The 144,179-nt window shown below is 42.9% G+C and overlaps 2 protein-coding genes across 7 annotated transcripts; one reads left to right on the forward strand and one right to left on the reverse strand.

Annotated features, from left to right (window-relative positions):
- Positions 1 to 22,918: 22,918 nt before the first annotated feature.
- LOC147615149 (antitermination NusB domain-containing protein) lies at positions 22,919 to 108,704 on the forward strand. 6 transcript variants are annotated; one of them, XR_015262754.1, is made up of 8 exons: positions 22,919 to 23,330; positions 23,407 to 23,483; positions 50,778 to 50,903; positions 81,684 to 81,738; positions 81,824 to 81,911; positions 82,045 to 82,143; positions 82,294 to 82,388; positions 108,005 to 108,140. XR_015262754.1 is itself a non-coding variant. In XM_086779150.1 (7 exons), exons 1-7 carry the CDS (start codon positions 23,002 to 23,004, stop codon positions 107,389 to 107,391), a joined length of 786 nt encoding a protein of 261 aa, XP_086635276.1. In that variant the 5' UTR covers positions 22,919 to 23,001; the 3' UTR covers positions 107,392 to 107,970. The 6 variants fall into 6 exon arrangements, 3 of the variants coding, with proteins under 3 accessions (XP_086635276.1, XP_086635278.1, XP_086635275.1); XR_015262753.1 differs by lacking the exon at positions 108,005 to 108,140 and adding an exon at positions 107,380 to 107,971; XR_015262752.1 differs by lacking the exon at positions 108,005 to 108,140 and adding an exon at positions 107,386 to 107,971.
- On the reverse strand, positions 99,326 to 101,515 carry LOC147615150 (uncharacterized). Its single transcript, XM_086779020.1, has one exon. The coding sequence runs from the start codon at positions 101,513 to 101,515 to the stop codon at positions 99,557 to 99,559; it is 1,959 nt and encodes a 652-aa protein (XP_086635146.1). The 3' UTR covers positions 99,326 to 99,556.
- Positions 108,705 to 144,179: the final 35,475 nt, after the last annotated feature.

Consider the following 144,179-nt stretch of genomic DNA (forward strand, 5'->3'; position numbering starts at 1 on the left):
AAATGAAAGTGAAAGGGTGGAGGTGTCTCTCACTAGAATAAAGAATCTACGTGACTAGATGGTTACAATTAGCATGAGTGTGCTCTCCCTATATCTTGCTCATCTCAGTGTCTAAGGGTATTGTTACCTGAGTATGATATTTTTATTACATCTTTTAATGTTTGTGTTAGGCCTACTCCTTTCACATTCGAGGAGTTTAGCTCATCGCTGTTCAAGATGAGCAGATGAGGATGTAAAGTTGTAATCGTAGTGAGACTAGGCTATTCTCCACCGCTAACATAAAGAAGAAGGGTAAGGATTATAACTCTTTAAATTAGAAGAGAAAGGTTAAATACTTTTATTGTGACAAGAAAGGGCACATAACTACAGAAAGCATGAAAAAGCAAACACATGCCAAGAAGGGCACTCTAAAGACCAAGGAAGAATCCAATCATGCTATAGAAATAGAGCTATTTGCTGTCACCACATTGAAGAAGTGTGTGCAGTGAGACAACTAGTATTATAGCACATGATGATTCTTGGATCATCAATAATGGGACTTCTAGCTAGCACAAGGATCAGTATTCATCTTTAAAGCTTGTGGAAGATGATATCATGGTGGTAATGGTGGGCAATGATGCAAAGTGCCCAATAGAAGGTTTAGGTACTATTTCACTTATGTCTACATAAGGTTGTACAAAAAGTCTTTCAAATGTTCTTTGGGTTTCAGATATGAAGAGAAATCTCCTTTCTATCTCGGCCATCATGGACTATGATTTGCGGTGAGTTCACTTTAACAAGAATGGTGTAGTCATTCTTGATGGAGATGATAAGGTTATTATAAAAGGAATTCAGAGGAACAACTTGTATGAGCTTTTGTTGGTGTTTGCAGTTCAGATCGACTTGAGTAGCAATAAACTTTGGCATGAGAGATATGGGCATCTTGATATGTAGACTCTTTTAAAAATGTAGAAAGGTAAGGTAGTTGAGCATTTGCCACCACGAATTTATGACAGTCTAAATGTATATGAAACATGCGTGATTAGTAAGTAACACCTGTAATATCTCTTTTCACCAAAGGCTAGTATTATGGCCAAGGCTCCTCTTCAGCTCATACACGATGATCATTATGGAAAGATAAGTATAATTGGACTTGGAGGTTCTTCCTATTTTTTCACATTGAGAGATGATTACAGTAGAAAGATTGGGTGTATTTTCTTAAGAAAAAGTCTCAAGTTTTTGGAAAGTCTAAGGAATGGCTTGTATTGGTTAAAATTGAGATATAAACAGAATTAAAGCAGTTTAGAAGAAGCCAAGGAGGAGAATTTATATTTAATGATTTCTTGGGTTATGCCTCTTTCTACAAAGAAACATATATAGCTCACTACTGCTCACACTCCATAAGCAACATAGAGTTATAGAGTGTAAGAATCATACTATTGTTGAGATGGCAAGGAGTATGCTTAATCACAAGAATCTACTTAAATCCTTTTGGGCTGAGGCAGTTAACACGATTATGTATATTCTTAATAGAAGCGCAACAAAGGCCATCAGAGGGATGACTCCACCATTACATGCCTGCTCAGGTAAGAAACCTTTAGTTTGCACACTTGAAAGTCTTTGGGTAATGACTATGACTGTACAGTCACGTCATGGCTCTACATATATAGGCCTATAAAGATACACAACCCTAGCCCCTTCTCCACACAGTTCATTAGGTATCACTATGAGTTTACTACCTAGCTTCTACTAGCATACAACCTCCTTCTTAGAAATTCTAAATCAACCACCATCAAAGCTCCTTTCACAAGAGCACACGGGTGTGGGGATTTGCAATCTATTACCACATGCTATTATCGACCTTGTCTGGGCTTGGATATGAAGGGATTCAGATGTTCTATGTGTAATCATCATCATCATCAGATGTTCTATGTGTAATCATTATCGACCTTGTCTGGGCTTGGATATGAAGGGATTCAGATGTTCTATGTGTGGGGCTTTGCCATCTATTACCACATGCTATTATCGACCTTGTCTGGGCTTGGATATGAAGGGATTCAGATGTTCTATGTGTAATCATGAGTGTGGAAGATAGTGTACTGACCATGGTTTACCATGTCTCCATAGTTGTTGTAGAAGCACGGACCTTGTTGTAGAGCTAGTATAAGACTATAAATCCCTTGAGGATTCAAGATCTTGAAAATCAACTTTAATAAGAGAAGCTAAATGAAAGTGAAAGGGTGGAGGTGTCTCTCACTAGAATAAAGAATCTACGTGACTAGATGGTTACAATTAGCATGAGTGTGCTCTCCCTATATCTTGCTCATCTCAGTGTCTAAGGGTATTGTTACCTGAGTATGATATTTTTATTACATCTTTTAATGTTTGTGTTAGGCCTACTCCTTTCACATTCGAGGAGTTTAGCTCATCGCTGTTCAAGATGAGCAGATGAGGATGTAAAGTTGTAATCGTAGTGAGACTAGGCTATTCTCCACCGCTAACATAAAGAAGAAGGGTAAGGATTATAACTCTTTAAATTAGAAGAGAAAGGTTAAATACTTTTATTGTGACAAGAAAGGGCACATAACTACAGAAAGCATGAAAAAGCAAACACATGCCAAGAAGGGCACTCTAAAGACCAAGGAAGAATCCAATCATGCTATAGAAATAGAGCTATTTGCTGTCACCACATTGAAGAAGTGTGTGCAGTGAGACAACTAGTATTATAGCACATGATGATTCTTGGATCATCAATAATGGGACTTCTAGCTAGCACAAGGATCAGTATTCATCTTTAAAGCTTGTGGAAGATGATATCATGGTGGTAATGGTGGGCAATGATGCAAAGTGCCCAATAGAAGGTTTAGGTACTATTTCACTTATGTCTACATAAGGTTGTACAAAAAGTCTTTCAAATGTTCTTTGGGTTTCAGATATGAAGAGAAATCTCCTTTCTATCTCTGCCATCATGGACTATGATTTGCGGTGAGTTCACTTTAACAAGAATGGTGTAGTCATTCTTGATGGAGATGATAAGGTTATTATAAAAGGAATTCAGAGGAACAACTTGTATGAGCTTTTGTTGGTGTTTGCAGTTCAGATCGACTTGAGTAGCAATAAACTTTGGCATGAGAGATATGGGCATCTTGATATGTAGACTCTTTTAAAAATGTAGAAAGGTAAGGTAGTTGAGCATTTGCCACCACGAATTTATGACAGTCTAAATGTATATGAAACATGCGTGATTAGTAAGTAACACCTGTAATATCTCTTTTCACCAAAGGCTAGTATTATGGCCAAGGCTCCTCTTCAGCTCATACACGATGATCATTATGGAAAGATAAGTATAATTGGACTTGGAGGTTCTTCCTATTTTTTCACATTGAGAGATGATTACAGTAGAAAGATTGGGTGTATTTTCTTAAGAAAAAGTCTCAAGTTTTTGGAAAGTCTAAGGAATGGCTTGTATTGGTTAAAATTGAGATATAAACAGAATTAAAGCAGTTTAGAAGAAGCCAAGGAGGAGAATTTATATTTAATGATTTCTTGGGTTATGCCTCTTTCTACAAAGAAACATATATAGCTCACTACTGCTCACACTCCATAAGCAACATAGAGTTATAGAGTGTAAGAATCATACTATTGTTGAGATGGCAAGGAGTATGCTTAATCACAAGAATCTACTTAAATCCTTTTGGGCTGAGGCAGTTAACACGATTATGTATATTCTTAATAGAAGCGCAACAAAGGCCATCAGAGGGATGACTCCACCATTGCATGCCTGCTCAGGTAAGAAACCTTTAGTTTGCACACTTGAAAGTCTTTGGGTAATGACTATGACTGTACAGTCACGTCATGGCTCTACATATATAGGCCTATAAAGATACACAACCCTAGCCCCTTCTCCACACAGTTCATTAGGTATCACTATGAGTTTACTACCTAGCTTCTACTAGCATACAACCTCCTTCTTAGAAATTCTAAATCAACCACCATCAAAGCTCCTTTCACAAGAGCACACGGGTGTGGGGATTTGCAATCTATTACCACATGCTATTATCGACCTTGTCTGGGCTTGGATATGAAGGGATTCAGATGTTCTATGTGTAATCATCATCATCATCAGATGTTCTATGTGTAATCATTATCGACCTTGTCTGGGCTTGGATATGAAGGGATTCAGATGTTCTATGTGTGGGGCTTTGCCATCTATTACCACATGCTATTATCGACCTTGTCTGGGCTTGGATATGAAGGGATTCAGATGTTCTATGTGTAATCATGAGTGTGGAAGATAGTGTACTGACCATGGTTTACCATGTCTCCATAGTTGTTGTAGAAGCACGGACCTTGTTGTAGAGCTAGTATAAGACTATAAATCCCTTGAGGATTCAAGATCTTGAAAATCAACTTTAATAAGAGAAGCTAAATGAAAGTGAAAGGGTGGAGGTGTCTCTCACTAGAATAAAGAATCTACGTGACTAGATGGTTACAATTAGCATGAGTGTGCTCTCCCTATATCTTGCTCATCTCAGTGTCTAAGGGTATTGTTACCTGAGTATGATATTTTTATTACATCTTTTAATGTTTGTGTTAGGCCTACTCCTTTCACATTCGAGGAGTTTAGCTCATCGCTGTTCAAGATGAGCAGATGAGGATGTAAAGTTGTAATCGTAGTGAGACTAGGCTATTCTCCACCGCTAACATAAAGAAGAAGGGTAAGGATTATAACTCTTTAAATTAGAAGAGAAAGGTTAAATACTTTTATTGTGACAAGAAAGGGCACATAACTACAGAAAGCATGAAAAAGCAAACACATGCCAAGAAGGGCACTCTAAAGACCAAGGAAGAATCCAATCATGCTATAGAAATAGAGCTATTTGCTGTCACCACATTGAAGAAGTGTGTGCAGTGAGACAACTAGTATTATAGCACATGATGATTCTTGGATCATCAATAATGGGACTTCTAGCTAGCACAAGGATCAGTATTCATCTTTAAAGCTTGTGGAAGATGATATCATGGTGGTAATGGTGGGCAATGATGCAAAGTGCCCAATAGAAGGTTTAGGTACTATTTCACTTATGTCTACATAAGGTTGTACAAAAAGTCTTTCAAATGTTCTTTGGGTTTCAGATATGAAGAGAAATCTCCTTTCTATCTCGGCCATCATGGACTATGATTTGCGGTGAGTTCACTTTAACAAGAATGGTGTAGTCATTCTTGATGGAGATGATAAGGTTATTATAAAAGGAATTCAGAGGAACAACTTGTATGAGCTTTTGTTGGTGTTTGCAGTTCAGATCGACTTGAGTAGCAATAAACTTTGGCATGAGAGATATGGGCATCTTGATATGTAGACTCTTTTAAAAATGTAGAAAGGTAAGGTAGTTGAGCATTTGCCACCACGAATTTATGACAGTCTAAATGTATATGAAACATGCGTGATTAGTAAGTAACACCTGTAATATCTCTTTTCACCAAAGGCTAGTATTATGGCCAAGGCTCCTCTTCAGCTCATACACGATGATCATTATGGAAAGATAAGTATAATTGGACTTGGAGGTTCTTCCTATTTTTTCACATTGAGAGATGATTACAGTAGAAAGATTGGGTGTATTTTCTTAAGAAAAAGTCTCAAGTTTTTGGAAAGTCTAAGGAATGGCTTGTATTGGTTAAAATTGAGATATAAACAGAATTAAAGCAGTTTAGAAGAAGCCAAGGAGGAGAATTTATATTTAATGATTTCTTGGGTTATGCCTCTTTCTACAAAGAAACATATATAGCTCACTACTGCTCACACTCCATAAGCAACATAGAGTTATAGAGTGTAAGAATCATACTATTGTTGAGATGGCAAGGAGTATGCTTAATCACAAGAATCTACTTAAATCCTTTTGGGCTGAGGCAGTTAACACGATTATGTATATTCTTAATAGAAGCGCAACAAAGGCCATCAGAGGGATGACTCCACCATTGCATGCCTGCTCAGGTAAGAAACCTTTAGTTTGCACACTTGAAAGTCTTTGGGTAATGACTATGACTGTACAGTCACGTCATGGCTCTACATATATAGGCCTATAAAGATACACAACCCTAGCCCCTTCTCCACACAGTTCATTAGGTATCACTATGAGTTTACTACCTAGCTTCTACTAGCATACAACCTCCTTCTTAGAAATTCTAAATCAACCACCATCAAAGCTCCTTTCACAAGAGCACACGGGTGTGGGGATTTGCAATCTATTACCACATGCTATTATCGACCTTGTCTGGGCTTGGATATGAAGGGATTCAGATGTTCTATGTGTAATCATCATCATCATCAGATGTTCTATGTGTAATCATTATCGACCTTGTCTGGGCTTGGATATGAAGGGATTCAGATGTTCTATGTGTGGGGCTTTGCCATCTATTACCACATGCTATTATCGACCTTGTCTGGGCTTGGATATGAAGGGATTCAGATGTTCTATGTGTAATCATGAGTGTGGAAGATAGTGTACTGACCATGGTTTACCATGTCTCCATAGTTGTTGTAGAAGCACGGACCTTGTTGTAGAGCTAGTATAAGACTATAAATCCCTTGAGGATTCAAGATCTTGAAAATCAACTTTAATAAGAGAAGCTAAATGAAAGTGAAAGGGTGGAGGTGTCTCTCACTAGAATAAAGAATCTACGTGACTAGATGGTTACAATTAGCATGAGTGTGCTCTCCCTATATCTTGCTCATCTCAGTGTCTAAGGGTATTGTTACCTGAGTATGATATTTTTATTACATCTTTTAATGTTTGTGTTAGGCCTACTCCTTTCACATTCGAGGAGTTTAGCTCATCGCTGTTCAAGATGAGCAGATGAGGATGTAAAGTTGTAATCGTAGTGAGACTAGGCTATTCTCCACCGCTAACATAAAGAAGAAGGGTAAGGATTATAACTCTTTAAATTAGAAGAGAAAGGTTAAATACTTTTATTGTGACAAGAAAGGGCACATAACTACAGAAAGCATGAAAAAGCAAACACATGCCAAGAAGGGCACTCTAAAGACCAAGGAAGAATCCAATCATGCTATAGAAATAGAGCTATTTGCTGTCACCACATTGAAGAAGTGTGTGCAGTGAGACAACTAGTATTATAGCACATGATGATTCTTGGATCATCAATAATGGGACTTCTAGCTAGCACAAGGATCAGTATTCATCTTTAAAGCTTGTGGAAGATGATATCATGGTGGTAATGGTGGGCAATGATGCAAAGTGCCCAATAGAAGGTTTAGGTACTATTTCACTTATGTCTACATAAGGTTGTACAAAAAGTCTTTCAAATGTTCTTTGGGTTTCAGATATGAAGAGAAGTCTCCTTTCTATCTCGGCCATCATGGACTATGATTTGCGGTGAGTTCACTTTAACAAGAATGGTGTAGTCATTCTTGATGGAGATGATAAGGTTATTATAAAAGGAATTCAGAGGAACAACTTGTATGAGCTTTTGTTGGTGTTTGCAGTTCAGATCGACTTGAGTAGCAATAAACTTTGGCATGAGAGATATGGGCATCTTGATATGTAGACTCTTTTAAAAATGTAGAAAGGTAAGGTAGTTGAGCATTTGCCACCACGAATTTATGACAGTCTAAATGTATATGAAACATGCGTGATTAGTAAGTAACACCTGTAATATCTCTTTTCACCAAAGGCTAGTATTATGGCCAAGGCTCCTCTTCAGCTCATACACGATGATCATTATGGAAAGATAAGTATAATTGGACTTGGAGGTTCTTCCTATTTTTTCACATTGAGAGATGATTACAGTAGAAAGATTGGGTGTATTTTCTTAAGAAAAAGTCTCAAGTTTTTGGAAAGTCTAAGGAATGGCTTGTATTGGTTAAAATTGAGATATAAACAGAATTAAAGCAGTTTAGAAGAAGCCAAGGAGGAGAATTTATATTTAATGATTTCTTGGGTTATGCCTCTTTCTACAAAGAAACATATATAGCTCACTACTGCTCACACTCCATAAGCAACATAGAGTTATAGAGTGTAAGAATCATACTATTGTTGAGATGGCAAGGAGTATGCTTAATCACAAGAATCTACTTAAATCCTTTTGGGCTGAGGCAGTTAACACGATTATGTATATTCTTAATAGAAGCGCAACAAAGGCCATCAGAGGGATGACTCCACCATTACATGCCTCCTCAGGTAAGAAACCTTTAGTTTGCACACTTGAAAGTCTTTGGGTAATGACTATGACTGTACAGTCACGTCATGGCTCTACATATATAGGCCTATAAAGATACACAACCCTAGCCCCTTCTCCACACAGTTCATTAGGTATCACTATGAGTTTACTACCTAGCTTCTACTAGCATACAACCTCCTTCTTAGAAATTCTAAATCAACCACCATCAAAGCTCCTTTCACAAGAGCACACGGGTGTGGGGATTTGCAATCTATTACCACATGCTATTATCGACCTTGTCTGGGCTTGGATATGAAGGGATTCAGATGTTCTATGTGTAATCATCATCATCATCAGATGTTCTATGTGTAATCATTATCGACCTTGTCTGGGCTTGGATATGAAGGGATTCAGATGTTCTATGTGTGGGGCTTTGCCATCTATTACCACATGCTATTATCGACCTTGTCTGGGCTTGGATATGAAGGGATTCAGATGTTCTATGTGTAATCATGAGTGTGGAAGATAGTGTACTGACCATGGTTTACCATGTCTCCATAGTTGTTGTAGAAGCACGGACCTTGTTGTAGAGCTAGTATAAGACTATAAATCCCTTGAGGATTCAAGATCTTGAAAATCAACTTTAATAAGAGAAGCTAAATGAAAGTGAAAGGGTGGAGGTGTCTCTCACTAGAATAAAGAATCTACGTGACTAGATGGTTACAATTAGCATGAGTGTGCTCTCCCTATATCTTGCTCATCTCAGTGTCTAAGGGTATTGTTACCTGAGTATGATATTTTTATTACATCTTTTAATGTTTGTGTTAGGCCTACTCCTTTCACATTCGAGGAGTTTAGCTCATCGCTGTTCAAGATGAGCAGATGAGGATGTAAAGTTGTAATCGTAGTGAGACTAGGCTATTCTCCACCGCTAACATAAAGAAGAAGGGTAAGGATTATAACTCTTTAAATTAGAAGAGAAAGGTTAAATACTTTTATTGTGACAAGAAAGGGCACATAACTACAGAAAGCATGAAAAAGCAAACACATGCCAAGAAGGGCACTCTAAAGACCAAGGAAGAATCCAATCATGCTATAGAAATAGAGCTATTTGCTGTCACCACATTGAAGAAGTGTGTGCAGTGAGACAACTAGTATTATAGCACATGATGATTCTTGGATCATCAATAATGGGACTTCTAGCTAGCACAAGGATCAGTATTCATCTTTAAAGCTTGTGGAAGATGATATCATGGTGGTAATGGTGGGCAATGATGCAAAGTGCCCAATAGAAGGTTTAGGTACTATTTCACTTATGTCTACATAAGGTTGTACAAAAAGTCTTTCAAATGTTCTTTGGGTTTCAGATATGAAGAGAAATCTCCTTTCTATCTCGGCCATCATGGACTATGATTTGCGGTGAGTTCACTTTAACAAGAATGGTGTAGTCATTCTTGATGGAGATGATAAGGTTATTATAAAAGGAATTCAGAGGAACAACTTGTATGAGCTTTTGTTGGTGTTTGCAGTTCAGATCGACTTGAGTAGCAATAAACTTTGGCATGAGAGATATGGGCATCTTGATATGTAGACTCTTTTAAAAATGTAGAAAGGTAAGGTAGTTGAGCATTTGCCACCACGAATTTATGACAGTCTAAATGTATATGAAACATGCGTGATTAGTAAGTAACACCTGTAATATCTCTTTTCACCAAAGGCTAGTATTATGGCCAAGGCTCCTCTTCAGCTCATACACGATGATCATTATGGAAAGATAAGTATAATTGGACTTGGAGGTTCTTCCTATTTTTTCACATTGAGAGATGATTACAGTAGAAAGATTGGGTGTATTTTCTTAAGAAAAAGTCTCAAGTTTTTGGAAAGTCTAAGGAATGGCTTGTATTGGTTAAAATTGAGATATAAACAGAATTAAAGCAGTTTAGAAGAAGCCAAGGAGGAGAATTTATATTTAATGATTTCTTGGGTTATGCCTCTTTCTACAAAGAAACATATATAGCTCACTACTGCTCACACTCCATAAGCAACATAGAGTTATAGAGTGTAAGAATCATACTATTGTTGAGATGGCAAGGAGTATGCTTAATCACAAGAATCTACTTAAATCCTTTTGGGCTGAGGCAGTTAACACGATTATGTATATTCTTAATAGAAGCGCAACAAAGGCCATCAGAGGGATGACTCCACCATTGCATGCCTGCTCAGGTAAGAAACCTTTAGTTTGCACACTTGAAAGTCTTTGGGTAATGACTATGACTGTACAGTCACGTCATGGCTCTACATATATAGGCCTATAAAGATACACAACCCTAGCCCCTTCTCCACACAGTTCATTAGGTATCACTATGAGTTTACTACCTAGCTTCTACTAGCATACAACCTCCTTCTTAGAAATTCTAAATCAACCACCATCAAAGCTCCTTTCACAAGAGCACACGGGTGTGGGGATTTGCAATCTATTACCACATGCTATTATCGACCTTGTCTGGGCTTGGATATGAAGGGATTCAGATGTTCTATGTGTAATCATCATCATCATCAGATGTTCTATGTGTAATCATTATCGACCTTGTCTGGGCTTGGATATGAAGGGATTCAGATGTTCTATGTGTGGGGCTTTGCCATCTATTACCACATGCTATTATCGACCTTGTCTGGGCTTGGATATGAAGGGATTCAGATGTTCTATGTGTAATCATGAGTGTGGAAGATAGTGTACTGACCATGGTTTACCATGTCTCCATAGTTGTTGTAGAAGCACGGACCTTGTTGTAGAGCTAGTATAAGACTATAAATCCCTTGAGGATTCAAGATCTTGAAAATCAACTTTAATAAGAGAAGCTAAATGAAAGTGAAAGGGTGGAGGTGTCTCTCACTAGAATAAAGAATCTACGTGACTAGATGGTTACAATTAGCATGAGTGTGCTCTCCCTATATCTTGCTCATCTCAGTGTCTAAGGGTATTGTTACCTGAGTATGATATTTTTATTACATCTTTTAATGTTTGTGTTAGGCCTACTCCTTTCACATTCGAGGAGTTTAGCTCATCGCTGTTCAAGATGAGCAGATGAGGATGTAAAGTTGTAATCGTAGTGAGACTAGGCTATTCTCCACCGCTAACATAAAGAAGAAGGGTAAGGATTATAACTCTTTAAATTAGAAGAGAAAGGTTAAATACTTTTATTGTGACAAGAAAGGGCACATAACTACAGAAAGCATGAAAAAGCAAACACATGCCAAGAAGGGCACTCTAAAGACCAAGGAAGAATCCAATCATGCTATAGAAATAGAGCTATTTGCTGTCACCACATTGAAGAAGTGTGTGCAGTGAGACAACTAGTATTATAGCACATGATGATTCTTGGATCATCAATAATGGGACTTCTAGCTAGCACAAGGATCAGTATTCATCTTTAAAGCTTGTGGAAGATGATATCATGGTGGGTAATCGTGGGCAATGATGCAAAGTGCCCATCCCAGTCTTTCTACTGTAATCATCTCTCAATGTGAAAAAATAGGAAGAACCTTCAAGTCCAATTATACTTATTATCTTTCCATAAAGTTCATCGTGTATGAGCTGAAGCTCTTGGAGCCTTGGCCATAATACTAGCCTTTGGTGAAAAGAGATATTACAGGTGTTACTTACTAATCACGCATGTTTCATATACATTCAGACTGTCATAAATTCGTGGCAAATGCTCAACTAGCTTACCTTTCTACATTTATAAAAGAGTCTACATATCAAGATGCCCATATCTCTCATGCCAAAGTTTATTGCTACTCAAGTCGATCTGAACTGCAAACACCAACAAAAGCTCGTACAAGTTGTTCCTCTGAATTCCCTTTATAATAACCTTATCATCTCCATCAAGAATGACTACACCATTCTTGTTAAAGTGAACTCACCGCAAATCACAGTCCATGATGGCCGAGATAGAAAGGAGATTTCTCTTCATATCTGAAACCTAAAGAACATTTGAAAGACTTTTTGTACAACCTTATGTAGACATAAGTGAAATAGTACCTAAACCTTCTATTGGGCACTTTGCATCATTGCCCACCATTACCACCATGATATCATCTTCCACAAGCTTTAAAGATGAATACTGATCCTTGTGCTAGCTAGAAGTCCCATTATTGATGATCCAAGAATCATCATATGCTATAATACTAGTTGTCTCACTGCACACACTTCTTCAATGTGGTGACAGCAAATAGCTCTATTTCTATAGCATGATTGGATTCTTCCTTGGTCTTTAGAGTGCCCTTCTTGGCATGTGTTTGCTTTTTCATGCTTTCTGTAGTTATGTGCCCTTTCTTGTTACAATCAAAGTATTTAACCTTTCTCTTCTAATTTAAAGAGTTATAATCCTTACCCTTCTTCTTTATGTTAGCGGTGGAGAATAGCCTAGTCTCACTACGATTACAACTCTACATCCTCATCTCCTCATCTTGAAGAGCGATGAGCTAAACTCCTCGAATGTGAGAGGAGTAGGCCTAACACAAACATTAAAAGATGTAATAAAAATATCATACTAAGGTAACAATACCGTTAGACACTGAGACGAGCAAGATATAGGGACAGCACACTCATGCTAATTGTAACCATCTAGTCACGTAGATTTTTTATTCTAGTGAGAAACACCTCCACCATTTCACTTTCATTTAGCTTCTCTTATTGAAGCTGATTTTCAAGATCTTGAATCCTCAAGGGATTTATGGTCTTATACTAGCTCTACAACAAGGACCGTGCTTCTACAACAATTATGGAGACATGGTAAACCATGGTCAATACACTATCTTCCACACTCATGATAATGATGATGATTACACATAGAACATCTAAATCCTTTCATATCTAAGCCCAAACAAGGTCTATAATAGCATGTGGTAATAGATGGCAAAGCCCCACACCCGTGTGCTCTTGTGAAAGGAGCTTTGATGGTGGTTGATTTAGAATTTCTAAGAAGGAGGTTGTATGCTAGTAGAAGCTAGGTAGTAAAGTCATAGTGATACCTAATGAACTGTGTGGAGAAGGGGCTAGGGTTGTGTATCTTTATAGGCCTATATATGTAGAGCCATGACGTGACTGTACAGTCATAGTCATTACCCAAAGACTTTCAAGTGTGCAAACTAAAGGTTTCTTACCTGAGTAGGCATGTAATGGTGGAGTCATCCCGCTGATGGCCAAAGACTTTTTGTACAACCTTATGTAGACATAAGTGAAATAGTACCTAAACCTTCTTTTGGGCACTTTGCATCATTGCCCACCATTACCACCATGATATCATCTTCCACAAGCTTTAAAGATGAATACTGATCCTTGTGCTAGCTAGAAGTCCCATTATTGATGATCCAAGAATCATCATGTGCTATAATACTAGTTGTCTCACTGCACACACTTCTTCAATGTGGTGACAGCAAATAGCTCTATTTCTATAGCATGATTGGATTCTTCCTTGGTCTTTAGAGTGCCCTTCTTGGAATCTGTTTGCTTTTTCATGCTTTCTGTAGTTATGTGCCCTTTCTTGTTACATTAAAAGTATTTAACCTTTCTCTTATATTTTAAAAAGTTATAATCCTTACCCTTCTTCTTTATGTTAGCGGTGGAGAATAGCCTAGTCTCACTACGATTACAACTCTACATCCTCATCTCCTCATCTTGAAGAGCGATGAGCTAAACTCCTCGAATGTGAGAGGAGTAGGCCTAACACAAACATTAAAAGATGTAATAAAAATATCATACTTAGGTAACAATACCCTTAGACACTGAGACGAGCAAGATATAGGGAGAGCACACTCATGCTAATTGTAACCATCTAGTCACGTAGATTTTTTATTCTAGTGAGAAACACCTCCACCATTTGACTTTTATTTAGCTTCTCTTATTAAAGCTGATTTTCAAGATCTTGAATCCTCAAGGGATTTATGGTCTTATACTAGCTCTACAACAAGGTCCGTGCTTCTACAACAACTATGGAGACATGGTAAAGCATGGTCAGTACACTATCTTCCACACTCATGATGATGATGATGATTACACATAGAACATCTGAATCCCTTCATATCCAAGCCCAGACAAGGTCGATATTAGCATGTCGTAATAGATGGCAAAGCCCCACACCTGTGTGCTCTTGTGAAAGGAGCTTTGATGGTGGTTGATTTAGAATTTCTAAGAGGAGGTTGTATGCTAGTAGAAGCTTGGTAGTAAACTCATAGTGATACCTAATGAACTGTGTGGAGAAGGGGCTAGGGTTGTGTATCTTTATAGGCCTATATATGTAGAGCCATGACGTGATTGTACAGTCATAGTCATTACCCAAAGACTTTCAAGTGTGCAAACTAAAGGTTTCTTACCTGAGCAGGCATGTAATGGTGGAGTCATCCCTCTGATGGCCTTTGTTGCGCTTCTAGTAAGAATATACATAATCGTGTGAACTGCCTCAGCCCAAAAGGATTTAAGTAGATTCTTGTGATTAAGCATACTCCTTGCCATCTCAACAATAGTATGATTCTTACACTCTATCTCTATGTTGCTTATGGAGTGTGAGCAGTAGTGAGCTATATATGTTTCTTTGTAGAAAGAGGCATAACCCAAGAACTCATTAAATATAAATTCTCCTCCTTGGCTTGTTCTAAACTGCTTTAATTCTGTTTATATCTCAGTTTTACCCGATACAAGCCATTCCTTGAACTTTCGAAAAACTTGAGACTTTTTCTTAAGAAATACACCCAATCTTTCTATTGTAAACATCTCTCAATGTGAAAAAATAGGAAGAACCTCCAAGTCCAATTATACTTATCTTTCCATAAAGCATCATCGTGTATGAGCTGAAGAGGAGCCTTGGCCATAATACTAGCCTTTGGTGAAAAGAGATATTACAGGTGTTACTTACTAATCACACATGTTTCATATACATTCAGACTGTCATAAATTCGTGGCAAATGCTCAACTAGCTTACCTTTCTACATTTATAAAAGAGCCTACATATCAAGATGCCCATATCTCTCATGCCAAAGTTTATTGCTACTCAAGTCGATCTGAACTGCAAACACCAAACAAAAGCTCATACAAGTTGTTCCTCTGAATTCCCTTTATAATAACCTTATCATCTCCATCAAGAATGACTACACCATTCTTGTTAAAGTGAACTCACAGCAAATCATAGTCCATGATGGCCGAGATAGAAAGGAGATTTCTCTTCATATCTAAAACCCAAAGAACATTTGAAAGACTTTTTGTACAACCTTATGTAGACATAAGTGAAATAGTACCTAAACCTTCTATTGGGCACTTTGCATCATTGCCCACCATTACCACCATGATATCATCTTCCACAAGCTTTAAAGATGAATACTGATCCTTGTGCTAGCTAGAAGTCCCATTATTGATGATCCAAGAATCATCATGTGCTATAATACTAGTTGTCTCACTGTCATCTCTCAATGTGAAAAAATAGGAAGAACCTCCAAGTCCAATTATACTTATCTTTCCATAAAGTCATCGTGTATGAGCTGAAGAGGAGCCTTGGCCATAATACTAGCCTTTGGTGAAAAGAGATATTACAGGTGTTACTTACTAATCACGCATGTTTCATATACATTCAGACTGTCATAAATTCGTGGCAAATGCTCAACTAGCTTACCTTTCTACATTTATAAATGAGTCTACATATGAAGATGCCCATATCTCTCATGCCAAAGTTTATTGCTATTCAAGTCGATCTGAATTGCAAACACCAACAAAAGCTCATACAAGTTGTTCCTCTGAATTCCCTTTATAATAACCTTATCATCTCCATCAAGAATGACTACACCATTCTTGTTAAAGTGAACTCACCGCAAATCACAGTCCATGATGGCCAAGATAGAAAGGAGATTTCTCTCCATATCTGAAACCCAAAGAACATTTGAAAGACTTTTTGTACAACCTTATGTAGACATAAGTGAAATAGTACCTAAACCTTCTTTTGGGCACTTTGCATCATTGCCCACCATTACCACCATGATATCATCTTCCACAAGCTTTAAAGATGAATACTGATCCTTGTGCTATAATACTAGTTGTCTCACTGCACACACTTCTTCAATGTGGTGACAGCAAATAGCTCTATTTCTATAGCATGATTGGATTCTTCCTTGGCCTTTAGAGTGCCCTTCTTGGCATGTGTTTGCTTTTTCATGCTTTCTATAGTTATGTGCCCTTTCTTATTACAATAAAAGTATTTAGCCTTTCTCTTCTAATTTAAAGAGTTATAATCCTTACCCTTCTTCTTTATGTTAGCGATGGAGAAAGCCTAGTCTAACTACGATCACAACTCTACATCCTCATCTCCTCATCTTGAAGAGCGATGAGCTAAACTCCTTGAACGTGAGAGGAGTAGGCCTAACACAAACATTAAAAGATGTAATAAAAATATCATACTTAGGTAACAATACCCTTAGACACAGACGAGCAAGATATAGGCAGAGCACACTCATGCTAATTGTAACCATCTAGTCACGTAGATTTTTTATTCTAGTGAGAAACACCTCCACCATTTCACTTTCATTTAGCTTCTCTTATTGAAGCCGATTTTCAAGATCTTGAATCCTTAAGGGATTTATGGTCTTATACTAGCTCTACAACAAGGTCTATGCTTCTACAACAACTATGGAGACATGGTAAACCATGGTTAGTACACTATCTTTCACACTCATGATGATGATGATTACACATAGAACATCTGAATCCCTTCATATCCAAGCCCAAACAAGGTCGATAATAGCACGTGGTAATAGATGGCAAAGCCCCACAACCGTGTGCTCTTGTGAAAGGAGCTTTGATGGTTGTTTTAGAATTTCTAAGAAGGAGGTTGTATGCTAGTAGAAGCTAGGTAGTAAACTCATAGTGATACCTAATGAACTGTGTGGAGAAGGGGCTAGGGTTGTGTATCTTTATAGGCCTATATATGTAGAGCCATGACATGAATGTGTAGGTCCACAGTCATAGTCATTACCACAATCCATGGTGTGTCTAATAGTTAAGTCTACCTACTCCATGTGTAGTCCATTATGAGATAATGGTCCATTGTAGCATGTAGTCTATTTGGCAATGTGTCAAATCTAATCCAAGCCATCTCTAAGCCATCTAGCCTCATAGGCCACCTTTTGTGTGAATACAGGGATGCCCGAGGTGCTTAACTATGGATACTCCTCCTAACGGGGGCCTTTAAACCTTAAGTTAGCCTGTTGGTGCTTAGACAATATAGTATAAGGGTGGAGCATTAATATATCCAATAGTCCCTACTACGTGAGGTCATTATAGAAACTTCTTCACCACCGAACCAAGTTCTAATTCCTCTCCATTCAAATGAGGAACATGGACCATAGGGAAGGGTAAAGATCTTATATCTACGACCACCTCAAACCTAAGGGATCCATAAGGGCATTCACATAGCAGAAAATATACTCAACCAATCCATAAGGGCATTCACATAGCAGAAAATATACTCAACCAATCTGATTAGGCTAGCGATAAACTAACCTCAAGGACAACCTAAAGGCCAATGCATGTTAATTCTCCTCAAAATTAACAGTGACACTTATTTCCACAGAGAGATATGGCTTGGTGTGCTATTTACCACCCAAATCATGTTCAATGCTAATTCTAGACAGCATCATTTTTGTGCTATTGCTAGTGCCATAGGAACCATGACACATATCTCAACAATGGTAACAATAGAGTGGACTCTGACACTACCACAACAAATGCTCCCCACACTCAACCGGTACTACCACCTCAACTGGTTTCTTTAATAACTACACCAGTACAATAGTACTCAATGACTCTACCAATAAAAACATAAACACAAGAATAAGAGTGCTATGAGTCTAATGAATAGTAAGACTCGTATGAGAAACACCATCCTTATGGGTATCATGATGAAACAGGCTCTAGCCCCATAGACTACGACTCTTTGTTTTTGAAGCCATATTATTGTAACAAAGAGTAAGAGACCTCAACAATATAGTCTGGAGGCTGTCAAAATGCTTTCGATGTAAAGGTCCCCACATTATAGAGTGCCCCCTAATATAGGCATTATATTACCACAACAATGAGCCTAAGTTTATCTAGTGTACAAGGAGACTTATTCAGACAGTTCCTTGGTGCCATCACAAGACTCCAAGCCAAGACAAAGGGAACATCCAAGGTTGCTAATAAGTGAAAAGCTCAAGCTTCAACTTTAAAGCACATAACGAAATAGCTTGAGAGGTGCAAGCCCCAAAGAATGTAGTAGCCCTTAATGAACCAAAACCCGAGGTCCAAAAGAAAAATACCTCAACGAGCATGCAAAAGAAGAAGAACTGAGGTCCAAAAGAAGAACAAGACCTCAATGAGAATGAAAAAATGTAACACACGATTAGCTATTTTGTCAAGGACCAGACATTGATGACTATTGAATATGGTTCGAACGAGAGCTCTAAAGGTGCTTTCCTAGTGGAGATAACAAGCAATCTCCCACTCAAACAAGCTCTTCACAAAGCTAAGAAGCCCATTGATTATAAAAACTTTCTAAAGAAACTTAAGGGCTATCCTAACCATGTGTTGTAGAAAGAGAGAATGAGATAAGTCCAAGAGCTTGTAAAGGAAGGTGCAAGCTAAATTAGAGGCCATTCTTGAGCAAGTATGACTACTATACATGTGCAAGCTAAATTAGAGCCCATTCTTGAGCAAGTAGTATGACTACTATACTAAACCCTATACCATAGCCAATCATAGAACCTCAGAGCGTGTCAAAGGTCTTGACCAAACCCATAAGCATTATAGAGGCCACAAAAAGAGCCAGTTTTAGAGCCTCTATGGACCAATTCACTAAGACCCCACATTGCTAGATGGAATGAAGGAGGACTTAGTGGGAGGCACAAGTTGGCCTTCCATGGGTCATCATAGTCACCATGACATTTTCTCCAAGGTGATTGGTGAGATGACTTCATTTTGTCCCCTTCAAAAGCATCGCCTCCTAGGGAAGGATGAGTGCATTTCTTACACATTGGTAGGTTCAAGTCCATTCCTTCACTTACACATTGGTAGGTTCAAGCCCATTCCTTCACTTAATTACTAGATGTAATGAAGGAGAACTCAGTGTGCAAGGCAAAAGTTAGCCTTCCATGGGTCATTACAGTCACTGTAACATTTTCTCCAAGGTGATTGGTGATGACTTCATTTCATCCCCTTAAATAAGGATGGATCAGTGTACATTTCTTGCACATTAGTAGGTCCAAGCCCACCTCAAAGTGAGTGTGAATAACCACAGGACATAGTAGGCCTCATAGCCTTCTTGTTTTTGAAAGTCCAAGTTCTCTTTTGCAAGGAAATTCTCAACTTTGGAGGGACTTATTCAATTGAATGAATGTAAACCTAAGAGACCACATAGCTCCACTTGAACTTGAGGAGGAGGAGGAGGAGGACCTATGCCATATTGAGCACTCTCCCACTATAAACACAATCAAAGGATAGTCAAAAGAGCTCATAAACAAGCTGGGGTATTATTTTGAAAGTGACAAAATGAACACCGTGTTATGTGTTTGTATAAAGGAATAGTAGTCTCTCCACCTTGATATTGGATGGTGGTGGTGTTAGAGCAGCTAGAATCACTAAATGTGCATATAGTAGATGAAAGAAGGACAAATATTGATAAAAAGTCGAACAAGTGCATATTCATTATCTATTTTATAATAAATGAGAAAGTGTACTAATTAATGCTCATGTGGGGGAGATTATCATCAGCCATGATGTCAATTTTTATAAGCTAAAGAGTGCTCATTTTTCACATCAAAATCATGATAACAAATCTTTAACTTGGTTTCATGGTGGTGATGATGTTATGAATTATGAAGATTTTCAGCATGAAGATGATAACATCAATAGTTTATCCCATGATGAAGGTGTGTTATCATTTTAAATTTAAGCTTAAAATAGTCTTAAAGAATAGGCAAATGGTCTCAAATTTGAGTCATCTCCAAAGGCAGTGAAGAAGCCTCCAAAATAATACTTGAAAGATAGCAAGATCAACCTAAAACTAGTGATTTCAAAGCTTGTCTTAAGAAGAGAAAGAAAGATAAAGAGGCATCTGAATTTTGCATTAATGGTAGATGTGTTACAAAATTTAGAACCTATATCTATATGTAAAAGCTTGTCAAAGTCAAAAATGGAAAGAAGCAATGCATGAGGAATATAGATCCATCTTAAAAGTGATACATGTAAGCATATTCCATTCCCAAAGGAAAAGAAGGTGGCAAAAAAAAAAGGACATGGGTCTACAAGTTGAAGTGCAAATCAAATTATAGCATTGACAAACACAAGGCAAGGATTTAATGCTGCAAATTATAGCATTGATAAACACAAGGCAATAATTCTGTGATGCAAATTATAACATTGACAAAAACAAGGCAAGGATTTTGTGACGTAAACTGGGTAAGTAACTGATGAATCAAACGTCAATATCTACATATTTCTCTTGGTTCCAAATCTATTTCATGGAAAAGCAAAAAATAAGCAACTCTAGTTTTATACAATGATGAAGGTAAATATAATTCAGCCAAGAATGTGGTGTGTTTGGCTTAAGAGATTACTTGGTGAAATCATGGAGGATAAAGAAGATCCACCTCAAACTTTTTCTAAAGTTGCATTTGACTCAAAAAGAGCCTTGTCTTTAAATGCAAGGACAAAACACATTAATGTATATTATCATTTTATTAGTAAAAAGGTTCAAGTGAAAGAAGTGGAGCTTTGTGTGTTACGCAAGAGAAGAACTCAAGAGAAGAACAAGCGACAAGTTTTCTCACGAAGCCGCTTAGAGTTTGGGTACTACTTCAGAGAATGTGTGGTGTGTGAATGTGTTTGGCTTAAGAGATTACTTGGTGAAATCATGGAGGATAAAGAAGATCCACCTCAAACTTCTTCTAATGTTGCATTTGACTCGAAAAGAGGCTTGTCTTTAAATGCAAGGACAAAACACATTGATGTATATTATCATTTTATTAGTAAAAAGGTTCAAGCGAAAGAAGTGGAGCTTTGTGTGTTACGCAAGAGAAGAATAAGAAACAAGTTTTCTCACGAAGCTGCTTAGAGTTTGGGTACTACTTCAGAGACATGATGGGTTTGAAGGAAAATAAGCTAATTATTAAGGGGAAGATTTGAAGGATACTATTGACTTATTAGCACTGAGGACATTCCCAATTAGCTAAGGTGTTGGAACATAATTAATGAACTAAGACTAATTATAAGGATCTTTAAATGAGATAAGGGACATGAAGAGGTGTAAAAGAGATATAAAGTGGCATGTGGATATCCCAAGGCTCAAGGCCCTTCACATTCTATTTGAGGGCTATTTTAAGCAGCAAGCCCAAGCCTAAGCAATTACAATTAATCAATCCATATTGTAATCCAAGTTCTTCTCAAGGTGTGATGCAAGCTTGTGATTCTATGTTATGCTAATTGTTCAACATATTTCTTAATTGCTAAATCCATTCCATTAGTGGGTTCAAATCTTGTTGCACTACATTTGGTGGACATCGCAAGGGGCCTACTCATGGGGGTGTGTATAAATCTCAGAAAAGAAAGAAAGAAGTGGATCCACCTATGCATGTGCATAAATATAACTATAGTTTGAAAAAAAAGCACAACTTAAAGTAACAACTTGAGCCTTAGCACCTAATATGGACATAGTTACAGCACCTAATATGGACATAGTTACAACACCTAATATAGACATAATTAAATACTTTAAAAAGTATAACTAAAGTAACAATTTTGATATTGATTGTAGGATTCTATGTATGTTGTAGATCGAATCCATGTTCTCACTTTTACTCTTTAAATTAAATTACCATAAAAGATATAGATTATCTCTATACTATTATTCTTACTATTCTTGCCCTTTCCACAACATCCACCTGTATGTCACTCTTTGTGGCCATTTTATTTTAAAATTTGGCAACTACTAGTAGGGAGCAAAGTACTCTGTAAGCCCCTCATATCCTCTAAAAAGCGAAGGCAAGGTAACTATTGGGTGTCCAACCGAGGATTGAAACTCGTGCGTACGCACATATAAAGAGAGTGCTCTAATCGCCCATCAATTGCCCGATGTTATGTGCCCATTTTATTGGGGGAAGACTCTCCTCATCATGACTAAGTGACACATCATGAATCAGGAGGGATCTATGGTTGGAAAGAGGCGTTGTTGTGATCGGGATTTGATCAACACCATTGGATTCCCAAGTAAATTATGGGTGAACTACAGGTAAACTCGGGGGTAAACTAGGGGTGAACTCGTGGGTAAAGTTGAGGTGAACTAGGGAGACCTTTTTCGACAAGAAAGTGAACTAGAGAAACATTTTCCGGCAAGAAAGTGAACTAGGAAAAAAAATATCAAGATTTAAATTTAAAAACACTCTCCAAAACCTACTAGAAAGTATAGCATAGTGGTTAGACGTTGAAAGCTTAAGCAGTGGTTCCAAGTTCCAATCCTCTTTTGCATCGAGCTTGACCCCTCGAAAATTTTCTAAGTCCCAAAACTCTCCATGGTATACTCTGAGTTCACTCCTAGTTCACCTCTCCTTAGTTCATTCCTAGTTCACCCTGAGTTCACTTGCCCGACGGAAATCCGACGGTCTAAATTAAACAAGATTGTGACGGCCTCTTTTCGGTCTTAGATCCCTCGTGATTCATAATGTGTCAATTTAATCCCATGAGTAGCTTTTATTCTCGACCTAGGTGCCGAAGGGGCTACGTTGTTACGACGACACTACGCTTCGTAAGCCTATTTTTCTTCGAGTGAGTACAGAATGCTTGTTCTTAATGATGGTGGCTGCGTGAAAGCCATAGCTACAAGGGGTCTCCTTGTAGCTCCTGTCAAATACTTCCCCCACCGTAGACCCCTCTTTTTGAGTTTGGACAAGAAATCTCCGCGGAGACTCATTAGGACCCTAGCTCTTCTTGCATCATCATCGTCTACTGAGAAGCTCAACATCACTGCAGAGGGAGTATCCTCACCGACAACAAAAACAAGCGAGGCCAGGCGTCCTACGAAGAAGGGCTTGCTAGCATGGGGGGGCGAAACTCTAGACAAGAGGGGTCTCCTATGCAGCCCTCGTGCCGCCCGCGAGCTCGCGTTGTAAGAAACCCTTTTGTGAAATCGGTTCTTACCCTTGGCGTGTTTTTCTTAATCATCTTAACCTTCGTGTGTGCAGCTCCATGCTGTATGCAGGACTCGTCTCAGGTCAAAAACCTATGTGGGTCTTCCGACAACGTCTCAAACAAACGCCAGGTACATACGTACCTCTTAGGCTTGTTTCTTTTTAGATGAAGATTTCTGATTTCCCATTAAAAAAGCAGATTTATCTTTTCAATTGGCATGGGCTTGGCGTATGGCTAGCTCCCATACCCATGGACTCTTTGGTGGCCTTTGGACAAAGCCCACATGGCTGTCTACGAGAAAAACTATTTCAAAGCCTATCTTTTGACCTAGATTGGTACCTGTGCATCCAGCTGGAAGCCTAAGAAATGCCCAGTACAGCTCCACATCATTCTAGAGGGTTACACAGACTTGCAAGACATGCACTGACTTCATGTGGGACATGACCCTCTACAGTGGATTCTTGGTTGACTTGTCTTGTACAAGGGCTCACAAAGGACCAATTACCACTCTTAAGACTTACACCTGCTTAACATATATGTCTACATGGTATCCAAGTGCGGGGTGCACGTGACATGTTTACATTCCTATTGGGACATACATCCAAGGGTCCACAAATTTGTACTGTAGTAAAACCAATGTATTACTGACTTGTCGTTGAGGCGCATGTACTAGCCTCTAGCCTCTGACGAAGCTTATGTCTAGGACTATGTGATAAAGTGTTTACTGGTGGGGTTATCCTAGGTCTACCCAAGCACACAATGCTATTTTAGCATGATTTTATCTTTGGCATAATGATCGACAAGAACTAGAAGTTATTGGACATATGAAATAGTCAGTGATTGACTGATTATGAGTTCTTGTTGATGATCCTTTGTTTGTTGAGAGAATAGGGGTAGAGATGCTGAATGTTTATATCTCCAAGGGACCATGTGATTGGGAGAGATGAATTCCTATGGTTGAAGTTGCCTGGCCCAGATTTCTCGGGAATTAGAACTAAGGGAATGTATCTAGGCTTAGCTTGTATTTCCTTGTTGGAATATAGGAGATTGTAGCTCATGCTAGTTATTCTATCAGAGGTGTTATGGATAGAATAGAGTTTTGGCATGATAGGAGCATTGTTCGGGAAGTGCTACCTGGAATGAGAATGCTTGTATACATTTATGTATTAAAATACCTAACAGTTTTGAGATTTTGTAAGCAGGGAAGTATGTTACATTTTTCACTAGATACAATGGTTTTACCAAAACTTGATGTGGATAGGTAATTTAACTAGGACTAACTCAGAGAGTTCAAGTTCAACCAATTTTCAACGTTGTTGACTTGAGCCTTCACACTCATCCCTTCGGTTTTGAAGAAGCCTTCTCCTCGTATTGCTCCTTCGGTTCTACTCTTCGTATTGCTCCTCCGAGGTCTTCGGCAAATCCTTCACGATGTACTTGGTGGAGTCATAATAAAAGCACTGTCCATTAGCCATCCTGGCGCGATGCTCTTCAAGGGTGAGGTGCATCACCGAGGCTCCCGCACTTGCCTTGTCCCTACCATCCTTGGCCTTGGAGTGGCTACCCTTGTCTTTGCCTTTTTGCTGTCCATGTGTTGAGTCCTAGACTTGGAACTCTCCCATGTCTAGAGGGTTGTAGCAAGATGAACTATAGTTGAAAGATCATGGGGCCGATGTGCATGAATATTTGTGTGTTCATACGATCTCCTACCGCCAGGCGGTCCTTTGGAGCATCAACGAAAGCTTCTAGAAACAAGTGAGATAGTCGGTTATTAATTCATCATGTTTTCGCATAAAACGCTCCCACTATTTCATCAATTCACACTCGCAATCTACGAGAATAAACTGCTTCAAGACCACATTGCATAGTAATCCCAGCAAGTCATGGAGTGGGGCCTAAGGTGGTCTTCCCACCACAAGAGAGTGGCATCCGTCAGACCCGTACGCACCAAATGGAGATGAAAAATATATGAATCACGTGCTGTTGCCAATGTGGCAGTCATCTTGGGAGCCAATTGGTAATGACTTCTTTGTCCATTATTGTTGAACTTGGGAGGCATCAGAAGCTTCAATAATTGAGCTCGTTCCTCATGAGGTGTGGAGGAAGAACTCGACAACTCGGTAGTCCTTCAACATTGAGTCGGTGTGAAGTCAAGCTGGAATTGTTCGGGGAATCCAATGGAGAGGGACTCCGTGAAGGAGATTGTTGGTGATGCAAATGGTGTCTCTTTTGCCGACTATTTGCAGGCGTAGAATGATGACTGTTGGATTGGGGGCGAAGCTAATCCGGTACATCCTTGCCTGCATCCTTGCCTGCATCCAAACGAGTGAAAAAATTCTCCTTCAAAAAGTTTTGCCACTTCGTTCTCAGAATCATCCAACACTTGCTCTGAAGCTTGTGCCCTTGTAGATTCCAGCTACTAGGTGCTTTAGGTGCCGACTTCATCGTGTCGAGAAGGACAAAGGTAGCCTCCATTTTAGTTGCCTGTGTGTTTATGGATTAAAGAGAATGTGGGGGAGAGGGAGAGCTTCAAACCCTAGCAAGCAAAGTTGCAAACACACACACACACGAGAGAGCAAGACACAAGAGAGATGGATAGTTGAATTTTCTTCTATCTTCTTCTTCTCTACTCAACCAACATAACATAAAGATAAGAGTACACACTATATGGGTTAGTACTCAACTACTACAACATACAAGGGTCGGTCCATAATGTGAACCCGACTAAATGAGCTGGCGCTATAACTATGCCAGTCTCTAGTAATCCAAAATGGCTGTCACACAGCCTGTCGTCCCACTGGCCACATATCACCCATAATCTTACCAACCATGCCAGTGGTGTAGATGCGGAAGCTATTGTTATAGACATCATCCCCTACTTGCTGGCTTCCTATTTGGTGTCCTATTTTAGCCTCTAGGATTGACCATGTTAGTCTGAGGGGCTGGCACCCCTCACATATATTTTCCCATATTTTTTTCCATTTTATGGAGTCCTGGGTATTTTCCCAGCCGTGTAGGTATTTTAGCTCCAGTCGGTTGCCTTCATGTAGAGGTATATATAGCTGGCATGCCTTCCTTGTATTTCACTGCTTGGCATTGCTTGCCTAGCTTGTCTAGCTGGAGTCCCTCACTTACGAGGTTCTCCCCTCTTGCTCGGGACATGTATTCCTTTTGGTGATGATATTGAGAGCAGGTTCTCACCTGTGTTTCCTCTCTCTCTCTCTCTCTCTCTCTCTCTCTCTCTCTCTCTCTCTCTCCCCCCCCCTTGTGTTTCCACTTTCCCTTCTTCCGCCGCACATTTTATCATGGTATCAGAGCGCCGGTGATTTTCAGCGTTGGATGCTCCCTCCTCTACCTCTTCATATCCGCGTTTTTCCGCCCATGGACAGATCTGTGTTTTTTGTGTTCATGCGTTGAAGCTTGCGTTTCTTCAAGGGCTGATTGATACCCATTCAGTGGGCTGCAGTTTCCTCTCTTCAGGGCATCAGTTTGCAGCTTATTGGCAACTTGACAAGGGTGTTTTTTTTGGACAGCATACCTGTCCTTCTTGGTGGCACCTTCCAGGGGTTTCTCAGGCGTTTTTTCTCAAGACTGGACAGCAACATAGCTGTCCCAAACAGGCTGCGTATACACCTTGGTGCCTTTAGAGGTGAGGACGCCTCTGTTGAAAGGACGCCTCTGTTGTTCTCATAGTAATCTCATGGGAAGCATGTAGGTACTTTTGGGTGGTTGAGATGTTTCCTAACATGGGTATTGGTGAGCATGTAGGTACTTTGAAGAATCATCATTCCACCTATATTAAGTCCCTCAAGCTTGATATTTTGGAGTTGTCCTATGAGGGTGAGGCCAGGTGGGAACTAACCAACTATCTATATGGCTGTTGAAGTGCTTCTCTCAAAGACTCTGTTAGTGCAATGATTGCAGGATACCTATATTCTTTAGAAACATACCAACATGTGGTCTACAGAGGAGTTAGATGAGGTGGCACACTTACTGTAACGTAGACTTCCCGACGAGTTGTGTCGTCGAGAATTTGTAGTTTACTGGAGTGAGTCCAATTTTGTAGTTGAGTTTGTACTAATTAACTAAATATTTGTAATTATATTTGAAATCAATTTTTAAAAAAACATTTCGAAACATTTTTTTAAAATCTACTTTTTCCTTAAACAATTTGTTGCACATTAAGAATTTAATTTTGTGTTTCAAATGAACAAAAAAATTTGTAAATCTATAAACTCTCTAGAAGAATTTACAAAAATTACACTTATGTGTTTTATAACTTGTGAGAAACATGGTGCAACCGAGTTCAATTTTGCACATGGTATATTAATAAAATATATTTCAAACTTACAGATTTCAAAATGTGTTCCAAAACAAAAATCCATGACTATACAAGATAAAAATGAGATAAGACAAAAAAAAATTAAGCGTTCTATTGATAAAGATAAGTTTTTAGCAACATTGTTGATTACAAGTCTTGATGACGCAAAAGCCTAGCTAATTTAAGATCCTTTGTCATTATAGTTACCCTCTTGGCATGAATAGCACGGAGGTTTGCATCCTCAAAAAAGATCACCAAAAAAGATTTTGCAGCTTCTTGTAAAGCTCCCAAGGTAAGATGCTTGTGCCATTATTGCTCACCAAATGTCAAGGCGATGTACTATGCAAACACAGGTGCTAAAACAATATCCCACAATACTACATTGAATATTTGTTAAGTATGACACAAGATTTTAAAACATGAAAGTCTTTACCGATGTGACTAGTTGAAGAAGCCAACACCCACTATATATTCAAACATGCACCTGTACGGAAACCCGAGCTTCTCTCCTGTAAGGTACACACCTGGCCACCTGGACAGCTTGGAACTGCCGGCCAATTAGCTGTAGTTTCTGTTCGTTGCTTTTGTTCGCCACCTAGTTCTAGTCACGTGTAGAGCCTCTTTGCGTGTAGAGTTTGCCAAATAGCCTTGGGTACCTATGTTGCCTTGGCCCACGAAGTGCGTAGTCTTTACACAGACTGTAAGGCCTTCCGACACTGTGTGCTATCTGGGCCTCACGACCACTTGTGTGCCGCTTTTGTACAGCTGTCGCCGCTTCTGTATGCCCCTTCACATGTATACGTAGCCTCCCTTCCTCCCTCCCTCAATACCAAGTATATTATTGGAGTATTTTATTGATACAATGTTCTACGGACTTTTAAGCTATAGATTTGCCGGAATACTAACAGGGTGAGCACCAGGGATCAGGTCAATACGATGATCTACTGTCCTTTCAGGTGATAAGCCCGATGGCAGTTCCTTAGGAAATACATCTTGAAACGAATCAAGTATCTTCTGTAATTCTTTGCTTTCAAATACACTTAATTCATTGACATCCATAGAAGGTATGAGAAATGAAGAAAGTGAAATCAATACACAATGGAAAGCAGTATACAAGGAAGAATCCATTATATTACCAAAATCAACTGTATTTACAAGAGGTCCCTGAGAGGGATGTATACAATCACCTAAGATACTATACTGGGTGTTTCTATGTTCAAAAGAAAAAATATGACTAGACCAATCTATCTGGACTTGAAGAGTCTTAAACCACTCAATCCCTAATAACAAGTCTACATGTTCTAGGTGCATAATATAGCATTCCAGAGTATCTTTGTAGTCTTGAATCCGGATTGGTAGCGTCTCCATCTTTCGATCCCATACTTGCCGACCCGCAGGTAGGCGTACCTCATAGGTATGATCGCTGGGTGTTGTGTCAAGACCCAATTTCTGCACAAGTTTATACTTAACAAAGTTGTGTGAGCTGCCAGGGTCTAAAAGAATGTGGATTCTATGGCCATTCACGTTTCCATAAACTCGGAGAAGATCATGCAAGCCAAAAACTTTAGTAGAGTTGAACAGACAATCAGAACATGTACTAGGGCGAGAAAGTACAGTAACCGACGTACCTGTCAAAGACAACTGGTTAGCTGCCTTTGGCTTGGGTCCTGCGTTGGTCTTTGCATCCTTTTGCTTTGGGGACTCGTTACGCATGTGTCCTTTTTCTTCGCAGATGAAGCAACGTCTCTCCTTCTTGAGCTTCAAAGCTTTAAGGAGACGTTTCTTCTTCGCTAGTGTCGAAGTTGAATTCTTCGAAGGTTGGTCCGAAGACTTTCTTTCAGTCGTGCTAACCATTGGTGCGGAGAACTTGCTTTTGTGTTTGTTCCCCTGCTCGGTAACGGGTTTAGACTTGGAAGAGACCATTGTATCATCATAGATATGAGCGGAATGAATGGCATTGTCCAAAGTTTTGCATTTGTTGTTTTTAACCTATAAACGGTATGAGTCGGGTAAACCGGCTACGAAGAACCCCAAAAGAGTTGTGGGATCCATCTTCGTAGCTTTCATCTGCAAGTCCCTAAATTTCTGGAGATAGACCTCACAAGTGAGGTTCTACGAGCTCATGGTCAAAGTAGTAAACCGGGCAACAACATTATAGTGATCCTCTTTCTTGAGGAATTCTTTCTTGAAGACGTCTTCGAATTGTGCCCAAGTCGTTGGTTTAGGGTTGAGTTGCTTCCACCAAAGCAAAGCTTTGCTTGAGAGGAAACCCGTTGCTAATTGGATCTTTTTCCCATCGTCATACGGATGGAACTGAAAATGGACTTGCCACTTATGTAGCCAAGTGTCCACTATCTCCTTGGTACGCTGCTTTTGCTCGCCCCCAAACTGTTCCGGAGTAATATTGGGGCCCAAAGTAGATGCCAAGGTATCCATACCCGAAAGAGTAGATAGGGTAGTGGTCAATAAAGAGATGGAGTTCTGTAAAGCTTGCATCTGCGCTACGATTTGTGCTTGACGTTTCGAGGAAGAAGCTTCGAGAGCAACTTTAAATTCTTGGAAATCTGATTTTGATACATAATCGTTGAAAAGATCGGCATTGGTGTCTTCCGTAGCCGGCAGGTCTTCATGTTCGATAAGGGGCTCCAACTCGGATTCTTGGGTCGACATCTTGAAGAGAGCAAGGTGAGAAAATATTTATCTTGCACAAGGAGAGTGCTAGAGAACTCGAGAGCTTGGGAGCTTGAGAACTTCAGAGATGTGTGGCAAGAAGCCCGCTTAAGAAGAATTTATAGGCTTCCCCAAAAGCTAACTTTAGCTTTTGCTTTTGTGTTTTTTTTTGGCAATATATAAATATAAATATAAATATAAATATAAATAAATAAATAAATAAATATATAAAAGAAAAAAAAACACATATAAAGCAATACTTGGGTTTTTAAACCCTTTTTTCTAAAACACGCTGGCAATTAAATGGGTCTTGTAAACCCTCTAGCGAAGGCTCAAAAACAAAAGCAACGTGTCTATTTTTTTAAAAAAACAAAAGCCAAAAATATCGAAAGCTTTTTTCTACCCGGCGACTGCTTTTCTCTACAGGAACCTTAGCGCCACCCGTCGACTGCTCTTTGCGCTCGCTTGCAAGCGCCGACTTGGGAACCTGGAGTGCCGCTGTGCGCATACCTGCCTATTTGTGTGCACCGCTTGCTTGCCTGTGTGTACTGCCTGACAACATGTACCAGCCTGCCTGCCTGAAACTGGTGTAAAGCTCATACGGTTGGCGTCTTTGCTCATAAGGGCTGCGCAGCCACTTATGCGCCACACAGCTACGGCCAGACAGTCCTCATAACCACAAGTGCTACTTCTCTCTCTCTCTCTCTCTCTCTCCAGCCAGCCCCCTCTACCCGCCCTCCAGCCAGCCCCTCGCCCCCCTCTGCGCCAGATCCCTCTACCCCCCCTCCCGCGAGCAACCCCCTAAGCGCTAGCCCCCCCCCTCTGCGCCCCCTCCCGCCAGCCCCTCGCCCCCCTCTGCGCCAGCCCCCTCTGCCCCCCCTCCCGCCAGCAACCCCCTCTGCGCCAGCCCTCCCTCCCGCCCTCTCTCCCGCCAGCCCCCCTGAGAGCTGAGGATCACACCGGCTTACAGGGTGAGCATTTCATTTATGCAGCTGACACACTCTCTCCTTTTATTGCTTACCTTTTTATCAGGGCTCTGGTAGAAGGTTTCCCGACTGAGTGGACGATGCACACTATTGTACCGATCCACAAAGCTGGGGACATGTTGGACCCCGGTAATTACAGGACTATCATGATTGGTCATACCTTGGCCAAACTCTATGGGGCTATCCTGGAGGAAGAATTGAGCACACACGCTAAGAGGGAGGGGCTTCGTGCCCTTGGTCAGGCAGGTTTTCGGCGAGCTTTCTCTACTATTAATCACATTTTCACCCTGAGATGCCTGATTGACCAAACTCGGGCACGGAGACAGAGACTCTATTGCTGTTTTGTGGACTTCCGCAAAGCCTTCGACACAGTCCCGAGAGAGCGCCTCTTCCACCGCTTACAGACGCTGGGCATACCCCCCGACATGATGTGGGGGATTCACAGATTTTATGAGCAAGTGTTTGGACGAGTTAGATGCCCAGGGGGACTATCAGATATGATTGCCAGCACCATTGGTGTGAAGTAGGGCTGCCCTCTCTCCCCGACACTCTTTGGCTTATACATCGACGAGGTAGCAGACTACATGGAGGAGGCTCTGGGATTGACATCTCAGGTAAGACTGTACACATTCTATTATATGCTGATGATATCATTCTTGTGTCGGATACTCGGACAGGGCTACAAAGGCATCTACAGGCTCTGGATACTTTCTGTGCGGAGCGAGGACTCACAGTGAACCTCGGGAAAACCAAGGTTATGGTCTTTCATACATCAGCGCAGCAGTCAGATGCCAGACTATCCTTACACTAGCTCGGGGATAGGTAGAGGTGGTGGGCTCATATGTATACCTTGGGGTCACATTTACCAGCTCATCAGGGAGATTCTCTATGGCACAGGCAGCTAGAGACAGAGTGACACGAGGGTACGTAGCACTAGCAATTTTGGAATGCCAGTGTCACCGGGCACACTTCCAGGAGCCTTGTACTAAGGGTTGGCTATTTGATACACTAGTTACTCCAGCATTGATGTATGCAGCAGCAGTATGGGCACGAGGTTTGGCTACATCCTCATGGACACGGATAGAGCGCCCTCAGATTTTGATGCTCTCACGGATGATCCGCAGCAAACCTTTAGTACCACATGATATCCTTCGAGCGGAGTTTGTTGTACCACCTATGTTAGGAGAGGTCATGTTCCAGACTATATCTTTTATACACAGGATGCGGGAGCTCCCACTAAATCGGGTATCTCGGGTTGCTTTTGAGGCATCCAGACAGCTTGCTGAGGAGGGACATACCTGGTCATGGTACTCCCAGGTGGTACAGTGGATATCATCACACAGGATTGATATTGACAGATTACCACCCTTACAGTATGTCAGTATGACCTAGCTGCACCACAGAGACGCCTCTCTCAGACAAAGAGGAACAGAGTCATGAGACATGACATTTGGCAGGGCCACATACAGGAGACTTGACTATCTCCCAGTCAGCCACTCCCCATGAAGATGTTGTACTACAGAGACCACTTCTTGAGCACCTCCACAGACGGCTTCATCCATCGACCACGATACTTGGAGGTCCACTTATCACATGGAGCCAGAGTAGCCATTGGGCGACTAAGGGTCTCATCACAGCAACTAGAGATTGAGACTGGGAGAGCAGCACACATCCCTCGAGCAGAGCGCATTTGCAGATTATGCCAGACGGGGGTAGAGACAGAGGAGCATTTTGTTTGCCAGTGTGGTCCTTTGCAGGAGATCAGGGCATGCTATCCTGAGGTTTTTAGAGGGACCACATCACTTAGACAGATCTGGGAGAGATCGGACCAGAGACAGCTAGGCAGACTACTACTAGCACTACAGAGACACATGGAGATCTTACTTCAGACACCCGCACATCATAGCGGAGGAAGACAATCCCAGTTGATTGACTTCTTCCAGAGATTGGCACCAGTAGCCTAGCCACACACATTGGGAGTGACATCTCAGCGAGCGGAGGAGATTCGAGCTAGGTGACGACCCAGACTAGCCGGCTACCAGACACCACAGAGAGATTGCGGCCATCCGGTCTCGACACCAGCATGAGGTCCAGGAGCAGCTGGCACATTTTCGCTCTGATCCAGGACGCATGTTCCAGACATTTACGGCATCCTCAGATCAGATGTATGACATATTGTACCCAGACTATGGGACTGGATGGAGTTAGGAGTAGATAACATATCATACTTGTATCACCCCTTCAGCATATAGAGATGCAGTAGTAGCCCTAGTACTCCATCCACACCCTCTCGTTTGTACACCACCATTGAGTCCCCTATGGTCGTGTTGTCATACTTGTACATTTTATTCTCACTCCACATTTTCCTCTTGATGACTGGAGGAACATCATTGTACTACTTGTTTGTCTTGTAGGCCAATTTTGGCCTTTTGCAGACGTTAATATATCTTTCTTTCTTTCTTTCTCTCTCTCTCTCAAGCTGTTCGCCCCTGCTCGACGCCCCCCCCTCTCTCTTTGTTCGCTTCCGCCCGCCTCTCTTCCGCCCTTTGCATTTTCAGTCGTGCCATCTCTCTCTCTCTCCCCCCCTCTGCGTTTTCAGAGCCCTGCCATCCCTCCTCCACCCCTGCATTTTTCAGCCTCCCGCCACTCTCGCTGTTCGCCCCTGCTCGACGCCCCCCTCTCTCCCCTTTTTTCGCTTCCACCGGCCCTCTCTCTCTCTCTCTCTCTCTCTCTCTCTCTCTCTCTCTCCCTCTCCCCCTCTTTGCTGTTTGCCCACCTCTCTTCCCGCCTGGGCTGGCCCGTCCCTCTGTTCCCACCCACCCTTCCTCATGCCCCCAAGGCAGCAACATAACTCTCTCTCTGCTGAATCTCCTCTTTTTCTCTTTCCCCTACATGGCTTGACCCCCCCCCTCTCCCTGCTGCTGCTGTTCGCGCTGGTGTCATGGATTAATTTCCAGTCCATTGGCTGTGGGAAGTTCTGCAAAAAGTCATGGCCAAGGCCGGAGTTAAAGAGGAGCTCGTGAAGGTGGAGGACAAGCTCGGCACAATTATCAAAGAAAACAAGAAGACGGTCGACTCTTCCGTTACCGCAATCATAAACCGCCTCTCCAAACTCGAGAAGGGATTTGACAAAATCCAAGAGCTCGAAGAGAGAACATCCAAGCAAGAGGCTGGGATTTCAGCCTTAAAGGAGGAACTAGTGGAGGCCAAATTGCATGCTAACAGTCAAGCGGCTGAAATCTCAGCCCTCAAAAAGGAGTTGGAAGCCACTTCAAAAGGCAAGCTTGAGGATGGAAAATTTCAGCCCTCCTTTATTGAAGAGCTGAATACCATCAAGGAACAAATGAGGATCATTCGAGAGGAGGAGGAGCAACATAAAGAGAAGACATCTTCATGGGTGGAGGTGATCACAAAGACGCAAAAGAAGATGGACGAGGCAGAGAAATGGATCGAGGTCGCCAAGAAAGGAAAAGGTAAAGAATCGCCACCCATCCCCACTCTCACCATCATCAACATGACCCTTGAAGAGGAGCAAAGGAGGAAGACCCGGGCCTTACATGTACGAGTGTCCGGTCTAAAAGACCGTGATGATGCGGAAGGGGAAACCAAGGAGCTCTTCTCTATGATGGGCATTGAAGCCACGCACACAAAGGCATGGAGAGTGGGAAAGAAGAGAGAAGGTAGTGGCGAATCTTCTAAGGAGAGAGCACTTATCATTCATTTCCCCTCCATGGAAGCGAAGAAGGACATATTGATAGAGACGCTTCATGCTGCAGCATTAGAGGCATATCCCCATAGTCAGCCTACACGGAGACGATATGGGAACATGCCCCAGAACAGTTGGTATGATGAGGAGTGCAGAGAGATGAGGATCAGATTACAGAGAGAGGTGCTCATGGGTGTTACCGCTCACAGACAGTCACGGATTACCTTCCGGCACCTAGTGCGACGGAAGAAGAGGGCTTATCTTGCTCAGTTAGAGTGGGATTTGTATCAGTTATTTATGAGTCAGGACTTAGGCGAGGCATGGAGACTATTCCATGAGCATTCACCATCACCAGCCATTACCTCCACAGAGATTTGGGGTGAGTATGCAGCATCCCTGTACACAGCACCAGGATAGCCGCCCCTGCTAGACCCATTGGAGCCATGCCCAGAGACATGTGCTTTCTTTACTGCTGAGATGGTAAGGAAAGCTATTGACAGGATGAGGACTGGGAGAGCATATGATCATGATGGTTTGGTAGCAGAACACTTTATTCATGCCAGAGATATGCTTGCAGAGCTTATTGCTATGATGTTTAACCGAGCCATGTGTGAGGGTTTTCTTGAGACTTGGAATATGTCCACGATTGTGCTTATCTTCAAGTCAGGGGATCCCATGCTTCCTGGGAATTATCGTACCATCATGATTGGTCACACATTGGCTAGATTATATGCATCTATTCTTGAGTAGGAGTTGAGTAGATGGGCAGAGAGAGAGGGCATACGTGCATCAGGGCAGGCAGGGTTCAGGAGAGGTTTCTCCACTCTTGACCATATCTTGACACTCTGAGCTATTATTGAGGAGGGCAGATTATATGGCAAGAGGATTTATTGTTGCTTTGTGGATTTCCGCAAAGCTTTTGACACAGTGCTGAGAGCCAAACTGATGCGTAGACTACAGGAGATGGGAGTGCCCACAGAGCTGATTTGGGGAATCATGGCTTTATACAGGACAGTTGTGGGGCAAGTACGTACTGCTCAGGGTATATCTGAGATGGTTCACTCCACTATTGGGGTGAAATAGGGATGCCCCCTTTCTCCCACCTTATTTGGGATGTATGTGGATGAGGTTTCGGACTATGCAGAGCGGGAGGGTGACAGAGGAGCACAGCTAGCAGGGACATGGATTCCGCTGTTATTGTATGCTGATGATATTGTGTTGATCTCAGATTCTCCAGAGGGGATGTAGCGTCATTTGGATGCATTGCACACATTTCAGTGGATTGTCTGTTAACCTTGGTAAAACCAAGGTGATGGTGTTTAACACCACAACACAGTGGGTTAGGAGGTCAGTACCCACCTTTACATATGGTCAGGAGATAGTGGAGTATACAGATGCATATACTTACCTTGGTGTGGTTTTTAGTGGCCCACTATTTTCCTTGAGGAGAGCAGCGGAGACCAGATTGACCAGAGCTTATGCAGCATTGGGGAGACTAGAGAGGATGTGTTCGCAGGTTCAGTTTCAGGAACCTCGAACAAAGCTCTGGCTCTTTGATACTTTGGTCACTTCAGCCATGCTGTATGGAGTGGAGATATGGGGACCCTCAGTGGGTCACCACAGCCGAGCTGGTAGCACTGATGGATGGAGATGTATGGAGAGGCCCTTGGTTTCTACGATTTCCCGGATGATTAGGGCCAAGGCCTCCGTACCACATGATATTATCCGTGCAGAGATGGCTGCCCCCCAATTGGTAGTAGAGGCACTCACTCGATCAGTCTCCTTTATACATAGCACTTGGGCTCTCCCTAGAGACAGATATGCTCGCTTAGCCCTGGAGTCTTCACGACAGTTGGCATCACAGGGAGACGGATCATGTTGGTATGCACAGATGAGAGCTTGGTTCCAACTGCATGGCTTTAGTATGGATAGGCTACCTCCATTTCAGTACTCCTTGGATGCACCCTCCCTCTCTCTCACATGGGCAGAGATTACCAGACTTATCAGGCAGGACTTGACTCAGCTGGACACTAGGAGGACATGGATACAGCCGACACACGAGCTTGGTACGAAGATGGCTTTCTATAGAGATCATCTTCTCCAGCTCACGGAGGATGGGTTTGTGATTAGACCTAGCTACATGGATACTCATCTTTCTCATGGGGTACGGTGTGCTATTGGTCAGATGCGCACATCCTCACACCAGCTAGAGATTGAGACTGGCAGATTTAAAGGAGTACCAGGTGAGGCCAGGATTTGTGAGCTGTGCCAGATGGAGCCAGAGACAGAGTTACATTACATATGTCACTGTTCAGTATATTATGAGATACGAGGCCGTTTTTACTGCTTGTTCAGAGAGGGTTTCGGACCACTTTCTAGAGTCATGAGATACCAGGATCAGAGATGCCTCAGATTATACTTGCTGGAGCTGCGTAGACATAGAGAGGGTCTCTTGAGAGGGAGGGGATCAAAGAGGGAGAGACACCTACAGAGGCAGATTACAGACAGAGATTGAGCAGTCAGGCCACCAGGCATTGCAGCTAGCCCGAGAGTATAGCCGCACCAGAGGTACACTGATTGATCGGGCTATAGAGCTGGGGCGGTCCAGGCGCCCCAAATGAGAGGTCCATCTCGACATAGGCGGAGACTACAACAAAGGATCAGGACCATACTAGCACGGCATGGGAGACGTCCAGTTAGAGTACTCACCATGGAGGACATTGAGGATATCCGCCATCGACCGATGAGAGACATCTTTGGATAGTGATGTGTATGATGCTTATCTTTGCTGCTGGAGTTTTCCTCCCAGATGTTATCCATTAGGAGCTCCTAGTACCTTACTTTTCCTCATAGTTGTTTCAGTTTCAGTTAGTTGTTTAGTTGTTTTTAGCTTTTCTTACACGGACATTGTATCAGATCCACCAATTGTTGTAACCTTTTTGGTCTCATAGGTCATTTTGGCCTTCTGAAGACGTTAATATATCATTTCATTTCTCTCTTACAAGAACAAAGCCGTCTGGCTTTTACTACTTCTCTCTCTCCTCAAAGTGTTTACACAGTTGAAAACACCTAAGCCCTACTTCTTGCAAAGCAAACTAACCCATACAAGACCAACCCTTCTTCACGGGTTTCCACAATGAAAAAGCAACATACTGAATCCGAAAAAACAACAGTATGCACAGAAAAAACAGCAAGCTTCTCGAGCTCATACCTTTTCTTCGACCTCTTCTTCTCTACCTACCGACTTTCTCGTTCACGAGGCTTGCTCTGATACCACTGTCAAATCCCCATAGGATCTCCTCGTAGAACGCTCCTGGTACATGACTCGAAACTTGCAAACAAACCAAACAAACATGACGGGGGTGTAGGCCTGACTCACCTCCCAATCTCGACAGCCGTGGGCAAGCCCACAAGTCTTGGCTGTCCCCACCGAGCCACGAGCTAAGCTAACTAGATGGACGTACCGAACAATCTCTACCTCGTGACGTCCCATACCGCCACGAAGCTACCCTCGCGGGCCTCGAGACTGTTGCTGGCCTTGGCTGCATAAAGCAAGTGCACGTCTGCACTAGATCCAGGCTCCTGACCATAGAGTTCTCACAAAGTCACGCGAGACTCTATATCACTAATGACTAATCTTGGCCACCCTTTTATAGGCTCTTGGCTGGTCATCGGGCACCGCCCGTCCATACTTGGGTGCCCGCCCGTTAGTCTATCCCTAACTCAGCTTGCCAATCAGCCTGCCTAGCTCCAACAAGCTTCCCCAACCTCGAAGCTAGTCTTGTGTGCGTGTAGCACACGGTAGATACACACTGTGCACATGATAGCGGTGGAGCATGTCCTGGATCTGGAGCTGATAAGGTGATCGTGGCCGACAGGGGGGCCAAGGGCGTCGGGCACGCTGAAGTGCAGAGGCTTGGTCCGAGGTAACTTCTCTTGGGCGAGGTAGGTCCAGAGCAGCTCGTGGAGGGTCCACAAGATCCACTATGTCGGTGTCCTCCACCTCCTGGGTCCGGAAGAAACTGGTGATGGTTGGCCGACGAGGGAGGGGGCGGGGTGGCTGGAGCCGAGGCTCTCTCAAGAAGGTGTCCCTCTGTCTGCGGAGCTCAAGCAGGAAGAGGCCCGGGCAACGCTGGTCGTGGAAGTCAATGATTCTGGAGAGTGAACCAGGGAAACCTCCCGCGGATCTCATAGAGAGCATAGGCTTTCTTGGAAGCGGAGGCTTCCTTCTATCAATAAGGAAGAGAAAAGATCTCAAGTGGGGACCACACTTACCATCATTGCTATTAAGCATGGCCAGCCACTTCAGAGCCTATGAAGCAAGAGCATGAGCAATAGACAGCTTGGTCTAAGGATTTATGAATTCACAAAATTTATCTTGGAAGTATGGAGTTGACTTTATATACACACATTTAGCACTCTTTCCATATGGATATTGTGGATTATATTATCAAGCGTACAGGCAAGCTATATGGAGATATATCTTAGGGTATCTTAAGGATATGGTGACGAGATATTTCTTTTGGCTTCATGACGAACCTGGCAAACAAAAGCTAAGTATACTTTGAGTTTGCAAAGTTAGTGCTTTTGCTATGAAGTGTTTTTGATGTTCACTAACTCTTGTATAGCTATGCAAGGAGAAAGGTGTTGTTTGCCTTCAGATGGTTTCAGGGAAACATTGTTTATGGCTCACTTTAGATATTGGGCTTCATAAGCAATTTCTATGGACGAATCTGTCCGAGTTTATAGAGAAGAAAATCTTTGGATATCTCATGGATATGATGCTTTTATGGATAAAGTCCACCTCTACTCCAAGGTGTGTGGTTACCACGGAGTATATGGTAAGAGTTATGGTATACAAGGATTATGGTATATAGGTCTATGGATTCCTGGACTTCTTTTCTAGGGATTTGGATCCATCCTCAGGTTTATGGATTATGTTTATGACTCCCTTTTACTAGGATGGATTATTCTTTATAGCTTTCTTTATTTGGGATGCATTGGACTTATGAAACTCATGGTTCACATACCCTGTGTAGTGTTCTCTTGTCCTACGTGCTCTCTTGAAGATTGTTTCTACTATGTGTGGGTGGAACAATAGAGAGCAGATGAAAGGGAACATGGGCACTTCAGAGGGTAGTGTCGAGCACAACATGCCATGTGTAGTGTTCTCTTGTCCTACGTGCTCTGTTGAAGATTGTTTCTACCATATCTGGGTGGAACAATAGAGAGCAGATGGAAGGGAACATGGGCACTTGAGGGGGTAATGTGAGTTGGTGGCCGAAATGCCTACAAACTATTAGTGGCCGAAATGCCTATAAACTATGTGTAGCAGAAATGCTTATGGAACACCAGGCTATATATGCCTGCGAGTGATTGTTTAATCTTGTTACTTGAGTCCACTTCTCATCCAAGGTGTGTGGTCAGAGTACCAGCATAGAGTGCAAGTGGTAAAGTGGACATGACGCTTGGTTGGCACGGGACTTATGTCTATGCCATGGGTCATGTGGACCGATGCCTTGTTGGTAGGAGACTTATTTTGTCTCGCCCATTTACTTGGGACATGGATTATGATATCTGGACTTATGGGATTGATTTGTCTCGCCCATTTATTTTGGGACATGATATTGCTATTATGGAGACTTATTTAGTCTCACCCATTTCTTTGGGACATGGATTCTTCAGTTATATTAGATTTCAGAGACTGTCTCGTCTCGCCCACTAAATGGGACATGATTATATCTTGAATATATGGCTTGAAGCTTAAAGTTGCGGACAACTTTTAAGAAGCTGGGGAGGACGTCACCAACGTGGACATTTCCCAGTATAAAAGGGGTATGGTGGACTCCAGGATGTCTAAATATTTGGAAAGTACAAGCTTTGGGAATGGGGGATTATCCTGGAATACAAAGGATCATACTCCTAAAATTTAGGAGAGTTGCTTGGCCCGACTCCGATGGAAATTCTGTTCGCGTCATTACATCTCGAATTGAGCAGATACCAAGAGTTGGCAAAGTGCCTATGACAGAATGTCTATTTTTAGAGATAAAGTTTATGGAAAGCATAGTTACCGCGGAACGGGAACGTTCCGGGAACGTCGGATGCTAGAACGGGAGCGGATCGGGAACGTCGCGAAACGCCACGTCATATGACATGTCAGCATATGACACAAAAAAATGTAACTTTTTGTATACGGATAGCCAAATATGCTTCATAATATTTGCTCCCCCAAGACATGAACATACATTTCTGCAAGTAATTTCCCCCCCCCCCCCGGAACGTTTCGGGACGTTTCGGGAACGTGCCTTCGCCCGGAACGGCGTTCCGACGTTCTAGGAAGGCGGAACGACGTTCCGTGGTAACTATGATGGAAAGACCCATCTGTTAGTTTGGGACATGTGGCAAGAAAGTGGACCAAAGTGAGACAAGTGGCCTGACACTTGTTAGAAAGTGGATCAAAGTGAGACAAGTGGCCTCACACTTGTCACTTCAGCTATTGTGTGGCTCTCCACTTGTCATTGTAGCCTTCTCTTGCCATTTTAGCTCATGGGAGGCCCAAATCTATAAATTGGAGCCCTCTCTCTTCATTAATAGAGGCTCTCTTGCTGCACACTAGCCTTTACCACTGTTACAGGTTTCCCTAACGATGGCTACTCTCTTTCTCTCTCTCTTGAAGGCTGCCCATGAAGAATACCGACTGTTGGGGACTGTTTTGGAGGCTTCCATCGCGAAGACATACTGAAGGCAAGGGTATTTAATCATTTATTATGATTTCTAGCCATTGTACTTGTCGTACCAGCCCTTGTACCGGTTGTACTAGCTTTTGTACTTACTGTACCACCCATTGTACCGGTTGTACTAGCTTTTGTACTTGCTGTACCAACCACTGTACTTGTTGTACTAGTCACTACACATGTTGTACCAGCATTTGTACTTGTTGTACCAGCCACCGTACTTGTACCAGCCACTGTACTTGCTGTGTCAGCCACTGTACCGGTTGTACCAGCCATTGTACTTGCTGTACCGGCTGAATGGAGAGTTGTACTTGTTGTACCAGCTCTATTGCATGAAGACCCGTGGTTTTTGGGGAAGAATCAGTACCCACACGGAGGTATATGGATTATATGTTGTTGGCTCGGCATTTCTACAGCCTATGTTCCGGCTACCTTGTGTTGGGCTGTGTTATGGCATTTGTATATGGATAATCCGGCATCTCCCGTGGGGAGAGTAAGGCCCTCAAAGCTTGTACATGATATTATTCTCCTTGGGTAATAAAATACTCCAAGGGGGGGGTCGGCCCATTCCAGCCTCTATGTGGTCACACATGTGCAAGATCCATTTTCAGCATTTGTGGTTGTTTTGTCCAGCTTTTATGTTTTATGCAAAGTGATGATGGATATGTGTTAACGTTGTGGCCATGTTTAAGTGTGTTGATATGCATTGATGGTATCAACAAGTGTGTCAAAGGCCCTAGTCCCTCGGGCACCGCCGCGAGTCACAGTATGTGACTGTATGGAAGAGTGCATCCACTACCATCGGGGCTGCAGCAAACTCTGCTTGGATAATCTGGTGTGGGGCTGATGGTTTGCTGCGGATCATACGGGAGAACATCATAACCTGGGGTCCCTTAACTCGCTGCCAATCCTCATCGGATAAATCTGGCCCCCAGAAGGCTGCTTCATACATCAAGGTTGGTGTGACGAGGGTGTCAAAAAGCCAGCCCTTCATCCTGGGCTCGTGGAAATGTGCTTGGAAGCACTGTCGCCGCTCAAGTAAGCTCAAGAGAGAGAGAGAGAGAGAGAGAGAGAGAGAGAGAGAGAGAGAGAGAGAGAGAGAGAGAGAGAGAGAGAGAGAGAGAGAGAGAGAGAGAGAGAGAGAGAGAGAGAGAAATTAACGTCTACGAGAGGCCAAAGTCGGCCTATGAGACAAAAAGAAATAATACAACTGTGTTCTTCCGGTTATCGGAAGAAAAGAAAGAAAAGAAAAAGTGTGCGTGTGTTTGGATACAACTGTGAATCATCATGGATCGGTGGAGCCCATATACAAACAATATAAGGTGGGGTGGGGATGTGGATGGAGTGCTAAGGCAAGATGCATCTCTATATGCTGAAGGGGTAGTACAAGCATGCTATGCAGATCTATGTCTAACTCCATCCAGTGCCATGAGAGAGAGAGAGAGAGAGAGAGAGAGAGAGAGAGAGAGATGTGTGACTGCTTAAGTGAGAGAGTAATTGCACGACTCAATGATTGCTCTCATTATTTGAAATCATCACAAGTACATGCTTTTATAGGCTAGAAGCCTTATCTTTTGACCCTTAGGAATCCCCTTGCATACACTGGATGAAAGACACATGGCAAACTTATCCTATCCTCCTATAAGGGAGTGTTCACATCCTAAGAGGATGTTCACACGTTCTAAGCCTCAAAAACCTAACAAACCTCCCTCTGGAGTGAGGGAGGTGTTTACGGTACATACCTTCAATAGTCAAGGTGATGTAGACTCTAGATTGCACCACTTGCTCAATGGCACCAACACTTGAACTCTCATGTCAGGCCTGATATAGGAGCATGACCAGCTATGACAACCTTCATCACTATACGAGGCTAGCCGCCCCTAAATCTAAGCAGAGGTATGAAGGAAATGTTGGAGCTTTTTATAAGAATCAAGGCTTTTTACAAGGAAAACTGTTGGGTACTACCCAGGCACAGTACCCATGAACCACACATTGGCTTTTAAAAAGCCCAATCATAATCTTCCTCTGCAAGAGAAAGATCTTCCATTGCTGTTGCAATGGTCACCGTGAATGCTTTGTCTTTAGTTGCTATGGACGCCTCTAAGATCTTCTTCTTCTACCAAGTTGGCATGCACTTTCTCCTATTCTTTGGCCATCTTTTTGAAGCATCGGTCCTCCGTGTGTCCAAGCTTCTTGCAAAAGTTGCATGGCTGGATGAGTGCCAGTGAAGTTGGCGAAATGCCGGTGGTGTCGTTTCACTGGGCACTGCTTACGTGGATGGGTGCTGGTTGAAGAGCAGGACGGGTGCTGCACGAGTAGCACTGGAGTAGAAGGCTCTATGCACACTGAAGGCGCCTGTCCATTGGTGGCGTCACGTTGCAGATGTGTGGGTGACGTTGTGTTGCAGAGTTGCAAGCTGGCTGTGATACCATATTGGAGATCAGAGAGCTATGGTGGATGATTGCACGACTCAATGATTGCTCTCATTATTTGAAATCATCACAAGTACATGCTTTTATAGGCTAGAAGCCTTATCTTTTGACCCTTAGAAATCCTACACACACACTAGATGAAAGAGACATGGAAAACTTATCCTATCCTCCTATAAGGGAGTGTTCACACCTCCTAAGCCCCGAAAACCCAACAAAGACTCAAGAGGAGGAGGACACCCGTGCAGTGGATCCTGTTGACCCACCTCGGGTTGCACGCGGACACCTCTCACCTGAGAGGAGTTACCTCGGACCAGGCCTTCGCATTCCACAGTACCCGATGCCCCCCTAGAGGTCGGCCTTGATCCCCTCATCAACTTCAGATCTAGGACATGCTCCATCACCATCGAGCTACCTTTCCATATGACATAGCTAAGGGAGAACTCTCGGCCATTCTCATTAGCCCCATGCTTGATATTTTGGAGAGTGGTATACGATTTATTGGGGGATGATGCTCCTCTCATGTTTCATGTTCTTTGTATTCCATTATGAGATTTCCATGGACAGTTTTGTATCACTCTAGTGAGATAGTTTTGATTTGTTCTATTTTATTTTTCATTCCATGATGAGATATGCCATGGACATTATTCTCACGTTGGTCTCATAGGCCCATTGGTTCTATAGTAGTACAAGATCATAGGTAACCCGGACGAGGATAGAGAGAAAAACATACGAGGCTTGTGGTGGAAATGTAAACCTTGTCCACAAACTCTACCTATGTCCAGAAAGAATTATGGATTAATGAAATCAGTAGAGGATCCAAGATGGGTTGGGCAGAAATCTTGTATAATAATATGAAAGATGAGATGGAGAGCCAATGAGGTGATAGCCCAAGCGGTGAAGGTGTTTGCCTAGGACCAGGAGGTCTTGGGTTCAAAACCCCACATGGTGCTTCCTCGACGGCATTGCCTACGGGTAGATAAAATGCGCATACGGGCGGTGAAAAATGTAACTACAGGAGGATCATGGGCCTAAAAAGATGAGATGGAGAAGCTGATAAAACCGAGCTGCAAAACAAAGATTGGGGTTATCTGAAGGCTCTATTCCAAGAAGGAGCGGTCCCAAACAAGGAGGAGGAATCATAGCAACAGGAGTTGGCAAAGGATATTGTAGAAGAAGACAAGGGATAACCCGAAAGTCCTGAGAAACAATGCGAACGATAGCAATAGGGACAAGGCGAAGCAAAGCATGTCAAAGCCAGAGCCCACCATGTCACGTGCACACCCAGAAGGTGTACAAGTGACATGGCATATTAGAGCATCCATAAGCATTTAGTAGGCATTTATCCATTTATTCAGGCATTCAAGCATTTATCACAGCATGTATGGGACTGTTTCCGCCCCATCCTCAGCACACGAGTCATCAAATCATTTAATAGCATTAAATAGCTATTTAATGCTATTTAATAGCATTAAATAGCATCAGGTCGTGGGCATTTATCGCAGCTGACAGCAGTTTGTAGCATTTATTGCAAGTCGTGAAGGTACAGAAGGCTGGCCGACTGCAATATAGGTACCTGACCAGCAGCCATGCTCTCATAGGAGACAAAGGGAAACAGTTCAACAGTTAGTGTCATAAGGAGCAGTAGCATATTCAGCAGCATTCAGTCATCTTCCTGCCTCCTACATAGAGGAAAGCCAGCATCTAAGGGTGGACCTCAGCATTGGAGAAGGAATTAGTCATTCATCAATAGCATTCAGCATATCTCTCTCTTCCCGAGATAGATATACATCTAGGACAGCATAGATCTATTAACAGATCTTCATTGTAACCATTGCATTTAGTATAGTTGCATTGCATTGCATTGACAACTTTGTCTATCTCTTACGCATCATTAAGTGATGTTTAGTTTAGCCTAAGGTTGTTTACTACGGTCAATCTCCCGCATGTCACATTGGTATCAGAGCGTTACAGGCTGAGTAGCCTTAGTTCATGTTCATTCCATCAGTCATTCAATAAGTCAGCATGTTAGTCACTTCTGCTCAGTTAAATCCAATTCTCAAGATCTTGTAGGCCATCCTTAGGGTTTTCCTCTTAGGCATGCATTAGTAACCCATCCATCTGCATTCTTGCACAACATATAGGGTTGCACAAGGCTTGCATCAACATAGTAGTCATCCTAGCAGTCAGTCCAGCATCTCGCAAACAAGTTTCACCTATGAGTTCTTTGGGGAAGAATGACATCCATCATCAAAGGAGTAACTAGAGTTTTAGGCTTCAACTGGCAACAAGGGGTTCTCTTCCACATAAGAAGGCGGAAGTTTGCTCCAACATCGCCTTAGGAGGTTTAGAGGTTTAGGAATGACAGAGATGGTGTGTGAAAGGATTCCACAAACAGGTCAGGGGTGACTCAAGTATTTCCAAGCTGTTTTAGCAGCATTTGCCATTTAGTTCCCACAATCAAGAAGTCTTTGGCTCAAAGGATTCAACTCTTGTAGTCGACCGCAGTCCCGGCAGAAGAAGTCAGAAGGGGGCAGTGGTTTCGGTAGAGTCGTCGAAAGGTTTCCAGGCGTACCACCCAGCAACAGTTTAGCAGAGGGGAATGTTACGTGCACACCGAGAAGGTGTACAAGTGACATGGCATATCAGAGCATCCATAAGCATTTAGCAAAGCATTTAGCAGGCATTTATCCATTTATATAGGCATTCAAGCATTTATCACAGCATGTATGGGACTGTTTTTGCTCCATCGTCAATACATGAGTCATCAAATCATTTAATAGCATTAAATAGCATTAGGTTGTGGGAATTTATGGTAGTCGACAGCATTTCGTAGCATTTATTGCAAGTCGTGAAGGTACAGAAGGCTGGCCGACTGCAGTATAGGTACCCGACCAGAAGCCATGCTCGCATATATAAGAAGCGCATCATTCAATCATCGGGATCTTGTCAGCGTTTCTTGCCTAGGAGACAAAGGGAAACAGTTCAGCAGTCAGCGTCATAAGCAGCAGTAGCATATTCAGCATCCAGCATACTCAACAGCATTCAGTCATCTTCCTACCTCCTACATAGAGGAAAGCCAGTATCTAAGGGTGGACCTCAGCATTGGAGAAGGAATTAGTCATTCATCAACAGCATTCAGCATCTCTCTCTCTTCCCGAGATAGATATACATCTAGGACAGCATAGATCTATTAAGTGACGTTTAGTTTAGCGGCTAGCCTAAGGTTGTTTACTACAGTCAATCTCCCGCATGTCACACACCAAGCCTATAGGTATAAAACCCTTGCCACCTAAGACAGCTCTAGAACAGACAACACCTGCTAGCCATGGGGTGTCCAGGAAAAGGAAGTTTAATTTTGGAGACAAAAAATCAAGCAACCAACCAAGCAAGAAGCTGGAAGTAAGGTTTCCGGAACAGCAGGTGGATGCACCTGGGATAAGGGAGCCCTAGATTATTTGCAACTGTGTGAAGCAGAAGGCCCCAAGGAGATCTAGAGGCTTAGTTAGGGATGCCTTGAAGGAGAGAAATCAAAGCAAAAGGGGACCACAAGGAGCTGTTACTACCAAAGGCTATGCTGCAACAGCAGGAGAAGATCCAAATGCAGATTTTGGGTTTGCAAGAAACCAACAAATGCATGGCAAAAGAAATTGGGACCTTAAAGGTGACAATGGTTAGGCTGGAGTAGAACACAAGACAAATCAAGGAAGCATTGGATGCAGCCACTGCCAAAGCTGCAACAGCCCATCAAAAGGCAGATGCTGTGTTGAAGGGGCACTTGGAGGTGGTCAAAGACATACAGGCAAGGGCAAACAAAGACAAGATTAAGCTGATTGAGACAGAGGCCAGGCTTGCAGTTTATGAAGCCCTGACCCCTGGAGAAGTATATGAGCTGGATGCAACCAAGATGGAGGAATGGGAGGAACACACTGTCGATGAGCAAAGGGGTTGTGGGAGGAGTATCTGCAGAAGTTGAAGGCAGTTATGGAGGCTCCCACACCCACCTGTAGCCAATTCGTCCCCCATGGAAAAGAAGACCAGAATTCGAACGGCCGGGGGGGGGGGGGGGGGGGGGGGGGGGGGGGGGGTGGAAAGGAACAACAAGGAAGGATTGCCGAAACAGGACTCTTGTACATGTACTGGAAAGGATCCAAGCTGGATTGGAAACTGACAGCGGAAGTGCAAGCAAAGAGATTGATGAGCTCCGAATGCAGAATGTACAACTAATGCAGGAGCTGGAAATCTGGAAAAACAAATAACAGAACCTGAAGGCCGAAGGCAAGAAGGGGTACGGCTGTAGAGCTAGAAGGGGAAGGGAAAGGAAAAGAGCTGCTGTTGTGGACCAACAGTGCGATGGATACAACTCCTGAGCATGAATTGAGAGAGCATGTACTGGCCACCACCAAGCGTTTGGAAGACAAGACGAGCTCCTCAATCTCTTTGGTTGCACTTCGATTGGAAGTGGCAGAGGAAGTGCAACCAAAGAGATCGAGGAGCTCTGAATGCAGAATGTAAAACTAATGCAAGAGCTGGAAATCTGGAAAATAAATTCCAGAACCTGAAGATCAAAGGCAAGAAGGTGGCTGTAGAGCTAGAAAGGGAAGGGAAAGGAAAAGAGCTGGTACTGTGGACCAGCACTACGATGGATACAACTCTTGAGCATGAATTGGGAGAGGCACCACCAAGCATCTGGAAGACAAGACGAGTGAAGAATCCGCACTTAGAGCCCACATTGAAGAGCTAGACGGCCTGTTGCAAGAATTCAGATAGCAACAGAAGCAGGACACGTAGACTATAAAAGACCTTGAGAAGCACACAAGCACAAATACGCCTAGGAGAACCCGAAAAGGAGCTCAAGAACATGATTCTCCAGATGAGCTTAATGTAGTCCTCGCCTCCAAGGCTGAGCTGGTGAAGATGCAGGTTGAGATCCAGGCAATGGCGGACAAGCACACAAAGGACCTGGAAGCCGAGGACTCCATGCTCCTGGAATTCCAAAGTTGGGCCAGAAGAGAGCACAACGTCAGGAAATCTTTGGCACAAGATAAAGTCCGAACACTGGCCGATCTCTATGAAACCTCGGATGCATCCTAGATTGCAATGAGAAAAGCATTCCAGTATTTGACGGATCTGACGGACCATGCTATGCACAGCCGGACTGGCTCTCCAGATAACTGGCTGGAGATTGAGAATTCATGGATCAGCAGAGAGAGCGCTTTGCTGAGCAGAGGGCATACTGCCAGTTTATAATGAGATGAGTGTTGCAAGGAATGTACTGTGTCATTACTGAATGGATTCATGCTACTCGTGTTGAACTCTATATGTGTGATATCCAAAATATAATTCTATGTCGTGTGTGTTGCGCTTTAATGCTGTGAGGATCACGTAGCTAAATCTTTCTTGCAGTGATACTAGCAGTAAGCTTTCCTGATGCCTCACCAGAAGCTTTCCGGACTGTTCTCTGGCTCTTCTGGACTAATCTCCAGAATGTCCCCAGTAAATGCAGACAGGTGCTGGGCATTTTTTGCCCACTTATGGCATTGGGCACAGACGGATGGCTTGGCTAGGTGATCCCAGGTGGTCCAGAACCATTGAAGTGTTGGGTCTTGACTGGAGAGCGGCCATGGATCTATATGAAAGAATTATTGCTATGTAAATATTGCCCTTTTTTACATGGAAGATGCTAGATCATTTATGCCATAGGCAAAGCTAATCTTTGGCATGAAAAAAGTCTGCTTAGAAGTGTTTCAACTCCAATGCATACGGGCAGTGGTTCTTGTGTGACAGGTGTGCATCCTACTCTTCATCTTCGTGCATCTTAAATCTCACCACCATCACTCTGTGACCTTAGCCCTTCATTTTTTCTTTCTTGCAGTTTTGTAGTCTCAAGGTTTTTTGGTACCTTCCCGGAGGCAGTATGGTCTTCCTGCCCAAAGTTATTACAACTTGTGGTTGCAAAGCGGCCACAATACCATTGGGCCTACGGGGATTTGTGAACGTGGGACCTCCCCTCCCTTACTCGCAAGCCCTCACCGTTGGGCTACGTGCCTGTTGGCGACCTTGTCCTGTTATTAATAAGGGCTCACACCAAACTTTTTTGTGTACATTTCCTTAAAAGCCACCACACTTGCATTTGAGGCACTCTCTTATGTACATTGTCGTATGGTGGAATTTGTGGATCTTTTAATTGGGGAATTCAGTATATTGGTGCATGTTTTTGATTTGTAGGGCCTCTGTTGTGTTTGGGCATGATCTGAAAATCTTTTTTTTTTTTTGGTTTACATTATGTGACCACTTCAACATTGCTATTTCTTTTCTTTTTATTTGTATCCAGTCATGTTTTATTAAAAAAACAAAGTTTTTTTTTTTTGCAGTTTTTTTTTGACACTTGTGTATGTTCAAGCTTCTATCTGTAGGATGTTTTATCGTTTTTGCTAAGTTGGAACTTTCGAAATAGAAACAAACATGACATTTTTACATACCTATCTACCATACGTGCTGTTGAAGACCATGACTCTGATTCTCTCAAGAAATCAGCTGAACCTCAATTTAATGTTTTGGCGCTGCACATCTGCCAGGGGATTTTGGCAAAGACCAACTTGCAAGTTATAAATATGAACCTGATGATGGAGATTCCATTTTTGTTGAAGATGCTGAGAGTGCAAAGAAACTAGAACAGTATCAATATGAAGAGTCAATGCTGGGTACGTATTCAGGCCACTTAATGTGTTTGTTTTGACGCAATAGTGGCCCTAACTTTCACTCGTTACATTTATATTAGAGCATTCAAATGACATCTTTGCTATCCACACGATTTAGAGTTGAAAGTACGTGTTGCAAAACCTTATTAGGTTGTTATCACATGCATTTTACTGTAATAGCATACATGGCGTAGGGACTAAGTTGTACTTCAAGAGTACTAAATTGGATTTCAAGTGTACCACTTGGATTCCACAATAATTTTGTCTGGTATAAAAGGATCTTTGTATACAATTTGTTCACACATTTGCTGTTACATATCATGTATTTATGGGAGCACGAAGAACTGATAACACCCTGTACATGGCCTGAACTATGAGGCCTGATGCATGTGACAGGAAGAGGGGCCTTCACTTGTCTCTTTTAATCAAGATAACCAGGCATGTGTCCTCTGCCGACCCAATTTTTCTCTATTATTAATTTTGTTTCAGCATATGGGGTCCTCAATATTGAGGACTCCAACACAGGCCTCCCCCTCCTACAAGCTGATACCAAGATTTGCACATGGATCAGCCAATTCGAAAAATAGTTGCTCTCTAAAATGTATCCCATGTAAGCAAAAAAATAAATGGGAACATGAAAAACGCTCTGTAATTAAAAGCTTATAGAAGGTTCAAGCTGTGACATACAGTGCATCAAATTTGAAGATGCATGAGCCAACACTTTGGTGTTGTTGTCTAATGAAGTGAAGTCTTGATGCCTTGGTCTTCGATGCTCCCAGATTTGTCTACTGATGCTTGGTGACCTGTCCCCTAAGCTGGGTGTTAGACGAGGAATGGAGAGGACCATCATAAGAAAATCCTTGAAAACTTGGTCAACCTTTTGCAAGCACTATGAATGTGTCATTCAAGTCACTTAACAGTTAACACAAGTTGGCCTTTTGCAAGCACTACAAATGTGTCAGTCAAGTCACTTAACAGTTAACACAAGTTGGCCTTTTGCAAGAACTACAAATGTGTCATTAAAGTCGTGAGATTGCTATTGTGCACCAGCAGCTAGAGGGAGAGTGAGAGTGAGAAGTGAGGGGTGAGCAAGAGGGAGAGAGATTAAGAATAAACTAATCTACTCTAGAAAGAACGGAAAACACAGAAGACTACATCTTGTTGTAATGATATTTACACATAAATTAGTGAGAGAAAGAAAGAGTGTAAGGGAAGAGAGAGAATGTACACAAAGATATGCACGACTCAATGATATCTTCACTATATTGGACTGAGTGAAAAGAGCTTCACAAGTACATGCTTTTATGGGTTACAAAACCTCATCTTTTTGACACCTAGGATAACACACTAACAATGAAATGATAACACATGGCATGATGCATCCTCATCTTAAACCTCATAAGCAGGCATTCCCATACCACCCACATGACTAAGCTCCGACATACCTAACAAATCCCCCTTCAGAGCGAAGGTGGTGAGACCTGAGAAAAAGAAAGAAGCAACCGACCTCCAACTCCATCACATCTTTGCAAAGAGGCGGTCTAGCCATGCGCACATCCCGTGCCATGCTATCCCCTCAATCAGCTAGTGACCGAAGCTGAGACCATCACGTCGTCACCCCCCTGTTAGAATTTTGTGCATCTCATGTGTTGTGGGAACTTGGCCTTTTATTGGCACATACATATTTTCTCATGTTTTTATTAGTCATGGGGATTTATGCTAGTTGTGGGCTGTCGGCCAGATTTTGGCCTCCTTTATAAAGACCTCCCTCCTCTTACTTGTTATCCAATTCATCCACAGGCACATTGCTTGACACATGGATGACTTGTTTTTGATGCCTGGACATTGCTTGGTATTTTGCCCGTGAATGTCCACGGGCACCAGGGACGCCTGGACAACCCGTGGATACGCATGTGCACACCTGATTGGGACTCATATGGTTTCCTTATGTGTTTTGCAAGTGGTAAGTGTGCACACTTAACCCAATTTATTATTATTTCATGTTACTAAGGTTTATTGGGTGCAGGGTTCACATTCACTTAAAGTGTGGGCGGACACACTTATAATTTTATAAGTGAGTTCACATTAGGCTGGACTATTTTTAATGAACCAAGGCCAATTATGAGAGATGGGCACCCGGGCACTCCCAAATAGCTCCACGAGTTGCTATTTTGGGTGTGGGAGGGCCAAAGTGGGCAAGCCCTGACTTGTAGAGCACTCATCTGGAAGTCGTGGGCTGTTAGGAGCTATTTGGACAGGAAAAACAGCAAGTTTACTCATACACATTTGCTACAGGTGGAATACATGCGTAGTACAAGGGTCCTAGGGCTGGACGGCTGCTATTTCTCTCTCTACAGGGCACGGCGACTGCATCTACAGGGTTGCAGGCTGATAGATTTGGTTCCAGAAGCTGGCGCATAGCTGTTGGGACTGTTTTTGGACTCCTTTGCTGAGAATAGGGCTTGGATGGAGTGAGCAGAGTCTCTACAGGAGCTGGCTGACTGTTGTAAGGGCCATTATTGGCTGTTTTTATAGGTTTGCAGGATGTTTCTCACGACGAAACTTGAGCAAACATGTCCCTAGACAAGTACCAAGCCTGGGGATGCAATCTGGTGGAACCTGTGGGTGGCCAGTGAGCCAAAACCATGGCTGGTTATTGTTTTGCAGGTTTGGGACAGCACTTTGTTAGAGGGTTGGTGACCACTCTATCAAAGTACAGGAGTGGTTGGTGATCACTCTACCTTGGTTGGTGACCGAGGGTGTTGCAACAGGAGTGGTTGGTGACCGAGGAGTTGCAAGTAATGTGTTTACCTATGTTTTCACAGTTGGATAAATCTGGTGTCAGCTGGATGAGTGTGTACTCTCTGGGCACCCGCATCTTGTACATATAAATACTTCTGTTGGTAATAAAGATACCTCGGGGGGGGGGGGGGGGTGGGTTGGCCCAACTTCAGCCCCTTGTGGCGTGTCATGTGCAAGTTGGTTTATGTTTGCAGGATGTATATGCTCATGTAATGTTTCACAATGATGGTAATCATGTATATGCCAGGATGGTCGATGTATGTATGCTGTTTTGGTGGTGAATTGATTCCGTATACACGTGCCTGTTTGTGACAGTGGTATCAGAGCATTGGTTTCTTTCTTTGCTTGAGAAAGACGATTTTTGGGCATACGGAAAGCTTCTTGCTGAGCATACAGATTGTGAAACATGAGCATGCAAGCAGGGTTTGTTGAGCATTTAGATGCACAACAGTCTGCTAAATCCACATATTCTGACCAGGCCGATGTACTTGTAGAGCTAGAGACTCTCAAGCGTCAAGTTAGACGCTATCGTGAGGAGACAGCTGAATTGCAGTCTCTCAAGAATGACCCTGATGTGCAAAGGGTTTTGAATGAAAAGAAAAAGAAGGGTTCAGATGACGATGCAGCCTTTGAGGCCATAGCAGCAGAGATGGGATATGAAGATCCTAGAGAGTTGGCCATATCTTATTTGAAAGGCAAAAAGGATGTATTAGGTGATGCAGGTACAAAAAGGACTCCCCGTGTGGAAGCACATGCAGATTCCAGTACATTAGGAGATGTAGATCCTTGTCACCGTTATGCATCTTCATGGCGAGAGCGTTCTTCAAGTGAAGATTCTCACCACTCCAAGAGCGTGTCTCGAGAACGTGGGAAGAGATCTAGGCATGAGTCTCCTAAGCCTAGACATGGGGCTAGAGACAGGTCTCATTCTAAAAAGAAAAGCCGAGAGTTCAAGTCAGGAGACAAAGATGTGAAGTTTGAAAACTTCTATGGCAAGATGGATACTACGAAGGCGCTTGCTTTTGTGAGACAATTTGAAATTGCTTTTTGCAATGAAGATTTCTCCCAGAAGTCTAAACTCAGGCATGTGGGTATGCATCTCAAAGAGACAGCTAGTGATTGGTGGATGGCCAAGCTTTTGGATGCAAGTGTTGCCCGCACATGGGATGACTTTAAAATTCAGTTTTATGCTCAATTCTTGCCCCCAAACTTTGCCAAGAATGTACGCAAAGAGTGGGATTGGTTGAAGCAGGATGAAGGGGAGACAGTGCAGACATATATAGTTAAGTATTGGAAGGTACTGCTGAAAGTTACTCCCTTTATGTCTCTTTCTAATGGGGAGAAGAAATGCAAGTTTGAATCAGGTTTGCACCCCATCACTCACGAGATCTTACAGGTGTACCCAAATCAGACTCTTCAGCCGTTGATAAACTCGGCACTCATAGCTGAAAATTGCATATGAAGTGGGTTAAAAACAAGTCAAATTCAGATTCATTTAAGGGAAAGAGACGAGCTGGTTATGACCAGAAAAAGGGTGGATAGCCCTCTAAAAGTGATCAGAAAGATGCCTCAGATACAAAGGGAAACTTGTCTTAGAAGCCGGGGGGTAAACGCAATGATTTTGGGCTGTCAAAACAGCAAAGGCTTGATTATGTACGTGGTGGGAAATGTTTTGGCTGCAGCAGTAAGGATCACATATTTCCTAAATGCCCGCAGAACCCCAAGAATGGAGATTCTAATGCAAAAAAGCCTCATGTGAATGTTGTGCCTGATGTGCAGGGTAACATGGGGCAACCCTTAGATCATAGAACAATATGTAAAGCATGGGGACAGTTGAGGGATCAGCCTGCACTCTTTTTGTTTGATGATGCATCCACATATAATTTCATTTCGGTACAGATGGCTGCTCCCATAGGCTTGGATGTATGAGATATTGGGACTCAAATGAATGTAGATGCTGCCTTTGAGGGTAAAGGAGTCGATGTAACGCCGATCATTGGCAAACTCCGAATTCATATACAGGGATATCTTGATCATGAGAGTTTCTTGGTTGCTCCTCTCACAGGATGTGATGTTTTGTTGGGAATGCCTTGGCATGCTCGTATGGAGCCCAAGAAGGACTAGAAGTCCAAGAAAATCAGCTTTGTTCATAGAGGTAGAGAGCTTGTTATAGAAGCTGGTACTCCAGGTAGTACCATACCTATTGGATGCATTACCAGGAGAGTTGCCACCTAAGCGTCTAGAGGATCATCATATTGATGTGATACTTGGGAGTACGCCCCCGAATAGACCTCCTTACATGGTGAGTGCAAGTCAGCAAGAAGAGATTATGGCGCAGGTTAATGACTTGCTTAAGAAAGGGTTGATACGCCCTAGTTTATCTCCTTATTGCTCACCTGTGTTGCTGGTGCAAAACAAAGACGGGATGTACAGGATGTTAGTACCGTGCCCTTAACAAGGTGACGATAAAGAATAGGTTTCCGATATCACGTATCGATGATATTTTGGATAGGTTGGAGAGTGCAGCATGTTTTAGCCGCATCGATCTTAAGAGTGGATATCATCAGATTCGGGTGGCCCCTCAAGATATTCACAAAACTGCTTTTCGTACGCAGTTTGGGCTTTATGAGTTCTTGGTGGTCCCGTTTGAACTTACCAATGCTCCTGTCACATTTATTCGTATGATGGATCGTATCTTCAGAGCACACAGAAAGTTCACAGGTACTTTCTTTGATGACATCATTGTGTTCTCCAAAGATGAAGAGCAGCATAAGGAGCATTTGGCCATAGTGTTTGAAGAGCTTCGTCGCCATAAGCTCTACATTAATGGCAAGAAGAGTGAATTTTTCTTGGCTGAAATTCATTACCTTGGTCCTATTGTATCCAAGGATAGGATACGTATGGATCCCGCCAAGTTGCAGGCTATAAAAGATTGGCCAGAATTGAAGAATGTACATGAGATCAGGAGCTTTCTGGGATTATGCTCATATTATCACCGGTTTATTAAGCTCTTCGCCGAGATTGGTTCGCCTTTGCATGATTTAACAAAGAAGAAAGCTACTTTTCACTGGGGTGACAAGCAAAGGAATGCCTTTCTTAAGTTAAAGGAAGCAATCATGACTGGACCGGTGCTGATCATTCCAAATTTGCATAAACCTTTCTCGGTGATGTGATGCATGTGGGAGTTGTATTGGTGCAGTGTTGAACCAGGAAGGCTATGCGGTGGCATATGAGAGCCGTCGGTTGCAACATGCCGAACTCTACTTGCAGGTTTACGAGAAAGAGTTATTGGCAGTGATTCATGCTCTCACGATATGGAAGCACTATCTTTTAGGAGCTCAATTTACCGTTAAGACTGATCAAGTAGTCTACGGTATTTTCTTACACAGACTAAGCTATCTGAGAAACATATGAGATGGGCAAACTTCCTATCTATGTTTCATTTTCAGATTTTACATACTCCTGATAAGAAGAATGTAGTGGCTGATGCACTATCCCGAAGGCCTCAAGTAAGTGCTATTACAGTAGCCTATCATCCAGGACTTATCAGATATGTGAAATTCTTATCATACAGATGATGATTTTCAGCATACATGGGCTGGTTTTCAGCAGGGTATAGTAGCCCCAAATTACTCCATACGTGATGGGTATTTGATGTTTCATAAGCGCGCTTGTGTACATAAGGATTTGAGGCAGAAAGTGATGGATGAATGCCATGCACCGCCTTATGCAGGGCATAGAGGAATCCTTGCCAGTACATAGGCTTTGGAGAGATACTTTTTCTGGCCAAGAATGCGTAAAGACATAGATGACTATGTGCGCCAATGCATGGTTTGCCAGAAAGTTAAGTTTGACAGGCATAAGACTACGGGGTTGCTTCAACTGTTGTCGATTCCGAATCAGCCTTGGGAGAGTATTGCCATGGATTTTATCACATGTCTTCCTAAGACGCAGCAAGGGAATGATGCCATTTGGACTATTGTGGATAGGTTCAGTAAGTAGGCACATTTTATTCCGGTACGGAAGACCATAAAGCCCGAGCATATGGCAAAGATATTTATGGCACAGATTTTCAAGCATCATGGGATGCCAAAGACGATTGTGGGGGATCGAGATCCTCGTACCACAAGTCTCTTTTGGCGAGCATTGTTTGATAACATGGGAACGAAGCTGAATTTCTCTTTTGCATATCATCCAGAGTGAGATTGCAAATTCAGGAGTGTTTGATCTTTTGAAATGCTATGTGGCTCATCGCAAATCAGATTGAGAGAAGTATTTATCACTGGTAGAGTTTGCTTATAACAATACAATGCATACTTCTACGGGCAGGGCGCCCTTTGAGATTGTTTATGGCAGGATTATTTTGCCACCTATCCTTCGCACGAAGGATGAGATATTTGCAACAGATGAGTATGTAAGGGATTTGGATACGGCCTTTGCACAGGTCCGGACAGCCATACGGAGATCCGAGGATAAGCATAAGAAAGCTGCAGATAAGGATAGAAAGCAATTGGATTTGAAGGATGGAGATTGGGTTTTATTGAAATTCCAAAAGGCTCGCCTTCGCAAGCAGATTGGAAAAGATAGTAATTATCCGAAGCTATCTTGGAGGTATTATGGACCATTTGAGATCTTGGAAAAGATCAATGAGGTAGCTTACAGGCTGGTGTTGCCATATCATTGGCGAATTCATAATGCTTTCCATGTCAGTCTCTTGAAGAGATATATTGGTCCTAAGCCGGTGGAGCCGGTTATGGAAGATCAACCCGAGGTTGATGAGCTGGAAGAGATTTTGCAGCCTGAGCAGATTGTTTTTCACAAGGAACGGAAAGGTGCTAGAGGCAGGCTTGTCCGTAAGTACCTTGCGAAGTTCAGGAACTATCCAGCACTTGATGCGAAGTGGATGGACGAGGCATATTTAAAGATTATCCAGATGCCTGCTTGGAAGCTTTTCAGTTGCGGGCAACTGATTAGAAGCCGGGGGAAATGTCACCACTTCTCTGGCAGACGTCTGGAATGATGTCATGATTGAATACATGTGGAAGGGCTCCATGGAAGGATTGGTATCCTGGTGTGAGTTCCTGGCATGATTTATGAACTCATGGAAGGGTGGTAACCCTGGTGAGTGACTCTGGACTCATGGAAGGGTGGTTACCCTGGTGAGTACTTTTTGGTCCTGTGTGGATGGCGCCTGTGAACGGGCTAGTAACCTCCTAGTGAGGGAAAAAGTGCCACGACGGTCCTAAGTGTGTTCACACACATCACTAACCTGAGCAAACATGTCCCTAGACAAGTACCAAGCCTGGGGATGTAATTTGGTGGAACTTGTGGTTGGCCAGTGAGCCAAAACCATGGCTGGTTACTGTTTTGCAGGTTTGGGACAGCACTTTGTTAGAGGGTTGGTGACCACTCTATCAAAGTACAAGAGTGGTTGGTGATCACTCTACCTTGGTTGGTGACCTAGGGTGTTGCAACAGGAGTGGTTGGTGACCGCTCGACCTTGGTTGGTGACCGAGGAGTTGCAGGTAATGTGTTTACCTATGTTTTCGCAGTTGGATAAATCTGGTGTCGGCTGGATGAGTGTGTACTCTCCGGGCACCCGCATCTTGTACATATAAATACTTATATTGGTAATAAAGATACCTCGGGGGGGCGTGGGGGGGGGTGTGGTTGGCTGGCCCAGCTTCAGCCCCTAGTGCTGTGTCATGTGCAAGTTGGTTTATGTTTGCAGGATGTATATGCTCATGTAATGTTTCACAATGATGGTAATCATGTATATGCCAGGAATGGTTGATGTATGTATGCTGTTTTGATAGGGAATTGATTCCGTATACACGTGCCCGTTTGTGATAGGGGGCTAGGTTGGTGATTAGTGGATTGTTTTTACAGCCTGGACAGCAGCCGGAGGTATGTTTCTTGCTTATGTTGCAGCCCAACAAGTGGCCCTTGCCATTCATCTTCTACCCCGGCTTCCCTCCCCTCACGGTGGGTGTTTCTCGGAGGACTTTTTGCTGCTGTCCATACCCTTTCTCTCTCAGTTTTGAGAGGGGTTTGATTGATCCTCGTGCCTTGTTTCGTTGGAGAAGTGCTGGAGATTGGTGGAGTGCTGAGATCATTGGTGGTACAAAGGCTTGCTTGCAGAGGTTTGCTATTGCCGTGGATCTGGATCCCCTCTTTCTCTGGGGAAGGTTGGTTTCCCTCTCGGTGGACGGGATCAGGCATTTGTTTCAATGCAAAAGACAGGCTGGAGTCGTTTGCTACTTTTGTGGAAAGAAGGATCACTTGGCCAAGGATTGCAAGACCAAAGGTTAAGCCAAGGCTAGGGCCAAGTTTTCAAAGAAGGGCAATGATCATATACATGATGATGACTCTAATAATTTGAGTGATAATTCTAGTGTCTCCAAGGCTGCAAAAGCCAAGGAGGACCTCGATGGTAAGCTTTTATAACTATACAGAAAATTTTCCCGTGTGTACTTGTAGCCAGAGGAGGCTTGTGGGCGGGAGAGGGAGTTGTCACAAGCCTTGACTTTTTGGTGTGTGGGACCAGTGTGTCGGAGTTCCAAGCAAGTAAAATATTTGGTGAGACAAGTTCATTTTTGAAGCTATGGACTAGATGTGTTCCAAGTCTATTGCTTGGTGTAGTAGAGATTATGGACGGGATGAGTTCCAAGTTCACTGGTCGAGGTCTTTTGAGACGTGATGTGTTCATCGTCTAATGTTGTGGGATGATAGGCGAGGTGTTTTTTCCACAGACTCATAATTCTATACGTGGAGCCAAGCAGATTTCTTTGCTGTTCAGGGTGGCATTTTGTTTTGAGGAGTCGGATTGACATGTGCTTTTCCGAGGTGTATCCAATACTGCATGTATCCAGTATCTGCAGTATTGGAGTGTCCATGGTTGCATCTTCATCAGCTTATCTTCTTCAAATTTTTCCACACTATGAGCTGTAGAGGGTGTGTTAGAATTTTGTGCATCTAATGTGTTGTGGGACATGGCCTTTTATTGGCACATATATTTTCTCATGTTTTTACTAGTTGTGGGGGTTTATGCTAATCTTGGGCTGTCGGCTAGCTTCAGGGTGTAGTAGGCCAGCTCTTGGCCTCCCTTAGTAAGGCCTCCCTCCCCTCACTTGTTATCCAATTCATCCATAGGCACATTGCTTGACACCCATCTGCTGGCTGGTATTGCCATTGTAAAGCCTCGTGCTTTAATACAAAGAATTTCATTGTTCGATCTCTCTCTCTCTCTCTCTCTCTCTCTCTCTCTCTCTCTCTCTCTGCCTCTCTCCTATGTTTTGCTTCCGCATTGTGCAACTTTATCATCCCTATCTCCTAACTAGGGATAAAAGATATCTTAAAAGCCTTTTTATAACATGAAGGCTTGGATCACAAGGCTTAGGATTAGGTGCGACACACATAGGAAAATACACTCAGAAAATTACACATTTTGGGGACATCCCAGGCGAAGGACCCTTATTGACACTTTATTTACGGAACCCTAAATTAAAACCCTTAAATTTTGGCATAAATCTTTAAATCTATCCACGTCCTTGAAAAGCTCCAACATTCCCTCGAACCCGACCAAGTACAAAAATCCATGTGACCGGATGAAGCGGTGTCGTCCTGGAAACTTCCAATTGACGGTGGAAGCCTCAATTGATGGAAAATCTAGAAACTACCCAAAAATTTAGAGAGTTTTGAAGCTTCCAAAAATTGTGAAAATGGTGCTAGCGGGAATATGTGCCATCTTTGAAGAATTAAAATGAAGTTTGCAATGTTTAGGCTTTATTAGAATCACATATAATCTTATCTTTCTCTGAAGGTCGATGTGCAGCAGTGTGCAGATCTTTACTCGAGGATGCAACCGCTTAAGGAGAGCTCTTCAGGCGTGGCTTCTTCCTGTGTTACACTCGAAGACAACTAGTTGCTCTTGCTCTGCTGATGATGAGCCTCGCGTGACCTGCATTGCTGGCCCTTCCTTTTTTTTCCTCGGAAACAAGTTCCTTCTATTACTTAACAAAAAAACAACCTCAAAGGCTAAATACAACCTCGCCTCCATGTACAAAGCAAGAATCAAAGAACGAAATAAGGAGGAAGGATGCAGTTCTCCTCTGACTGGCTTCTCTTAAGGAGAAGTCTATCTCATAACCACATAGGTGGTCTGTAGTGCCAAGTGGGCTCACCACCATTATCTGTGAGAAAAGGACCAGGTCGCTAGAGCCTCAAGAAGGCTTCCCGACGCTTCCGCATGCGGTTAAAACCACTTTGAAGCTTCCTCCACTATTCATGGAGGGTATGAATGATGTCGAGCCGGATGCTTCCGATGGACTCCGCAGGTAGAGTGTGGGTGCCTTCAATGGCTTCATTGCATCAAGCTCTCCAGATGTGCCATGCAGCAAATCTCCCATCTCTAGCTTGAACCAAGAGTCCAGTGACCAGTGGGATGGGGCTGAGACTGGCACTGTCGAGATGCGAAGGTGAGAGACCTGAAGGGCTAGCCCCCCACCTTCCTCCTTGTAAGCCATGACCACCTTGGCCTCAGTGGCCTAAGCCATAGTGTCCCATGTGATAGTATGGGAGTCCTGTCCATAGTGAAGATGCAGAGAATCCGCTGCCAAACCTTTCGAGCCTTTGGGCAATCCAAAGACAATGTTGCTGAGACTCCTAGGGATGGCCACATCTTGGACATGTTGCTGATCTACCGCAAATGGCCAACCACGTGCCAACCGCCAAACTCCGATGGGCCAACAACTACAAAAAGAGGGTGACCTTCCGAGGTGGAAAACTGTCCCAGAGCCTCTTCCAAAAATTTGAGAGAGTGCGGTGAGAGGCCTTGAGACTACCAATGTCTTGTTGCTATCAGAGTGCCCTCGACCCCGAGCATCTAGATCCTACAGCCTAGTCGTGCAGTGTATGCAAAGAACGGAGTACCCGGAGTCTCCTCCTTGTCTGCAGGTCCACCCCCACGGGTTCCACTGGAGGCGCATGATGGGCCGGCTCTCCCAAATCCATAAACGCTAGAGTCTCTTCTTGGCCACCGTACCTGCACTGGTATCCCTTATCATGCGTGTCTCTTCTACAGCCTTCTCTATCAATCTGCGGTGGCATCTCTATGCCCTCTCTTTTCTTATTGATCTCTCAACCGGCCGCTCTTCTCCTCCTCTTGCCTTAAGCTCTCAAATGTGCTTACTGATCCAGAATGTTATGGCTTTAGCTCGAATGCTGGCTAAAGAGCTTTGATAGAGAGCTGCAATTTCTTGCACTTTTGTAACCTTTACTGCTCTTAGCTATGAAGCTGATTTTTATCCCAAATGCTTGACTGTCAAAATGAAGCCTATGTGCTTGAAGAGTTGTACCAATTTGACCAGCTCTTATAGAAGATAGATAAAAGGTTGGCCAAGCTATGATACCAATTGTGAGATTGGTATTCTTCACCGGGAGCTAGAGGGAGAGGGAGAGGGAGAGTGAGAAGTGAGGGGTGACCAAGAGGGAGAGAGATTAAGAATAAACACCTAAACTAATCTACTCTAGAAAGAACAGAAACACAGAAGACTACATCTTTCTGTAATGACGTTTAACACATGTCCGGGACATGTCAGGCACGAGCTACGTAGGTCAAGTCAGTCCTCTTAACCCACTATGGAGAATTCAGCAAGTGTTCATCATTCAGGAGCATGTAGATGTCAGCCATAGCAGTAGATGCATTAGATGCACTTCATGTAGCAGGGACCAGCCCTAAGGCCAGCTGTCACCAATTGGCCGACCATTTGGTCCATCTCCAGTTTTGTGTCTCGTTCACTTGAGGCCAGGCCGGTGTCTCATGTGAAGAGGCCAGTATTTTTGCTTAACATGGACGGGAGCCAGACTGGTGCCACCCGTGTGTTAGCAGGATGGTGTCGTGTGGATGGGAGCCAAATTGGTGCCACCCGTGTATGACCTGGACTGTGTTCTATCCATGGGATTGTCACGCCATCGAAGAGCCAGTATTTGTGCCATGTCTTGTCTATGGGACTATCACTCCATAGGGAGGCTCGTGCCTGGAACTGTGTTTTACCTATGGGACTGTCACTCCATAGGAAGACCAGGATTTATGTTTTATGTCGTGCCATTTTTGTGCCCGACAGATGTTTTGTACTTGTTCCATGAACGGGAGATATGTCCATGATACTATTTGCACATGCACTCATGTTTTGCATGTTTGAAACTGTTTTCGCATGACTTGTATTCTTGTGTTTGCCTGCTTGACGTGCCACTTACTGAGCGGGGACGCCTGCTAGTGAGTCGTGAAGTTTGCTCTGTCTTCTGACGAGTTTTGTTGCGTGTGAACAGGTGGTAAGTGTATTGCACTTGTTGGTTTAATAGTTTTATTTCTAACCTTTCATTTTATAAGGTTGTAAGTTCACATTCATTTAAAAGTGGGCACCCACATATGGGCCAAGGTGGGGAGGGAAACCCCCACACTTAACCATTTATGTGTGTGGGGATGGGTGCATGGCCACCTACCCACACCACACTTTGAAGCTGGCCGCCCCCATGCAAGCTTGGGGAGCCGGCCAGCTTTGGTCGTGTAACTCCTCTCCAATCTCTACAAAAGAGAGCGACCACCCCACTCGTAAAAGGATAGAGCCGGCGATCGTCTCCTCCTCCTCAGGCTACGCTTCCTCCACCTCTACAGCTGACGGCTGTGTTTTCCTCAGCAGGCTGCTCCTCTCCATACAGGCGGCTACTACTATTCCCCAGGCGGCTGTGCTCTGCAGCCAGGCAGCTCCTTCTCCATCTCCTCAGGCGGCTGCGCCTCCTTCAGGCGACTCGCAGCCACAGGCGGCTGCACCTATCTACTGTGGGCGGTTGTGCCTCCTCCCCACGGGCGGCTGCAGCCAGGTGTCTCCTGCCCATACAGGCGGCTGCTCCACCCCACAGGCGACTGCAGCCAGACGGCTTCCGTGTTCTTCAGCTGGCAGCTGCACCTTCTTCTCTTCAGCTGGTGGCTGTGCCTCATCCTCCGCCCTTGCAGGCGGCTGCCCCTTCTCTACAAAAGGCGGGCTGTCTCCTCTTCAACAGGCGGTTGTTTCATCCTTTGGAGGCGGCTGCACTCCCCTCTACAGGCGGCTGCGTGGGGTTGCACCTCCCTTCCATAGGCGGCTACAGGTGGCTCTGCACCTCCTAGGTGGCTACACCTTCTACACAGGCAGCTCCTCCTCCTCCTCGACAGGCTGCTGCGCCCTGGTGTCCACCTCTAGTAGCTGCACAGACACCTCGGGTATTTGTCTTCCATTTGCGAGCTACAAGTAAGTGAATTCAGATTTAAGTAAAGAACTTTGTTGTAAATCTGATAAAGGATTCTCTCTACCGCTAACACCCGTTCGGTGCCGGGTAGTCCAAGCTTTTGGAGAACCACGGTCCCTGTATTCATCTCAGTTGCACATGGACATCATCTGGTTCATTGAACCCATGGAGCATTGTATTTGTTAAATACTCCCAATAATATATCATATATTGAGGGGGGGGGTCGACCCGTTGCGGCCCCAGTGCTGGTGTCCATCTATCAACATTTCTTTTCATTTCAATTTTCAGTTGTTATTAAGTTGTCCATTTCAAATTGTGATATTAAGTTGTGCTATTATGCGTGTGGGTGTCCAACGGAGTCTATTCCCGTTTGACGGGATCGGTTTCACCAACCCCCAAGTTGGGCTTGCCTTGCAAGGGGGCTAGCCAACCCCTTAGCCTTGCATATAGGCTCAGCCGACCAGCCTTTGGGAGGCTGTGGAGCAGTCGGCCAGGTCTTGGGCCAATCGGCCAGGATTGGCAGTTGCTACAGGCAGCTGACTTGCATTAAATGCTAGTCAGGTATCAGATGCTACAGTCGACTGACATTTAATGTCAGTCATGGACACTTTCTGTCAGCCGACCAGCATAACAGGCAGCCGACTTGCACCCTGAAGTATATAAAAAGACAAGTGCTGTTCAGTCCATAAAATCATCAGAAAAAACCAAACATTAACATCAAAAGACAAGCATGTGTGCCTAGGCTCTTGCTTGTGCATACTTACAGCCCTACTTGTGCTCTCAGCCCAAGGCAAAGAAGCTCATTCTCTTCAAGAGTATTCAGCACACCTTCCCTCGGTCTTGGGCCGGTATATTTCTCTCGAAGATAGCTTCAAAGACGCCTAAAGCTTATGCACAATTCTACCCAGCGTTTGGTCGCTTTGTCCTTGCGTTTGGCGGTTAGTCAATCAGTTTGTCCGCTTAGACTTGTGGGTATAGTTTAGCTTGTATACAGTTCTCCAGAAGAAGAAATAAAGCAAATACTCCTACTTGTAGGGGAGGCCCTTCAGTGGGTAATTCGGGAACCCATCTGGTGTCGCCTCTACTACATCTATTTCAGATTCATGTATGTTGTTTCAAAGGATTGCTAAAGACTCTCATGAAACTTAGGTTTAAAGAAAGGCTTCATTGTTTCACACGGTCCTAGTTCGGCGCATGCTACATTGGTATTAGAGCTTGGGACGTGATTCAACCAGGCAACCTAGGCTGAGGGCATCCAATGGATGGAAAAGCTGAGATCGGGAAAAACCACTCACCCATCCACAATGGCATCAAGCTCCGAAGACATAAATAAAGAAGAAGAACCATTCAAAGAAAGGCTTCCGCAAAAAGAAGATGAAGACAACCAAAAGCTAAAGGAGCAGTTACGGCAACTCTAGATTTAACTCGAAAGAGTGCTAATGGAAAAAAAACTTGGAGAATTACAGGCAACCTTGGCCTAGCAAGAGACACCTAAAGAACAAAATTCCTCAATGGAACAATGGTGTCGATGATGACTTAAAAGGAAGAGTGAGACCATGAAGCAAGACTGGTCGAACAACTGGCAGAGAAAGCCAAATGCAAGGCCAAAGAAGAGCCATTGCAGGCAAAGCTCGAGGCAAAGGCGAACCATGAGCGACATGCCCGAGAAGACTTGAGGGACTAATTCCAACAGACACTCCGGACTTTGGTAACTTATTCCCACCCTTTTCAATCCTTGACAACCCCAGCCATAGCTTCGACAACAGTTATCCGTGCCTCAATGAACCTCACCAAGTACGATAGCAAGTGCGACCATTCGGCTGTGACTGAGTTTATTCACCTATTTGTTGCCCACTTTCCTCTTTCAAAAATCACAGAAATTGAAGACAAAGTCCACCTAGCGGCTCCACACCTCACGGGTGATGCAGTTACTTGGTGGCAACATTGGTCCCGTTCCGTTTGCACACAGATTCCTACACGGGCTTACCAGACTATGATTGAGATACTTTTGTGTCAGATTTGAAGACCAAGTTTCTACCTCCATAGTACATGACAAACTGAAGATGAGTTCTACAAGAGTATCCACAACGGTTCTCCTGTGCTCACCTACTCCAAGAAGGTGATGACATCAGCTCAACAGTTGGGGAAATCCGAGGAGAAGAAACTCAAGCAGTTCATTTGGGGATTTGATCCGAACATTTATCATCAAGTCCGGATTTTCGAGGCCGATATCCCAAAGAATGCCTTTCGAACAGAATGAGGGCATTATGAGTTCGTGGTCATGCTTTTTGGTTTGACCAATGCACCCGCGACATTCAACCATAGTCACAAGAAACGACCGTTTTAGTCCCTAGAAATGCGTTTCTCTATTCAGGACCCCATCCGTTTCCATGGCCGTTTCTCGTTTCTCAAGTGATATCGTCATAGGAAATGGTCGTTTCCGCCCCTAAAAACCCGTTTCCCTGTTTCCATTCCTCGAACGTTTCTGTTCCTGTTTCTCATTTTTGGTGACTATGCATTCAACAAGATGATGTCACGAGTCTTTGCCGTACTCATTGGTATATGTCTTTTTGTTTTTTTGGATGATATTCTTATTTTTTCTGCCACAGCAAAGCAGCGTGTGAAAGATGTGCAGAAGGTCTTGCAGCTTTTGCGAGACAACGAACTCTACATTAATGCAAAGAAGAGCATATTTGGAGTTCAAGAAGTCCAATACCTGGGCTATGTGATCGGTTCCAATGGCATTTGCTTTGATCTTGAAAAGATAAAGGCAATCCTCGATTGGGACGTTCCAAAGACGGCCCAAGAGATACGTTCCATTGTGGGCTTGTGCCAAGCATATAGCTGGCACATGGATCAATTTTCTAACCTTGCAACCCTAATGACAGATTTGCTCAAGGGAGTGAAGACTAAAAGACAGAAAGTTTCAATCATCACAGATAAGGCTTTAGAGGCTTTCTTTGCTTTGCAAAAGGCAGCTTCCAAAGCACTAGTTCTTAAACTTGCATCATGGAATGACCCTTTCGAGGTAATCATTGATGTCAGTAATCTCGCCATAGGAGCAATTCTGCAACAAGAATGTAGACCAGTGGTGTATTATAGCAGAAAGTTGAATGATGTAGAAAAAAATTATTTTGTATATGACAGAGTTGCTAGGGGTTATCACAGGCTTGAAGGAGTGGAAACCTTTTCTTTATGGAAGGGAATTTACTCTGAAGATAGACCACCAGGCCTTGAAGTGGTTACAAACTATGCCAAGCGCCTAGTGGAGCAATAGACAGCACCGATGGAGTTAGTTGTTCCAACAATTTGGAGGAATGATTGAGTATGTATTGGGTAAGCACAACCCTTGCTTGCGATGCTCTAACTTGCAAAGATAGTATTCAGATAGTACAAGAGTCCTCTATGTTGGAGTTACAAGGAAAATATTTAGACAGTAGTATGAAGACACAGTATATAGATTGTCCAGATTTTGGAACTCCTTACAGTATGTCCGTTTATTCCGAACCGGGTCATTACACCATTCAGGACGGTTGGCTCTTTTACAAGGGTCGACTATGTGTTCTCAGGGAGAAAAGACCGGAACTCCTCCATGATGCCCACAATTTACTTGTTGGTGGTTATCGCGGGATCAACAGGACCTTGGAGAAGTTAGAAAGATCGTTTTATTGGCCGAAGATGCGCAGGGATGTGTACAACTATGTTTCTCAGTGTTCCATATATCAAAAAGTGAAAGTACCTCATACCAAGTAGGCAGGGTTGCTTCAGCTATTACCCGTTCCGGAGGGTTCGTTTCACCTCATTTCAATGGATTTTGTTGGACACCTTCCTACATCTATTGGATCTCGGAATACTCAGTGTATGACGATAGTTGTCAGATTCAGTAAATTTTGTATGCTTATACCATGCAAGCAGACGGCCACAGTAGAAGATATAGCTCGGCTCTTTCTTTGACATTGGTATCCAGTTTGTGGTTTGCCACGGACCATTACTTCACATCTGGACCCAAAGTTTACATCTCACTTCTAGCGAGCTCTGTTCGACAACTTTGGTACCAAATTGCAATTGTCCAGTGCATTCCATGCTCGGACCGATGGCCAAACCGCGATTTACAATTAGTTGATTTTCGATGTGTTTAAAGCGTACTGCCATGATCAGTAGTCAAAGTGGGAGCTTCATCTCCCGTTGGTATAGGCGATTCTCAATGTCCAGTGTTAGCAAAACTTCGGACGAGGCAGCCTTTGGTCGAAGATTTTCATCCCTTTTCACGAGGATGATCTCTCCTTCCTTGGAAGCCAATAAGACAACATAAACTTTTTCAGCCCATCATTGAGTCCGTTAAAGAGCGTCTTACCAAAGCTTAGGAGGTTTACGCCAGACAGGCAAACAAGTCACTGCAAGACGTCAATTTCAAAGAAGGTGAATGGGTATATTTAAGGATCATGAAGCAAAGGCTCAAGCAAGTGGGCAAGCGCTGTCCAAAGTTGTCATTCAGAACTTTTGGTCCTTTTCCCATCATAAAGAAGATAAGCGACGTTGCCATGCAACTCAGATTGCTAGACAGTTGGATGATGCACAATGTCTTCCACGTCTCTTGGTTAAAGCCTTATATTGGACCTTCATTGTAGAATGTTCAGGAAGAGCGGCAGCTAGAAATGGTTGATGAAGTAGAGGCAATAGAGCCTGAGCAGATCCTTCTACATCGTTGGAAGCATGGTTGTGGACGACGTCTTTGCCAATTTTATGCCAAGTTCAAAGATTGAGGGGCTCATGAAGTCGTTTGGCTAGATGAAGAATTTTTCCTCGAGTATCCACAGTTATTGGCGGACTACCTTGAAGCTATGAACCTGCCATCAAGCTAAGCAAGAGGGAGTGTCACGTGCACCTATGCACTGTGGTACACAGTGACAAACTGGCTCATCAATAGTGCAAGAATCATGTATAGAAGTAGTACCTTTTAGTATTTATTTGTTGTATGCGTGACCCCTTTGTGAGCCCGGTCCGGGACATGTTAGGCACGAGCTACGTAGGTCAGTCTCCCAGCCTTAGAGTGTCAGGTCAGTCCTCTTAACCCACTGTGGAGAATTCAACAAGTGTTCATCATTTAGGAGCATGTAGATGTTAGCCATATCAGTAGATGCATTAGAGCATATAGATGCATTTCATGCAGAAGGGGACAGCCCCCAAGTTGGGCTTGCCTTGCAAGGGGGGTAGCCAACCCCTTAGCCTTGCATGTAGGCTCAGCTGACCAGCCTTTGGGAGGCTGTGGAGCAGTCGGCCAGGATTGGCAGCCACCCAACTTGCTACAGGCAGCTGGCTGACATTAAATGCTATTCGGGTATCAGATGCTACAGCCGATTGACATTTATGTTAGTCGTGGACACTTTCTGCCAGTCGACCGGCATAACAGGCAGCCGACTTGCACCTTGAAGCATATAAAAAGGCAAGTGCTGTTCAATCCATAAAATCATCAGAAAAAACCAAAGATTAACATCAAAAGACAAGCATGTGTGCCTAGGCTCTTGCCTGTGCATACTTACGGCCCTACTTGTGCTCTCAGCCCAAAGGCAAAGAAGCTCAGTCTCTTCAGGAATATTCAGCACACCTTCCCTCAGTGTCGGAACGGTGTATTTCTCTCGAAGATAGCTTAAAGCTTATGCACAGTTCTGCCCAACATTTGGTCGCTTTGTCCTTGTGTTTGGCAATCAGTTAGTCAATTTGGCCGCTCAGTCTTGTGGACATAGTTCAGCCTGTATACAGTTCTCCAAAAGAAGAAATAAAGCATATACTCTTGTTTGCAGGGGGCCCGTCAGTGGGTAATTCAGGACCCCATCTAGTGTCATCTCTACTACATGTATTTCAGATTCATGTATGCTGTTTTAAAGGATTGCCAACGACCCACTAAACTTAGGTTTAAAGAAAGGCTTCATTGTTTCACACGGTCCTAGCTTAGCGCATGCTACAACAGTACACAAAGATATACATGACTCAATGATATCTTCACTATATTGGAATGAGTGAAAAGAGCTTCATAAGTACATGCTTTTATGGTTACAAAACCTCATCTTTTTGACACCTAGGATAACACACTAACAATGAAATGATGACACACGGCATCCTCATCTTAAACCTCATAAGCGGGTGTTTCCATGCAACACACAAGCTCCGACATGCCTGGCACAAGTCACTTAATGTGCTCAAACTGGACTAAAAAGGTGCTCCGGAGTTCTTCTTCCTTCCTTGTTGACTTTGGCCTTGTCCTATGCTATAGCAAAGTCTTGATATCTTGGCATTTGACGCTCTTGGATGCTCTTGCTGATGCCCAGTGACTTGCTCCTTGAGCTGGGAGTGAGCTCAGGAATGAGGGAGAACCATGGGTCTATTTATAGACCAACTAAAACACCCACCAACACGAGTTGGCCATCCTTTTACAAACCCTGTAAAAGTGTCATACAAGTCACTTAGCGTGTTCAAACTGGGCTAAAAAGGTGCATAATTGTTGGCCATTGGATGCTATGCACATGCTTAGGCTTGGTCCAAATTGTAACCGAAATCGGGGACGCGGAACAATAAACCAACAATTTAAATACCAGACACAGCATGAAAAACACAGCGGAAGAACCATAAACAATATAATAACATTGCACCGAGCCGGAACGACCGGCTCCCCGTAGAAACTTCTTTATTCAGATAGAAGCTTTTACAATATACCAAGGCGTTGGTTCAAAAAGCACCGAATTTTCCACAAAGCATGAGCAAGACTCTTGCCCAGATCTCTGTCTAGAGCCAAGATAGAAACTACACCAAAATCTGTCCAAAAACAGGCTCAAAAAAGTCTCAAATCTGCTCCAATACAGTTCTATGTTCCGAGCTTGTCCCATGCAAGGGAACCCAAAGGACAGCCGCTACTATTCAGCCAACTCTTGAGCAGCCACAGTCAAGAGAAAGACAGAGAGACTTCGCTGCTGTTTGGCTAGCCTAGCAAAGGGGGTACTGTTGAACGGCCAGCACCTCTGTAGCACTCAATTGAACAAGAGAGAGAGAAGATACTCTGCATCCAGTCAAGGAAGGGAGTTAGAGATAGAACCAGCAGCTCTCGGCCAGCTTGCAGGCGACCAGCAATAGGCAGGAAGAATTCTTCTGTTGGCCAGCCCAGAGAAAAGAGAGAGAAACAAACAGTCGCCCTTTCAGCATGGATAGCAGCCTGCAGGAAGAAAAAACTCGAGCTGCTGTGCTGCTAGCTTCTGTGGCAGCCAGTCGAGAGGGAGAAGAGATAAATAACTGCTGCCGGCCTGTATGCCTGCGCGGATCCCCTTCCTCCTTTGCCTTTTTCAATTTAACCCCCCTAGCCCCTTTAGATAGAGTGGGCCAGCTTCAAATAGTGCTCTTGCTTTACCTTTTTGCCAAAAGTGGCCTTGCTAAAAATAGCTGGGCTGGCCCAAAATATCCACTTTATGCTTTTCCTAGGCTTATAGCCCAAGTTTTATGTAGGCACCTCCTTCTGTCCACCCTTCCATGGCCCAAAGAATAAGTATGTCCAGCCTTCATTAAAGATATGCGAACACACTGACTTATAAGCATTATAAGTCACTTTGATAAATAAAATTCCATGTTGCTCGTGTACTGTAGCTGTCTTTCAAGCCAAACTTTCTTATATGGAAAATCCCCATTCACACCTTGGCTCTGCCTAGTGTGTGAACAGTGAAACACTGGCCAAGACTGGTGAAGGGACCAAATGGTGACACAAATTGCCCGTGGGCTGCACATGCTATCCACCCACTTGGGGCAAGAGATCTGATGCCCAACTTGTGTGCCTTGATATTTGGTGCTCGGCACTTGGCCTAATAAGCTACTAGGGCATTTGTACACACTTTGTTTTGTTTTGTTTTATGAGCCAGGGTATTTGTACATACTCAATCCCACTGAAAAATAGAGCAACAGCCCAAAGGAGGCCTCGTTAGGACCAAAGGATGAGTGTGGAGGAGTTACTTGTGTGATTGTGTCGACCATAGTCACATGGGACGTGAAATGGGGACGGGGAACGGGGACAAAAAAGATTGAGAATGGCCATTCCCTGTGACTATAGAGTGACATGGGATGTGAATGGGAACGGGAAGATGCTGCCATCCCCAACATTCTTGAGTCTAAAAATGCCCATTCCCTGTGATTATGGTGTCGACTCTTTTTATTTCTTGGGTTAGTTGCACACCAAGGAAGCAAGATTAGATCAAACCGTAAGAAACCTTTTTTGGGGATCTCACGAGATTGCCACATAAGCTGGAGAACCATCACCCCAATCATGTAGAGTGCATGAAGAAGCTGGAAGTCTTCTACCGGTGGTTTCTTAGGCCAAAATTGCAAAAGCCTCAAGTTTCCAGTGGACTTCTTTTGTTTCCTTTTGAAGCTTGAGTGTAGAAAGTTTTTGTTTACAGAAATTCGAAACCCATTGATTTTCGGTTGTGTTTCTTGAATTTTGAGCGTGTGAAGGTCTTTAAAGAAGCTAGATGGTGTAGTTCAGATCAAGAGAGAAGAAAAGCTTAACGATTGAGATTTTTAATTGCTATTTGAAAGATTGAGTGAGTGAGATCTTCTAAAGAATTTATGGAGATTTTTTTAATGCTGAGCATTTGAAGCTTTGTATTTTGATCATTGTTATCTCTATTTTTGAAACTCTATGGGGTGATCAAGGCTTTTTTGGGCTAGGTGCAAGTGAGAGTGAGAGGGAGAGTGTGATAAGTCCTCTACGGAGGCCCCCTTGGGATCCTTGTGGTCACCAACGAGTGAGTTTGAGTGAGACATGCTGGAGGGTGATTGTCGGGTGGTTCAAGGTGTTACAAGAGTGCTTTTTATATCTACTTCATGTGTTTAATCAAGTGAATAACTAGCTCTTGGATTTTTTTTCTTTTCTTGTGCATCTACAAGATATTGGAGGTTTCAATCTAAATGAGAATTGAGGCTCGAAGAATGTCTATGCATGTGATGTATTGCAAATTTCTTTTAAAAAAGAGAAAGGAAAAATACATTAGCTAAAAAGTCATATAGATCTATGCACCTCTATTATGTAGTTGAGGCTAACCTAGGGGTTAAATTGTTAAACTAGGGTTAGGTTGGCTATTAGGGTCCAGGGGGCCCAAAATATCAGTAAAAGCAGATTGAGTGTAAGGGCTAAGGCTTAGAAAGTGACTTATAAGTTAATAATCCCATAAGTATAGCTTTTATTGAAAAAAGCTATATAAGTGAGGGTTATTTGATGAGTGGATTGTTCTATTGGATTGTTATGTGACAAGACCCATGGATGCAATCCACACTCCCGATTATCCATCCTTGATGCAGAAGACAGCCCCCTGATCGCCCTTAGGGCAAGTTTTGCAGAATGGGATGCTAAGGCTGACTGGTGTGGTTTGTCTGGATTGAGCCTTAGCCCCTATGCTTGGGGGAGATTCTGTGTTGTACGGATCTATGGTTGGGTGGTTAGCTAGCATGCTTTTACTAATCTTTTGGGCCAATAGAGCACATGCTATTTTAGCACGATTTTACCATTTTTGCATAGTGAGTGATAGGAACTTGAAGTTACTAGACACTTCACGTAGTCAGTAGTTGATTGGGTATGAGTTCTTGCTGATTATCCTTGGTTTGTTGGGCAAACATGAGGATGAATCAGACCTTGGTACAGATGCTCGATGCATGTCTCCAAAGGACCATCTAATTCGGACATGTATATCCCTAAGGTTGAATTTGCCTTTGATGTACTAAGCACATGACTAGTGGGAACTTTCAGATTATGTTTGGTATAGTTATTAGGCTAAATTCCCTAAAACTTAGAACTTAAAGGAATGTCTTAGGCTTAGCTTTCCTAAGGTGGGTGGCTGGGTGGGTGGCAACAGCGAATGGCAAAAAAAAATCTTTTTTTATCGTGCCGTACTAGCTAGGTACGAAACAAAACAAAACAATACGAAATGGATCGTATCACAGCGGCGAAACTATCATGGAAAAAAAATCATCCCGGATCTTGTACCGTATGCCTAGCCTGTTTCATACTGGTTTCTACGTACCTGTGGTGCGGTATGCGTCCTGCAGACAACTATGTTTGTTGGTATACATGGTATTGTAGGTCATGCTAGTTATTCTATTGGAGGTGTTCTGGAGAGGACACAAATTTTGGATTGATAGGGGCATTCTTCGGGGAGGGCTACCCACGATGAGGATGCTTGTGTATACTCATGTATTGGAATACTTGTTAGTTCTAGGATTTTGTGAAGAGGGAAGTATCTTATGTTATCCCCTAGGTACAATGATTTAACCAAATCCTGATATGGATAGGTAATTTAACTAAGTCTGACTTTGAGGATTGAAGCTTTGCAGTTCATGTGGTTGCTTATCGTTGTTGGCCATAACCTACTGACTAACATGCTCATTGTCGTCTTTAGCCCACCGCGTAGTTACATCATTAGTACGGCGCCGCCATTGCAACTTCTACCTGCAAATCAACAATCATAAATTTAAGGGTTTTTAGTAATGATGTTACATGCACTGAGGTTGATCGTGGTAACACACAACAAAGCCTCTTCAAACCTTTACTTTGGTGAGATCTTTAGCATCCATTCACTGAGTAGAGAGAGAGAGAGAGAGAGAGAGAGAGAGAGACAGAGAGAAGAGAAAGTAGATGACAAAGTATAAGCTCCTAAATACCCACTGAAGGGCCCCCCCTCTGCAAGTATTTGCTTATATTACTTCTTTGGAGAATTGTTGTACAATGCTTGAGAACAAGAGTTATGACTGCCCAATGCAAGGACGAGGAAGAGAATTCACCAATCCAAGGGCACTGTAGAAAACTCTTTTGGGCCACTTATGCAAGTCCAGGATAGCTGTAGGACTGCACATACGCTGGCTGGATGTTGAAGAGGAGCTTCAATGTTTGCCTAGAGAGGATGAAGACTGAATGCTGACTTTATGCTTGACTGATGATTGAAACTTGAATCAATTATGTTGTGACCAAGTGCTTGCTTATATATGAATATAAGCTGCTAGTCTGTCAGTATAATCCGTGTCGGCCTGTGTATATGGACAATAAAATGCTACAAATAGCATTTAATGCTTGCGCACAATGTTGCTGCCCCACATGAAGCTGTCGGCCAATGCTTATTCTCCATTAACTTGCCCATAGCTGCTGGCCAACTGCCTAATCATACCCGACCTGCTGCTGGTTGCTACATATGATGGCCGACTGGAGCATAGCATGCTCCTAATGCTGTTGGTGGCTGGCTCCTAACACTGTCCAGGGCTGTAAACAGCCCCTAAACAGGTTGCCGTGGGGTGACCGTACAGAGAGTAGAGGAATTGAGAGCCAGGAGGAGACCTAGACAGATTGGTCACAGAGCACCCCGACTCCGTCACCGAGAGATAGCAGCTATCTGGATGAGACACCAGATGGAGACACAGGAGAGGCTAGCTCGCTTTCATTCAGACTCAGGGTACATGTTCACGCCACTCACAGCCTCAGCATCGGCGATGTATGATATCTCATATCCCTCTTATGGCACTGGATGGAGTTAGACATAGATCTGCATAGCATGCTCGTACTACCCCTTCAGCATATAGAGATGCATCTTGCCTTAGCACCCCATCCACATCCCCACCCCTCTTTATATTGTTTGTATATGGGCTTCACCGATCCATGATGATTCACAGTTGTATCCAGACACATGTACGCTTTTTCTTTTCTTTCTTTTCCTTTGCTTCCGATGACGGGAAGAACACAGTTGTATTATTTTTTTTGTCTCATAGGCCGACTTTGGCCTCTCGTAGACGTTAATATATCTTTCTTTCTTTCTTTCTTTCTCTCTCTCTCTCTCATAGGTCCATTGGGTCTTTAGTAGACGCTTAATATATCTTTCTTTCTTTCTTTCTCTTTCTCCTTAAGCATTCTCTCTCTGTCTCTTTGTCTCTCTCTTTGTGTGCACACACTCACACCATGGATCTCTTTGATCCCCCATAGCTTAGGCTTGTACCTGTGCAAACCCTAACCCTAAAACCTACAAGATATGACAAAGATAAGAGACAAAAAGTATTGCACATCTCAATGGTGGTTTATTGTTTGATGTTGAAACCCTTCACAAGTACATGTTTTGTAGGCTAGTAGCCATATCTTTTGATCCATAGAAATCTCTCACACACTATACCGATGACACATGGCACACTTATCCTACCCTCTCGTAAGAGGGTGTTCACACATACTAAGTCCCAAATCCTAACATGCTTGCTAGATGAAGTGGATCACAAGTGTGTGGGTTACGCTGAAGGACACGTGGAAGATAAAGCTACAAGGTAATAAGCATGCAAGCTAATCCGAATGTTTGCCTTGGGATTATGAATGCACGGTTTATGCTCTTGAACGCATGGATTAGGAGGAAAGGTTGAATTATGAACGCTTGCTACAAAGCTAACGAATGCTTGAAAGAGAGTCCTTACTTTATCGTGAATGTGTGCATTAGATTGACCTTAAAAACTGGTGCTTGTGAACATGAACATGTTCGTGAGGTTAATGAAAGCGTACTTGCTAATGAATGTGGACCAAATAATTGAGCAACTCAACGTGTGTTTGGGGTCTTTTTGCTAGATATGCGTGTTGTAGTTCGTGAATGTGTTTGTGATATAGGGCTAATGAACTTAAGGGCATGCACAATGATGCATGATCTCTAAAACACTTGCACAATGGCATCTTTTGAGGGTACAATTGTTGCCTTCACTGTTTGGCTCACCAACCATGAAGACACTTGCACAATGGCATCTTTTGAGGGTACAACTGTTGCCTTCAGTGTTTGGCTCACCAATCATGAAGACACTTGCACAATGGCATCTTTTGAGGGTACAATCGTTGCCTTCACTACATGGCTCACCAATCATTAAGCTAGTTAATCCTTGTTTAAAGGTTGTTTTAAACCTTAATCAAGCATGTTTAAGCACTCCTCTTTCCACCCCTAACACCAAGAAGTTTGTAGCCCATTCTAGCTTTTCATGGGTAAGGTGGGTGGGTGGTAGGCAGTTGTTTCCAAGGTTTGAAAGGGGGAGGCTACTAGATTGTTGCAGGCGGTGGGTGAGACAAGCATGATGGAGGCATATAGTTGGCACATAGGTTAAGACTCTTAAGCTTTGATTTAAGGCTACTAATTTGCTGCAAGCAATGGGTGAGAGAAGCATGATGGAGGCATATAGTTGGCACATAGGTTAAGAATCTTAAGCTTTGATTTAAGGTGTTTAGGCATTGGTTTAAGGCGTACTTAGCTTGTTAAAGGGCTAATCACATCACCTTTGTGGCATATTTTTTAGGCGTGTTAAAACCTTTTCACTAGGTCTACAAGGCACCGCACGGGAGGTTGAGAGGCATGAATGAAGTTGCCGGCAAGGCAAGAGAGCAATGGGGCTGGCAGTTCAGGACTAGATGGTGTTATAGGCTCTCATTAAGGCTTATTAAGGCCTTTTACAAGTGCTTGGATTTGGCAGCCATTTAAGTGCTTAATAGTGCCCAAATTGAAGCTTTTTCTTGAGGTTTTATGAGGCCTTAATAAGGTTTAGCTCACATTGAATTCAACACTTAATTCAATCTGCCACTTCTTGTGAACCCTAATAAATGTGGATTAGCAAGCCCATTAATATCTAGCTTTGTGTCCCAATCCGAGAAATTCAAAGGTTCAATATCAAGACTTAGTTAGATGTTAATTAATGGGACAATCAAAGCATAATTAGAAGCCCAATTAAATGAATCACAACATTATCAAGACCTAAAATAAAGCTCGATTAGTGGTTGAGTCCAGAGTTTTAAGTCTCAATCGATTCCTACCATGAATTGAAGAGCCCGATTTATGCCTCGATTAAGATGGACTTTTATGTCAACTAAGCTTAATAATTAGATTAAAATTGTTTCCAATTGAGTCCAAATCAAAGCCTTGGATTAACCACCAAATCGACCTTTAATTAAACACTAATTAATCACCTTGGCAAGGAACTTGGGCTTCAATTAGTCTTCGAAATTGTGTTACCCTTTAAGCTTCAATTAAGCTTAGAGAAGCAATGGAATGGAAAATGAGAGGGGGGTCCTAGGGTGGCTATTTACAGGCATTGGAATAGCTAACCCTGGAACCTAATTACCCTAGACCAAAACCCTAGACCATATAACCAAAACCCTAGACATCTATAGAGGCCCAAACTTTTCCTTCTCTCTTACAATTAGGCCTTTATATTCGGCTTGCTTTTTTTATTATTAATTACCAAATTTAGTTCAATTTTGAGGAATGGATCAAATTGTGATGTGGGTTCGTTTAGGAGTTAAAAATCAAGCAATTTGCAATAATATCACCCCAATTATCAAATGCATCAATCTAAGCTTAATCCTACTTCTAATCCTAGCTAGAAATTACACTACTCAAGCTAAAAATTAAGCAAAAAAGTCTTCTCTAATCAAGAAAAATTAAGAGCTAATCCAACCAATAAAGCAAAATCAACAAGATTAAGCAAAAAGAGAGCAAAGATTAAGCTTTTCACCCGTTTTGGATTTTGAGCCTCTTTATACAAAATCAAGGGATTTTCAAGACCTAAGAGAGTGGACTTGGCAGGATCCCATATGCTAGTGAGGAGGCTCCCAACACTCCTTTCTTTGCTTACATTGCATAGCTTGTCGGCCACAGGATTCAGATGCCAGTGATCGAGGCCACTCCAGTAGCAGCAAGGCACTAGTAGTCTCAAGGCCTCCCTCAATTTCTCTCAGATTTCTCAAAGAGGGTGTGGGGACCATGAAAGATCACTCTCTTTCTATGGCAATTGGCGCATCGGAGCTTGGCAATCGGCACTTGTTTGGCCATAGGAGGTAGGCGAGCAGGGTGTTCGAGGTGTGGCCATCCCAGCAACACTTCCTTTGGGATTGCGCGAAGACTTAGCTAGTTTGGCAGCGGATTCTCTGCATTTTTACTATGGACTAGTCCCCTTGGGGCACAGTTGCTTGGGCCACTAGGGCCAAGGCTGCCATGGCATATGAGGAGGATAGGGGACTTACCTTGTAGGTCGTTGTATTTTCGTAGTGCCAATTGTAGCTCCAGTCATCGACCATTTGACTCTGGCTCCCTCGAGAGATGGGGGATTCGTAGCAGTATTGCTACGTGGCACATTTGGCGAGCTCGCTAGCAAGGCCATCGAGGGAAAACCCTCACCCCACCAGCGGAGTCCATTCGGAGCATTTGGCTTGATATCATTCATACCCTACGTGGACAATGGGGAAGCTTCTGGGTGGCTCCGACCGTATGCGGAAGTGCCCCATGAGGTCTCTTGAGGATTTGGCATCATGGTCCCTTTCTCATTGACAATGGTGGTGAGCTCACCTGGCACTTTAGACCACTTGTGTGTGCCCCCCCCCCCCCCCCCCAAATAAAAAATAAAAAAATAATAAATAAATAAATAAATTGTATGAGATAGCCTTCTCCTCCCAGAGCTGCCAACCAGAGGAGAAGAGCATCCTCCCCCTTTACAGTTTCTTGATGCTCACTCCCCTTTATGGAGGTGAGTTTGTACTTAGCCATGATGGCTGTTTTTCTTAGTAACTAATAGAAGGATCTATTTCTTGAGAAAAACAATTCAAGGGATTTTCTTGACTTTTCCTAATCGAAAACAGACAAAGAGAAAACCAAATCCAGGCTTTTTTTGTGGTGTGTTATTGCTCAATAGAGAGCTATGATAGACTACATTGGGGAAACACAACAAAATGAAGCAATATGGCACGGCAACGGCGCCAATGATGTTTACTTGTTCTCACAAGGTTGTGGTGAACTTACCAAGCCGCTATGCTCAAGTTGAGCTTAGAAGCTTTACCCTCAAATGGTGAGGATGTGGTTCTTCTCCAATGGGAGCTGGAACCGCCCTCTGTGAGGTTTGAAGGGGTAATGCTGGCATGAATCATCACTATAGTACCTACTGCTCAAGAGATGAGAAGAGAGAAGAAAAGAAGGAGAAGATGAGCCGACGATGGCAAAGCATGTCCCAAACTTTAATCAAATAACAATTCTACACAATCTAGATTAGAGTTGCATGAGAATAGAGAGAACACTAGCTCTAGCCTATTCCATGAATGAGGGAATTCTTTACAATCATGAGGGCATTGGCTTAGATACTTCATAAGCCATTTCTCACTAGGCCACTTGGAAATAAGTCACTTGAGGTGCCTACCACTAGTTACAAGGCTTTTACAAGAATTTGGCCTTATGAGCCGGGTTCCTCATGATACAACCTTGAAGTACATAATGTGGGAGTGTCTCAAGAGTGTTTACAAACATGAGCAGGATGTTTTTACGATGTATGAAAGACACTCTTTTTACGTATGAAGTGTTGAAGTGCTCATGTTAATTCAATTGGTTAACAGGGTAGGGGAGCTCCAAGAAGTAGTAGCCTGCAGGGAAAAGACAACCTTTTAGGACATTCAAGCATAGCTAACTTCACCTTTTCAAGTTTAGAGTCTTAGAGACTACATGAATTTATCACCTCATGAGTCATAATGAGCAGTGACTTGGGGCACATAGCTTTGCAAGTAGTTTTACGGGTTTGTATCTCTGTGGATTATGAACTTTTGATAAAGAAAGTAGCTGTTTATGTCAATCATGATGCTAATGCAGTATGCCTAAAAATATTATTTGTTCATGTTTTTTGTCTTGACAGAAGCTGCAGTTCTCTCTGCCCCACTTACTCTCATCTACAACAAATTTGCTTTAAAGTAAGAGTTTTTATCTATATTTCACTGACATGCTTGGTTTGCTTGGGTCATTACTTTCTAGCTGGCTAAGGGACACATTGAACAGGTTGGCTCAGGAGATTATTCAGGTTACAGTTGATAGTTGGACGGAGCAAGAACTTGTACTAATAGACTACCTTCCAAAAACATGGAAGGCAAGTTTTCTCTATAAATTTTCTTCATGTTTTGTAGCCTAGAAGCTTCTTATTCTTACAAAGTAAATTTTTAAATGAAATTCATTACACTAGGCTACATTCTACCTGACCGTTTTTGTATTCGGATGTGCAGGAACCAGGACATGGAGCAGCCATTCAACAATGCATTCTTCACATGGCAATGGCTGAAATGACAAAAAGGGGGACATCCCCTAAAATTGCAATCAATGAGGCAAGTTGTCAGTTTCTTTTTGTTGCTTTTAGAGTTTGCATTTTTCTCTTTTTTATACATGAAGCTCATTTGAGTTGTCAATCTCTGATCTATATGCTTGCAAACGTATAGATGAAGTTTTATATGAAAAACCTATGTGAATTTGGCCAGCTATTCTAAAGAGGGAAAGAAGGGCATATCCAATCCAATGAAGTTAATGGTGTTACAAGAAGCTGGAGGCTAAGCCCTGGTCCAAGTTTCAATGGGTAAGGTTAAGTAGAGTTAAGTCAATGCAAGGCAAACATAAGACTTTAGACTAGGCATGAGCATAGTAACATGAAACGTTTCGTCCGTTTCGCTGTTTCGTCGTTTCGAAGGTTTCGTTTCGTCTGTTTTGGACGAAACGCAAAGGTTTCGAAATCGCTTCTTATATACACATACCAAATTTATAACATAGCCAACAGAAAGATGAAGATGCATTTTTGGGACTAGTGGGTATGAAATTCATGATTTTGAGAGTAGGTTTTTTGGTATTTTCAAAATTTGGGCAAGAAAAGAAGAGAAAGAGAGGAGGAAAGAAACAAGTTGGAAGGGAAGAGGGAGGTGAGAAGAAAAGGAGAGAAAGAGGGGAGGGGTGCACCGTGGAGGAGAAGAGAGAAAGAGGAAGAGGAGGCGTGGAGGAGAAGAAGTGAAGGAGCGAAAAGGAGGAGTGGACGAGGAGAAGAGCTGGAGCAACAGGTTGCGGTTGAGAAGAAGTGTCGAATGCGTGAAGTGACAAATGGGCAGCAAACAAAGATGGAAACGACGGCAAAAATCGCATTTGCAAAAAAAAACCTCTCGCCCATTTTTCTGTGTTGGAAATAAGTGCACACTAGGTGTACTATTTCTCTTGTCTAGTTTCAGTCTTTGTGTCTTGAGTCTAGTGCCATGTGGCACCTCTACATTTATCCCATAAGTGAGTCTACTCAATCTTGTACTTCTCACCTATAAATTGTAGGTGTCACATCAATGAATGTATCAATCTTGTGTCTTGTCTACACTCATCTCAAGGTAACTCTTTGTCTTTCATTTGTGTTCTTGTTTTATTTCTAGTCTCTTGCTTTCATATTTTCTACATGGTATCAGAGCCATGGTTTTAGGGTTTCCCTGTTTTTCCTCTGAGCTTTTGCCATTCTCTCCAAGCTGTCCCACTCAATTCAGCGCAGCCCACGGACTTGCCTGCATTCGCGTACATGCCTACAGACTCATCGCAGATTTTACAAGGCCTTTGGTGTGGCTTCACCCATGGATTCGCGACTCTCCGTTGCAAAGTGCTGGTGTTTGTTTTCAACTCGCCCGACCTCAAAAGCTCGATTGAAGCTCGGTGGAAGGCATCAACGTCCCTTCAAAACATCAAATCCATGTTGCGTGGCACTCCTGGCTGCGACATGGCTCGCCAGAAGATTTACAAAGGCCGCGTCACCGTCTATGTGTACAGCGTGAAGCCTGCGGGCTCACCTTTTCACATTGAGAAAAGAGCCAAGGACATTGTCTGCGAGATAACCAATCTCAATAATGGTCTCGATCTGTCGCGCCTTCTCTCTCTCTATCAAGCGATGGCGAATCAAGACACCTCTACTACTGTCGGGACAGTGGTAGGAGGAGCTCCGACATCAGTGTTAGCGTTCTCACGGGCAGCTGCTGGCGCCTTTCTGGGCCGCATCTCAAAGACTTGGCAGCACACCGTCTCGCAGAGTCGGCCATGGCGGGAGCTCGTGTACCGCTCATCCTTCGCCAAGCCAAACTCTCTGGCCGAAGCAGGCAGCCGGATCCGCAAGAATGGCGCCTCACTTACTGCGGTACTCGCCTTAACTCTAATCTCTAAACTTGTCTCTCTTTTCCTGCTTTGTGGCCTCCTTGCAGCTTGGGTCTTCGCCTACCTCATCAGAACCACTCCCCTCATCCTCTTCAACAGAACTTTCAGTGAAAGGGAAGTCAATGTCGGATCTGTTCTCATCTCTGCTGCCATGTTACGGTTTGCAATCATCTGCATCCATGCCACTCTCTTCTTCATCAACATGTGGGTTAGCTGTCCATTGGACCAACCAGACCTGCAGCAGCAAATTTAAAGCAGAAATCAAGTGTATGATGTGTTCTATTTTCAGTCTACTCTCTATCTCTTTAAAAAAATAAAATAAATAAATAAATAAATAAATAAATAAATAAATAAAATAAAATAAAATATCTCAGTTCTGAATTTCATTTACTTCTCTATCTTGTACGGGATTAGACACTGCCAAATCTGGTAAGACCTTCCCATCTCTCTCATAATTATCTATGTTTTTCATGCTATCTACCACCATTGGTCACCAATGATGTAGATCATGGGGTAATATCATGTCTATTTGTCTACATGGACTTATCTTGTCCCTATCCAAGAGGCACCCCTGCATTACCCACTCTAGCAGGAGGATTGCTCTTGAGGAGGGATTATCTATCAAGGTCCATCTCTCTATCTATCTCCAATCAGTCAGTCTCTCTGTCTATGTGTCTATCCTATGTGTCTATCCTGTCACATGTCTTTGACACTTTGTCTATCAGTCTACATGTCTCTCTTTTGTGGATTAGCTACCCACATTGTCTTGGCATTTTTTTGTCTATGTCCCCATTTATCTTCTATTTGTCAGTCTCTCTCATGTCTCTCTGACATTCTCTCTCTCTGTGGGACCACTCTACTGGCTGATTGTCTCTCTCTCTGTCTGTCTATGATCCACTCTTGTCCCTACCCTTGTGGACCCATATGAGGATATCACTTGAGGAGGGGTGTCTCAGGATCTTTTGTCTCTCATGTCTTGTCTCTCAGTCTATCAGTCTTTATGTCTGTCTTCTAGTCTTGTCCATCTTGTCTTCTAGCTTGTCTCTCAATCCTTGTCTAGTCTCTCTGTCTTGGTCTTATCTTTTGTCATGTTATAGTCTTGTCTTTTGTCTTCCTCCTAGTGTCCACTTAAGGAGGGTGTTGGAAATAAGTGCACACTAGGTGTACTATTTCTCTTGTCTAGTTTCAGTCTTTGTGTCTTGAGTCTAGTGCCATGTGGCACCTCTACATTTATCCCATAAGTGAGTCTACTCAATCTTGTACTTCTCACCTATAAATTGTAGGTGTCACATCAATGAATGTATCAATCTTGTGTCTTGTCTACACTCATCTCAAGGTAACTCTGTGTCTTTCATTTGTGTTCTTGTTTCATTTCTAGTCTCTTGCTTCCATATTTTCTACATTCTGACCTCACTTTACATTTGGACGAAACACCGATTCGATGGGCAGGTTTCGTTTTGTTTCGAAACGTTTCGTGCCGTTTCGAGAGGGCAAAACGGGTTTTTATGTTACTATGGGCATGAGTGACTTGGAGTAGACGCAAACGTAGAATATTCAGGGATTAGCTCTAAAACTGAAGTTGTCTACTATTCCTACTTGAGAAGGTCATTCTAGTGTGGCCATTGGGCCATCTCAACAGGAGCCACACCTCTCCCATAAGTGGAGAAGGTGCCCAATAAGTTGTCCACACTCTTTAGTTTAAAAGAGTGCCTGATTTATGAGAGTTTGGCCGGCCGTCATCCAATAAATGCCCAACCTCACTTATAACCTGTCTGCCTAGTCTTTAATGAAGTGTGGATGCCCAAACTCACTTATGAGTTGTCCAGCCAGACTATAATGAAGTGTGGACCTATAAAGCAACACAATGAGCTAAAACACAAATAAGTGTAAACAAAGAGTTACAGAGTCACACCGACCACTTGCCTATAGCCCTGAAGCAAGGTCATAATACAGATTCATGCGCACAGTTCATGAGATGGCGTCCCATGCCCGTAAACTAGACACACGGATCTTGCAAGCAGTCATGCCATGCATAAGAATGTATTGGTCAATATCCCTTTCATTTAGCTTATAGTAGGCGGTTATTCTGGGTGTAGACATTACATCCCCAAGCCAACCGGAATACCGTAATCTAGATATGGACATGGACCAAAATCCCTAGCCTCTCATATCTAGCCTAGTGGCCCTTGGTGAGACATAGAGTCCCCTACCATGAGGTGCTAGTCCACATGACCCTTGGTGTAGATGTAAGTCCCATAGAAGCTAAAGTACGCGTATTTTATTTAAAGTACTATACGTCACGTTTTTTTGAATAAAAACGTCTATGATAAAAAACGCGAGCCTTTGTAGTCTTTAAAAAAAAATCGATTTGATAAGGTTGGCTACGTGTCATGTGGCTGGGAGTTTGTGTGGCCGTTGTCTTCTCTGGGCACAAGTGAGCTCTCTCATCCGAGTCACAGGGATACCAGAGAGCACTGCCTCCACGCCCGAGATTGACGGGCGGAACCTATGTACCAAGCTGGGACTAAAGGAGGATGAGCCGCTCCCATTCACTAGAGTATGGAGGACAACCCCAAAGGACTCCACCAAAGGCAAGGCCTTAGTGCTACAGTTCCCGGACGAGGAGAGTAGGATGAGCTTTATGAGAAGACGGGCTATCTTGAGGAGCTTGCTAGGGGACCCCATCTACTTTGATGATGACCTCACATGGATGCAGCTGGAGCACAGAAGATTATGCATGCCGAAGATCAAGGCGGCACGCAAAGAAGGGAAGAAGGCACATTATAGGGATGGTCACATCTACATTGATGGGAAGAGGGTCGAATAGCGCCATCTGGCCTATGAGACTCAGAGGAAACAACATGAAGACAAAGAGATACACATAGCAGTCTGGAACTGTAATGGAGTCCTATGGACACATCCAGGGAGACTTGAGGAGGTGATGGAGGGTCGGGATATCATCTTGATGACAGAGACACATGAGAGCCCGGAGAGGGGCTTACCACGGGTTGAGGGTTATCAGTGGGAGTCAGCTCACCGACAGGGGATGAGACAGGCCACCTCCCGTGGTTCAGGAGGTATTGCAGTGCTTTTCAGACATGGGTTACATGAGCATGTTCGAGTCGTAGCACGAGACTTAGAGGCGAGATACATGTGGATTAGCTTACGCCTCTCGGAGACCAGATGGATTTATATCGCCCTTTGCTACTTTCCTCCTAAGGGGTCGCGGTTGCCACCATCGAGGAGCCGGGTGGAGGAGAGGCTAGTGAGTCTCCATACTCTGTCTTATCTGAGGAGATCTCACACTATTCGACACTGGGAGAAGTCTTCTTGATGGGGGACTTCAATGCTCGGACTCAGAGCAGACAGTGCGAGATCTATGACTTTGAGGATCCCTTGAGACTAGAGCCGCTAGCTACAGAGGATACAGGGACCACTCGGATCTCCGCTGACAGAGGAGCTGACAGCACTGGATATGGGCAACATTTGCTGGAGCTTGGGTCCCGACACCATCTCGTTATTTACAACGGGATGACTCAGTGGCCAGATTCAGGTGGGTTGACTTGCTTTCCAGTGGGAGGCGGCAGTAGTACAGTGGACTATGTGATGGGATCCCGGGAGGTAGCAGATATGGTGTCTCACTTCACCGTACCACCATGCCCCATTGGGGCGGATCATACATACCTATCCCTTACTTTCAGGAGCTTACTGGAGACCCACCCACCCATCATACAGCCACCATGCACTATTTTCCACTTCACTCAGGACCTAGCCGATGTGTACGACTATCATGTTCATGAGCAGCTATTTGCCTTAGATCCATCAGCACCCATGGCTATGCTCACCTCCCAGCTCTCACATGTACTGCACTTTGGAGCCGCGAGGAGTTTCCCATACCACATACAGACAGGACAGCCACCTACATCTGGGAGCATGCCCCAGAACCGATGGTATGATGATGAGTGCAGAAACCTTTACCGCAGTCTCCGAGTGCAAAGGGCTCGCAGGGAGATCACCCAGAGGCAGGCAGGCAGGAGGATGCATACTCTCACACGCCGTAAGTGGCGAGCTTATGAGGAGGCTCAGTACGGGGACACATATCACATGCTCATGAGCAGAGATGCTGCTGCTGCTTGGAGGAGACTCAGAGAGCCCCGTCCTCCCACACCTATTACCGATCCTCAGACCTGGCAGACATATGCAGAGTGACTATATGATGTGCCTGCACAGCCCCCTATACCACAGCCCACAGAGCCATGCTCCACAGTCTCCACCTTCTTCACCCCACCTATGGTTAGGAGGGCCATATGCCGACTCCAACATGGACGGGCGACAGATCATACAGGATTACAGGGAGAGCATCTCGTCTATGCTATTGATACATTGGCACCATTTCTTGCTCATCTCTTCAGCAGAGCTCTGTTAGAGGGGTTTCCGGCTGAGTGGACGATGCGCCGATCCATAAAGCGGGAGATGTACTAGACCCCGGGAACTACAGGACCATCATGATTGGCCATATATTGGCCAAACTATACGGGGCAGTTTTGGAGGCAGAGCTGAGCACTCATGCAGAGGTTGGGGGATTGAGAGCAGCAGGCTAGGCAGGCTTCCGTGGAGCCTTCTCGACCATTGACCACATTCTTACATTGAGGTGCCTGATTGATCAGGCCAAGGCACGGAGGGAACGGCTCTATTGTTGCTTTGTGGATTTCTGCAAGGCATTTGATACTGTGCCCAGAGAGCGCCTCTTTTGGCGACTACAGACACTAGGCATACCTTCAGACATGATGTGGGGCATATACAGGCTATATGAGTAGGTCTTTGGGAGAGTCCGATGCCTAGGAGGCTTGTCCGACACAGTTGCTAGCACCATTGGTGTGAAGCAGGGGTGCCCATGCTCTTTGGCTCTATATTGATGAGGTGGTCGATTCATAGTCACATGGGAACGCCGTTCCATTGGTGTGGAACGGGGGGACGTGGAGGAATGGAACTTGGGAACGGCGGAACGTGGAGCAACGTTTTTTTTATTTTTTTATTCCCCGATTCGCGAAACGGCACCGTTAACGTTTTTTTTTTCCACGTTCTGGCCGCCGACAGCGTAATAGCGTATCCTTCTTTTTTTTTTTTTGAATAGAAGGGTTACGGGTGCCCAACGTTTTGGGCACCCTTTGTATTAAAAAAAAAAAACGGATACCTGCTTTGAGCGCCGCCGCCGACCCCTAAAAAAAAAACATGGGAAAAAAAGAATAGATTATGCAACGTTAAAAAAAAACGTTGAAAGACGACCTGCCAGGCTGCCCTGCAACGTTCAAAAAAAAAACGTCAATATCAACGTTAAAAAAAAAACGTCAATATCAACGTAAAAAAAAAAACGTACCTCTCTGAGAACTTATGAAAACCTGCAGAGTGCAGCTGCAAGTACAGTGTCACGTGTGCATAGCCAAGTACAATCTCTCTCTCTCATTATTCATAGCCAAGTACATTGTACAATCTCTCTCTCTCTCTCTCTCTCATAAGGGAACCAAGACAGCTTTCTCTCTCTCATAGCCAAGTACAATCTCTCTCTCAAAGCCAAGTACAATCTCTCTCTCTCTCTCTCTCTCTCTCTCTCTCTCTCTCTCTCTCATATAATGCCTCCTAAGGGAACCAAGAGAGCCAAGAAGAACGAAGCATGGTCATGGTGGGATGAGGTGGATATTCTTGAGGCCAATCAAGGCGGAGGAGCTAGGAAGTGGAAATGTCGCTATTGTGGCAGCACCAAACATGGTTTTCTAAATATGAACAAGGTCATTGAGTTTGCTATCAAATTCTTGTCTTTTTTTGTCTACTTTCAATTGTATATTTGTCTCTTTTTGCCTGCTTTTAATTGTATATTTGTCTACTCATGTGTATTGAAATATGATAACGTGTCGTTCCGGATCCCGTTCCGGATTGCAAGGGGTCCCGTTCTCGTTCCGGATTGGCCCCTCGTTCCCATATCCATTCCCGTTCCCTGGTGACTATGGGTCGATTACATCACACAGGGAGGAGGCTCTGGGGTTGAGCTATCAGGTATTACTGTCCATGTTATGCTTTATGCTGATGACATCGTCTTGGTATCCGACACGCAGGTTGGGCTTCAAAGACACCTTGTGGCTCTTGATGACTTCTGGGCACAGCAGGGTCTCACAGTGAAAACCAAGGTTATGATCTTCCACACCTCACCCGCAGTCAGGAGCCACACTACTCTCACATTAGCAGGAGGGTGGGTCGAGGTGGTGAGCTCTTATGTTTACCTTGGTATCACATTTACTATCTCAGCTGGACGCTTCTCCATGGCTCAGGCAGTCCGAGACAGAGTGAACGAGGGTATGCAGCTCTTGCTGGCCTTGAGCGTCAGTGTCATCAGGCACATTTTCAGGAACCCTGCACGAAGGGGTGGCTCTTTGATACATTAGTGACACCAGCCTTGATGTACGCAGCAGCGGTTTGGGCACCAGGGCTTGCAACCTCCACATGGGTACAGCTAGAGAGACCACAGATCTTGATGCTCTCGAGGATGATACGCAGCAAACCATCCGTCCCGCACGACATTGTTCGAGCTGAGTTTGCTGCACCACCTATGGCAGTGGAGGCATTGTTCCAGACGATCTCCTTTATATACAGGATGAGGGAGATGCCCACGGAGAGATTATCCCGCCGAGCTTTTTAGGCATCCAGACAGCTGGCCGAGGCTGGACACACTGGATCTTGGTATGCACAGATGCTACAGTGGTTCTCACATCATGGGATAGACATTGAGCGGTTGCCACCTTTTCAGTATGATCAATCTGCTCCACGGGGTTACCTCTCTCTCAATGAGAGTAACAGAGTGATGAGACAGGACATATGGCAGCACTACATAAAGGAGACATGGACAGCACTAGAGAGCCCACTACCACCGAAGATTCTGTATTACAGAGACCACTTTATGAGCATCTCAGGGGATGGGTTTATACATCGACCGCGGTACATGGATGTATACATGCCACACAGCTCTCGCGTTGCTATTGGACAGCTACGAGTCTCATCACATCAGCTAGAGATAGAGGCTGGGAGAGCGGCACGGGTTCCCAGAGCTGATCGGATATGCAGATTGTGCCACGAGGAGGTGGAGATTGAGGATCACTTTGTATGTAGATGTAGAGCCCACCAGGGGGTCAGAGATAGATATGCAGGATTGTTTGAGGAGCACTCTTCACTACATCAGTTGATAGGGGCCTCGGACCAGCGACAGCTTGGCAGACTACTACTAGAGCTTCATAGTTCTCGAGAGAGACTCCTCCAGACACCCGCTCCCACTAGGGGTGGGAGACAGTCCCAGCTCACAGATTTCTTCCAGAGAGCTATGCCAGTGCCAGCTGATGTACCACGTGGGGTGACCGCACAGAGAGCAGAGGAATTGAGAGCCAGGAGGAGACCTAGACAGACTGGACGTAGAGCACCCCGACTCCGTCACCGAGAGATAGCAGCTATCCGAATGAGACACCAGATGGAGACACAGGAGAGGCTAGCTCGCTTTCATTCAGACTCAGGGCACATGTTCACGCCATTCACAGCCTCAGCATTGGCGATGTATGATATCTTATATCCCTCTTATGGCACTGGATGGAGTTAGACATAGATCTGCATAGCATGCTTGTACTACCCCTTCAACATATAGAGATGTATCTTGCCTTAGCACTCCATCCACATTCCCAACCCCCGTTATATTGTTTGTATATGGGCTCCACCGATCCATTATGATTCACAGTTGTATCCAAACACATGCACACTTTTTCTTTTCTTTCTTTTCTTCCGATGACCGGAAGAACACAGTTGTATTATTTTTTGTCTCATAGGCCGACTTTGGTCTCTCGCAGACGTTAATATCTCTCTCTCTCTCTCTCTCTCTCTCTCTCTCTCTCTCTGTCTATACCTTCTTCTCTACTTTTCCCCTTCCATTCTCCTCCTCTTTTGTCAATTCCTAATCTATGATCTACTTGACAAGACCATACCCCTAGGCCCTTAAAAATGACGTATTATATTTCAGTCTGCCGTAAAAGACGTTCATACGCATATTATACTTCGCCGTATTATATGCCCCGTCTTGTACCTGGCTTCTATGGTAAGTCCCCTGCCACGAGGTGTCATGTCTGAATGGAGCCCATCCATAGGTCCGGAAGCGTAGAGAACGCCCAACTAGTGACATCACCCCTGGCTTCTAAACAGTTGACTGCAACTGAAAAGCTTCCAAGTATGCTTCTAGGAGCTGCAGATACTCCGAGAACTATACCTCATCCATCCATTTAGCATCCATAGGTGAATAATTTTTGAACTTCACAAAGTAGCACCTTTGAAGTTTGCCACTTACAAGCTTACGCTCCTTGTGAAACACAATCTGCTTTGGCTGTAACATCTCTTCCAGCTCATCCACTTTGGGTGGATCTTCCATAACTGGCTCTCAATGACTTCGAATGGTCCATAGTAGGTGGTAGAGAGCTTAGGACATTCTTTCTTTTCCAGGCGTCTTTCTAAGTCTGGCTTTCTCGAATTTTAGCAATACCCAATCATTTTCTTTGATGTCCGATTGCCTTCTATGCTTATCTGAAGCCTTTTTATGCTTCTCTTGAGAATGCTCAATGGCTGTCTGCACGTATGCAAAGGCAATTTCAAGGTCCCTAACAAATTCATTGGCAGTAAAAATTTTATCCTTTGCACAAAGGATGGGTGGCAATACCACTTTGCCATACATGATCTCAAATGGGGCCTTTCCTGTGGAAGCATGCATTGTGTTGTTATATGCAAATTCAACAAGTGGCAAATACTTCTTTCAAGAGCTTTTCTGGTCTGCCACATAGAATATAAGGAAATCTAGCACGGTTGAATTTACAGCTTCACTTTGTCTATGCTTTTGAGAATGGTAAGCGGATGAAAGTGCCCATATTGTCAAAAAGAGCTCTCCATAAGAGACTCGTTGTCCTCGGATCTGTGTCTCCCACAATGATGCTTAAATAGCTGTGACATAAAGATTCTAACCATGTGCTTAGATTTTATGGTCTTTCAATTGGGCAAGAGCTTGCGTCCTAAACTTGTCCACAATAGTCTATATTGCATCATTACCATACTGTGTACGAGGCAAATCCATGACAATGCTTTTCCATGCTAGTTTGCACCTGGCAAAGACTGAAGCAAACCAAGAGCTTTTTGCCTATCAAATTTCACCTTTTGACAGGCGATACATGCACATACATAAGTCTCTATGTTTTCTAGCCAAAAAGAAGCACCTCTCAATCATTTGAGTGGTAGGCAAAATTCCTATGTCCTGCATAAGGAGGAGCATGGCATTCATCCAAAACTTTTTGTCTCATGTTTGAAACTACATATACGCAGTTATCTTTCATAAGATAGCCATCTTTCACTACATATGAGGCATGTGTATGGTCGACCAGCCATGAAATCAGCCCATATACTTGCAAATTAAGCATCCAAACGATACATGTCTCGCATCCCAAATAAGTCCTGATGTAAGGTAACTGAAATTGCAGTCACATATGGTTTTCTTGATAGAGCATCTGCGACCACATTCACTTTGTCAAGGGTGTGCAAAATCTGAAAATGAAACATAGAGAGGAAATTGGCCATCTTTATATGCTGCTCTGAAAGCTTGGTTTGCGTCAAAAAATATCGCAAACTTTAGTGATCAGTCTTGACTATAAATTCAGCTCTCAATAAGTAGTGTTTTTATATTGTAAGAGCATGAATTACAACAAATAGCTATATCTCATAGGCGCCAAGAGAAAGCTTGGCATCATGCAACTTTCTGCTCTCATATGAACGGCATGTCCTTCTTGATTTAGGACAGCTCCTATGCAATTGCCACATGCATCACATTCGACACTGAATGGCTTTTGTAAATCAAGAATCACTAAAATTGGTCCCGATGTAATGGCACTCTTGAGCTTAAGAAAAGCATCGATTTCAGATTTTGACCATTTAAAGATGGCCCTTTTTTTTGTAAGTTCATGCCATGGTGAGGCAATCATTGCAAAATGAGATGTGAGCATAAACCAAGGGGACTCTTCTTGTATGGATTTAAGTTCCGGCCAATTGGATCTTTGCAGGATCCATTTGCACACCATCTTTTGACACTATATGTCCAAGATAGTGAATCTCCGAGAGGAAAAATTCACTCTTTTTTCCATTAATCATAAGCTTGTGTTTTGTTAATTCATCAAAGACCATTTTCAAGTGCATCTTATGCTATTCCTTGCTCTTCAACAACACTAAAATGTCATAAAAAAAGACACCTATAAATGCTCTATGATTTTTGAAAATTCGGTCCATCATTCGGCTAAAGTAGCTGGAGCATTTGTGAGATTGAATGACATAATGTAAGCCCAGTGGGGTGTGTCGTGACAGATTCTACCACGTGTCCAAGAGATAAAGATATAGAGAGAGGGGAGAGAGAGAAGGGAATAGGGATATTGCACAGTACACCACACTGAGCGGGGAACAGACCTGGTCTCCTTTCAGGAATTTATTTTTTTCCACGGGCACGTTGGCCAAGATCAATACAACAATGAATACAAAAGCAAACAAAATATCTCGATGTAGTATATCCAAGTCGATGTCGATGTCAAGGCACGAGATCTCTGATGCCGATCACACCACGTGGATGACCCACAAGAATCTCTCACCGGGCTAGTACCAGATCCAATATCTAAGTCCAAGTCTAGATCTAGATCCAAATCCAAGTCCAAGTTCCAAGTAAACTCAATACCCAATCTGTTAGGAGGTCTTTTCTTGAAAAGCTGAGAAAAACTTGAGCAGTCCTGGTAGCTGAGAACAGTGCTACTAGGCAGCGGTGGCTGTTGCATAGCGGCGGCGGCGGCGGATAGAGGTGGTGGCGGCGGAGATGGGCGGGGCTGGGTGGAGCTGAGTAAAATATGGTGGAACTGGGCAGCACAAAGGTGGTGCAGGAGGCAACCCTGGCAGAAGATGGAGGTGAGACCTTAGGCCGGGCGGATGGAGAGGTTGAGAATGAGGATAAAGATGTTGAATAGGATCTCCTTGCTCTCCAAACACTTCAATGAATGAGAAGTGAGAGGTTCATGCTTCTTTTATACCCAAGGGGGGATACGTCTTTTTGCCAAAAGCTACCATGCTTTGCTTTTACTTTTTCACTATGCTTTCCTCTTTATTCTTTTAATATAATATATTACTCAACTTTTGTCAAAGTTCTTTAGCTTTGCTTTTGTAACTTCAAGGCCTTGTTTTTTGGTCCTAAAGGTGCTTTTTGAAAAAGCGGCTTTTAGCTTTTTGGTTTGGTTCAGTCTCCTCTTGCTAGTGGTGCCCTTAGCTCGCGGTCAACTTAGTTTGACTTTTTGCTTTTGTTCAGTCTCCTCTTGCTAGTGGTGCCCTTAGCTCGCGATCAACTTAGTTTGACTTTTTGCTTTTTCCTACTTTTTGTCCAAAATTGGTGCTTTTTTCTGAACCAACTTCGTGATCCCTGTTCCCATGCTTTCAACAAGTTGTCCATGTGTCCGAGCATGTGAAGATGGTGCCCTAGAGAAAGAGAATGTTGATGGGTCCCCCAACTGTAGCTCTTCTAAGGACGCCTCACCTCTGAAAGCACCCAAGTCCCCCCAAACCCTCAATGTTCCATGAGGCTATCCGCATATCAATCTCTACGGGAGACGGAACTATTGGAACTACGCTCCACTCGAAGAGTCTTGGGCATGGGTTTCGATGGGGAGTAATCACAATCGGTCCTAGGACAAAGGTGCGCCAGGTGGATGCGGATCCTATCCTCCATTGCTTGGGTCACGTGTAGCGGCTGATCCGGAATTGATTGTATATTTCTGTTTGGCCATCTGTTTGAGCATGGAATGCATTGGACAACTACAACTTAGTCCTAAAACTGTCAAACAATGCTCTCCAAAATTTGGACGTAAATTTTGGATATCTATCTGATTTGATAGTCTATGGCAAACCACCAATGGGGTACCAAAACCGAATGAACCAACAAGCGATGTCCTTGGCTGTGGCTGTTTGCTTGCATGGAATGAGCATGCAAAACTTATTGAATCTATCAACAATTGTCATACACTGTGTGTTTCTAGATCCACCTGAGGCGGGAAGAGAGTCTATGAAGTCCATACTGATGTCATGAAAGGGTCCCTCAGGAATAGGCAAAGGCTATAGTAACCGTGCTTGTTTTGTATGAGGAACTTTCACTTTTTGACATATCTAACATGATTGGACATGTTGGTAGACATCCCGTCGCATCTTAGGCCAATAGAATGACCACTCTAACTTCTCCAAGGTACTGTTGATACCCCTATGGCCCCCAACCAGAGAATCATGGGCATCATGGAGAAGGACTCGATGCTTGTCTTTGAGTACACAAAGGCAGTTCTTGAAAAACAACCAACCATCCTGGATACAGTAATGGCCTGGTTTTGAGCTAAGGACCAAATGATATTGAGTCTTGAATTCTTCCGAATCTGGATATGGTGCCTTCATACTGTCTAAGTCTTTGCCTTGAATTTCAAGCACACTGGACTCGTGCAATGTTTGAATAGTGCCCTTGCGACTAAGAGTATCGGCAACGGGGTTATTCTTGCTCGGAACGTATTCAATCGTTCCCCCAAGAACAATTGACTCCATCTGGACTGCTTGTCACTCCATTGGGCACTAGGCATGGTTTGCAACCATTTAAGTGCCTGGTGATCTGTCTTAACTGTGAAGTCCCTCCCGTAAAGGAAGTGCTTCCAATGTTTAAGAGTGGTCATCACCCCCAAGAGCTCTTTGTCAAACAACAAATAATTCTTCTCGGCGTTATTTAACTTGCGGCTATAATAAGCCACTGGCCTACCATCTTGCTGTAAAATAGCAAGATGGTAGGCCTCGGTAATCACGTCAAAAGGATCATCCCACGATTCCAACTTCAAAACTGGAGACTCAAAGGCAACTTTCTTCATTGCCTGGAATGCCTCTAGAGCCTTGCCTGTGACGGACACTTTCTGACGACAAGTCTTCTCGCCCTTGAGCAAGTTAGAAAGAGGTGCTGCAAGATCAGAAAACTTGTCCATATAGGTGTTGTAGGCTTGATAAAGACCCACAAATGAGCAAATTTTCTAGGCTATAGTGGGAACATCCCAACTGAGAATGGCCAGTACCTTTTCAGGGTCGAGGCTAATACCTGAAGAACTAATGATGTAACCCAGGTAATGGATCTCCTGGACTCCAAACTCACTCTTTTTGGCATTGATAAACAACTCATTGTTCTGCAAGAGTTGCAAAACCTATGCCACATCTCACTCATGGTGCTCTGCAGTCCCTGAGAAGATAAGAATGTATCTAAGAAGATGAAGACGCATTTGCCAATGAGATTCCGAAAAACCTGAGACATCATTTTGTTGAATGTCGTTGGTGCATTCGTGAGACCAAAGGGCATCACCACAAATTCGTAGTGGCCACGCTGGGTCTTAAAGACCGTTTTTGGAATGTTGGCCTCAAAGATCGAACCTGATGGTAGCCACTCTTAAGATCAATCTTAGAAACAATCTTTGCACCATTGAGTCATTCTAGAATGTACTCTATTTTGGGCATGGGGAACCTATTCTTCACTATTAGTTTATTCAGCGCCCTGTAACACACATAATCATGCAGACTTATCTTTCTTCTGGACAAATAGAATGGGAGCGGCAAATGGTGAGGAGGATGATCGAATAAAACCAGACCGGAGTAACTGAGCTAACTGTTGTTCCACCTCGCTCTCCAATGGCTTAGAAAGGCAGTAGGGAAACTTGCTGGGAGGTTCTGAACCAAGAACCAACTCTATGCGATGGTCCTCAGGTCTAGTGGGTGGGAGAGTGGGCGGGAGGTCGTCTCGTAGCATGATGTTGCTGTATCGAGACAAAAGACCAGCCATCTGTTACTCTCCTGTGGGAGTTACTTGTTACTCTCCTGCGGGAGTTACTTGAACTGCATTAGACTGAGAGTGGACGTATAGTAAGAGACACTTTGTCCCTTATCTGATGGCTCTTTAGGCCTGAATGTGGGAAATGAGTGGAATGCCAGAAATGCTGTGATCCCCGCGAATCATGAGAGGCTCAGGAAAGCCTTCAATGATGGTGAAAGTGTCCTACCTCCAATTAGGAATGGGTGCATACTATCTAAACCACTGGATCTCGAGGATCATGTCACACCCTAAGAGAGGGGGGGCAATGAAATCCCGCTGGAATGTGCCCCGCCAAACCTGAAACTCAAATTTCAAAGCTTTATGAGTAATGTGTGTACGTAGACCAGGGGAAACCCGTCCGCATCCAAATGATAAGGGACCAAGGTACAACTCATCTTGGTAGCCAAGTGCGGAGAGATGGCACCCTCAGAACTGCCCATGTCGAAGAGGACAATGAATTGCTGTCCCTTTGAAGTACCATAGGTACGGATGAGAGCCTTTGTCTTGTCCTTAACTCCACCCTCCTGCTTATCATCAAATACCACTGGTGGCACTGAATTCAAAGAGGGTAAGAGCTGAACGGCATTTGAGGCTTATGGTGGAGGTGTGGATGATGACGCTATGGTTGCTACTGTGGAAGTGGATGCCTTAGCAGACTTTGCAGCCTGGAATTTAGGGCAATATTTCTTCCCATGTCCCACAGTGTGACAGAAGAAACAACGGTTCTCTGTCCGGTACCGTGTCTGTTCATCAGGCTGGAGATAACCTCCAGTTATGCCCTCAGCTTTTTACTCAGGAGTCTTCTTGGGCGTAGAATCTTTCTTATGGCCTGATTGACCCAAAGAAGTTTTCTTTTGGTCCTTTTGGTCTTTACTATTCTAAGCCCCCTTACCCTAGGTAGATGACTGCTGGGTAGATAGCTGCTGTTGGGGCTTTGAGGTAGACTGTACCTGCTTGGGCTTACCTCCGTTCAGCATCAGCTCTTGATTCTAAGTGAGGGTCAATGCACGTGCATAAGTCTAAGGCTCAAAATTCCGCACAGGGTACCTAATGGTAGTGTTTAAACCTCAAATAAACTGCTTGAGCTTTTCTTCTTCCGATATGCCCAACTGTTTGGCCAGTGTAATGACCTTGTTTGAATAGGTCAAAACAGGGAAACCACCCTGAGTGAGTTTGTAAAACTCATCCTCAAGATTGGTCATGTACTGTGGTGGAAGAAAATAGGCTTTGAGATCAGCCACAAAGGTTTTCCAAAGAAAATGGACTTGGCCTGTGAGGGGGTCTGTGTGAAGTTGTGACCATTGCTGCCACCAAGCGGTGAGTTGGGGTGCTGCCACATGGACTTTGTCTTGTGGATCTGTGATTTTAGCTAATGGAAAATGTGCTTCAAATTGATGAATAAATTGAATGACTGCAGCATGATCGCACTTACCATCTAAGTCACACGAAACGTTTCTGGCAAGGAAACGTCGAACGTGGAAACGGCAAAGGAAACGGTGAGCATAGGTAGTAGGAAACGTCGGGGGTAGGATGAGTTTTAACATGACATTAAAGAACATTATATTGAAAATTGACATAGGCAAAAAGAATAAAGAAAACTCAAATTTCATAGATCAAGACATTGGAGTCAAGTCTTCTACATCAACTTGTTGCTCAGACCATTCATCTATGGGATCTTCTTCTATGACATCCCATTGATGACATGGACCCATCTTATATGATGAATCTTTTCGAGAGGTTAACCTGAGGTTACTATGGACATATACCAAATCCTCTGCCATCTTATGGCCAAGGCGATTGCGCTTGATGGAGTGTATGAAGCCATATGTAGACCAATTCCGCTCACAAGCGGATGCACTCGAAACTTGAGACAAGAGAGTTATAGCTAATCTTTGCAATTGAGGAGTACCTACACCATACATTTGCCACCACGCAACAGGAGATAACTTTAGCATGTCCCCAGGAGCGTCAATGTCTGCAAAATCATCCTGCTTCCCAATGTACCTTGCCAATTGAGCCTTGTAGATAGTCCTTTCATTGGCATTCTGACATATCGTGTCCAAGGTATACCTCCATCCTCTCATGATTTCCTTATCCTTATGTGCATTCTTTAAGAACAACATAGGATTGAGAAGAAAGGCAGTGGCATGAAGGGGAGAATGAAGCTTATTCCACCTGTATTCTGCAATTGCACGAATTTCTTCGTGCATTGCTTCACCACTTGTATACTCCAAGAGCGTCTCCTTGATTTTCTCAAGTACCTGGTCAATGCCCTCATACACAAAGCCCATGCATGGCTCGTCTCTGTCAACAATGCGAAGCATGGCCATAATTGGCCAACAAACCTTTACATATTTTTCAATCCCCTCCCAAAATGAAGCTGAAAGAATTTGATCCTCTACCTCCTGAGCAGCATTGCTTTGGCTCTTCCATTTCTCCCACTCCTGACTTGTGACAAGATGCTTCAAGGGTTCCTTCACCTTGGCAAGTCGATGGAGCATAAGGAAGTTTGAGGCAAACCTGGTATCGCCTGCTCTTATGAGCTTAAGCTTGGAATGCTTGCTAAACATTGCCCTCGTAGCATCATGATTGGCTATGAATTGCTGCACATTCTTACCGTTGTTTATAGCTGGATTCATCCACTCAATTATAGATAAGTCTTTGAGTAAAAGATTCAAGCAATGAGTTGCACAAGGAGTCCAGAAGATGTGCTGGAATTCCTCTTCGATGAGTTGACCGGCCAACTTGCAATTTGCTGCACTGTCTGTGATCACTTGAACCACGTTTTTAGGGCCAACCTCCATAATAATCTCCTTGAGAAGCTGCGCTATGAATTCTGCTGTCTTCTGGTTCCCACTTGTGTCCACGGACTTCTTGAACAATACTCCATGAGAGTTTGACACCATGAAATTAAGCAAAGGCCTCTTCGCTGTATCTGTCCACCCATCTGAAATGATGGAGCAGCCATACTCCGCCCAACTTGCCTCCACTGGACAGAGGGAAGTAGCCACTCTTTCTCGCTCCTTCTCCAAGAGTGTGGTCCGCAATTTCTCATAGTTTGGGGCTTTATAACCCTTCCCAAAAGAAGAAATAGCAGAAACCATGGAGTGAAAGTATGGAGAACGGGCAAGAGTAAAGGACAAACCATTAGCATAGAAACAGCGAGCCACTGCCTCGTCCACTTCTTCTCTAGACGCATTTTGAAACATACTTTCCACCGAAGGCTGCGACAAGGATTGCTTCCCGGACGCATGTGTAGCATGAGTGATCTTCTGCTTCTTTTTGCTAGCACTTTCATGCTCTTCTCTAGCCATACGTGCCTTGTCTTCTGGTGAAACCTTCGAACAAAGTTGGATCCCCTCCTTTGTGATCCCCAACAAATGTGCGCGCACACGAGGATAGGATCCTCCAAACTCTCGATTACAAAATGAGCAAGCCCATTTTTTGGTCCCACCTTTACCAAATGCACCTTTCTCTGTCACGTACTTCCATAAAGGCTCCGGGGAATGTGGTGTTTTTACCCGAAACCCTATTGGTGGAGGACCTTGTGAAGCAGATGGTGAGGAAAACATATTGTGGCGAGGTTCAAGAAAATAGCGGTGCTCTCCTTCGGGTGATTGGTGGAAAAGCAGTGTCCTGTTTGTTAGCACACAACCACTCTGGTAAGAGTATGATGCTCGGACACTTGCACTTGCGGGCTCTCTCTCGGATGGCGTGGTCAAGGGATAGATAGCCTCTAATGATACGTGGACACTTGCAATGCTCAAAGATCACAGTACGTGGCGCACAATCAAAGCAGAAGCACTCTTTCCTAGGATTTCTACCCTCAGATTGTTTCTCCAGTGACATTGGAGGCAGACATGGTGATGGAGAGAGAGAGAGAGAGAGAGAAAGAGAGTACAAATGCTGAAGTGGTCTGCCCATTTATGTAGACAATGCTTGGTCCAAGTCTTGCTTCGCATTGTTGACAGACGACGATGGCGCCAGACGACGCAACGCGCAGAGAAAGAGCAACGCGCAGAGAACACGCATTTTTAATTCTACGCGTTAAAAAACTAACGCGTCACTTACGCGAAACGAAAAAGCCCAAAAAAAATTTAATTTGTTGAGGCGATTTAACACGTGGCAGAGAAATAACGTGTCCTGTTTCTTGCACGTTTCCGCGTATTGGAAACGTTCGCCGCTGCAGGAAACGCTGAAACGGCGTTTCCGCCTGCGACGCTGTCGTTTCCTGCAACCCTGCTTACCATCATACTTACTAAAATTTGGAGTTGTTCGTATGACGGTGGTGGTAGGGGCGGTGGAGGACGAGGAATGTAACGCCTGCTAAGGGAGAGCCGCTAAAATTTGAGCCATCGTTTGCTGATTCTGGATTTGCACAGCCTCCCAGTCAAGTCTTTGTTGGAACTCTTCTCTCTGCGGTGTTGGTCTTTGCATGTGGCTTCCCTATCCCTTTGTTCATCTGCACGTCTCAGTTTTCTTTCTTCATCTGCTTTTCTTTTTGCTTCGTCGTCTTTTCTTCATTGTTCTTCAATATGTAGCAAGACCTGTGCTAGATCTGAGGCAAGCTGTATCTTCAGAGAATTTAGTTGCTCCATCGTTTTCAGACGTCTGTGCTTGGCGGAAGTGTTTTTTCTGTTTGGAAGCTTTGTGCCTCCATTCCTTCCTGCTGGCTTTCTTCGTGATGTGATGTTTCTCCCGACATGGTTGAGACCTGGGTTTCTTTTCCGGACTGTAGTATAACCATCCACCAGAGGCTCTGATACCAATGTTACATGCATTGAAGTTGATCGTGATAACGTACAAGGCGGCCTTCTTTATACCTTTATGTGGTGAGAATATGTAGCATCAACGTTAGAGAGTAGGGAGAGAGAGGAGAATGTAGAATGTAGAAGACGACACAGTATTGGGTCCCAAAACCCACTGAAGCCCCCCCGCCCCCCCTTTGCAAGCAGGAGTATTTGCTTATATTATTCTTTGGAGAAATGTTGTACAATGTTGAGTACTAATGATATGAAGGCCCAACGCAAGGACGAGGGAGGCCCAGATGTTGGGAGTATCCAGCTATCTGGAGGCTCTGCTGAAGACTCTCCTTGGCCAATGATGCAAGTCCAGATGACTGAAGGACTGCACATATGCTGGCTGAGATGTAAGAGTATCTTCCTTGTTGCCTGGAGATGAGCAGGACTGCTGAGCGCTGAATATCTGAATGTTCTTTTCTCAATATTTGAATGAATTTACGTGGGCTGAGGAGAGGCTTTTTATACCTCATCAGGTCAGCAGTCGGCTGCCTCAAGAGGCTGTCGGCTGATGCAAACATGTCCCATGACTTGATAAATGCTGGTCGGCTAAAGCAAAACCCTGTCGGCTGCAAGAACTGCCCACGACTGGTATTATGCAGTCGGCTGCACATTTCGAGCTCCTATGCCCAGTCGGCTGCCCCAAAAGATCCTGGTCGGGCTGTAGCACACCTGTCGGCTGTTGGCCGACTGCTTGGCATTACATGCATCTAATGCTAAGGTTGACACATACATGCTCCTGAATGATGCTTTCTCCAAGTGGGTTAAGAGTGTGTGGGAGAAACAGAAAATTAGGGTTAGGTTATGTGGGAGACATACACAGAGAAGAACAAGGGAGAGAGAGAGAGAGAGTTGTGGGGATAAGTCAACTCATGAGTAGCATGAGTGTGTGACTCCCCTATCACACATGTATATTGCACTAGTACACATAGTGCACTTAGTACATTAAAAGTACTAAGTGTACTATGTACTATAACTTATGGGCTTGTACACACTATAAGGGTGGGCATATTGCCTTTACCCCAACAACCTCCCACTTAAAGGCAAAGGCAAAGTGCCCTTAAGTAAAGGAGAAGAAAAAATCAGCATGTACATGATAATATACAAGGCCATATCAAGGCTGAAACTGGCCTCATCCAATGCCCATCAAGTGTCTGCAACCTGTGACATGAAAGGAGGCATCTGAATCAATGATCCATGAGTGCATACCATGACCACCTGTAAGAAGTGAATGGGCATCAAGTGAGGACGTAAATAGGACCTCATCCTCACTGCCACCTGCATGTGACACATTGATTTCTTCAATCTTGACTCCACTTTTGCCCTTTGGCTTTACATCTTTGGCTTCATCTTTCTCTTTGTCTTTGCCTTTTCCCTTTTCCTTTTGATCATTTTTCCATTTGTAGCATTGCTTTTTAATGTGTCCCTTCTTGCCACAATAATGGCATTCCAAATCCTTTTTGGAGCGAGACTTGCTCCTTCCCCTTTCTTGGCTTTTCCCCCTTTGCTGGGATCTCCCACGTGCATTCATTGCATTGGACTTTCCAACAGAGTTGTTCTTCCTGTTCATCTCTTCTTGAAGAAGAGCACCCTCAACATCTGCATATGACAGCATAGCATGCGAATTGCTAGTGGCTGTCCTGAATGTGTCCCAACTCTCTGGCAAAGTGCATAACAGAAAAGTGGCTTTGAACTCATCGTCCATTGCCAACTTTTGATTAATGACCTGGCTGACAATACCATTAAACTCATTTAGATGGGCTGTCATAGACGCCCCTTCCTTCATCTGAAGACCTATGAGTTTCTTCAACCAATACACTTTGCTTGAGGCACTTTGTTGGGCATACAAGTCCTGCAATCTCTGCCACATTCCCCAAGCTGTCTTCTCTTCACGAATGCTGAAAAGTAATGAGTCTGACACAGACAACATGATAGTAGATCTTGCCAGCTCATCCATATCTTGCCACTCTTCAGCAGTAAGAGAAGCGGGCATTACACCCCTTTCTTTGATAGGCTTGTGCTGCTTTTTCTGGAGCAACACATTGTAGCACTGGGTTTGCCAAATATCATAATTATGCGAGCCTTCAAGCTTCTTGATGTGAAGCAATGAAGAGCTCTCACCTGTGGTTGCCATAGCAATATGCAACCTGTCAATGCCTGACTCCCTGCAAAATGTACAAACACTGCACCAAAAGCACACAAAGTGCTCACAGTTGTTCTCCCAAGCTTTATCTCCCACTGCGGAAGCACAAATGCAACTTTTCTCCCACTTTATGTGATGAAAACACCAAAATCTGGTTGCTGCAGATTTTGGACAGCACCTTAAATGTGCTCTTTTGCCCTTCCAAAGTACTGTACAGCAGTACCAAGTGCTCACCAATGATGTACCAAACCTGTACCGGCAAGTACAGCAGCTGAAATTGAACCTTTTGGTCACTCAAAACAGTGTACAGCCATGCCAAAACTTGCACAAAGCTGTGCCAAATCTGTACCAGCAGGTACAATAGCAATAAATGCTCTCCTGGCTGTCCAAATGAGTGAAAATCAGACTTTTACAGTCCCGTACACTGCATAAAACAGTCCCGAACAGAAATTGGACAAACACCCCTTGACTGCAAGCTGATTTTTGAGGATTCAAGGCATAAATGTCTTGCCTGCTACTTTGCCAAGCTCAACAAGCATACAAACTTGAAAAGCCCCTTGAATTAAGATCAATTTCTGATCATACATGGTACATTGACGCACACGAAGGCATCCAGAGTGTTCACGATGCTTCTTCCTGGCCACATATACATCAAATATATGAAAGCCCCTTGATTTACAGGCACATTGAGTGCTTGTAAGGCATCAACACATTATCCACAGCATCAAATGCGATTGCCTGCATGCAAATCAACCAAATCGGCACAAAAGCCCCTTGATTTGCACTGCAATTTTGCCCAAATGTGCGATTTCTCACATCATACGGCATGTATGAGTGCCCAATGGCACAATTACATCAAAAGCCCCAAATTATAATGCCCAATGTCCTGTCAATTGACTGCAAATGTGACCAATGTCACCGATTTCCTGCCAATTGACCTGGGGTGTGACCAATGTCACCCAATTTTGCTAATTTTGCTCAAAATTTGAGCAATTTGGCACCTGTACCTGCTCAATTGCAAATAATGGACATAAAAATTCCCGAAATTGAAGCAAAATACCTCTAATTTGGGCTGAATTTGAGGGGCAATTCTGATTTGAGGGGCAATTCTGATGTTGACTGCTGATTCGTGTGGATACTTAGCTGCTGCTGCTGTAGAGGACACGTGGCTGTTGAGTCGCCTCTTTGCTGGCTATATGCGCTGAGCGCTACGTGGCTGAGCGCTGGCTGACTGGCCTTACAGGAGGCGCCTGGCTGCAGCAGAGCAGCTGCGCTGGCTGCAGCTGGGCTGGCTTATCAACTTCTGCGGTAGTCGATTTGCATACGATGAGTACAACAGGGCAGTCGGGTACAGCACAGTAGCCTGTAGCGAAGTCGACTTGCCTGCGGGTATCGAAACGAGAAGGGTGACGTTCTGATGGTGTGATCAAATCGACGAAGCGCTTAGTAGCTTATACCTTGTGGCTAAGGATCAACTAACGCTGCGTTCGTGTCCTTGCGCTTCTTCTCCAGTCGACTTTCACTTCACAGTCAGTCGCTAACTGACATGCCTTTAGCCACTACAAAGGTCTGTTGCAGCACGTCACTTCGCCTCTCTGCTGAAGGAGAAAAGGCTGCCCTCGACTCCTTCTCTTTCCGCCCACCTGCCTGCGAATAGTTCAACACACGCAGCAAATGAATTCCAGTTGAATTCCAGCGATGCAGCACTTGAGAACAAAACCCTAAAACCAGGTCTCTGATACCAGTTGTGTGGGAGAAACAGAAAATTAGGGTTAGGTTATGTGGGAGACATACACAGAGAAGAACAAGGGAGAGAGAGAGAGAGAGAGTTGTGGGGATAAGTCAACTCATGAGTAGCATGAGTGTGTGACTCCCCTATCACACATGTATATTGCACTAGTACACAGTGCACTTAGTACATTAAAAGTACTAAGTGTACTATGTACTATAACTTATGGGCTTGTACACACTATAAGGGTGGGCATATTGCCTTTACCCCAACAAAGAGGACTGACAACTGATTGACCTCTAAAGCTCAGAGACTGACCTACGTAGCTTGTGCTTGACTGTCCTTGGACTGAGGGCTCACAATGGGGTCACGGCGTACGACAAATAATCCTAAAAAGGTTCTACTTCTGTACAAATGCTGCACAGATGATCATGCCAGTGTGTCACTGTGTACCCGAGTGCAGGGTGCACATGACCACGGTGGTAGAGAGCTATAACCTTGGAGTAGAGAACCACCGAGAATAGAGAAGAGTTGCCAACATGATAAAGGCTAGTCTGCAGCAATAGAGCTTGCTCAAATGAAGAGAGAGGGGTCTCACTTTGATGCACTGTCATGCCACATGTCCCAATTTAAGAGATGGTTCCCACCCATAAACTTCATCTTTAAAAATATATGCCCTTCCAGCATTTTTTACTGTTTGAAAGTTGCAATTTTTCTTGTTTGGATTGAAAGTTATGAATGAATAGTTACTCCTTGGCTTTGTAGTTGCAGATGTAGCCTCAACATCCCAAATTATTGTTGGTGTAGCTTGTATTACCTTCAGCATTGACTTGAATTTCGTCTCCCAGCAACATCCATTTGGAAATCCTCCTGTTATTTGCTTCTATGCACTTCTGCTCCTTGAGCTTGGTACGGACAACATGGTGGTGAGTCATAGCTGCAATGAAACAGCTAATACCTTCTCAAAAGTATGAAATGTTTCAAAAACGTTTTCAGAGACTCTATTTGTAACTCTACTAGATGAGACTCACAAATCAGAAATCAGGCTGGGCTTTAGAGACCCTATTTGTAACTCTCTTCAAATCTTCAATGAGAGTCAGAAATCGGAAATCAGGTACTCATAATACAACATGCTGGATTTTCATGACGGAAAGATGGGCAAGTTTTACATGTTCTACAAATATACAGGGATTTTAGGATGTCTCTAGGCCTCTGAAACATTTTTGAAATGTGCTTTTTGGAATGCCTGGCAACTATGGTGGTGACGTGTATCTACTTCTTTCTTTGGGTTTTCCAAAACCTCCCCACTTCTTTCATCTTTGAGAAAACTGAGAGAGAGAGAGAGAGAGAGAGAGAGAGAGAGAGAGAGAGCTAACTTGGTCTTCTGTAGGCTGTGGAGCTGGGAAAACGCTTCTCTGATAAGCATGCTGCTCGTGTTATCAATGGCTGCCTTGGAAAGTTCACTGTTAGTGCTTACTTTCAGGAAAATCAGGTGGCAAAGAAGAATGGTATGCCGCTGAAAGAAGATAGCAGCTCTTAGACTCTTTTGTGGAAATAGAATAGTTCCACACTTCATATGCTTATAGTCAGCTTTTGTGCATGCATTGGGAAAGCAAGTTGCAGTGTTCATAGGGCTACTCACAGCTAGCAGAAGATTTTAGTAGAGGCATTGGTTTATTGCCTATAGAAGGGCATGGAAACCATTGGAGATACAAGCTATGGAGACTGGCCATGGAGGTGGCATCAGAGATTTGCAAATTCCACTAGTGAGAATTGGCTTGTCAGACCCATGATTGATCCGTGTCACATGACCTGGATATAAAGGGACAAAGGCACTGTGAAAGTAATCAAGTCATCCTACTCTGCATTGCTGGAGAATTGGCCGTATCAATCTTACAGCTGATGAGTTATAATGGAGATAATTTGCTTGAATCTTGGCTTATTTCCAACCCTCGTGGATGGGAACAGAGATTTGTAAGCTAGTTTAAAATTGTGAATGTGTTGACAAAAGGATGTATTAACACTGCCTTGAAGTGCCAACAAGGTACTGAAGCCAATCTATGAAGTATATATCATAATGCCATTTGTAACCATGCTTTAATGCATGTACGTGACATTCTATTGCGTAACATCATTATACACGTGGCAAGTTCTGAAATGTGTGCTTCATTTTGACGCTCTAACAGTCAGATTTAGAACTTCAGAGGAAGTGGGTTTTCATAATCAAGGCCCTTCAGACAGTCTGAGATGCGGTCCTCTACTGATCTGGTCCCAAATTTGTAATTCCTCTTTCCAATAGAAAGTTTGATAAGCACTCAGTTGTAAGGCAATGCTTTTTTTTTTTTGGGTTGCAAAAAGGAGATTTCCAGTAGGTATGAATAGGCCATACAAGATCACAGCTGGAAGCCAGAACAAAACAAGACTTCATCCCAAAATCGACTAGCTACTCTCACTGGATGAAGGGCAGCGCGAGGAATAATCTCCTACGTGTCACATTTCAATAATCTCCATCCTGGCTGGATGGAATGAAAAACACAATCTCCCTCATCCTGATCAAGCAAAGCTAGCACTTGTAATGGCACTCGACGTCTTGGAGAAAACTCCAAGCCACCTAGTATGATCTCGATTGGGAAATGTGCCAATAATCCACTCATGAGGTATAGAAAGCATTCACGAGAGAAGTACCAACAAGAGGCAATGAACCAAGTAGAGGCAAGCAATACTTGGTTAACCACCAAGGCTTTGGAGGCTAGATCCAATCTCCTAGCACTTCAATGAAGAAGTTTCTTTGTAATGCTCATGAGTATTGGTGCTCCCATCAAGAACCGAATCATCAACATAGAAGCGATTTAAGCTTGTATAGATGTAGCTTGCATCCCTCCTCCTATTAGACCAAGAAAAGAGGAGAGAGGATGGCCATCATCCTCCAGCTAACAATCACTTGAGAGCCTCTCCAAAAGGAAATCCTCTCCCCTTTATGCATACGTGTTTAGAATACCAGTGTGTCTCCCGTCTTACATAATGATGACCCACTATGCTCTAGCAAGAAGAACGACATCATGGCTAATGATGCAAAGGCAAGATAGCGGTTGACACTAAAATCCTTTGGTTCCTACAGCTCGCGACCAAAAGGTGTGACCGAATGATAACTTGCAAGATCTACCACATTGGCTTGCATTGAGTTTATGCTCCTACAAGAGAAAAACGTCCATAGGACCTTTTGTGCAACAAAGTGAAGCTGGTTCTTCACAAGCTATTTTTGATGATGTGGAAAAACCTCTCCAAGCCCCTGTATGTTCCATGAGACAATCTTCACGAAGACAAGGGCTGAAAGTTACACGATCAGATCTCGTGGTCTATGAAGAAGGCCCCCCTTTCAAGGTGAGAACGTCTCACATTAAGTGAGGGAGGGAAATTCTCAAGGACAGGTCCACTTCTCCTTCCCATTTTGGGAAGGAATCCTTTCCCTTCTCAAGAATGGAACAAGGGGAGCGTAATGTAGCATCATCACTACAATTGCAATGCAAAGTGTGACGTATCATCATTATTACATCTAGTTGCAATGTAGCCTCATCATTGTGACAACTTTGTTGTAAAGCATCCTTATCCTATCCAAAATCATGATAGGGATACAAAGGGGTTAGGGTGTGTCACCAAGTGTACATGCACTGGTGCAAGGATGGGGTTCGAGGACACCTGCCATCCCTAACCATGGCCAATCAATGTGTAGTGTGCTAAGGTGCATGAGCGGCCAGAAGGGGGAACATTTGATGAGCACGTCCATGATGCCTCCTAATGTGGCCTTTGGATCTGGGATAATCTCTATCAAGGTGACCCCATTGCTACTAGCAACACTAACCATGGCCAATCAATGTGTAGTGTGCTAAGGTGCATGAGCGGCCAGAAGGGGGAACATTTGATGAGCACGTCCATGATGCCTCCTGGCCTTTGGATCTGGGATAATCTCTATCAAGGTGACCCCATTGCTACTAGCAACAAATAGGACATTGATCCTCTATCGAAAATGTGAGCCATGTAGTCTCTGTAACAAGATGTAACCATTAGTGATGGAAGAGTCTAGAACCAGAACAAGAACTCAAATCAAATGCAGCTCCTATGGAAGCCAATAGCTACCAAAAAAACTTGTGTAAGAGCGAAAAATTTGAGAGCGATTAGAGTAAGCCGATGATCCTCTACCATAGGATCAAAGTCCGATCGGTACTAAGAAGAATAATTTCCATGGGCCAAGGGGAATAGGGCTTCTAGCAGCAAGTGCTTGAGGTGTGACCTTCGGGGAGTTGAAAACTTGGGAACCTTGAAGTTGAAGTCAACTTGGAAGGACCTTCGTCCAAGTATATGTTCATCAAGAAAGTGCATATCTAGTTTCGAAGGGAGGGCTACTAGAAGCCAGTCTCTAACTTGCAAATGCGCAAGGTGAGAGCCATAGACTCCCAATGAGAGTGGTCTTCATTTCATTGTCAATGTTGCTTTGGAGCAAGAGAAGCTTGTCTTGTGAAAATTTGATAGTTCTCATAGCTTGTGAGAGTGGAGAAGGATTGGCTTGGGCCAAAGTCAATGCTAATCAAAGGACTGGCGGTCAACTTCAACACCATGGGAATTTTCCACAAGCAACAAAGCAGAAGGGGTAGGAGGAAGGGTTGGAAGCTAAAAAAAGCAAAGATGAGGAGGGCCGGGGTGGAAGAGGAGTGCGCAGCAATGAAGGGAAGGAAGAGGATGAAGGCGGCCAAGAAAAAGGTGTAGGGGGTAGAGGTAGAAGGCTAGAGAAGAAGGTGAGCATGTAAATGGGAGTAGAGAGACAAGAGGGTGGGAGAGGGAGAGAGAGAGATGGTGGGAGAGAGAGACAAAGAGAGAAAAAAGAGTGAAGAGAGAGAAAGAGATGGTAGGAGAAAGAGAAGAGGGAGAGAAGAGAGATGGTAGGAGAGAGAGACAAAGAGAGAAAAAAGAGTGAAGAGAGAGAAAGATATGGTAGGAGAGAGAGGAGAGGGAGAGAAGAGAGATGGTAGGAGATAGAGAAGAGAGTGTGCGCTAGAAGAGAGAGAAAGAGATGGTAGGAGAGAGAGAGAGAGAGAAAAGAGTGAAGAGAGAAAGAGATGGTAGGAGAGAAAGAAGAGAGTGTGCTAGAAGAGAGAGAAGGGAGAGTACGCTAGAAGAGAGAAAGAGAGTAGGAGAGAGAAGAGAGAGAAATCATAATAGATAGAAGAAAGGGAGAAACTAGGTTGGAGAGGAGGAGCTAGGGTGGGCTAGGTTGGGAGGTGGTGGGAGGAGATGGTGGTGGGGAGAGTTAGAGACAGTGTTCAAAGTAGAGAGAGTGAGGTAACCAAGAAAAGCTCCCTCCACTAAGCTTTCTCATTGACAACCCCCTCCTCCTATAGCCTTTTTTGTATTTATTGATATTATGGCATGTCTGCCGACAATAGCTGTATTTGTCTTTCTTTTTAGGATTATTACTATTATTACTCTCCTCAACATCCTTACTAGGAGACTTGGGTTGATTCTATCTTTGGCATATAGACGCCCTAAGAGAAGACTTTGCCTTTTCCTTTTTCAGTGGCAATGAATGCATGGTCTTCCACATGTATAATAGTTTGGTTTTTTGGGATTACTCTTCACAACAACTAACTCATCAAACATAAGGGCATATTGGGGTTACACTTCATAAGCTAAAGTGTGGATGCAAAAGCTTAGTATGAATCCAGTAAAACTGTGAGAATAGCAGGAATTATTTGGATAGGCCTCATCAATACATGCAAGTTGCTCTCTGAGATCTTTGATCCTTATGAGAAACTCATCGATCAAGTCTCCCTCATTCATATGCTTTGACTCTAACTGCTTGAGCAAGTAGGCCACACATACCTCGTTACACAGCACTAGGTAAAGTGCATGCACCAAGCACACCCCAAGCCTACCTAATAGTTTTACATGAGTAAATATAAAGAATAATACTCCTTTTCATGGAAAGCACCACTAATGTATATGTATGTGTATTCCTAGTATCCCCCGTGGCTTATTCCTGTATGGAGGTACGAATGCCACAGCTACATTTGAAGTACTTGTACTGATGTGCTTCAATGCCAATAACAATATTCCAAAGTCCTCTGGCAAACCAATACAAGACGCATCATATAGGACCACAACGAATAGTTGGTTTTGTTAAGCTTATCCTCAGTGGAAAGCATCCCAAATACATCATTGCTTGTAATTTCAATCGATAAATAACGAATCTCTGACATAAACTTGACACAAAATGCAAATGTCCCAACAACGTGTACATACTTTCAATAACCACTGTTTGGGAAATATCTGGACAAGCGAAGCAAAGGGGACAAAACTAACAACCCTCCCCAGATATCCAACAAGGAATAATGCTACACTCTCCTAATACCTCAATGGAGAAGACACTAGTAAATACGAACGTGTGCTATGAACTCTTCTGACAAATGACAAAATATCGGGAGAATACAATGGAAGCAAAATGTAGTGTGAAATACGCTTTGTTTATTGAATTTGGTGTGCAAGTGTTTGATTTACAAGACAAATTTATGGAGCTCTTTATGATGAGAAAGAAAGAAAGAGGGAGGAAAAGCTTATCTGGCCACTTCTTCTTTGCTATTGATCTTGATGAAACCTTTGTGTGCTTGCCGATGATGTCTCCACGATGAACAATTCCCTCACGACCCTCAAGGGGTTGAATTACAATGCTTTGAAATTTTAAAATACAAACAATTACGAGGGTTTGCTAATATGTGACTATATGAATGTGTGAATGTGAAATTAGGATTTTGCTTTCCACCGAAAATTCAGCTTTTGATTCTTTGTTGCTAATGTCTTCACTTTCTTTTCCGTTCTTCTCTTCTTCTCTTCACATGAAAAGAAAACAATGTGGTTATGCTTTTAAATATTTTCTCCTTTTAACTCTTTTTTTTTAACTCTTTTTCCTTTTTGATCAAATGAGAGTGGTGATAGCTTCTTCTTTAATGATAATTTCTTTTTTTTAAAGTAAAGCTTAGGGAAAATGCATAACGTGAAGTTTATTTAGCTTAGAAAAAAGTATGATTATTTAGTTTAGAAAAACGTATTATATGAGATTCTCTCTCTCTGCGATCCAGATGTTTCTTGCGGGAGTGTGAGGGAGTGCGCTTATTCGCCTCCGTCTCCTTTTGCTCCTTCACAGCCTTGATGCGACATAGGCTGGCAACAACTGCGATCCAGATCGTTCTGCTCACAGCGCAGGTAGGCTGATGACCGCAACAATTAGCAAGGGTTGCTCTTGTTTTACTCCTTTTGCTCACAGCACTAAGGGCCGGCAGAGGGAATGGTCGCATCTCCTCCCTCTTCAATCGAACGTGCGCTTGGTGGCTGGGGCGAGGCGACGTTTCACTTCAATGCGCTGCACAGCGTTTCGTTGCTGCATGCATTAAGGTTTAAACCTTTAAAGATTAAAGCGGGCACTAAGGTTTAAAGTGGGACTAAGCCCATTAAGGTTTATTGCCTCTTTAAAAATGAAAATGGGCTAAGCAAAGTTTATAATATTTTAAAGTGGGCCAAGCCCCTTCAACCCACACATCCTTGATTACGGTGCTTCGACGAAAGTTTCTTCTTGCAAAAAAAAAATGTTGTGTGCGTGAAACACAAGTGAGGGTACGACGTGAAGGATAGGGCGGAAAAAAAAATGCAACAGTGGCGTCCTGCGGGGAAAGCTAGCTGGCTAGTGTGAACCCAGAATTTCCGGTTAGACTAGTGCCTTCTCCATTGGGCTACAGGATCATGAGCAAATGGGTGGGATCTATAGTGAGAAAGGTAACATCTGACAAGTGAATCAATCGACGGGTCATCGATAGAATAAGAGAAGCAAAAGTGGAAGGATGGGATGACTTGAAAACCCTTAGCAAACTACCCAACTCCTACTTTCTCATCCCTCTTTATAGGAACTCTCACAGTTTCCTCCTCTCTGGCCAAAGGTGGAGTCTCCTCAACATCATCAAGGGTAATCTCAACAGAATCAGGGTAAATGCAATAAGAGCTCGGTGTACATGAAGAAGTAGAACTTCGGTCATCGTCCCCATCACTCTCAACATCAGTAGTAACCCTAGGGCTCACAATAGAAGAAGGGTATGCTGGAAGAACCACTCGGGAAGATCCCCTACCAAGAAGCAACCGCCCTCTAGGAATGTCAATAACACAATCAGTCTTCCATATCCAAGGTCGCCCTAAAAGAAGCTGGTACTGGCCAGGTCCTGGACTAAGCCGCAAAACATAACAATCAATCTCCACCATACGCCCAGCGACAGTGACGGGCAAGCCCTGGATGAAACCCTCAGCTCTCACTGGTCGATGATCACCCATACGTAAACTACTAGTAGGAACTCCATTGAAAGATAATCCCAGCTTGGAAAAGGTAGAATAACTCAAAACATTCACGCCTGATCCTCCATCAACAATAGCGTGTGGAATCACTAGTTGGTGGATCATGCACTCGACTCGGGGACACTCACGCTCAGCAAGAAGGGAATCCACTTTCTGAACAACAGGAAGATTAGGACCCGCCCCCTGGGAAGAACTCAAAGCTCTGCAGTACCTCCTCAAAAGGGCTCGACTAGAAGGAGAAGTGAGAAGGTATTGTGGAAGGGACATGGTGAGCTCTACTCGATTAAGAGCAGAAACAAGGTCAAAAGAAAGAATTGGGGAAAACAACTTACTTGGAGTAGGGCGTGGACGAGTGTGGCGAGGTCGAGGTAAAGAGTCAGCAACAGGAACAGCGACATGGGTGGGTGGGTGGGTAGCAACAACAGGTTCGGGATCTCTCTCCTCATCAACAATCTTTTCTTTCCCCTTTCGTGTGATAGCTCGCACGGGTGATGAATCTAACTCAATCATATTAATTGAAGGATTCTCAGTAGTGGTAGGTAGTGCACTAGACGAAGCAACTGCTGGAGAACTAGGAGACCCCCTCTGAAGAAGTGTCCAACTAGGGCCCGGGGGTTTCTCGGCACCAATACGATGATTAATGGGGCCGGGGGGTGGCAAAGTGGTGCTCCTATTCATCAAATGGCGCATCTTCATGTAACACATATCCTCTGTGTGCCCCCTACCCAAACATTTCTCATAAGTGCAAATAACAGAGGGGCAATCTTTGGAAAGATGGCCGGATACATGACAAGCCCGACATACCATGTTGGTGGGGTTAGGCTCAGGGCGACGTGCAGACAATAAGTTTTGTTGGCGCTTTAAAAAATTCACATCAAGGGTCACTGCCTTCACATTTTCATTAAGTTGGTTCATGTAATTTGTCATCATGTTTTTCAAATCTCCAATACTAGATGCGGTGCTTTCATACCCATCCCCTCCCTTGTGATTTGCTAGGGTTGGTGTGGTAGAAATAGAATCAGGGTAAGTCACATACGGTGATGGAGCATGAGGGGCAAGAACCTGATTTTGTGAAGAGGTTAGGGGAGCCACTACGCTAGAAGAAGGTGGGGGTGCTAAAGGCAAAAGAGGTGGTGAGGTCACTTGAAGGTGAGGTGGTATAGTAGGTGGGAATTGGAATGGTTGAGTTGGTTGAAGTTGAGGCACATACGATGAGGTTGGCCAAGGTTGTTGTGGGGAGGGCAAAACTGGAGTATGTGGTGCTAGCCATGGATAATACGAGGAAGATGGAGTCGTGGCCTGTTGTGGCTCATAAACACATCGATAAGAACTCTCCACATTAATAGCAAAAGTGATGGCTGTATTCAAGTCATTTGGAGCTTGAGCTCTGACCAAAATTTGGATGCTGGGGTGTATGCCTCGTAGAAACGAGTCCATGATGGTGAGTGGATCAATGTTAAAAACAGAAGTGTAATGATCAATAAAGTTTCTAAACCTCGTGGCTGCTTGCTCCACGGTCTCATGCGGGTGATTTTGCTTAAATGAGCGTAATTGCTCAAAAAATGCAAAGAAGTTTGGAGGTTTGCGAAATTCAGCCAAGAATTTTTGCTCAAAATTAGCAAAGTTCGGGATGGAGTTTGGTTGCTGTTTGGCAAACCAATTTGAGGCCTCTCCCTTGAGTGTGGTGCTAAAGTAGTTCATCACATGCCCTTCCTCGACAATGTGTGAGGTCAAACAAGCAATTTTAAAATTGTTTAAATGAGCGGTGGGGTCCTCCAACGGCGTCCCATAAAATGTGGGAAATGGGATGAGGGGTGCATCAGGACGGGCCAAATTTGGTGGTAAAACCAAAGGTGATTGAATGGCGAATGGAGGAGGAATTGGTGGTTGAGCCATAATTGGAATTGGTGTAGAAATTACTATTCTAGGTGAACTCCCCCCCGTCGATAATGGTGAAGGAGGTGAACTATGTTGCTTGGCTTTTTCCCTTTTATTGTATCTCTTAGCTCTGTCACTCTCCCTCAAGCTTTCTTGCCAATCTTTGGCACTTTGCATAAGCCCCCCTTTCTAAGTAGGTTCGTGTCGCGGAACCAAGACTAAGTCAAGGTCCCACCGGGCGTGCCACTGTTTGGGAAATATCTGGACAAGCGAAGCAAAGGGGACAAAACTAACAACCCTCCCCAGATATCCAACAAGGAATAATGCTACACTCTCCTAATACCTCAATGGAGAAGACACTAGTAAATACGAACGTGTGCTATGAACTCTTCTGACAAATGACAAAATATCGGGAGAATACAATGGAAGCAAAATGTAGTGTGAAATACGCTTTGTTTATTGAATTTGGTGTGCAAGTGTTTGATTTACAAGACAAATTTATGGAGCTCTTTATGATGAGAAAGAAAGAAAGAGGGAGGAAAAGCTTATCTGGCCACTTCTTCTTTGCTATTGATCTTGATGAAACCTTTGTGTGCTTGCCGATGATGTCTCCACGATGAACAATTCCCTCACGACCCTCAAGGGGTTGAATTACAATGCTTTGAAATTTTAAAATACAAACAATTACGAGGGTTTGCTAATATGTGACTATATGAATGTGTGAATGTGAAATTAGGATTTTGCTTTCCACCGAAAATTCAGCTTTTGATTCTTTGTTGCTAATGTCTTCACTTTCTTTTCCGTTCTTCTCTTCTTCTCTTCACATGAAAAGAAAACAATGTGGTTATGCTTTTAAATATTTTCTCCTTTTAACTCTTTTTTTTTAACTCTTTTTCCTTTTTGATCAAATGAGAGTGGTGATAGCTTCTTCTTTAATGATAATTTCTTTTTTTTAAAGTAAAGCTTAGGGAAAATGCATAACGTGAAGTTTATTTAGCTTAGAAAAAAGTATGATTATTTAGTTTAGAAAAACGTATTATATGAGATTCTCTCTCTCTGCGATCCAGATGTTTCTTGCGGGAGTGTGAGGGAGTGCGCTTATTCGCCTCCGTCTCCTTTTGCTCCTTCACAGCCTTGATGCGACATAGGCTGGCAACAACTGCGATCCAGATCGTTCTGCTCACAGCGCAGGTAGGCTGATGACCGCAACAATTAGCAAGGGTTGCTCTTGTTTTACTCCTTTTGCTCACAGCACTAAGGGCCGGCAGAGGGAATGGTCGCATCTCCTCCCTCTTCAATCGAACGTGCGCTTGGTGGCTGGGGCGAGGCGACGTTTCACTTCAATGCGCTGCACAGCGTTTCGTTGCTGCATGCATTAAGGTTTAAACCTTTAAAGATTAAAGCGGGCACTAAGGTTTAAAGTGGGACTAAGCCCATTAAGGTTTATTGCCTCTTTAAAAATGAAAATGGGCTAAGCAAAGTTTATAATATTTTAAAGTGGGCCAAGCCCCTTCAACCCACACATCCTTGATTACGGTGCTTCGACGAAAGTTTCTTCTTGCAAAAAAAAAATGTTGTGTGCGTGAAACACAAGTGAGGGTACGACGTGAAGGATAGGGCGGAAAAAAAATGCAACAACCACTTAATACAACTGAGATGGCTTAAGTAGATCAATGATGACGAAGAGACATGCAAAGTATATGAGTGATCATTGATGACAAAGAGACATGCAAAGTGTATGAAAAGTGGCAAAGTGTAGAAATTTTATTGGTAAGGATACAAAAAGTCGATGACAATGATAAAAATGTTGATGAAGCTGTTGTGACGATGAGCATGAAGATGCAATGTTGATGACGATAGAGAAGGCGATGATGGCCCTATCTGCACACCAAATGTATGCTATTGCAAAAAAACTAAAATCAAACAAAGACAGTTCGAACTAACACTCATCGGACGTCTGTAAAAACCTAAGATAATTAAAAGATGTTGAGATGTCAAGCTCAACATGAGCTGATACTCACGAGGCGCTTTCATGACCATTCGACATTTATATCACTAGCGGGTTTGGTAGCTAGCACCAACATATCTTCGCCAGAGATTTGACAACTGGACTACACTGACTAGTCCACATCTACTCACTCCTCTTGGCGTGTTCACATTATGGATCGCTTGTATATACTCTATTATGTGTTAGTCACTTTATCTTCTTTGTAGACCTCTTTTGTTGTATGAAGAAAAAGAAGAATTTTCAACCTCTCATCTTGTGTATTCTCTTCTAGGGTTTGTGTGAATGTGTATGTGCTTGCAAGGGCTCATGCTCTCTTCTCCCTTGCATTTTTTTATGGTATCAGAGCCTGGTTCATGCTAAGGGCTGAGCTGCAAGCAAAAGAAGCATAGGAAGTAGTACAAGGATAAGAGCTTTATCTACTCTTTCCCCTTTGTGTTGGCTATTACACCCTTATCGTGAGCTCTTCGGGAGGCACCGGCAAACAAACTCTGATTGAGGAGCCTTCTTTACGAGAGAAGAGCTACAAGGTAACTATTCTGTTAGTTGGACAACATTTTTCAGGCTGAAAACACGTTTCAGGTGCGTCTGGACCTCCATTTTTCAATTCGCAGACATTCACACACGGGAGAAGAGCTACAAGGCAATTATATTGTTAGTTGGACAACATTTTTCAAGCCGAAAACACGTTTCGGGTGCGTCTGGACCTCCATTTTTCAATTCCTAGACATTCACTCACGGGCATTGCGAGTAAGTTTCGATTCTCTACAGAACTCTGTTTTTGGAACTGCAGGAAGGGCGATTGGTTTTCCAAACACTGTGTGTACTACAAAGAGGTCTCAAAGTTGCCATTGAGGTCACTTGTTGTAACAGTTTAGGTGTAGTATAGTACCGTTGTAGAAAATACATCAGTTTGTGCAGGTCAAGCAAGAGTGCTGTTGTTGGTAAATTTGTGTTACAAAAAAGATGTTGAATGATGGATTAAACTAAATTGTTATAGAGAAGCTTGATAAGAATAACTTCCATGCTTGGAGGTTTAGATTGACAAATTTCCTGATGGGAAAAGGTTACTGGGACTACGTTAAAGGGGCACCAGAGATACAGAGATTAATCCAACTGTTGTAGATATAAAAGAGTTTAAGTATTGGAATCAAGAAGCAAGGAAAGTCGTGTATTGGCTTTCTATCAGCATATAGGACACTATGATTGGCCATATACAGGATGCCAAGGCACCTAAGGAGACATGGGACACCTTGGTGAAGCTGTATGAAACCAACACCAAGACACGAAAGATTCGGTTAAAGAATCAGCTTCATACTGTGGAGAAAAAGAATATGCCTGTGAATGATTATGCTTTTAAGATCAAGGGCATTGTGGAATCTCTTGCATCAATTAGTGTTTCTGTTGATGATGATGATAAGGTTGGTCTCGGGTCACAATACAAGGCATTCAAGATGTCTATTCAAACTCGAGAGAACATTCTCAACTTCACAGATTTGGTGTCCATGCTAATCATTGAAGAGAAGAACTTGGGTGAAGATCAACAGTCTTCACAAAACAAAAACAGTTCAGAGCAACAGGCCTTCTATATACAAGTTCAAGTAGAGGACGAGGTAGAGGTCGTGGACGTGGCCAAGGTGGTGGTCGAACAGGTAATCAGAATTATGGTCAGCACAGCAGCAGCAAACAATCCCAGGATTCACAACAACATACCAGTGGAAAAGGCCAGTTTAGAGGCAGAGAGAGTCAAAGAGGTCGTGGTAATTGGTAAAGGCAGCATAATGATACAAGAGGGTGTTTTTATTGTGGTAAGAATGGACATGTGCAAGCATATTACTATAAGAAACAAAGTGACATGCAAAATGGAAAAGAGCAACAAAACAACCATGCATCCTCTAGCAGAAATAATGAGAATAATGCGAGGTTGGTTGTTATGCAACATGTGGTTAATATTGTGCCTGTAGCAGTATGTAAGGATAATGTATGATATGTTGATTCAGGTGCTTCGAACCATATGAAAAGTCATGGTGAGTGGTTCAAGGAAATGAAGAGTCTTGAAAGACCAGGTTTTGTCGAAACAAGGGATAACACTGCTCATCTGATTGCCCATGTTGGAGATGTGCCATTCTCTATATGTAGGATGATAAGGTGAAGTACCTTGCAAATGTACTTCATGTTCCAAACTTTTTTACAAAGAATTTGGTTTCTGTTGGCTAGATGAATGAGCAGGATTTGCAGGTCCGGTTTAACCCAGATGGCTGCTATGTAGAAGACTTTAAAGATAAGTGTAGGTTGGTTGCAAAAGGCAACCGAGTAGGAAGAATGTTTACATTGAATGTAAATACGTCTGAAGTGAGTGCTACAATGTTTGCAAATATGTAAATATGTCTGAATGTAAATATGTATGAAGTGAGTGCTACGATGTTTGCAAATAGTTTAGGAGTTGTTGCAGATACTACAGACATTTGGCATAAGAGAATCGGGCATGTAAATGTGCAAAGAATGAAGTCTATGCAGACTAAAGAAATTGTGACAAGGCTGCTTAAGTTTAAAGTTGAAGGTATGCATAAAGTTAATGAAGCATGTCAATTTGGAAAGCAAACAAAACATGTATTTTCACATGACAGAAATGTGAGCAAGAATGTGATAGATGTTGTGCATTCAGACGTATGGAGTCGTGCAAAGACTATGTCTATGGATGGCAGGTACTACGTAATATTCATTGATGAACCATATGAGAAAAGTGTGGGTGTATTTCATGAAGGAGAAGAGTGAAATGTACTCATTTTCAGAATTTCAAAGTTATGGCTAAAAAACAGATAGAAAAGCATGTGAAGTGCCTAAGGTTAGATGGAGAGAGAGAGAGAGAGAGAGAGAGAGAGAGAGAGAGAGAGAGAGAGAGAGAGAGAGAGAGAATACTTGTTAAAGAATGGCATTCAGAGACGATTTATATGTAGATACACTCCATAGTAAAATGGAGTTGCTGAGTGGAAAACAGGCACATAATTGTAGAGATAGCACGAGAATTGATGGCAGAGAAGAATATGCCACATAGTTATTGGGCTGAGGTTGTGTCTACAGTAGTTTATATCATGAACAGGACTCCTGCAAGATGTAAGGCTAGAGAAGAAGTTTACTGGCAACAAGAAACTTGATTTGTCTCACTTGAAAGTTTTTGGATGTATTGCATATGTGCATGTGCCAAATGAGTTACGTACCAAGATGGATCCAAAACCAGAAAAATGTGTGTTTATTGGGTATTCCCTCTTAAGCAAAAGAGATATAGATGTTATAATCCTGCTACACGTGAATTGAGGGTAAGCAAGGATGTTGTATTTTATGAGATAAGTAGCTAGTATATGCTGTTGAAAAAGATGTTAGGGCTAATGTAAGTGGAAATGTGGTTGCACAGAATGCAAGTCAGCAATCACAGTCATTGAGTGGACCAGGAGAGTCCTCATCCAGCGGTTTTGTTGATAGACCATGGAGTGGCAGGCTATGTTATAATACCAGTCTTGAAAATGTAGTTGGTACATCACATAAAGGCAAAGAGAAAGTGGTTGAGCCCCTTGGTATGCCTGATATTTCTGCAAGGCATTCTCTTATTATTGATGGAGATTTTAGTGGCTCGGAGATAAGCCTTGATGTGAGGAGCTTGGGATTCCAGCAATGAGGACACCTGGTGTGAAGAAGGCTATGGAAGCCATGAATGCAAAGTTATGAAGATCTGGAAGATTCAAAAACCCTGTGCAGAGGTTGACTCTTATGATGGTTATGTGGCACATCACTATGCTTATATGGCAAAAGTTGTGTAGGTTATAGAACCCACATGTTTTGATGAGGCTATTGGAAATGTGTGTTGGGAGAAAGCTATGGATGAGGAGATGGATGCATTGTATGGAAATGAGACTTGGGATTTGGTGCCACTGCCTGAAGGCAAGAAAGCTGTTGGTCGTAAGTGGGTGCATAAGGTGAAACATAACAGTGATGGTAGCATAAGGAGGTACAAGGCTAGATTGGTAGCCAAAGGATATGCACAGACACATGGGATTGATTATGAGAAGACACTTGTCCTAGTTGCAAAGATGGCAACTGTGAGAGTTGTGATTGCAGTGGTTGCAGCTAAAGGCTGGTTTTTACATCAGATGGATATAAAAAATGCATTCTTGCATGGTGACTTGCAAGAAGAGGTTTATAGGGATCAACCACCAGGTTTTGAGGGTACAGGTCACCCAGAGTATGTGTGTAAGCTTCGTAAGGCCTTGTATGGACTGAAGCAAGATCCACGAGCATGGCATGACAAGATTGTTGAGTATCTTGTCACTATTGGTTTTCATATGGCAGATGCAGATCACTCTCTGTATGTGCGCAAGAGTGATAAGGGTATTGTGATCATCACCATATATGTAGATGATCTTATTGTTGGGGGTGAAAACTTGGATGAGATTGAGCATGTGAAAAGTCTGCTCAAACGAAAGTTTGAGATAAAGGATTTGGGAGATCTGCGCTACTTTTGAGAATTGCAGTCATTCGCACACCTGAGGGTATTTGGCTGTCACAAAGACAGTATACATTGGACATGTTGTCCAAGTATAGGATGGCTGATTGTAAGCCAATCTCGGTGCCATTAGATCAAAATGGCAAGTTTAGTGCAGATGCAAGTTATGTGTTAGAGGATCCCACTATGTACAGGAAGATTGTGGGGAGTTTGATCTATGTCACAATCACTAGGCCAGATTTGAACTACACTGTTGGCTTAGAGAGCCAGTTTATGCAAGTTCCACGCAAACCACATCTTGACAGTGTGCAACGCACACTCCAGTATTTGAGGGCCACTGTTGATTATGCATTGTTTTATGCAGCAAGTGTACCATTGGAGCTATATGGGTACACAGAAGTACCATCTCAAACAGAAGATCTACCAGTGGATTTATGTTTTCATTGGGGAGTGTTGCTGTGACATGGAGTGGATTTATGTTTTCATTGGGGAGTGTCGTTGTGACATGGAGCAGCAAGAAGCAGACCACAGTTGCCTTGTCGAGCACAAAGGCAGAGTACAAAGGAGCTGCGGTGGCAGCATGTGGTAGCTGGGTTACACAAGGCTGATTTGGGATTGCATGTGGAGAGAAATATTGTCATATATTGTGATAATCTTAGTAGTATACAGTTAGCCGGGAACCCATTTTTCCATGCGCGGACGAAACACATTGAGGTACATTACCACTTCATCGGGGAGAGAGTCTTGGCAGGCGACATCGACTTGGCCTACGTCTCAGCACACACAGGATCAGGTTGCTAACATCTTCATGAAGGCCTTGGGAGCTGAGAAGCTCCCCAGATTCCGAGATATGCTTCGAGTTTGTGAGCTGGCTTGAGGGGGAGTATTGAGATGTCAAGCTCAACATGAGCTGACACTCACGAGGTGCCTGCATGACCGTTCGACATTTATATCACTAGGTGGGTTTGGTAGCTGGCACTGACATATCTTCGCCAGAGATTCAATAGCTGGACTACACCAACTAGTCCACATCTACTTACTCCTCTTAGCGTGTTCACATTATGGACCGCTTGTATATACTCTATCATGTGTGTTAGTCACTTTATCTTCTTTGTAGACCTCTTTTGTTGTATGAAGAAGAAGAAGAAGAATTTTCAGCCTCTCACCTTGTGTGTTCTCTTATAGGGTCTGTGTGAGTGTGTGTGTGCTTAAGCTCTCTTCTCCCCTGCATTCAGAAGAGCTATTGGAAGAGGTGGCTCAAGGAGGTGATGATGAGGGAGTGAGGGCCAACAAAAGAACATGCTCTAATACCAAAGTGGAGACAAATGCATAAACGCACAAGTAGAGATAGAGAGAAGTACAACCCTCAAAGTAGATCAATGAGGATGAGTGAAGTACAAGTGAAGAGGTTATAAGAATGGGGAAAGAGAGGGAGGCAAGAGCAATGGGTTAAAGAGAAGAAGAGAGAGAGAGAGAGAGAGACAGAGAGAGAGAGAGAGAGAGAAGGAGAGAGAGGGGAAGGAGAGGAAGAAGAGGAGAAAGAGAGGGAGGCAAGAGCAATGGGTTAAAGAGAAGAAGAAGGAGAGAGAGAGAGAGAGAGAGAGAGAGAGGGAGGAGGGAGACCAGGGCTTGAGGTGATGGGTTAAAATGAAGGAAAGGAGGCGATGGGTTAGAGGCAAGGAGAGGGGAGAGGCACTGTTGCTTTTACTAAGGGCGACCACACTAGGTTGGTTCCAAGTCGATTCTGACCTGGTTGCCCTCATTAAGGGCGACCATTGCCCTTATAGTTCTTTACTAAGAGCAACGAGACAATGACCCTTATTAAGAGTCCATCGTGAAAACTGTCGGTTCTGACTTGGTTGCCCTTACTAAGAGCGATAAATGACCAGTCGCCCTTACTAAGGGGAGAGAGAGAGAGAGAGAGAGAGAGAGAGAGAGAGAGAGAGAGAGAGAGAGAGAGAGAGAGAGAGAGAAGTACTTGGATTTGAGAGCATGTTGAATTCGATACATAATGATCACTGTAAACCAATATATAATAAGATTACATAATAAATTTAATAATTTATATTAAAAATAATAATTTATATTTATAATAAAATAATAAATGCATGAGAGTTATGTATTCATTTAATGTCATATTCTCATTAAAAATGAATTTTGGATTCTCATAAATGATGACATCACTTATAATGATTGAAGGATGTTTCGGTTATTATCAATAATAATATATTATTTTAAACATTTATTTTTTAAAAAAATTATTTTCTATAATTGGACTTGGAGGTTCTTCCTATTTTTTCACATTGAGAGATGATTACAGTAGAAAGATTGGGTGTATTTTCTTAAGAAAAAGTCTCAAGTTTTTGGAAAGTCTAAGGAATGGCTTGTATTGGTTAAAATTGAGATATAAATAGAATTAAAGTAGTTTAGAACAAGCCAAGGAGGAGAATTTATATTTATTGAGTTCTTGGGTTATGCCTCTTTCTACAAAGAAACATATATAGCTCACTACTGCTCACACTCCATAAGCAGCATAGAGTTATAGAGTGTAAGAATCATACTATTCTTGAGATGGCAAGGAGTATGCTAAATCACAAGAATCTACTTAAATCCTTTTCGACTGGGGCAGTTAACACGATTATGTATATTCTTAATAGAAGTGCAACAAAGGCCATCAGAGGGATGACTCCACTATTACATGCCTGCTCAGGTAAGAAACCTTTAGTTTGCACACTTGAAAGTCTTTGGGTAATCACTATTACATGCCTGCTCAGGTAAGAAACCTTTAGTTTGCACACTTGAAAGTCTTTGGGTAATGACTATGACTGTACAGTCACGTCATGGCTGTACATATATGGGCCTATAAAGATACACAACCCTAGCCCCTTCTCCACACAGTTCATTAGGTATCACTATGAGTTTACTACTTAGCTTCTACTAGCATACAACCTCCTTCTTAGAAATTCTAAATCAACCACCATCAAAGCTCCTTTCACAAGAGCACATGGGTGTGGGGCTTTGCCATCTGTTACCACATGCTATTATCGACCTTGTCCACCCCGCTAACATAAAGAAGGTACTTACTAATCACGCATGTTTCATATACATTCAGACTGTCATAAATTTGTGGTGGCAAATGCTCAACTAGCTTACCTTTCTACATTTATGAATTCGTGGTGGCAAATGCTCAACTAGCTTACATTTCTACAGTTATTACAGGTGTTACTTACTAATCACGCATGTTTCATATACATTCAGACTGTCATAAATTCGTGGTGGCAAATGCTCAACTAGCTTACCTTTCTACATTTATAAAAGAGTCTACATATCAAGATGCCCATATCTCTCATGCCAAAGTTTATTGCTACTCAAGTCGATCTGAACTGTAAACACCAACAAAAGCTCATACAAGTTGTTCCTCTGAATTCCCTTTATAATAACCTTATCATCTCCATCAAGAATGACTACACCATTCTTGTTAAAGTGAACTCACCGGAAATCACAGTCCATGATGGCCGAGATAGAAAGGAGATTTCTCTTCATATTTGAAACCCAAAGAACATTTGAAAGACTTTTTGTACAACCTTATGTAGACATAAGTGTAATAGTACCTAAACCTTCTATTGGGCACTTTGCATCATTGCCCACCGTTACCACCATGATATCATCTTCCACAAGCTTTAAAGATGAATACTGATCCTTGTGCTAGCTAGAAGTCCCATTATTGATGATTCGAGAATCATCATGTGCTATAATACTAGTTGTCTCACTGCACACACACTTCTTCAATGTGGTGACAGCAAATAGCTCTATTTCTATAGCATGATTGGATTCTTCCTTGGTCTTTAGAGTGCCCTTCTTGGCATGTGTTTGCTTTTTCATGCTTTCTGTAGTTATGTGCCCTTTCTTGTTTCATTAAAAGTATTTAACCTTTCTCTTCTAATTTAAAGAGTTATAATCCTTACCCTTCTTCTTTATGTTAGCGGGGTGGACAAGGTCGATAATAGCATGTGGTAAGAGATGGCAAAGCCCCACACCCATGTGCTCTTGTGAAAGGAGCTTTGATGGTGGTTGATTTAGAATTTCTAAGAAGGAGGTTGTATGCTAGTAGAAGCTAAGTAGTAAACTCATAGTGATACCTAATGAACTGTGTGGAGAAGGGGCTAGGGTTGTGTATCTTTATAGGCCCATATATGTACAGCCATGATGTGAGTGTACAGTCATAGTCATTACCCAAAGACTTTCAAGTGTGCAAACTAAAGGTTTCTTACCTAAGCAGGCATGTAATGGTGGAGTCATCCCTCTGATGGCTTTTGTTGCGTTTCTATTAAGAATATACATAATCGTGTTAACTGCCTCAGTCCAAAAGGATTTAAGTAGATTCTTGTGATTTAGCATACTCCTTGCCATCTCAACAATAGTATGATTCTTACACTCTATAACTCTATGTTGCTTATGGAGTGTGAGCAGTAGTGAGCTATATATGTTTCTTTGTAGAAAGAGGCATAACCCAAGAACTCATTAAATATAAATTCTCCTCCTTGGCTTGTTCTAAACTGCTTTAATTCTATTTATATCTCAATTTTAACCAATACAAGCCATTCCTTAGACTTTCCAAAAACTTGAGACTTTTTCTTAAGAAAATACACCCAATCTTTCTACTGTAATCATCTCTCAATGTGACAAAATAGGAAGAACCTCCAAGTCCAATTATACTTATCTTTCCATAAAGATCATCGTGTATGAGCTGAAGAGGAGCCTTGGCCATAATACTGGCCTTTGGTGAAAAGAGATATTACAGGTGTTACTTACTAATCACGCATGTTTCATATACATTCAGACTGTCATAAATTCGTGGTGGCAAATGCTCAACTAGCTTACCTTTCTACATTTATAAAAGAGTCTACATATCAAGATGCCCATATCTCTCATGCCAAAGTTTATTGCTACTCAAGTCGATCTGAACTGTAAACACCAACAAAAGCTCATACAAGTTGTTCCTCTGAATTCCCTTTATAATAACCTTATCATCTCCATCAAGAATGACTACACCATTCTTGTTAAAGTGAACTCACCGCAAATCATAGTCCATGATGGCCCAGATAGAAAGGAGATTTCTCTTCATATCTAAAACCCAAAGAACATTTGAAAGACTTTTTGTACAACCTTATGTAGACATAAGTGAAATAGTACCTAAACCTTCTATTGGGCAATTTGCATCATTGCCCACCATTTCATATACATTCAGACTGTCATAAATTCGTGGCAAATGCTCAACTAGCTTACCTTTCTACATTTATAAAAGAGCCTACATATCAAGATGCCCATATCTCTCATGCCAAAGTTTATTGCTACTCAAGTCGATCTGAACTACAAACACCAACAAAAGCTCATACAAGTTGTTCCTCTCAATTCCCTTTATAATAACCTTATCATCTCCATCAAGAATGACTACACCATTCTTGTTAAAGTGAACTCACCGCAAATCACAGTCCATGATGGCCAAGATAGAAAGGAGATTTCTCTCCATATCTGAAACCCAAAGAGCATTTGAAAGACTTTTTGTACAACCTTATGTAGACATAAGTGAAATAGTACCTAAACCTTCTATTGGGCACTTTGCATCATTGCCCACCATTACCACCATGATATCATCTTCCACAAGCTTTAAAGATGAATACTGATCCTTGTGCTAGCTAGAAGTCCCATTATTGATGATCCAAGAATCATCATGTGCTGTAATACTAGTTGTCTCACCGCACACACTTCTTCAATGTGGTGACAGCAAATAGCTCTATTTCTATAGCATGATTGGATTCTTCCTTGCTCTTTAGAGTGCCCTTATTGGCATCTGTTTGCTTTTTCATGCTTTATGTAGTTATGTGCCCTTTCTTGTTACAATAAAAGTGTTTAACCTTTCTCTTCTAATTTAAAGAGTTATAATCCTTACCCTTCTTCTTTATGTTAGCGATGGAGAATAGCCTGGTCTCACTATGATTACAACTCTACATCCTCATGTCCTCATCTTGAAGAGCGATGAGCTAAACTCCTCAAATGTGAGAGGAGTAGGCCTAACACAAACATTAAAAGATGTAATAAAAATATCATACTTAGGTAACAATACCCTTAGACACTGAGACGCGCAAGATATAGAGAGTGCACACTCATGCTAATTGTAACCATCTAGTTACGTAGATTTTTTATTCTAATGAGAAACAGCTCCACCATTTCACTTTCATTTAGCTTCTCTAATTGAAGCTGATTTTAGGGATCTTGAATCCTCAAGGGATTTATGGTCTTATACTAGCTCTACAACAAGGTCCGTGCTTCTACAAAAACTATGGAGACATGGTAAACCATGGTTAGTACACTATCTTCCACACTCATGATGATGATGATGATTACACATAGAACATCTGAATCCCTTCATATCCAAGCCGAGACAAGGTCGATAATAGCATGTGGTAATAGATGCAACGCAAAGCCCCACACCCGTGTGCTCTTGTGAAAGGAGCTTTTATGGTGGTTGATTTAGAATTTCTAAGAAGGAGGTTGTATGCTAGTAGAAGCTAGGTAGTAAACTCATAGTGATACCTAATGAACTGTGTGGAGAAGGGGCTAGGGTTGTGTGTCTTTATAGCCCTATATATGTAGAGCCATGACGTGACTTTACAGTCATAGTCATTACCTAAAGACTTTCAAGTGTGCAAACTAAAGGTTTCTTACCTGAGCAGGCATGTAATGGTGGAGTCATCCCTCTGATGGCCAAAGACTTTTTGTACAACCTTATGTAGACATAAGTGAAATAGTACCTAAACCTTCTATTGGGCACTTTGCATCATTGCCCACCATTACCACCATGATATCATCTTCCACAAGCTTTAAAGATGAATACTCATCCTTGTGCTAGCTAGAAGTCCCATTATTGATGATCCAAGAATCATCATGTGCTATAATATTAGTTGTCTCACTGCACACACTTCTTCAATGTGGTGACAGCAAATAGCTCTATTTCTATAGCATGATTGGATTCTTCCTTGCTCTTTAGAGTGCCCTTCTTGGAATCTGTTTGCTTTTTCATGCTTTCTGTAGTTATGTGCCCTTTCTTGTTTCATTAAAAGTATTTAACCTTTCTCTTCTAATTTAAAGAGTTATAATCCTTACCCTTCTTCTTTATGTTAGCGGTGGAGAATAGCCTAGTCTCACTATGATTACAACTCTACATCCTCATCTCCTCATCTTGAAGAGCGATGAGCTAAACTCCTCAAAGGTGAGAGGAGTAGCCTAACACAAACATTAAAAGATGTAATAAAAATTTTATACTTAGGTAATAATACCCTTAGACACTAAGACGAGCAAGATATAGGGAGAGCACACTCATGCTAATTGTAACCATCAAGTCACGTAGATTTTTTATTCTAGTGAGAAACACCTCCACCATTTCACTTTCATTTAGCTTCTCTTATTGAAGCTGATTTTCAAGATCTTGAATCCTCAAGGGATTTATGGTCTTATACTAGCTCTACGACAAGGTCCGTGCTTCTACAACAACTATGGAGACATGGTAAAGCATGGTCAGTACACTATCTTCCACACTCATGAGATGATGATGATGATTACATATAGAACATTTGAATCCCTTCATATCCAAGCCCAGACAAGGTCAATAATAGCATGTGGTAATAGATAGCAAAGCCCCACACCCGTGTGCTCTTGTGAAAGGAGCTTTGATGGTGGTTGATTTAGAATTTCTAAGAAGGAGGCTGTATGCTAGTAGAAGCTAGGTAGTAAAGTCATAGTGATACCTAATGAACTGTGTGGAGAAGGGGCTAGGGTTGTGTATCTTTATAGGCCTATATATGTAGAGCCATGACGTGACTGTACAGTCATAGTCATTACCCAAAGACTTTCAACTGTGCAAACTAAAGGTTTCTTATCTGAGCAGCCATGTAATGGTGAAGTCATCCCTCTGATGGCCTTTGTTGCACTTCTATTAAGAATATACATAATCGTGTTAACTGCCTAAGCCCAAAAGGATTTAAGTAGATTCTTGTGATTAAGCATACTCCTTGCCATCTCAACAATAGTATGATTCTTACACTCTATAACTCTATGTTGCTTATGGAGTGTGAGCAGTAGTGAGCTATATATGTTTCTTTGTAGAAAGAGGCATAACCCAAGAACTCATTAAATATAAATTCTCCTCCTTGGCTTGTTCTAAACTGCTTTAATTCTGTTTATATCCCAATTTTAACCAATACAAGCCATTCCTTAGACTTTCCAAAAACTTGAGACTTTTTCTTAAGAAAATACACCCAATCTTTCTACTGTAATCATCTCTCAATGTGAAAAAATAGGAAGAACCTCCAAGTCCAATTATACTTATCTTTCCATAAAGATCATCGTGTATGAGCTGAAGAGGAGCCTTGGCCATAATACTAGCCTTTGGTGAAAAGAGATATTACAGGTGTTACTTACTAATCACGCATGTTTCATATACATTCAGACTGTCATAAATTCGTGGTGGCAAATGCTCAACTAGCTTACCTTTCCATATTTATAAAAGAGTCTACATATCAAGATGCCCATATCTCTCATGCCAAAGTTTATTGCTACTCAAGTCGATCTGAACTGCAAACACCAACAAAACCTCATACAAGTTGTTCCTCTGAATTCCCTTTATAATAACCTTATTATCTCCATCAAGAATGACTACATTCTTGTTAAAGTGAACTCACCGCAAATCACAGTCCATGATGGTCGAGATAGAAAGGAAATTTATCTCCATATCTGAAACCCAAAGAACATTTGAAAGACTTTTTGTACAACCTTACGTAGACATAAGTGAAATAGTACCTAAACCTTCTATTGGGCACTTTGCATCATTGCCCACCATTACCACCATGATATCATCTTCCACAAGCTTTAAAGATGAATACTGATCCTTGTGCTAACTAGAAGTCCCATTATTGATGATCCAAGAATCATCATGTGCTATAATACTAGTTGTCTCACTGCACACACTTCTTCAATGTGGTGACACCAAATAGCTCTATTTCAATGTGGTGACACCAAATAGCTCTATTTCTATAGCATGTTTGGATTCTTCCTTGCTCTTTAGAGTGCCCTTCTTGGCATCTGTTTGCTTTTTCATGCTTTCTGTAGTTATGTGCCCTTTCTTGTTACAATAAAAGTGTTTAACCTTTCTCTTCTAATTTAAAGAGTTATAATCCTTACCCTTCTTCTTCATGTTAGCAATGGAGAATAGCCTAGTCTCACTACGATTACAACTCTACATCCTCATCTCCTCATCTTGAAGAGTGATGAGCTAAACTCCTCGAATGTGAGAGGAGTAGGCCTAACACAAACATTAAAAGATGTAATAAAAATATCATACTTAGGTAACAATACCCTTAGACACTGAGACGAGCAAGATATAGGGAGAGCACACTCATGCTAATTGTAACCATTTAGTCACGTAGATTTTTTATTCTCGTGAGAAACACCTCCACCATTTCACTTTCATTTAGCTTCTCTTATTGAAGCTGATTTTCAAGATCTTGAATCCTCAAGGGATTTATGGTCTTATACTAGCTCTACAACAAGGTCCGTGCTTCTACAACAACTATGGAGACATGGTAAAGCATGGTCAGTACACTATCTTCCACACTCATGATGATGATGATGATTACACATAGAACATCTGAATCCCTTCATATCCAAGCCCAGACAAGGTCGATAATAGCATGTGGTAATAGATGGCAAAGCCCCACACCCGTGTGCTCTTGTGAAAGGAGCTTTGATGGTGGTTGATTTAGAATTTCTAAGAAGGAGGTTGTATGCTAGTAGAAGCTAGGTAGTAAACTCATAGTGATACCTAATGAACTGTGTGGAGAAGGGGCTAGGGTTGTGTATCTTTATAGGCCTATATATGTAGAGCCATGACGTGACTGTACAGTCATAGTCATTACCCAAAGACTTTCAAGTGTGCAAACTAAAGGTTTCTTACCTGAGCAGGCATGTAATGGTGGAGTCATCCCTCTGATGGCCTTTTGCTGCGCTTTTATTAAGAATATACATAATCGTGTTAACTGCCTGAGTCCAAAAGGATTTAAGTAGATTCTTGTGATTAAGCATACTCCTTGCCATCTCAACAATAGTATGATTCTTACACTCTATAACTCTATGTTGCTTATGGAGTGTGAGAAGTAGTGAGCTATATATGTTTCTTTGTAGAAAGAGGCATAACCCAAGAACTCATTAAATATAAATTCTCCTCCTTGGCTTGTTCTAAACTACTTTAATTCTGTTTATATCTCAATTTTACCCAATACAAGCCATTCCTTAGACTTTCCAAAAACTTGAGACTTTTTCAATAGAAGGTTTAGGTACTATTTCACTTATGTCTACATAAGGTTGTACAAAAAGCCTTTCAAATGTTCTTTGGATTTCAGATATGAAGAGAAATCTCCTTTCTATCTCGGCCATCATGGACTATGATTTGCGGTGAGTTCACTTTAACAAGAATGGTGTAGTCATTCTTGATGGAGATGATAAGGTTATTATAAAGGGAATTCAGAGGAACAACTTGCATGAGCTTTTGTTGGTGTTTGCAGTTCAGATCGACTTGAGTAGCAATAAACTTTGGCATGAGAGATATGGGCATCTTGATATGTAGACTCTTTTATAAATGTAGAAAGGTAAGCTAGTTGAGCATTTGCCACCACGAATTTATGATAGTCGAAATGTATATGAAACATGCATGATTAGTAAGTAACACCTATAATATCTCTTTTCACCAAAGGCTAGTATTATGGCCAAGGCTCCTCTTCAGCTCATACACGATGATCTTTATGGAAAGATAATAAGTATAATTGGACTTGGAGGTTCTTCCTATTTTTTCACATTGAGAGATGATTACAGTAGAAAGATTGGGTGTATTTTGTTAAGAAAAAGTCTCAAGTTTTTGGAAAGTCTAAGGAATGGCTTGTATTGGTTAAAATTGAGATATAAACAGAATTAAAGCAGTTTAGAACAAGCCAAAGAGGAGAATTTATATTTAATGAGTTCTTGCGTTATGCCTCTTTCTACAAAGAAACATATATAGCTCACTACTGCTCACACTCCATAAGCAACATAGAGTTATAGAGTGTAAGAATCATACTATTGTTGAGATGGCAAGGAGTATGCTTAATCACAAGAATCTACTTAAATACTTTTGGGTTGAGGCAGTTAACATGATTATGTATATTCTTAATAGAAGCGCAACAAAGGCCATCAAAGGGATGACTCCACCATTACATGCTTGCTCAGGTAAGAAACCTTTAGTTTGCACACTTGAAAGTCTTTGGGTAATGACTATGACTGTACAGTCACGTCATGGCTCTACATATATAGGCCTATAAAGATACACAACCCTAGCCCCTTCTCCACACAGTTCATTAGGTATCACTATGAGTTTACTACCTAGCTTCTACTAGCATACAACCTCCTTCTTAGAAATTCTAAATCAACCACCATCAAAGCTCCTTTCACAAGAGCACACGGGTGTGGGGCTTTGCCATCTATTACCACATGCTATTATCGACCTTGTCTGGGCTTGGATATGAAGGGATTCAGATGTTCTATGTGTAATCATCATCATCATCTCATGAGTGTGGAAGATAGTGTACTGACCATGCTTTACCATGTCTCCATAGTTGTTGTAGAAGCACGGACCTTGTCGTAGAGCTAGTATAAGACCATAAATCCCTTGAGGATTCAAGATCTTGAAAATCAGCTTCAATAAGAGAAGCTAAATGAAAGTGAAATGGTGGAGGTGTTTCTCACTAGAATAAAAAATCTACGTGACTTGATGGTTACAATTAGCATGAGTGTGCTCTCCCTATATCTTGCTCGTCTCAGTGTCTAAGGGTATTGTTACCTAAGTATGAAATTTTTATTACATCTTTTAATGTTTGTGTTAGGCTACTCCTCTCACCTTTGAGGAGTTTAGCTCATCGCTCTTCAAGATGAGGAGATGAGGATGTAGAGTTGTAATCATAGTGAGACTAGGCTATTCTCCACCGCTAACATAAAGAAGAAGGGTAAGGATTATAACTCTTTAAATTAGAAGAGAAAGGTTAAATACTTTTAATGAAACAAGAAAGGGCACATAACTACAGAAAGCATGAAAAAGCAAACAGATTCCAAGAAGGGCACTCTAAAGAGCAAGGAAGAATCCAATCATGCTATAGAATTAGAGCTATTTGCTGTCACCACATTGAAGAAGTGTGTGCAGTGAGACAACTAGTATTATAGCACATGATGATTCTTGGATCATCAATAATGGGACTTCTAGCTAGCACAAGGATGAGTATTCATCTTTAAAGCTCGTGGAAGATGATATCATGGTGGTAATGGTGGGCAATGATGCAAAGTGCCCAATAGAAGGTTTAGGTACTATTTCATTTATGTCTACATAAGGTTGTACAAAAAGTCTTTGGCCATCAGAGGGATGACTCCACCATTACATGCCTGCTCAGGTAAGAAACCTTTAGTTTGCACACTTGAAAGTCTTTAGGTAATGACTATGACTGTAAAGTCACGTCATGGCTCTACATATATGGAATGAAGGGATGTAATGCATGAAAAATATGAGTAATCACCATGTAAACATGATGCCTAAGTGTGTTTAGTCTCTCACCAAGAGAATGGAAATAGCCTTCCACAAGCCAAGAGAGAAGCCATGAGCTCCAAGAAACATAAGTTTCCATTTCTAAAAATGATCATCAAAAGTTACAACCATGGTCCAAGTCCCCTCTTGTATACATGGACTTGTCCCATTATTAACCCTATTGAATAAAGTTCCTACTTTATTACAAACCATCCCTTCCCAAAGATTTTGTCCTCAAAATCAATAACATGTACAATCTCAAAGTATGAGACTCTAATGTAATCAATGGGAAGTGGTTAAGAGTTCTCAAGTACATCCAAAACACATATACAATGAAAATCCGGATGTATACAAGTCCACAAAGCTTCAAGCCCAAAGTGTATGAGTGGGACTGTTATGACAGCCCTTCTAGTCGATGAAGACCCTTGAAAATCCTTCATTTAGACTCCATATATTGGGCTGAAAATGATATGTACACTCAGCCATATGTAGCCCACATCATAATCTTTCATTAGGATACGCCATGAAGCTTGTTGGAGTAGAAAAATAGGCCCCATAGTAGACCTTCCCAAAGCTGTCCAGAAATTACAGCATGTATACTTCTCCTCATATTACCCAATTTGCTCAAGTAAACCATACCACTTGGTCACGGAAAGTCATCCACAAGTAAGCCATGTTGTTGGACATACTCCAATGATTGCCAAGTAGCCTCATCCATGGGTAATTGCTTCCATTTGACAAGGTATTCATCAATATTCCGATTCCTCAACTCTCTTGTCCTCTTGCCAATAACCCTCTCCGGCTCATAAATGATCTCACCTTCTTCATTCATGGGTGGAAGCTCTTCCATCTCTTGAGGCAAAGATCCCATAAACCTCTTAAGGTTAGATACATGAAACACATTATGGATCCTTGTCGAAGAAGGCAAATCCAACTTGTAGGCCAAATCACCAACCCTCTTGATAATCAAGTATGGTCCATAATACCTATGAGCCAATTTTGAGTTGGTTACACCTTTGAGAGTGTTATGCCGACTCTTGGGAAGCTTCAATAGCACATAATCACCCTCTTCAAACTCCACATTCCTTCTATGAACATCCGCATTAGCCTTCATGACATCTTGAGCCTTCTTTATATTGTCCTTGCAAAGTTGAAGAAGTTGTCTCATTCTTTCCAACTCTTCTTTTGCCAATGGATTGACCACTTTGTCTTCATGGAAGGCTATCGATGGCACATGTACTTGATATCCATAGAGAGCCTCAAATGGTGACATGCCAATACTCAAATGCTTGCTTGAATTATGACAAAATTCAGCAAGATAAAGCCACTCATCCCAAGATGTTTGCATGTCATGACAATAGTGCCTCAAGTACACCTCAAGCCATTTGTTTGTGCACTCCGTTTGCCCATCCGTTTGAGGGTGATAGGCCGTAGATGGAGTGATTTGAGTACCCAAGATCTCATATAATGACCTCCAAAAAGTCCCCATGAACTTGGTATCTCGATCACAAACTATGTTGAGTGGCAAGCCATGTATCTTGAATACATGTTCCAAAAATTGCTTGGCAATATGAGATGCTCCATAAGTGGTCTTTGAAGCAATGAAATGGGCTGATTTTGTAAGCCTATCAATCACCACAAATATTTGATCCCATCCATGCTTTGTCTTTGGTAGACCCGTGATGAAGTCCATAGAAATGTGAGTCCATTTACCATCCGGAATAGGTAATGGATGAAGTAAACCACTTGGGAGTTGATGGCTATCCTTATTCTTTTGACAAGAAGCACATTCCATCACAAACTTCTTCACATCTCCCCATATACCTTTCCAATAAAAAGTCTTGCTCACTTTATCATAGGTTTTGAGTACACCAAGATGGCCCGAAAGTGGTGAAGAATGCATCTCATGAAGCACCTTTGGTATGTAGAATGAGGTAGGAACCAAATACACCTTATCCTTGTACCACAAGAGACCATTGTGAAGCTTGTAATGAGGAAACTCTCCACCATCACCTTGCTGTAATTTGGTATAAATATGGGCAGCACCTTCATTGATGAGGTATTCCTCTTGAATCCCCTTGATCCATTCACTATATACCTCCATGATTGAAGTTGTAGCGCATGCCCACATTCTAGACAATGCATCCGCCACTACATTGTCCTTCCCGGGTGTGTAGGTTATCTCAAAATCATATCCTTGAAGTGTGGCCAGCCATCTCTTTTGCTTTGGAGAAAGATTTGGTTGGGAGAGGAAAAATTTCAGCACCCTATGATCACTTCTCACCTTGAAATGAGCACCATAAAGATAGTGATGCCACTTCTTGATGGCATGAAGTATGGCTAGCATCTCTTGCTCATAAACATGAAGCCCCATCTCCTTTTCGGTAAGCTTTCTACTTTCAAATGCAATGACTCCATGCTCTTGATACAAAACTGCCCCAATTCCTCTACCACTTGCATCCGCCCTCACATAAAATGTCTTTGCAAAATCCGGACATACAAGTATAGGGGCTGAAGTGAGCAACTCCTTGAGCTCATTGAAGCTCTTGTTGGCAATGGAATCCCAAAAGAAAGCCTCCCTCTTGAGCAAATCGGTAAGAGGTGCCGCAATGGATGCATAATGTTGCATGAATCTTCTATAGAAAGAAGATAATCCCAAAAATCCTCTCAATTGAGTTGTATTGCTTGGTGTTGGCCACTCTTTGACACATGCCACTTTCTTAGGATCAGCCCTTATGCCATTCTCACCCACCAAGTGTCCAAGATATTCCACTTCATTGACCATGAATGTGCATTTGCTCTCCTTTGCATAAAGCTTGTGCTTCCTCAACACTTCAAACACTTGCTTCACATGACATAGATGTTCCCCTTTGCTCTTGCTATAGATCAAGATGTCATCGAAGAACACTAGCACAAACTTGAAAAGAAGGGGAGCCAATATCCGATTCATCAATGCTTGAAAAGTGGCCGGAGCATTTGTAAGACCAAAGGGCATCACCATGAAGTGAAACAATCCCCTTTCCGTCCTAAATGCTGTCTTCTCTTCATCACCTTCCTTCATCCTTATTTGATGATATTCCGATCTCAAATCAATCTTGGTGAAGAACTTTGCCCCTTTGAGCTCATCAAGAAGATCATCAATGCGAGGTATGGGATACCTATTCTTGATTGTGACCTTGTTCAAGTCACGATAATCAATGCACATGCGAAAGGATCCATCCTTCTTCTTCACCAAGAGAACGGGAGGTGCAAATGGAGATTGTGAAGGTTGAATAAGACCCATAGCAAGCAAATCTTGCACTTGCTTAGCCACTTCCTCTCTTTCTACCTTAGACAAACGGTAAGGAGGCTTGTTGACAACCTTTGCATTCGGTTCAAGTACTATGGCATGGTCAATCTCCCTTTTAGGTGGTAGACTCTTTGGCACTTGCAAAATATCTTCATACTCCTTAAGAAGAGTTGCCATTTCCTCATCTATGTGCTGTCCACTGCCTTCCATCCCCTCTTGGGTAACATGTAACACATAGATAGTGCCAAAAGCCTTAATCTCTTTCTTGAGTCGCCTTGGAGTGATCAAAGAGAGCTTCTTAGGTGCATTTGCAGCAAGTACCACTTGTTGCCCATGATGTAGAAAGCTCATGAAACCTTGTTGAAGGTTCATGTGAATGTCACCAAGTGAAGCCAACCAATCACACCCCATGATAATGTCGATGGGACCCATATCCAAAACCACCAAATCACCTTCCCAAGTGTATGAAGAGGATAGAACCACTTTTGTAGAAGGGCAAACCAAGCTAGTCTTCTCACTTTCCCCATTTGCCACTTGCACTTGGAATGTTGTAGGTGTCTTCTTTGTGTTGAGTTTGAGAGAGTTGATGGATTTAGAGTTGATGAAGCTATGAGTGCTCCCGGAATCCACAAGAATATGTGCAACCCTCCCATTGATGGTCCCCACCAACCTTAGTGTGCTTGGGTTCTTGCAACCCGCCAACAACTCTTGTGAGATAGAGCATATGCAAGCTGAAATTTCTGCATTGGTAGGCATGTCTCCGTCCACAAGGCTTTCCTTAACTCCACCTCCCGGATCAAACGGAAACTCACCATCCTCCGTGATGAAAGAATGGTCTTCAAGTGACTCCTCATGTGCTTCTTCATTGCAATCCTCCCATTCCTCAATGTCATGAGAGTCATCCTTGTTCTCTTCCTCATCCATGAGGATCATAGTGGCCACAATCTTCTTTGATTTGCACCATGCCTGGGTGACCACCTCTCTTTGCACTTGAAACATAGCCCTTTGCTTCTCAACTCCTCAATCTTTGGATCATCCATTCTTTGAGTCTTCTTGAAGGGTTGAAAGGGCTTCTTCTTCATGAAGTCACTACTCTTTTTGGCATCAAATTGATGTATCCCATTCTTTGGCTGTCCACCCCCAAATGATGTAGGAATTCTTGGATTAGAGGATGGTAATGTAGAGGTAGGACCTTTCCCAAAATTGTAAGAAGTAGTGGTTGGTTTGAGTGTGTCTTTGGTGAAGGTCATGGGCTGAGACCTCTTGTACTTTGGTTCATAGAGTTCGGCTAACCTCATAGCTTCTTTGAGAGAGCTAGGCCTTTGAGCCGACACATCCGGCTTGATGAAGTGTTCAAGCCCATGCACAAACTTTTTCATCTTCATGTCTTCACTCAAGCCTTCCACGTACATTGAAAGCTTCAAAAATCTCTTGATGTAACCTCTCACCATCATCCCCTTTTGAGAAAGCTCATACCATTCTTCATGGTATCGGTCAAGCACTAAGGGTGAAATGAAGGCCAAGTTCATCTCCCGCTTCAATCCTTCCCAAGTTGATGGCGTGTTCCCTTGTTTGACCAAGTGCCTCCACCATTGATGAGCATAATCTTCAAGATGTAAGGAGGAAAATTGTACCATATCACGCTCACTTTTTGGGTAAAGTTGGAAATAGGTGTCAAGCTTGGTAGCCCACTCCTCCAACTCTTGCAGAGATGACCCGTCACCTTTGAACTTTGATAGTGAGATTTTATCTTTGACATCCTTGGAAGATATGTGGGATGGGTTATCATGTTGGGTAGAGGACTTGAATCTTTGCATCTTCGAGTATGACTCCATAAATTGTGCAAAGTCTTTGTAATCCCTCTTGATGATATTCGATAATTCCATCCACTTCTCGTGAGCATCCCTTTGTCTTTGGGCAAAGGACATTTGATTCCAATCGAGTGCAATCTCTTCATCATTCACAAACACCTCATCCTCTTCCCTTGAATGCATTGCCCTAGAAGAGGTAGGACCCTTTGATGCATTGAGGTGAGACAAACCCGAATGAAAAGAAGGAGGAAACATCTCCTTGACAAGAGGTCTCCGTGCATCCGCCATGAATCCCCGAGTGGTTGCTCCCAATGGATCCTCTTGTACGGCCTTCATGGAATCCTCATTCAAGATGCCCTTGCCTTTTCTTTGCTCATAGTCACCATAATTCCCATGCTTTTCTTGTGCTTGAGACTTCCCAAACTTGTCCTCCATCACACCAATCCGTGAGGATAATGTTTCAAAATGAGAATCAAGCTTGGAGTCTAAGGTCTCCAACCGTTGTACAAGCATTTGCATGAGGGTGTCATGGTTAATCGCCGCTTGTGTCCCTTGAGAAATTTGATTATGTACATTGCCCCCATTGTCTTCATTGATGAATGCATCCCTTGCATCCATATTACCTTCCATGTCCTCATCACCAATGATCATTTCTTGCACAACATCCCCACCCTTGCGTGGTCTTCCCTTCGGCATAGTGAAGAAAATGCAAGATGTTGGTAGAATGCCCAAATGATGTCGGAATTGGACAAAAGAAGGTTCTATGGGTAGGTAATGGTGTCTACTATCCTCCCAAATGAACACAGTAAGAATTAGGTGTGGGCAAGTACTCTCTGTTTTAGGGTTTGTGCGGGACAGCTGAAAGTAGTAATTTGGCTCTAAAATGCAAAATATATGTCGGAATTAGGATTTTGACGGCTCTATAGAAAGCTAACAGAAGATAGAACCTACCCCTAAAAGCATTTTGATTCAGTCAAAGTGGAAGTATATTCTGTTTGACTTTGACCAGAAAGTCAACATGACTACTTTGACCAAGATTGTGATATCCGATTAAGGGGTTCTATGGCTCATTTGAAAACTCTCAATAAGTAGAATAGAGTCGTGTAATCACTCGGACCTAATCCCAAAAACCCTAGGACTGAATTAGGGTTTTGTAAAATCCCAGAAATTCCCAAAATTCGGTCCCAAAGCTCAATCCGGCTACAAATGGTTGGTGTTTCTCCCCTTGGTAGTTGTGAATAACTCTTCAAGTGTATCCATGGGCTAAATCTCCAATCAATAAGCTTGTTTGGCTCCCTTGTTGGAAAAATTCCGCCATAGTCTCCTTTGTAATTGGAACCAAATCTCAAATGAAAATGCAACTTCTCAAATCACCATGCAATACTCTTTGTATCCCACAATGTCATGAAAGATCATATGCACTCTTTGTCCATCAAAGCATTTGCAATATCCACACAATATGACGGAAAAAGGGGCCCCATTGCCCACATGCATCCACAAAGTCGATGGTGAGGATTGTTGAGGACGCGCGTTGAAGCTTGCCGATCTCCCGGCCAAGCTCTTCTCACCCCTTCACCGAGTTTTCCTCCAAGGTGAAGGTTGAGGCCATGTCTTCACACTGGTGTACCTAATCCCCCTTTGTACCGCTTTTCCAAGGCAATCACGGCACAAAGAGTTCAAGCCATTCTCCCCTTGGCCTCTCCAACCAATGCCAAGGTACCCTCACACATTGCTAGATTCTATAGAAACTTGAAGTGGTAGCAATGGTGAGTGTAGGTACAAAATGATGTGGATAATATCAAATGATAGAACAAGTTTGTTGGCTTACAAGTATTGAGCATGACTCATGCCCTTTTACAATTTAGAACTCACCAATAAAGCATGGACTCATGCCTCAATCCATCATCCAAAAGCTCCAACACAAACCAACAATTCACAATGCCCTCACCATGGCATTTGCATAAGCATTTGTTAACCACAATCAAGGCATTTGCAATTGCATTCCAACAATCCCTTTCACATCATATTGACAAATGCATGCTTCCAAATGCTCTCTTATGCCCATGTGTAAAACATAGCATTGGCATGGCTATGTATAGCATCCATAGTGTCCATATGGCATCAAGATGAGCATGAGGGACTCCAAAAACATTGCATAAGCTTGCTATTCCATCAATGGCATGCCAATTGAGACATAATGAAGAAAATCCCCCAAAATGTGATCTATGAATTGGCCAAGCTCATGTGGAATCAATTCCTTTCACCATTGCCATCAATAATGCATGGAGAAGCAATATTGGCATGTGAATGGTCAAGCTTTAATGGTTAATTTCTGAAAATTAGGGGAGTTTGAATGTGTCCAACCCTAATCCATTCCCAAGCTCCACCAAATGCTTCAAACTTGCAAGAAATTGATCAAACCACTCACCAATGTCATCCGGAAAGCTTCAATGGTAGAAAATGTTGAAGAAGCCTCTTGTTGAAGAAAAACGTAGCCTCTCTTTGCTCTGAAATTTGCAGCCAAAGAACACCTCCCATGTGCTTGAACAAGGCTTGAAAATGTGCTCCAAACAATGGCTAAGAACCCTATTGAAAGGCTTCCATCTCATGAGGTAGTAGAGCTAGGCTTCACCTAGCTCTCCCTCCACAGTTTTCAGCGCAAATTTCAGGCGTGAGCATGCTGCAGCCCGCCGTTTTTCGCTTCTTTGCCTCCTTCATGAGATGATTAGACTACCAATGATGCCTATGAAGAGTGTACAAGCTTAGCAATGAAAGATATGGTTCAATGTGGCAAGGTATACTAGGGTTTCTCACAGCCATGGAAGAATGAACAAAAGCTCTCCAATCTTGAGAAAAGATTTGCAAGAAGAGGCTCAAATGAAAGATCTCAGTGAGCTCTACAAAAACCCTAAGGTTTGGCATCAAAACGGGTAAAGGAAGAGCATCCCATGGCTATGGAAAGCTTGAGGAAGAAGAAGATGATTACTAAACATGATTAACAGAAAAATTAATTGCAATTAGTCACTTGCCCTAAGTTTTGGCCC

This window comes from Cibotium barometz, chromosome 40, assembly GCF_041138505.1.
Source record: "Cibotium barometz isolate CiBa-2024 chromosome 40, ASM4113850v1, whole genome shotgun sequence".
Lineage (NCBI taxonomy): Eukaryota > Viridiplantae > Streptophyta > Polypodiopsida > Cyatheales > Cibotiaceae > Cibotium > Cibotium barometz.

Excerpts from the sequence above, each read along its gene's own strand:
- LOC147615149 (XM_086779149.1), top strand. The coding sequence starts at position 23,002 with ATGCTTGTTCTTAATGATGGTGGCTGCGTGAAAGCCATAGCTACAAGG. Across the intron at positions 23,331-23,406 it reads GCCGCCCGCGAGCTCGCGTT|CTCCATGCTGTATGCAGGAC; the intron begins GTAAGAAACCCT and ends TCGTGTGTGCAG. Across the intron at positions 81,739-81,823 it reads TACAACAAATTTGCTTTAAA|GTTGGCTCAGGAGATTATTC; the intron begins GTAAGAGTTTTT and ends CACATTGAACAG.
- LOC147615150 (XM_086779020.1), bottom strand. The coding sequence starts at position 101,515 with ATGTTTTCCTCACCATCTGCTTCACAAGGTCCTCCACCAATAGGGTTT.